The 141,908-nt window shown below is 44.9% G+C and overlaps 6 protein-coding genes, 2 non-coding genes and 1 pseudogene across 27 annotated transcripts; 7 read left to right on the plus strand and 2 right to left on the minus strand.

Moving 5' to 3' along the window:
* The first annotated feature begins 623 nt into the window (after positions 1-623).
* Positions 624-705, plus strand: trnas-uga. The gene has a single exon. It is a non-coding gene; the product is annotated as a tRNA-Ser (tRNA).
* A 248-nt stretch (positions 706-953) lies between these two features.
* On the plus strand, positions 954-1,035 carry trnas-cga. Its single transcript has one exon. It is a non-coding gene; the product is annotated as a tRNA-Ser (tRNA).
* A 19,983-nt stretch (positions 1,036-21,018) lies between these two features.
* Positions 21,019-25,351, plus strand: LOC120788334 (keratin, type I cytoskeletal 13-like). The gene is made up of 6 exons (XM_040124078.1): positions 21,019-21,402; positions 22,684-22,766; positions 23,916-24,072; positions 24,291-24,452; positions 24,909-25,034; positions 25,130-25,351. The coding sequence occupies exons 1-6, from the start codon at positions 21,019-21,021 to the stop codon at positions 25,349-25,351; spliced, it is 1,134 nt and encodes a 377-aa protein (XP_039980012.1).
* Positions 25,352-30,640: 5,289 nt separating this feature from the next.
* On the plus strand, positions 30,641-34,797 carry LOC120788332 (keratin, type I cytoskeletal 13-like). Of its 7 annotated transcripts, XM_040124074.1 has the most exons (8): positions 30,641-31,036; positions 31,715-31,797; positions 32,556-32,712; positions 32,994-33,155; positions 33,948-34,073; positions 34,160-34,380; positions 34,631-34,640; positions 34,711-34,797. In XM_040124074.1, exons 1-8 carry the CDS (start codon positions 30,641-30,643, stop codon positions 34,795-34,797), a joined length of 1,242 nt encoding a protein of 413 aa, XP_039980008.1. The 7 variants fall into 7 exon arrangements, with proteins under 7 accessions (XP_039980008.1, XP_039980002.1, XP_039980003.1 ...); XM_040124068.1 differs by lacking the exon at positions 34,631-34,640 and having other exon boundaries at positions 34,674-34,797; XM_040124069.1 differs by lacking the exon at positions 34,631-34,640 and having other exon boundaries at positions 34,677-34,797.
* Positions 34,798-37,651: 2,854 nt separating this feature from the next.
* On the plus strand, positions 37,652-42,813 carry LOC120784231 (annotated as a pseudogene).
* Positions 42,814-45,004: 2,191 nt separating this feature from the next.
* Positions 45,005-59,261, plus strand: LOC120788328 (keratin, type I cytoskeletal 13-like). 3 transcript variants are annotated; one of them, XM_040124062.1, is made up of 9 exons: positions 45,005-45,302; positions 52,740-53,127; positions 54,112-54,194; positions 55,805-55,961; positions 56,577-56,738; positions 56,828-56,953; positions 57,748-57,822; positions 57,949-58,097; positions 59,076-59,261. In XM_040124062.1, exons 2-9 carry the CDS (start codon positions 52,756-52,758, stop codon positions 59,185-59,187), a joined length of 1,236 nt encoding a protein of 411 aa, XP_039979996.1. In that variant the 5' UTR covers positions 45,005-45,302; positions 52,740-52,755; the 3' UTR covers positions 59,188-59,261. The 3 variants fall into 3 exon arrangements, with proteins under 3 accessions (XP_039979996.1, XP_039979995.1, XP_039979994.1); XM_040124061.1 differs by lacking the exon at positions 45,005-45,302 and adding an exon at positions 45,528-45,556; XM_040124060.1 differs by lacking the exon at positions 45,005-45,302 and adding an exon at positions 46,284-46,387.
* A 6,736-nt stretch (positions 59,262-65,997) lies between these two features.
* On the plus strand, positions 65,998-72,184 carry LOC120788340 (keratin, type I cytoskeletal 13-like). Its single transcript, XM_040124087.1, has 8 exons — positions 65,998-66,474; positions 67,741-67,823; positions 68,759-68,915; positions 70,207-70,368; positions 70,455-70,580; positions 71,666-71,740; positions 71,833-71,969; positions 72,081-72,184. Exons 1-8 carry the CDS (start codon positions 66,016-66,018, stop codon positions 72,151-72,153), a joined length of 1,272 nt encoding a protein of 423 aa, XP_039980021.1. The 5' UTR covers positions 65,998-66,015; the 3' UTR covers positions 72,154-72,184.
* A 1,483-nt stretch (positions 72,185-73,667) lies between these two features.
* On the minus strand, positions 73,668-87,126 carry si:dkeyp-113d7.1 (uncharacterized protein LOC407709 homolog). 6 transcript variants are annotated; one of them, XM_040124045.1, is made up of 4 exons: positions 86,995-87,126; positions 82,378-83,092; positions 76,688-77,850; positions 73,668-74,237 (listed from the first exon to the last, which is right to left on the minus strand). In XM_040124045.1, the coding sequence occupies exons 2-3, from the start codon at positions 82,849-82,851 to the stop codon at positions 76,726-76,728; spliced, it is 1,599 nt and encodes a 532-aa protein (XP_039979979.1). In that variant the 5' UTR covers positions 82,852-83,092; positions 86,995-87,126; the 3' UTR covers positions 73,668-74,237; positions 76,688-76,725. The 6 variants fall into 6 exon arrangements, with proteins under 6 accessions (XP_039979979.1, XP_039979978.1, XP_039979980.1 ...); XM_040124044.1 differs by lacking the exon at positions 73,668-74,237 and adding an exon at positions 74,301-74,559; XM_040124046.1 differs by lacking the exons at positions 73,668-74,237; positions 86,995-87,126 and adding exons at positions 74,301-74,559; positions 86,411-86,575.
* A 1,230-nt stretch (positions 87,127-88,356) lies between these two features.
* On the minus strand, positions 88,357-119,916 carry si:dkeyp-113d7.10 (eukaryotic translation initiation factor 5B). 7 transcript variants are annotated; one of them, XR_005707219.1, is made up of 7 exons: positions 119,335-119,916; positions 104,777-105,082; positions 101,893-102,243; positions 99,332-99,576; positions 95,191-95,534; positions 94,749-94,859; positions 88,357-88,563 (listed from the first exon to the last, which is right to left on the minus strand). XR_005707219.1 is itself a non-coding variant. In XM_040124051.1 (5 exons), exons 1-5 carry the CDS (start codon positions 119,777-119,779, stop codon positions 95,496-95,498), a joined length of 1,386 nt encoding a protein of 461 aa, XP_039979985.1. In that variant the 5' UTR covers positions 119,780-119,916; the 3' UTR covers positions 94,391-95,495. The 7 variants fall into 7 exon arrangements, 5 of the variants coding, with proteins under 5 accessions (XP_039979985.1, XP_039979984.1, XP_039979988.1 ...); XR_005707218.1 differs by lacking the exon at positions 88,357-88,563 and having other exon boundaries at positions 94,391-94,859; XM_040124051.1 differs by lacking the exon at positions 88,357-88,563 and having other exon boundaries at positions 94,391-95,534.
* Positions 119,917-141,908: the final 21,992 nt, after the last annotated feature.

Raw genomic sequence — 141,908 nt, forward strand, 5'->3', positions numbered from 1 at the left:
CAGGGTCGTCAGTAATGACCTGTTCATAACGCTTTTAAGAAACACAAGGATTGAGAAAGGATTACTGTGTCGTAGCCCTGAATCCACTAGTGGAGAGAAATAATCGGCACCTATTCTGATATTTGATTAAACATTTTACTTGTTTTTCAACCAAAGAAAGTGAAAAACATGCGCACACTACTCGGGTTCCAGCTTCTCAAATGGCACGATTTGCTTCTTTGTCACAGGAAAATGAAAATCTGGGACTGTTGGTCGGACAAAACAAGACATTTGAAAACGTCACTTTGGATACTGTGAAGCTGGGATCAGCACTGTCTTCATCATGTGACATTTCATACACAAAACGATTAAACAACAGATCAATCAGTTATGAAAATAACCGTTAGTTGCAGTATTACTTTGTTACACATTACATGTTTTATTTGTATTCCCGAGGGTCTTTTCCTTTAAGACGCAGAGCGTTCGATAAGAAAATTCACACCATTCTCATGTATGTGTCACCAGATCAAACCCTGCTCACAGCGCTGAGCTCATGGAAAGATTACCCTTGTGATACAGGTCAAAGAGTCAAGCGCGGTTAACGTTTGATTTATGTCATTTGGCTGCAGTAACAGTAAGCAGTAGCTGTGATGGCCGAGTGGTTAAGGCGTTGGACTTGAAATCCAATGGGGGTTCCCCGCGCAGGTTCAAACCCTGCTCACAGCGCTCAGCTAATGTTCGTATCTGTCAGTTTGCTTTAGATTCCTATATATAGAAATATGTTTAAACCTCTGGTGCTGCCTCCCCCTTTCAATTCCATGATGGGTCATTCTTGATTCTACCACCACATGGTGACTTTAAAAAAAGGGTGTCAGATATGTACTCATCCACACGGACTTAATTTTTGAAAATCTGTGTGAAAACCTGGATTTTGTAGGTCGCTAAATCATGATTTACTGAGCCATGGTACGTGTGCTGTGATGGCCGAGTGGTTAAGGCGTTGGACTCGAAATCCAATGGGGGTTCCCCACGCAGGTTCAAACCCTGCTCACAGCGGTTCTTTGCTTGAAAGACTCATTACTGTGCATTTATTTCTACCAATGCAAATCTAATATATACTCATACAGTACAATTGACCAGTTTACAGGTAGGTCTGCAATGTAAGCCAAATCCATTGCAAATTTAACCTTACATTGTAAATACAGAACTTGATGTGTAGTTTAAAGTTCTCAATAAAGCTGCAAGAGAAGGACTATCCTCTACATAACACTAACATGCAGCATTATATATCTTTTTGTCTGTGTAGAACATCCTGCTGGAGGACTCTGGTCTGGAGCAGACTGAGTCCCTCGTCCAGCGGCTGGCAGTCCTGCAGCAGAGAGCAGACGGTCTGTGCGGAGACCTGGAGTCAGTGCTGCAGGCTGCAGCTCAGCAGGCTGCAGATCATCAGGCCCTGCTGGACATCAAGAATGGGCTTGAGACCGAGATGCAAGACTACAAGAGACTGCTGGATGGACTAAGGCGAGAGGGGTACGAGCTAACGATAATGGAAACTTCTGACTCTCTTAGGCAGAGGAAGCCGAAAGGTTGCATAAAGTTTTATAGTTACAAAGCCTTTATTTAGTTTTGCATATTGGATTAAAACACCAACCATTTCAAACCTCACATGGCCTTTCTCAGGGAAGACACAGTAAAAACAGACTGATTACACCTGCTGCTCTTTATAGACAATACACAAGAAAAATAAATTTTATTCCCTCAGGTAATAAAATGACCAACAAACACAATGAAAACAACTATCAGACTGCAGACTTTTCAAACCAATCTGCATCTATACACTTGATGTTCACTGTGATGGATTATATAACTCAAACACATTTCAGGACTGGAAATAAATGAGAACGCATTTGAAAATGGTCAGCAAAAAAGTTAAGAATGCATTCGGTAATTTGTAGTTAAAGAGCTACAGCAAAAAAACACTGGTATGTTCTGGAAAACTTCCTAGGAAATTATTAAGAAATTACAAGACCCATAATTTAAAGCATTACCCAGATTTGTTTCATGCCTTTTTGCTTTGAAGAATAATGTCAGCTTTGTTCTTGCCCTTCTTCTTGTCTTTTTATGTTCAAACAGAGTTTCAAGTCTTCACTTAAACTCCATGCCTACCATCAGGTCTTTCTGTGCTTCAACCAGACCTGCTGCCTCCAGAAAAGTCACACCGGACAGAGTAGTCAGTGTTCAGGGAGGAAATCTTTGGATGGTGGAGGTTCAGACTTTCTCTGGAGGCCACGTCAGCACTGTCAGACAAACACCTGTAGTTACCCGGCTTACAGAAACACTGACCACAAACCAGTCAACCAGGATCCAAAGTAAATATTCAAAGAGCTCACCACTGACATCGATTAACAATTCAAATCTGACTGACTTGAGAACAGGAGCTCTTCCCCAAAGGACCGGGTGGGAATCCATCCACGTGGCTCAGATCAGCCAAGGTTTAGACAAAGGAGCTATCTTCAAAGCTTCTAATATGGAGATAAATCCTACAACAACGGGGATCACCATGTTGGTTTCTGACACACAATCCGCAAGGAGAGCTGGTGTTCAAACTGAACCAGAGACCTTTATTTCCAAACAAACTACCAAAGAAGCTGGTTCACAGGATAATAAAACTTGGCCACACATTCAAACAGAGCTCACCAAAACCATTCCTGGTGCAGAAACTGAAATAAAGCAAGGACCACATTTTGAAACACAGACAACCACATCTGATCCCCGCAAACAAACTGCTGCAGAGTTAAAGAAAGAGAAAGAAACTACGATTTTAGCTGTAATGGATCACATTGAGGGCTCCATCCAAGCTACAAAACCAGATCCTGCACAGGTTATGTCTTTAAAGTTGGAGATTCTATCAGAAACTGTCGGGGATAGAGATGAAATTGCCCTCACACCATTTGAGGTGTCTGGATCCCACCGTCCTAGGTCTGAGGGGGCTCATGGTGAGTTCTCCAGTGAGGGGACCCTGGCGGATGACAAGGATGTAGAAAGGCAAGTAAAGAAGGTAGACGAAGAAAAACTAGGAGTAGAAGGTTCTTTGCTTGTCACAAGGTTTGATCAGAATACAGCATTTTCCATTACGTCCAACAGCAAACAAAACGAAGTCAAGCAGGATGCAAATACAAGGTCCACCATTGCAACTTCTTCATCCAGTAGCCCACTCAGCAACAGCAACCTTGAGAGTAAAACTACAAGTACAGAGATTTTGAAAACAACAGAATTAGAAATGAATAAAGGGAAAGTAGTCAACAGTCCCCATGATACCAGAGAGGTAAAGGTGGCCCCTATTGAGTCGGTTAATGTAGCAAGTCAAGAAGCATTGTTGAGTACCAAAAAGTCAAAAGAGGCTACAAGTCTAACAGATTCTGGGGTGGCTATGAGTTCATCTGACCTTGAAGAGCTTCTGAGTCCAAGTATAACAGATGTATTCCTGAGCCCAATAAAAACAGTTGCATGCTTGAGTCCAGAAATATGTCTGAGCCCAGTTGAGACAGAAGTGTTAATGAGCATGAAAGATCAAGTATTTTGCCCAGTTGATCTAGAAAACCATATCAAAAGTCCTGATTCGTTTCTGAGTCCAGAAATGTATCCCAGTCCAAATGACTCAGACACATGTTTGAATCCAGTCGGGACTAAGGGGTGCCTGAGTCCAAATGGTGAAGAAGAAGAAGAGGAAGCATGCTTAACTGAGGCAAATGCACACGTGAGACTAGTCGAGAAATACATTCTCTCAATAAAAGAGGAATGCAAGTCCTTATCATTTAGCGGAGAACGAGCTTTGCCAGAAGAGGGCAGAAATAGTAGAGTCACCATTTCAGGGAAAGATGGGGAGAGTTTGTGTTATGGATCATTCAAAGGTAAAGAAGGAAGAAGAGATACTCTTAATAGTACCAACATCAATTCTAGACCAACCAGTCAAGACAGCGACCTTCAGCAGAGCACCAGTCTGGGAAGCTTGGAGATGGGAGGTCCAAGTGGTGGTAGTATTGCATACAAAGAAGAGCAGCTTGATTTTGGAGGCCTGTATCGGAAAAGTGTAAGAGATTCAAGAAGTCCTGGAGATAGGTACAAAGATATGAGCAGCACTGCAGATAACAAGGATGTCCAGAGACAAGATGGCAGTCCAGGAGGCCAGTATGGCTCAGACGACCAGAAAGAGACTGCCAGTATGGGTAGCGGTGTGGCTAGTAATTCAGGAGGTATGGCTGCTAGCAACAGTGGAATGGCTAGTAATCTTGCAGCTAGTTGTAGTGGCACGGCTGCCAATTCATCAGGTACAGACAGTTGTAATGCAGAAGCTGCTGCTACAGCAGGAGTAGGGGGAAGATTCAGGTGTGGCAGTGGAGAATTGATGGTTTATGGATGCAGTCTTAGACCTAAAAGCAGTCTGGATGCCTGCACTAGTTTACCCAGCAATGGGAACAAAGAAAGCCCATCAGTGGCCACAGACCCTGTGACAAGCCCCCCAGAAACAGGGAGATTCTGCAGGAGAGGAAGTGGAGAGTGGATGTTTTATGGAGGCATTCTTGGACATAAGAGTAGTGTGGACAATGGAGTTAACTTACCCATCACAGGCAGTGAAGAAAACCCATCAGTGGCCATGCTCCCTGCGACAAGTCGACACGGGCCAGGGCGGTTTGGCAGCATAGGAAGAGGGGAGTGCATGGTTGACGGTCCCAGTCTTAAATCTACGAGCAGCCTGGCTGGCAGTGATGGTTTGCCCACTGTAGGAAATGAAGAATGCCCACCAGCGGTTACCCAACTGGCAACAAGCCCACCAGAAAAAGGGAGGTTTGGCAGAAGAGGAAGTGGAGGTTGGAGAGTTTATGGTGGCATGACTGGACGTATGAACAGCCTGGCTAGTAGCGATAGCTTACCCAGTGCAGTGAGCGAAGACAGCCAGTCAGTGGCCCCACAACTAGCAACAAGCGCACCAGTTGCACAAGAAGGAGGGAAGTTTGGCAGTAGATGGAGTGGGGAGTGGAGAGTTTATGGTGGCAGTACTGGATGTTTGAATAGTGTCGGTAGTGCAGACAGGGTCAGTGATAATGATGGCCATGTGATCAGTGCGCCAAGTAGTGCTAGGAGCTGTGGCAGGCTCAGCTCAAGTAGTGTCGTTAGGCGCGGCAGCAGCGTAGGAAGTGGTGGTAAGTTAAGTAGCTCAGGTAGTGGAGGCAGACTCAGCAGCTCACCTATCAGCCACAGGATTAGCAGCCCTGGGAGAATGGCTAGCAATGGCAGTGGTGAATGGAAGCCTGTTTACGGCTCAGCTAATGGACGCAGGAGCAGTGTAGGGAGTGCAGGCCGATCGAGTGGAGGAAGGACAACCAGCAGCCAAAGAGCCCCGAGCCCTGGGGGGAGGATGAGTGTCAGCGGGGGTAGCGGTGGGTGGTTGAATAGTTCAACAGCAGGTGGGAATCGCATTAGCAGCACCGGGAGTGGGTTGAAACTCAGTGGCTCAGGTAGCAATGACAGAATCAGTAGCCAAGCTGGAGGAAGGACCAGCAGCTCCTGTGGGTCAGGGAGGACCAATAGCACGGGGGGGAAGGTCATCAGCAGCAGGGACTGGACGATCAGGAGCACTGGCAGCGGAGCCGCAAGCACCAAGGAGAGAATCAGTGTTTGTAAGATGGCAGCGCTGTCGATCTCAGCGGCGGGAAAGGAGAGAAGTCAGGAGAGACAAAGACAAGCTCAAAGGTCTCAGCAACAACAACAACTGACTGCAGGTGAGAACAGGTGGTTTTCAACAACAACAACAACAACAACGGCCACAACATGTCAGAAAAAACCCCACCAATGAGTACATACGTGCAGTTTGCGTTTTGGTTTAATCTGCTCTCTGTCCTCTCTTGCAGCTACCTCTCCTCTCATTCAGCGTTGGTTGACCACAGGCGTCGGGGACATGAGCGCCGATCCTCATGGCCTTGAAGACATCATGCGTCTCTGATTGGTTAACTGGGAAGGAGCGGAGTGACATCATGTGTTAAGACTGCCGCTAAAACACCAGAACACATATACAAGTAAGAACAAGGAGAAATACAGACATCAAATACAGTATAAAATGATGATGCTGAGAGCTGGTTATAGTCAGTTTTTATTTTAAAAACTAGGAATGCATTGTGTTTGTTTCAAATGTAATTTTGTTTGAAATTATAACATTCTACGAACACTCAGGTGGAAATCAGATTATACTGTTATAATGACGTCTTTCTTCGTAGTCAGCAGTTCATTTTCTTTGTCTCTGTATTTTCTGAGCTGTTGTTGGAAAAGCTGACTACACATGTTGAGAACGTTTTAAATTGTGTGGTGTTACCTTTTAAAATCTCCTGGTTTTATATCTGGGTTTTTATTATTACATTATGATCACTTCCTTCAGTATTCATCCCTCTGTTTGACTGGTATTCCTTTTTATATTCTACATGTCAGTTCTTTAAACGTAAAAAACCTGAAGCTTTACTTTACTTGGAAATTTTCAATTTTAATCTCGGGTCATGTAGATTTTACATGATCTAACTTTGTGGTGTCTGACATTTCTGTTTGCATCCGTCATCGTGATGTCGGTCTCTGTCTTAAATATCACATCTGATTTGTAAATTTGAGCCTGAGAATAAAGCTGATAGATAACCTATGTCCTGGTTGCCATAAATTTATTTTGAAATGATAAACTTTATGTGAAAGGCAGGAGGAACTGTCTCAGTGAAGTAATGAGAACGACACCTATGAGCAACAAGAAACACCTTAAAACTCCTCAGATCCAGAAGTGCAGCGTGTTAAGAACGTCTTTTTACCCACGGAGCCCCGAAATTTGTAGGTAACATCATCCCTTACACTCTCTATTGTTGCTTCAACCTCTGATAAAACCAGGAGCTGCATCCTTTGCAACTGTCTAAGTGAAACCTAACTTCCTTGAATAAATCTTTTGTCCACTTTAAGAAAACCGAGACTCTGAAAATGTCTGATGAATATCTGAAAACGATCATGTTGGTAAAACCTTAACAGGCTTATTTTGAGCAAACATGAGGCTTGGGTTTAAAAGGACTGTTGGACCAGCAGGTGGCAGCGGAGTCAAAATCAAATTAAACCAAAGTCTAAGCAGAAACTTTTAGTGTCGCAGAAACTCGCTGCCTATTGGATAAAGCGTTCAGTCAACAACGTTACACCACCAGTCGGACAAATGCTGAGCCGTATAATGAGCTCGCTTTAATCCATACCGTAACCACCTGTTACTGATGAATCTTCAGCAGACATGGGAAAAGGTTGTGTTCAGTGTGGTGATCTCTCCAAGGTGTGTGTTAGTGGAGGGGTGTTTGTTTCCCCCTTCCTGTCTGAGATTAAAACCAACACTCAGTCCACAACACAACTACGCCCATAAAACCATATAAATGGTTTGAATCTAGTTGTTTGTTTGGACAGGAGGCGACTTCTTTGGTGACTAATGGGAGGATTTCAGGAAAAGAAAAGAAAAAAGATGTGTCCCTTCTACAGGTGGTCTGTAGGGGGCAGTAAACACTGCGGCTTTGTGTGAGCTCGACGTTTCCACGGTGAAGGAGAAGCTGTTCCCTCACCTGTGCAGGTGCAGTTGGCACAGACAGGTGTCTGTGCCCAGTGGAGCAGCCAGGACTGAACCAAAGTGAGTCCTGTGGTTGCAGGACCAAGACGGTCCAGCTGGACATTAACAAGAGAGTAAACTTTATTTATACATGTCACAGTAGAACGATGCTAAGACAATAAAAACAAACTGTCAAACAAGTGTCATCAAGTTCCAAGCTGCTGGACAGAATAAAGATGTTTGTTTTTTATTTCAGACCGTTAAAAATCTGTCCGCAGTATCCAAAGGTTTTTTTTACAAATGTCAACAGTGTTTACAGTCCTATGCGAGGTGTCCACATGGCCTATATATCACTGTAAATGTGTCCTTAGTGAAGACAGACCTTACTAAAGGCATCCACGGTGTCTTCAGGTCGTTTGTCCCATATAAGATAGGTCCAAAGTTCAGGTCCGGTCCGGAGATCAGAAGTTTGGTCCCTTTATTTTAAGGTGTCACAATAACAATGGACAGACCACATTAACAAAACAATTTTTTTTTAAATTAAAAAAAATCCCAGAAACACTCGATTATCAGAGACAGGACAAGACTAAAGGCTTTGTTTCAAAGTTGTAGATGATGTTTGGCAGGACAGACCTATAAACAAACCTGTCCCTGACTGACCGAGTCTGACGGGGGTTTCCGACCGTGTCCGTTTGCCTCTACACATGGGATTTGTTACAACAGCAGACTGATGCTTAAACTGCTCCTATAAAAGCTTCGGTTTGTCGCTGTTTTAAATAAAAGATCCGATCATATGTCATAATCACAGTCGTATCTTTAGTGGCAGCGGATTCCTGACTGGTGACGTAATCACACCTTTGAATCGATCGGGTGTTTCATCTGTGATCGATCTTTCCGCCGTCTCCTGTCTGTCAAATCCGTCACAATGGACCAATCAGGCACTGATCAATGATTCACGACCCTCCACCGCGGCCTCTCCTTCCTCAGGTATGTAAAGGGTCAAAGGTCGCGCACAGCCCGCAGAGATAAACACTTCAACCGAAACAAGGCGCGTCTGTCTTCAACACACAGTTCAGCGCGTGACCAAAAGTATGTGGATTTTTTTCTTTTGAACTTTAGTATCCCAGCGGGAAACAGCTTTTCAGAATAGAAGAACAGCAAAGAAGTAGAGACAATTAAGAGCAATAAAGAAGTGCCGAGACTCAATATCAGAAACCAATGCTGGTCTAAAAACTTCACCGGACACTTTTACAGGAAAGCGTCTGACTTATAATGTTCTGGTATATGTCCTGAATAAAGCCGCAAATGCGCGATGCACAAGACGCGCACAGACCACGCCATGCCATTAAACGGTTGCATTGTGGGTCACGTAGGCGTCGGGATTTTGACAAGGAAAGACCAATCTGTGGAACATCAAGAGACGATAGTCTGACGGTGTTGAAGGGTAAATCTCAGAGCTGCTAACGTGACTGGAGGCTCTTAGTCCGGTTACGTGTGGTTTTGTTAGGACTAAGTCGTTGATTTTAAACAAAGGCAGGGAGACACAGTTCAGTACCAGAGGCGTTGGAGGATCCGGAAACCGCTCAGCTCTGCAGTTTGGCAGATTTGCGGTTTGGCAGAGTAGCAGCTTGGAGGTTTTCCCTGTGAGTTGCAGCGGCTCAGCGGGGATTGTGACGACAGGCAGCCGTGGTTTGATTGGTTTGCTTGGCAGCAGTTTGGAAGCGGAGCGGAGAAAGTTGTGGCAGAGTCAGATAGTCCTGCTGCCCCCCTCCCCCCCAGTGCTGGCCATTCAATTTCAATTCAACTTTATTTATCCTCGTAAAGACGGTTGTATGCAGCAGCTCGCCCCACCTGACCGAGTGGCAGCCTCGAAAGGGGAAGTAGTAAGGATCCCTGTGGAACCCCATACCTTAGCGGAACCAAAGCTGACTTACAAGTTCCCCATTTCCACACAGGATGACCCGCCTGAACTCTCAGCGGTTCCTCTGGATTTTCGGAACCTTAAACCTCAAACCAAACCTGAAATGCCCGCACGGTCGATTACAATACTGTGAGCACCAGCGTCGCGAGCTGCAGACACGTCCAACGGGACTAGTTCAGAGTGTCGACCAAAAGTCGGCGGCTAAAAGAAGAGATTTCAAACGTTAAGGAGTGTGTGCTGTGCTAGGGTCCGGTATAGCGCACACTCCCATCGGCTGCGGACAATCCAACACTGAGCTTCGTCGTGGTTCCCACTTTGCTTTCATTATCGTGAGAAGACACAACAGAACTTAATTCAACATGTTTTAAAAACAGCTTCTGGGTTTTCTTCAGATCTGCAAAACAAAGGAGTCTCTGGAGAGAAACAATGCATGCTGGGACGTCTGCTAATATGTTAATCGTGTTTCTTCAGAAACTTCACGTGATGAAGTCGAGGGAAGTCTCAGCAGTTCAGTCAGTCAGCTCATCGTTTCAAATCAGAAGAGGCCTGAAAATGAAAACTACACGTCTTAAGTTGAAGTAACTCAAATGAATACAACTTGCAAATTTATATTGAGCTGATGAGAAAAGACGAGTCGGTTCCTCTGAATTTCTTCATGACTCTTCGCGCACGACAAAACAACACATGGAAGCAGCGCATGAGCCGTGATGCATAAAAAACCCCCGACAAACCTCCTTTAGAGGAGCTGAGGTGAATGTGGCTCGGTCACACACCAAATAAATATAAATAGATACACGCCACATAATAGGTGGTGTAGGTTACTGGGTCCTCTGCCGTTATGCAACCAAATACTTTACACTGGGAGGGTGTGTGCGTGTTTGCGAAGGACAGGTTTTTTTTCTCCATAGCTCACATATTGGAGGCTCTGTTCCAACAGGCCTCTGGGAAATACCAGTGATAACGCACAGCGAGGTTCACTCATGCATGAACACACACACCTGTCACTCCGACAACCTTAAGGAGCTGTAATACGGTTACGAAACCTGGACCCGGAACAAACACAACATGTTCCACTTTTCTTTCCATCTGAAAGTGTTTTCAGGATCAATCAATAAAATAAATGCTTAATGTTTTACACCAGCAATCAGACACGAGATTCATGATCAAAGAGATGCAGTTAAACCCGCTAAAGTTTGGGGAATAATGGGCTTGTAATTACTGCTGACATCCTGCTGGTCTTTCTACTGCAGAAAATCTCTTATTACTCCGAGAGGAGCAGCGCTCATGTTCTGGTGAGTGGGGAATATCGTGGCCAATCAGAGTTTATTATTCAGAAACTCCCAGCTTCCCATGTCCCCACAGGATCTCCGGAGCTCAGCCAGAGTGACCGTCGGGTTCTTGGTCACGTCTCCTACCGAGGCCCTTCTCCCGCGACTGCTCAGGTTGGCCGGGCGGCCAGGTTTAGGAAGAGTCCTGGTTGTTCCAGACCTCTTCCATTGAAGAGCAATGGAGGCCACTTTGCTCTTGGGAACCTTCGATGCAGCAGAATTTTTTTTTTTGTAGCCTTCCTCAGATCTGTGTCTTGACACAATCCAGTCCCTGAGCTCTGCAGGCAACTCCTTCGACCTCATGTCTTGGTTTTTGCTCTGATATGCATTGTCAGCTGTGAGGCCCCATATATACAGGCGCTTTACAGATCATGTCCAGTGATTGGATTTTACCACAGGTGGACTACAGTCAAGGTGTAGAAACACCTCAAAGATGATCCTGAGAAATGGGAGAAACCATAGCAAAGAGTCTGAAAACTTACGTCAATGTGATGTTTCGGTTTTTCCTTTTTAATAAAATTAGCTAAAAAGTTCCGTTTTTGCTTTGTAATTAATGGGTATTGAGTTTAGATCGATGATTTTAGCATCAGGCTGCAACAAAATGTGAAAAAAATTGAAGGGGTCTGAAAAAACCTTCTGAATGAACCTTTACACACATTGTAGTTGTTCGAGCCGGAACGGGACAAACACACACTGTTGACACAAAGTTGGAAGGACACTGTTGTCTAACATATTGCATGCTGGAGCATTTAGTTTTCCCTTCACTGGACCTGAGGATCCCACACCAGGAAAAACCAAACCCAGACTAGAGTATTTTAAAGTATGTGGGCATCCACTTAGTTTTGGTTAAATAGGTTACTTGAGATTACACCTTCATCTGTTTTCCAAAAAAAAAAGGACTAAAATATGTTGGTATTTCTAGCCGGTTAAAAAAAAAGACTTCCATAAAATTCATTAAAAATTGACTGGAGTTTGGTGGAAAGATGCCATTTTCCAAACCAGCCTCAACACCCAGAACTGACAAAACAAAACAAAACAAAACAAAACAAAACAAAACAAAACAAAACAAAACAAAACAAAACAAAACAAAACAAAACAAAACAAAACAAAACAAAACAAAACAAAACAAAACAAAACAAAACAAAACATGTTGATAGATTTCATTTAAATTTGGTAAAAATTTAATGGAGTTTGGTGGAAAGATGCCATTATCTAAACCAGCTATTACACCCAGGACTGACTAAACAAATCAAAACATGTTGAAAGCTTTCACTTAAATATGGTAAAAGTTTAATGGAGTTTGGTGGCCAGATGCCCATTTCTGCAACAGAGCACTGTTGAACATATTTTGTTTTTATTTTTTCTTTGTATACTTGTACAGACTTTTTGCATGTGGAGGCTGTGCAGTCTGCAGGAAACCTCCACCATATGAGCCGCTGAAGACAGGTGAGGTGGCAGCAGATGTGTATTCCATGAACAGGTAGAACGTACAGAACAGCGGCAGACGTGTGTGATGTTGGCACGAACAGACCTTATTGAGTAACACAACAGATTCTCATCAGCTTCAGAGAGAGGAAACTTGGCATCAGGTGAATAGAAACAGATGTCAGGCTTTATTGTGCTCTGCTTTTCGTGTGTGTGTGTGTGTGTGTGTGTGTGTGTGTGTGCCAGGCGAATATTAAGAAACCAGTAAATCTTCTTCAATACTTCTCTTCTTCTTTTTCTCAGACCTCCTCTGATGATCAAGTCTTAGGAATTAAACCATTAAAATCAGTTTAAATACTGAGTCGTAGCCTGAAGCAGCTTAAATCCAAAATTCATCACTGACTAAACAGAATGTGGCGTTAACTGTTTTTTTCGGATGCCGGCTGAAATGACTGATGCTGTCGTTCTTCTTGTCCTGTCTTCCACTTTTTATCAAGACAATGAGGAAATGTTATTTGTGTGTAATTTTGAATATTATTTATTTTGAATTATATATTTTGAATATATAATTGTGAATATTGTCATAGCTCCAAAGCTCCAAACACTCAACGTGACACACGTGGAACAGTTTCAAGGTTTCAGCAGCGAACACACCTACAGAATATTTACCTCAGAAGCTTCTAGTTTGAATTCTTAAGTGTCCCAAAAAAAGGGAGACCACCGTGTCTGCCAGGAACCAGGCTTTGCTTCGCCTGTACTCCGACTTAACGTGAGGCCCGAGAAAAGTAGCCACAGGTAAGAATCGCCTTGACATTTTTCCTTTTATGGTGAAAATGTGCGGCAGCGGGTCTGAAACAGAGAGGAGGGCAGGCTGGAACAAAACGCAGGATTATCTGCCAGGTGTCGACTATCGGAGCAGCACAGACACAAACCGAGATGAAAAGGAAACAGAAAAACACATTTAGTGAGGAACATGTTCTACAGCAGAAAGAATCAGAGAAAAAGCAAGAAAACTGAAGATGTGGGGTAAAACGGAGAGAATCAAGGCATGCACGCAGTCCAGTATCCTTCCTACTGCTCTAGTGTCCTTCAGGTGTGTTTTGCTTTTATTGTTTTCGGGGGGGAGTGTGTGAGAAGGCAAAGATTGTAGGTTTTAAACCTCGGGCTTTAGCATGGAAGACAGGATTTATGTTCTTAAGCTGCAGCTATGCATCAAGGCGAGCGAGCACGTTGGGAAAGGAGCAGCTCCGGTAAAAGAGACTTCTGCAGCAGCAGCAGCAGAGCAGGGGTTGACAGACAGTTTGACGAGGACCGAGCGGTGACGGCTGAGTGAATGATTGATGGTCCCATAAAGGCAGAAAGGGAGACTGAAGAACATGTACGAGACGGAGAGAAAGCTCGGGGGGACTAGAGGAAAGAATTCAGGCGGCGTCACACCCTGAGGAGGAGGAGCAGGCATCTTGAGAAGCTTTTGTATGAAGCTTCCGTCTGTGCAGACCCTACAGTTATATCCTCTGAAATACAGCCGCTCTTTGGGAACTCACTTCGGTGCAGAATTTCCACTTGCACGTTTATGTTTTGTAAACTTGTCTCAGACTGCGGTGAAACAAAGTGCCACTCGATTTGTGGTTTTTCCCGCACGCGACGTGTGTTGCCCATCACGCAGAGAATCTGCTCCAGTTTCACACCGACGTGGTGATGTCGGGTGCAGAGACGCGGGCTGGTGTCCATCTGCACCTCGCCTATGGTTCCATGGTAACCATACGGGCAAACACACACATGTTCGTGGGAGTCCAGCAGCCCCTTGCACTTCCCTCCGTTCTCACAGGTATCACCGTGGCAGACGGTGACGTTTCGGGATCCATGGACCGAGATCTTGCTCTGGGAATCGCCCCGCTTACAGTCGAAAGTCCAAAGTGGTTTTGGGACTTCAGCAGGGTCGTCTTTGTAACTGGTGTGCACCGGTGAGCTTAATCCAGGTGATGATCTCAGGTCATGTTGGCTCTGCAGGGTCCAGTTTTACCCCCTTGTCCAGAGACTCCTGCTGCTTTCATGTTTGTCAGTCCTCTCAGAAAGATGCCCGAGATCCTGAAACCTGGTCCTGACCAGGTACCAGCCCCTCCTTCTGTGGCACGTTAGCAGGTGGCCATTTTATTCCCCTGCAGAACCACTCCACGTTAAATCGGTGATTATTTCTACCAGGTTTGGTTTATAACAACATCCCCCGGCTGGTGACACCGAGGAGTCTCATCTCCGGTTTTTCTTCAGAAGTCAAATTTTCACATTTCTGTTGTAGAAGAAAATCCACTCGGTTCACGGAGACCACGGCTGCTCTCCTCTTTTAAAGAAATTCTGACTTTTCACATCGACAAACAAATGAGCACAACAGCCAATCAAACCGCAGCGTGGTAACAGGTAATCGGCCCCACCTGGCTGTTTTCATTACCAGAGACTGTGGACATGGATCAGTTGATGTTGTCCCCACGTACAGACCCCTCCAGCCAAGAGCGATTAAAAGACCTTTAAAACTCTCCTATCAGACGCCGAGCTTCAACTGTAGAATAATGATCATCAACAGCAGAATTTATCCAGAATTATATCGATTTCTGACTCCGGGCCAATAAACCCACTTTGTTCTGCTGCGGCAGAAAAGGCTTTGACCCAAATGATCCATCGCCTCCATACAAACTGTACGTGTCCTGCACATGTACGTATTCCTTAAAACCTAATGACAAATTAGAGGTGATAGGACCTGGCGTAATGCGACAAAATGCAGCTGTGTAGATGGTTTTTCCCCCCAGGTCCCTCAGCAGGTCCACACAGGCCTGATAGCCACACAGCTGCCTCACTTTAATAGAAGAAGACCCGTACCAGCTGAGGTCTGAAGTGCATCTGTAACGACGGTAGTAAAGGTTAAGGTGATCGGTCATTTTCTGGTGTGGGCTGTTGGACGTCAGACAACAGGAGCTGTGTTAGTTAAAAACACAACCAGCCGCTGGTGGCGGGAGTCGATCAGCTGCACTCATTGTTTTAAATGTAAACCGCCGCCAGCACCGCCAGCACCGCCAGCACCAGCAGCACCAGCAGCACCAGCAGCACCGCCAAGGCTCGGCTTTCATTCCTTTCATAGCTCCTCGTCCGTCACAGTGGACGAGGAGAGACGAGGGGATTAAGTATCAAGTTATACCACAGCCTCGGGTCCCAGCTTTTCCTGAAACAGATCCGCTCGACACTCTGTTTTGCGTCTGCAGCTCTGTATGGAAGACGAGGAAGCATTTCTGCTGCTGTCACACAAAAATCTAACGCTTGTACACCGCAAAGACAAACAGGTGGATGTGAGGTGGATGAAATGCCAGAGTGCCGCAATTTGCTGCGTTGAGAAAGTTGTCTCTACTCTCTGATGTTTCACGTTCGCATTTGACATGACTGTGAGGTGTTTACTGCGGTTAGAGCTACAACACACACCGAAGACTGGAAGCCAGAAACCTCTGAACTGACAAGACCCAGTTCGGCTGCAGGGGAGACCGGTTTTAGGTCTGAATAAGACGCATATACAGACACAGCACTGGTTGCAGGACGTTTAATAAAACAACACCATAGTAACACATTTAAATTTAAGAAGAGCCCGATCAACCACGAACACAACTTTTCATCCTCTTTGACCTGCGTCTCATCTGCTGACCTTATTCCTTTATTTAATGTGCATAGAGGCAGCAGCAGCAGCAGCTCGTGTAAGCCCCGCCCCCCGGTATCAGGTGGGGGCGGGTCCTCTCGGTGTTACATAAGGCTGGAGCTGCAGGCGGAGGCTTCAGGGTCAGGCTGACAGGATGATGAATGGGGGGGCGAGCCGGGTTCAGAGGCAGGTTTCCCTGAGGCGGGGGGAGGAGGGTCATTCGTGTGTGTGTGTGTGTGTGTGTGTGTGTGTTGTACCAGCAGAGCGGTGAGAGCTGAAGCCAGCTGCCTGTCACTGTGTGTTCGATCACACTCCGGAGCTGCCGCTGCTCATTTGTGGGTCTGAACAGTTTCTGTACATGTTGACACTGGAGGCTCCCGCAAAACCCAGACCTGCTGCATCGAACCAGCTCACCTCGTCTATGAACATCTGTCCAGTCACGAGTCAGGTTTCCATCCAGATGAGGCGCAAATTGTAACCAAATTTTCAGAAAATGCTCCGAAGAAAATGTGAATGAATGTGTGTTTCCATCCAACATGAAACCCTGTCTCCTAGGAAACATGTTCATGCACCACTTAACTGGCAACGTAATGACGTTCAATGGCAACTTTTCCTTTTTTGAATGAATGAATGAATGAATGAATGAAGTGCTACAATTATTAACAGCAGCAGAGTCGCAAGCACACGACTGTCAGACCAGAGACCAGGTCCACATCCAGACCACGATCTTTCCAGAACCTGGACCAGGTGCTGTGAGAGTCTGAACTGAACCATAAACCAGTTTAATGATGCTGGACTCGCTACAGGTGGATGTTGTTCAGCAGGATCAGAGATTTTGGTGGAAAACAGACACGCCTGTGAACATTTAGCTGATTCGTCCAGTATCAACGTGTTTGTGTCTTAAATGCAAAAATTAACAACCTTTATTTGTTCCGTTGATAGAAAACATGATGCAATTATGTCTCCTACAAAATATATTTGAAGTTGTAAATTAGTTGTATATTGATTATGAGCTGATCAACAGCTGGTGGAGCCGATTCTCCGGTCGCCGCTGTTAAACCACCACAGAAGAAGAAGGACGCGGCGAGACGGGGTCACTGAAAGAGCTGCAGTCGAAGCTCGGACGATGGAGAACCACGTGGAGAACGTGATGGAACCGGACGTTTCTGCTGGTTCCAGGTGTTGATGTGAGGAAGGTTCCGGTCTCCTCACGGCTCCTCACAGATTCTGACGGTTTCCTCTCTTCACGCTTCACGGACGTCAGCGTTTAGTCGCTCGGGCTGATCCAACGTTTCCACCTCAGCCACTTGTAAACATTTTTCTTTTTTTTTTTTCTTTGTTTCCACTCAGGTTTTTTAATGCTCAAATTGAACAGTTGCATTGACACAGGCGAATGAAAAAACCCACCTGGTGTCTCTGAATCCGAGACAATCCCAGCGTCGGTTACCCATCACCCTTAGGACGTGAGACCGTTGGGAATGTTTGGAGCTAAAACTCGTCGAGCACGACGTCATCAAGTTCCACGCGAAGGCAACGCCGCCGATGCTTGGCGCTCCGAGCAGGTGCGAGCTGACATGAACCCGCTGCTTTGTATGTTTTAGCTCGGTGGTTCCGGTCGACTACAGTTGTTAGTAAACATATCAGGTGCAGCAGCCTTAGTGTGAAGTATGTTAGTGCCGGTCACACTTTACGATACGTTACGCAAAACTGCGTAGTTACTAAGGAAGGCGGGAGAAAGTGAAGGGAGATCCACGACTCACCAATAACTACCTCATGACTCATTAATGCACACTAACATCGCCTGTTCTCTGTGAACTCATCACTATCTACCTGCTGTCTGAGTCATTAGGGAACTACTGATTAACGACCCATCAGCTGTCAACCGTTGCTCAGTAACGACTTAGTAGCATCAGTAATGAACCGGGGAGCAGAGAGGAGCTGGTAACAGGGCGACACCAGAGTCTGGTCCGGTCCGGGACCCCTCGGTCCACCTCACTGACATTGAGCACCAGTGAGCGGCGGCACGGACCCCGTTCAATTTTGAAAACCAGACCAGTATTAAGCTGATGAAAAGATGAGGTGCAACACTGACAGAAACTCTTTTATTCACGTATCGATAAGATTCGTCTGCAGAGGAGTGTTTTCCGATTACGAATCGTGACACCACGGATCAGACCCATGGATCGACTTCCTCAGGCCGGGATTTTCTTCTGTCCAACGTGCGACTTCACCTACATTACTCTACACCAACACTCTCTCTGTCTATCCTACACTCATCCCTTAAGCTGGTCAGACACCGATTTTTACCCGAACCGGTCGACACCCACCTCAACAGGGTCCTGATCGATCAGTGATCTGGCCGTCGGGTGATCGGTTGGATTTCTGGCAGGTCGGACAGTTTGGTCGGCGGTCTGCGGTTTGATCTGATCACAGATCAGATGTACCAGCACGGCAGGAAGATTCTGAACCGAAGTCGGCTTGTTTTAACATGAGTATTTTACATGTTGTGGTTCAATTGTTGCCGGACTCAGTCTGTTGTGCTATAACAGACGGAAAAGGCTCCATATTTTTCTCTTTTCCTCTTTCTTTAGTAAAAGGAAGACGCCGCGTTTCTCTGCTTGTTGAGTCTTGTTTGAATAAAGTTTACTGGAGTTAGAAAACTGAGCGGGGGTGTCAGTGTGAGCTCCACGTCATGGTGGGGCAGTGGATCCGCACAGTGTGAACTTACAGGGCAGAAAGGAGGATTTAAACGTGTAACTGTGAGGAGATTAAAACACGATGTGTCCCTGTCCAACAAAAAAGTACATGTACAAGTAGTCACAGAAAACTACTCCTAAAAACAGCACCTACAGTACTGGGCGGAGATGCTTTGTCTGCTATGCTGCTTATATGGGTTATGTCTTCGAGCTTTTGTTTTGGCGTCGTCCGCTCCTGACTGCATTGTGCATCAAACCTGCTGATGGTTCATTCATCATCATTCCTCCTTTCACAGGCACAGAAAATTTTCCGCTTCGTAAACAAACATGTTCGACATCCAGGTGAAATCAAACGATAACCTGCCGTGAGCATGACGGAGAAAGGACTGGGTGTTGCGCATACCTTTCGGTTTCCCCTGCAGCCTGAGAGCGGCGGCTGCAGATGCTGGGAACACGCCTGCAGCAGAATTCCACACAGCTACACCCACACCGCACACACACACACAAAAAACACTTGTCAGGGAAATGATTCCAACTAATTGGCTGAATTTTCTCCAGGTTGCATTTATGCATTCGGTAAATCTCCTGATGTAGCTGCCCCCGTTCGTGCCTCTCATGTAATCGCCACTATTACGTTATGACCCCTTGTGAGTCTCTTCAGCTACAACAGAAATATTCCCTCTGCTTTGCAGCAAAGGAGAATTTTATCTCACTTCACCAGATGCATCTAAAAACCGGTGACACCACACAAGTGAGCAGCTGACTGACTAGAAATGGAGAAGAGGGAGACAGGTGGACAGAAGAGACTGTAGGCAGACGGAAGTCCTTCAATCTTTGCAGCCAGATGCTGCAAATCCTTTAACCATCTATTTGGCTTAGGTTTTCCTGTGATCAGGCCTGTTTCTTCATAATATTGTTGTATAATCACGGGTAGATGCAAAACAGTTGACCTGAATAAACCACGTTAGCACACGTTGATCCACATGTTGACGTTTTCCCATTTCTCCTCAGTGGAACTGAACAGAAACGCAGGAGAGTTCAGCTTTTTTCTGTGAGTTTGGTAACAGCTGTAAAAACGAGTACCGTGATCCGTCGCCAGGGTTACTGGACGCATCCAAAGCTGAGGTCAAAACGAGTTGCTGCAGACGGTGTGAAGGGTTGACAGTGAAATGCACCCTGGGAGTCGTGGTTGACCTCTCTCCTTTGTGTCCACAGGCGTCCTGCAGCATTTTACTGTTGGAGCTGCTCCAGGTTGTAAGTTTGTTACATGTTTTTTATAGAAAACTCTTAATCTGAAAAGTAACTAGTAACCAAAGCTGTTGGATTAATGTCGTACAAGCATAAAACAGCAACAAACTCAGACACACAAGTAAAGCACAAGTACCTTAAACTGTACTTTGAAACAGTACTTGGGTAAGTTCTGATTAGTTTGGACGTGTCAAATCGGATCAATGCACTGACTGGCCAACGGCCGTCTGCGGAAAACAGATTGACGTTAGGTTCGGAAACACTGTCAGGGTCCATCCTCTTCTGAATCTGCTCATCCGGAGTCCAACCATTTATTTTGTCCACAGAAATGATTTAAGTTTCTCAGAATGGACCTGACAGTGTTGTTTAGTTGAAACCCTTCACAGCATCTTTAAGTACAATAATCTCCCTCACGCTCGGTGGCTCATAGAAATCCTTCATGCCAAGTGAGCATGTCCAGAATTTTGCACCTTGGATTCTCTGATTGTTCTCATCAAAATGTAATCAGCCTCTTCGGCCTCTGCTTATTGTCGGCTCTGTTTACTCAAGATTAGGTAGCTGACAGAGGTTCATCCTAATCACACAAGTGGTTTTGTCTTTAAACCGGTCTGGCTCCTGCTTCACAAGGAGCTGCCGCGCTGCCAGCATCCATCCATCACTGCGCTCATTAACATGACATTGTGGTTGTTCTGGTGAAGGTCACCCACTCTTCTACAGCTGCTGATTGATTGGACATGACTTTTTTCATGCTGGGGTAAACTCTAAACCAGTGGTTCAAAATAAATGTCATCCAGGTCCGAACTTGCCCAAACCTTTTGATGCTTTTGAAGTGAAGTGAGAGGTGGTGTGAGGATCCCTCTGCGTGCGAATCAACGGGCGTTTTACACGGGTGGCTTCCACAGACACACCCCTATATTGTTTCGAGACTGGCACATCTCCTCCCAGGTTTGGCACCAGCTCTCCATCCTTCTCCTCCACCCACCCCGCGAACTCATCTGGCGCTATAAAAATCTGCCTCTCTCTCTGAGCTCTCCACTTTCTCCTCTCCAGCTGAAGCAGAAACACAGCCTCCTTTACCCTCAACACCAAACACAATGATATCGTTTGGCTCCAAAAGCTCCAGGTCGGCCGTTGGTGGAACCTACATGGGCAGTAGTAGGTCCATGTACGGTGGTGCCGGTGGCAGACAGGTCCGGATCTCCAGCGGTGGCTCCTCCATGTCCATGTACAGCAGCGGAGGTGGTGGAAGTGGTGGAGCTGGCTATGGCTTCAGCTTTGGTGGAGGTGCAGGTGCAAGTGCAGGGATCAGAGTGGGCGGTGGCGGTGAGATGGACATCTCCGCCAACGAGAAGTCCACCATGCAGAACCTGAACGACCGCCTGTCCTCCTACCTGGAGAAGGTCCACAAGCTGGAGTCGGCCAACGGCGACCTGGAGCTAAAGATCAGACAGTTCCTGGAGAACAAGGTTTCCCCCACCGCCAGAGACTACAGCGCCTTCTACGCCACCATCGTAGAGCTGCAGGGAAAGGTAGGTAACATCATGGTCACGGAAGGTGTGTGCACATACCTGTCAGCTTAAACACATCATCCCACCTCGCTTCCATCCTGTTCTGTAAGTTTCCCCGACCCACAAAAATTCCCCTGACTCTTCGGCGGAAGTGACAGCATGAAAACTGACAGCGTTAGCGTGACGACAGCAGCAGGTTGTTTATGTCACGTCACAGACAGAGAATTTAAACATTTTGTGAGTATAATCAATGGTAGATGCATAAAAGTCAACCTGATTATACCACATAACCACATGTTGGAGAACTACATTAGATCATGCACACATGGACCAGTACACCCAGGAGGAAACTGTCTTACCCGTCTATTTCATTTCATTTCGTCAGGGTCCACATTTGAAAAGTATCCCACAGTACTTTGGAAGGACTGAAAAAAAAAGGGACATGAGATGGATCCTGGCAGACATGTCACTCTTCCCAAATTTCGTTTAATCAATATAATGACGACTTGTTTCTAAAGAAAATTCCTACATAAACCTAAGAATAGAAAGAAGAAGAAAGAGCCGAGAAAACAGAAACCTAAAATAAAAATGAATGAAACACCACCACACTTCAGACTGCGGGAGGTCTCACATCCTCTAAATACACCGAGTAAGAGAGTGTGATTTACTGCTGAGAGCAACAGGACACGTTTTGCAGTGGAGACCGACTGACATCTGACATTTTCCTCTCAGCGTGCAGATTGGACAGCGCTGCAGGGGCTGAGCTTGGCCTTCAGGGACCGCCGCAAGACATGGCAGCGTGAAACTGAGTAGAAGAATGTCTTGTTATTATTTCACCTCAGGCCAAAGGACAAGGGATGAATCCTGTTGTTTTAGGCAAAGAAAAATCTCGTCAGCTGCTGGTAGTTCCTGCTGACGGAGCAACGGAGCTGCTGTTGAAACATGAGACACACAGCAGTCAACACTGCAGCCTCACAAAATGAATCTACCGTCAGCACCTTTAACCTCTACTGTTCGAGTCCGGCTGGAGTCGGATGGCATGTGTTACGTCTGCTACAGAACACAGTACATATCCGCTCCGTGCTGCGTTCTCCTTCAAAATCTGAATTGAAAAGGGAGAAATGAATGTGTTATTTCGATGCTTTCTTTCCATGTGTTTGCATTAATACATCAGAATATGGTTATTTCTCCGTCTCTGTACATGGGGAACTTTAAAATAATGGTAAAAATCCCTGAAATTCTCCGTTGACAAAGAGTGAACATTAGAATCTAACAGCGTCTCTTTGCTCCTTCATCTTCCAGATCCAGGACACTACCAAAGTCAACGCTGGCACCTACCTCTGCATCGACAACGCCAAGCTGGCCGCTGACGACTTCAGGGTCAAGTGAGTGAATGAAAAAAATCAGTCTGAGCGAAGGCTCGCTTCGGTGAAGTTTGGCACGAGAAATTTTGTCCCAAACGGAGGAAGTTATCGAGGCTTATTATGTGCCACCACCCAGGTTTACCGCACGAGACGTGGTTTACACACAGGTGCTGCTAACTGAGCGTTAGCTTCACTAGCTTCGTTTTCCCTCCGCAACACGAACTGAAGACTCGGGCCATTTCCTGTCCCTGCAGCAGCAAAACACCAGTTTCCTTCCAACATAGAAACGGCTGCTCATGTGTTCATTCAAAAAAAAGAAAAGAAATACATTCATCATCGTCATCAAGGTTCTCTTCCTGAACTCCCATACAATCCTTTAAATAAGATGCTACTTTAAATGTCTCCGTTTTAGACATTGTGAATGCTTCACATCCAAAGAGACGACAAAGTTCTCCGAACAAAAGACGATAAAAAACCAAAACGACCTTCATTTCACAGGCCGCACAAATGCGACTTTCTTCCTCCAAAGCAGCGCTCTGAGCCGTTTCTGTAGGAAGAGGCAGATCGCCGGATCTGATGGAGGCACAAATAGAGTCAAACAATCATATTAAACACCTTTTCCCTCAGAGATAGAAAATCAAACACCTCCTCAAACCCATATCACACATATCCGTCATCCAAGGTCCATTTGCTGGACATCCCATTTAAATATTTAAAATAACACATTTGTAAGAATAAAGTTTTAGATAAGTAAGTAAAGGACTCAATTTTTAAAAGAAAAGAAAAATACTGCGGTTTCATGTTGTTACGATGCGAATCAGATCTTTATCGTGGACGACTGGTTGCAGCGGATAAACCGTCGCTATGCTCATGTTTATTGCTACGTTTCAGCCACACTCCCATCCGGACAATGTGAACCGTGACCAACGGATGTCAGGCGTCATAACACAGTATATACTGTATATATAGTAATGATAGTTTGCAAAAAATGATAAATTGCAAAAAAGTGCATTACATCTCTGATCCAGTGAGTGTAGATGGGTTGTGAATCATCAGGGGTCCAGCAACCAGAGATGCAAAGAAAACAGCGATTAATTTACACTTCGGAAAATGATCTTCATTTATTGTTAGAAAAGAGATTTAGAAATGAACTTCACGTCTGTTGTTCAGGTTCGATAACGAGCTGGCCATGCGTCAGTCGGTGGAGGCCGACTGTGGCGGGCTGAGGAGAGTCCTGGACGAGCTGACTCTGGCCAGGACCGACCTGGAGATGCAGATCGAAGGGCTGAGGGAGGAACTGATCTACCTCAAGAAGAACCACGAGGAGGTCAGTGTCCTCTCAGATCTTATTGAGCAGATTGGGCATTGGGGTAAATAAATTGGGTAAACAGAATTAAACACAACAGGTTAAAGATAAATTAATCCAGTTCCCTCAGAGACTAGACATGTCTTAGTGGACCTAGGTTTGCTGCAGTCAGATGGAGGTTTAGCGAGTGCTGAATCCTCACTTCCACCTGTGTCTCCTCATCCTTGCTGGTTCTGTAGGACCTGCTGGCTCTGCGAGCTCAGATGAACAGTGAGGTCCACGTGGAGGTGGACGCCGCTCCTCAGCAGGACCTCACCAAAGTCATGGAGGAGATCAGAGAGCACTACGAGGGTGTCGCCACCAAGAACCGCAGAGACCTGGAGTCCTGGTTCCAGACAAAGGTGAGGATGTGGTGTTGAGTCACACTAGTGCTGCGGTTCTGGGGATGGTCACGTCTGTTGGTCCACCTCTCTGGTCCAGACTGAAATATCTCTGGATGGATCGTGACGAGGATAAATCCTACTGATTCTGTTGATCCTCTGACTTTTCATCTACAGCCACCATGAGGTTCACTTTTGTGATTATGAGTGAAATATCTCAACAGCATTCGTGACCTTTCACTAACATGGCTGGAGACAATAGACAAATATACCCTGCGTTAGACAAGGTCATGAAACAAGAAAGTCTCAATATACTGCAGGTTGAAGGAGGAAACATAATTAACATGATTTCTTCGTTTTTCTACTTTATTATATCCTGTATGTACAAAGTAGTTAGTAAACACAGATAGATGTGGGGGAGTTACTTCACACCTCTGGAGAACTAACTCAATACTTCCGTGTTTTCGCTCTCTACAGACAGAAATACTAAGCAAAGAAGTGGTTGCCAACACAGAAACCCTCCAGATGTCCAGTTCAGAGATCGTAGAGCGCAAACGGTCGCTGCAGGTCCTGGAAATCGAGCTGCAGTCCCAGCTCAGCATGGTGAGCGTCACGTCACATCTCAGAACATGTTGTCAATTCCAGAGAATTTCTGAGGCCAAAAGCTGACTGAACCGTCTCCGCTCTGTGTCCTGCAGAGAGCGGGGTCGGAGGCCACCCTAGCCGAAACTCAGAACCGGTACGCCGTGCAGCTGTCGGGTTACCAGAACCAGGTGGGCAGTCTGGAGGAGCAGCTGATGCAGCTGAGGGCCGACCTGGAGCGTCAGGGACACGAGTACCAGATTCTGCTGGACATCAAGACCAGACTGGAGATGGAGATCGCCGAGTACAGGAGGCTGCTGGACGGAGAGTGCAGGTGAGACACCTTTGGCTGTGTGAGAATTAAAGGCTATTTACAGGGTGAACCGCTAGGAAACATGTCGTGGAGGCCAGTACCGGAATCTGACAACAGGAGCAACAATAACAGAGGGTCTGAGCGAAATTGACCAGAGGGTTCAGCAAGTGTTTGTCACATAAAAAACAAGGTCAGAACCAATGTTGACAGGAGCCGGTTTATTTCTTCTTAAAGTTCACGTTTCATTGCCATGGAACCGGCAATTTTTCACTTGATACTATCCGATCTAATTTTTATGCCGGAAGACGTCAAATGATTTTGGGGCTTCATCACTGTTCATTTGACTGATTGAGTAGGTCCAACATTTGTACATGTAGCTCTGTGTACTGTTCCCCTGAAACACAATGTTTAGAGCACGACGGGACGTTGAAACTGCAGCTGAAACTCAGGACATTCAAGTTATTCTAGGGTTAAATCTATTTTGGGTTTTGTTCTCTGCAAATAAATAACTTTTGGGCATCTGACATTAGGCTTTTTCACTCAGATCCAACATCTTGAACATTTTATCAGAAAAAAGCTTTAGAAACAGCATCAGCATCATCAGGACTCTACAGGTCTCAGCTGAAACTTGGGAAAATCTAATTATTTGATCAATAATTAGATTCAATCTAATTGAATCTAAATATATCAAATCAAAAATTTCCAACAAATGTATTAAAAACATAAAATTATAAAACATAAAATTAAATCCTGCTGCAGGTTTCAAAAACTGGGTAAGAGTCGTACTTGTTGGATCAAATTTGATCCGAAAACAGCTGAATACACATCCAATAACAACAGAAATCGTTGACAAAGGCTGTGGCCAGGATAAAGCAACGACAGAGCAAATAAGAAAATACAGAATTTTCTTTCATAATTCATTAAAACTGGCTTTGAAAAAATGCCCAAAACATCAAATGAAGGGGAAAAAAATCCTCCTGGGATCAAAGCACATTTATTACCAATTACTAAATGATAATTATTAGTGTTTATTTATTATTATCTCCAGATTTTCACTGTCCCATGATTATGGGCTCAAATAAGGGTCCAAAAGTGGTGTGGCTCTTTGTGAATCTGCGTCAAAACCCTAAATGAGAAACTCAACTCTGTGAAGTTGTAGCTGCAGAAAAAACAGAGAATGAAAGTCTAAATTAAAACGTGTGCGAAAGTACAATAAAAATAAATGAAAAACGTCAAATCTGTACTTGTACCTTAATGCAGTTCTTAAAAAAGCTAATTTTTCCCTCGTTCTTTGTATAAAATGACCCTTCGTATAAATAGAGCACAAATATGATCATCAACTTCAACTCCTCGTCATACAGGTTTACAGAGGACGATTGTTTATTTAACCTCCTCAACATTAGTATTGATCCTAATTTGAGCTCATACATTAAGGCTCTAAATAGCAGGATATTAATAGGTCATATCTTCATCCATCAAAATAATAAACATCTGAAAACAAATCGGACTCTTCTGTTTGTCTCTTTTCCTGCAGCCTCTCCTCCTCGTCCTCCTCCTCTACCTCCACCTCCACCTCCACCTCCACCTCCAGCACCAAACAGAAAGTAATCACAGTTATAGAGGAGATTGTGGATGGAAAAGTGGTGAGCTCCTCTTCATCAGAGACCTTCAGCGAGGCCCTGTGAGCACCAACAGGGGGCGCTCTCGCTGCTCACACACACACACAGACAAACACGCAAATAAAAGTCTGCTGAGGTGCCTCAAAATCAAACCTGGTCTGTTGTGTTTTCCGTCCAAAGAGGCTGCAGTTCCTCTAGTGGCCACTAGGTGCTGCACTAGGATGAGAGTAGAGATGTTTGGGAATAAAATGATCAAAATCAAAGTATTGATAAAAAACCACAAATATCTTTCCCCTTATCCGCCGAGTCACGGTTCATTCTTTAAGAACAGTCGGAGCTTGTGTCTGAAATTCAGGTGTTCAGCATCTCTGTGCGTGGGGCTGCAGCCCCGTCCAAAAACATGAGGCGAAACATTACAACTCTAAAATCCGTGACCACAGAAAACCGGCCAGAGCAGAAGAAAAACACGTCAGCAGCAGCTCCGCAGCGCGAGAGAAAGAAGCTCCGATTCTGTTTCTCATCTCAGATCGAATCAAGAGTTTACAAGAGATTACAGTTCTGTATCAGCTGCCATGATCGTCCAGTACGAGGAGGCCAGAAGCCCCTCGATTTCACACCTGAGGTTCAGCTGAGCGACCCGGGCTTCACCTCTGATCCCCAAACGTGCCGGGGACACTCACTTCACACACCGGCAACTGGCAACCACTTTACTTCTGGGGGGGTTGTGCACAACGTTCCACGGCGTGACCGCAGATCACGACTTCACGTCTAACATCCTGCCTACAGGCCTGACCGACAGTTCGGGGGAAGACGTTGACCTACTTAACACGAACACTGACTGCCTTTCATAAAAGAAGAGTGCGGCTCGTCACTGTTGTGACGGAACATATGCAAACAGTGTAAAAATAATGTTTTCGATTCCCTGTGAGTGTTTAGGCTTCGACACGAATGACAGATGAATGTGTCCTGTACCGACAAGTCCTCCGACCCGGACCGCCACGTAAAGGTCGTTCGTCCCCACCCTCTGGTACGACCCATGGGAGGCGTCCCGGACCTTCGCCGTCACAGGACGTCATTAAACACGCCGTTGAACGCGTGGAACCGTCATGGTTTGGTCGTTAACACTTCCTTAAGGTTAGACGACCTTCATCGTCATGGTTACTGTAATGAAGGTGCAGTTCAACAACGCCCGACCCATCCATCCAACCTCCTAACGCGGACTTTGTCGCTCTTTATATCACGTCACCCGACGTCCTCCTTTTGCCTCCCGTCATAAGCGCTACGGCCACCAGAGGGCGCCTGACAATGAAACATAACTATGGGGCGTAATAAGCTGCTCGCACAGACGACCAATGGGGATGCGTTTCACAGGTGGACAGTCTCCCTGCCACAGACAAACGGCCAATAAAACTACAGCTAACCTTAACCCTAAAACCAAGTCGAGACTCTCACGATTAGCTACAAAGAGGATCAGACGAAATCTCTTTATTTCAGAAAATGTCCTCCCTTTTCAACAATGACTGAACTTTACAAAATGTCCACACCTTCTAATGATCTACCTTAACTTTCCAAAGTATCCGAATTCTAAGCACATGTCCTCACTTTATAAAAAGCCGTCACGGTCCAGGTCTAGAACCGGTCTTCACAAAGACAGAAGTACACACACAAACTAAGCTCCTATAAAACTCCTCCGTCCATGAAGCTGCGGTCAGTTGGAGTTAATCTTCAGCCACGGGCTCAGTCCGTTTACGTGGACATTAAAGGAAGCCAGGTAACCCCGGTGACGCCCACAGAAGACGGGCCCGTGACGTGCGCGTCCGCAGCTCGTCCAAACACAGGGACGGGTTTGACTGTCAGGGGAAGAGAATTCAGGCTGAGTGAGGCAGCGGGCGAAGTGGGAGACCTCACCACCTGCTGTCACCTGAGCGTGACGCAGGGTTTATTCTGAAAGCTATTCTGACCAAAGCTTACGAGGCTAAGTTGTTAGAAGAGACGCCTCGGAAAACGGCTCCGAATCAACGACAAACCGACGGTTCAAAAACTCAGGGGGCAGGTGAAGATGAAAATATTTATCCAAGAAGAGAAAAAGTGGAAAGTGAGGATTTTTGGAGCTAGAGGACAGTTTTGGGTGATTTTGGTTTAATCTGTGAAAGGAGCATTTCCGCACAGTGTTTCAGTGTTTTACTGATTATACTCGTGTGTATTTTTACCTAAGGTACACTTCCAATACTAGACTTTTACTTGTAATGGAGTATTTTAAGTTTCACAATGGCAATTGATGATGCCAGGCTGCCTGCAAAATAAAAATACTCCATTACAAGTAAAAGTCCTGGATTCAAAATAACCACGTCAGTGCAAGTACAGAAGTGTTATCAGCAAAATGTGGTTGGAGTATCAAGGTAACTATTTTCTGCTGTAAAATGTTCCCAGTCACTTTGATCAGATCATTGATCCTGAGTCGCGGAGGCTCCAGCAGCGTCGTCATAGACAGGGAGTTTAGTCCACTGGTTCCCAACCCGGGGGTCGGGCCCCTCCAGAGGGTCGCCAGGTGAACCTGAGGGGTCGTCAGATGATTTCACGGGAGAGGGAAGAAGAAGAAGAAAGACAGTTCTGATTCACTGACCTGGAGTCAGTTTATGAACTTTCTTCTTGTCTCTTTTTGAAATATCAGATCATTTTACTTCTTCCAGCTTCAAACTGTTACTGAGATGAAACCAAATGAGAGTTTTAGGGGGGAAATGTTTTGGGAAACAACATCTGAACATAACATGACATGAGGACACAAAACAAAGAGGCGGGAAAACCCTTGGATTGAGCTCGTCTTTGTATTTTGAGCTGATGATATGTTTTAATTCAGCATCTTAATCTGTCCAGTAACTAGTGACTACAGCCGTCAAATCAATGCCGTGCAGTAAGAAGTAGAAAATTTCCCTGCGACGTGTAGCGGAGAAGCAGTGGGAAGCAGCAGCTGCTTATGGAACCAACTCTTGCGTTGGTTCCATAAATATGATTAATGTGATTCTGCCTGGTTGCATGAAGATTAGCGGGTTAATATAATGGAGTACGTTGGTGCTACATCTGGACCTGAAGTTGAACAGCTTTACCACCAGCTTCACACAGACCTTTTGTTACTGTAGACCCGGTTTCTGGGTAAATAGCGACCTGTTAGCCGGGCCTGAGTGAAGAGCATTTCATTGTTTGCTTGCACAACAACAGAAAGGGGGTGGGGGGGACCTGCAGGGCCGAAATAACACACACAGCTCAGAAACAGGTTTGGACATGCAGAGAGGAATCCAGGTGGGTGTTAGACAGAGGAGGCCCCAGGGTCTGAAAGGTACAAAAATCTGAAGCAGATTAGATTCCATTGGGTTTTACAGAGGAAGACACAGACCTGAACAAACAGCACCGTTGAGTCACCTGAAAGACCTTCCAGGCACAGAGAGCAGAGCAAACACCGAGGGGCTGGATGTGATATCGTTGAGCAACAGGCCTGCACTTAAAATTCCTGCTGCGATTCATCTGTGTTTGCTCTGCTTGTCATCTTCCTGGCGGCTCGGCATGTGTCTCTTGCCCTGAGGTGTGCAGTGGGGGCCGGACCCTGGACCCCTCCCTCACTTTACAGAGGCATAAAAGGAGCCGAGTCCCACTCTCCTGCATTCCCTCCTCTCCATCCAGAGCAGGCAAACTCCTCCACCATGAACACCTACTCTCGCTCCGTCACCTTCTCCAGTGGACACCGTCTCGGGTCCACGAGGGCCCCCAGCGTGTACGGAGGTGCCGGAGGCTCCGGGGTCCGCATCTCCAGCATGAGCGCTCCCAGAAGCTTCTCTTTCGCTGCAGGTGCTGCTGCCGGTGCTGCTGCCGGAGGCGGCTTCAACCTGGCCGACGCCATCGACATCTCCGACAACAAGAAGATGGCCATGCAGAACCTGAACGACCGCCTGGCCTCCTACCTGGAGAAGGTCCGCAACCTGGAGGCGGCCAACGCCGACCTGGAGCTGAAGATCAGACAGTTCCTGGAGAACAAGACCAAACCTGAGGGACACGACTGCTCTGCATACAAGGCCGTCATCAGTGACCTGCAGGACCAGGTGAGACCAGGTTCTGATTCTGTACACAGATTTGTCACTATCCTAAGGTAAGGCTGTAGAAGAGGCACAGAAGAAAGACTGGAAATGTGAGATCATGTGAAAATGTCAAGATAAGAATACTGCCTGAAACCGAAGATGCTCCGTTTGTCTGAGAGCTTTTCACGCTTGAAAACACAAGCATCGTCCTCACTGACACGAAACCCCCCCTGGCAGGTTACAGTGGCCGAGGCAGGCAGGCACGGTCTGTCGCGTCCTGCAGGATGAGTACAGGGGCAGCCACACCCAAACAACACAGACACCGACTGCGGCTGCAGCATTCAGGCTCACGACAACAGAAAACCACTAAAACAATAACGGGAACTTTGACTTTTATTTGCATGGTCTTATCTTTTTTAAACCAGTTGTGTAGCTGTCTCCCGAACCTTTCACACTCGTTGTATTCACCCTCATCTTTACACTCAGGTGAAATAGGAAATCAAGAAAAGGACACACTGTAAACCACAAAATAAAGTTTTTAATCTTCAGTATTATTTAAGACACAAAGGCAGCCAGACGCTGGTGACGGCTGTTAGATTCATCTCCTTGAAGCTGAAATACTTCGAAAAGTCATTTGTTTTTGAGTCTCAGTTAAGTTTAGAGACACATCCGGCCTAAATCTGTGTGTCCTTCTGTCCTCAGATCTTTGACGCCACCCGTACAAATGGATCTCTCTACCTGGCGGTCGATAACGCCAAACTGGCCGCTGATGACTTCAGGGTCAAGTGAGTACGCGAGCACAGGACATTCACATCAGAAACCGCGGCTGCGCTCGGCTTTTACGCGTAGACAACTGTAGGGTGATGTCGTATTGGAATTCACTTCCTTTACTGAGCTGGTTTTTCTGCAACACCCAAAATATCTCTATGAACAGAATTTACTGACACAGCCTGAAACATTTTTCTTGAAGGAATAGAAAGACTTAGTTGCTTTGAAAAACGACAGGAAGTTAATTATAAACTGCTGCACAGGCAGCAGTGGCTGTGGAGCTTCACTCAGAAGCTTCTCGTTTTTAGGTTTCCTTCAGTATCACAGTGACCCAGTGACAGTTGTCTGAACGTCCACGGCTGCAAACGGGAGCTGATCTCAGCTGGTTCAGCAGCTTTTAATCGGACAGTTTGACTACATGTAAAAACACATATAGTCTAAATTACGGGAACATGATTATCCCCCAAAACTGAAGTAAGATAACAAATAACAAAAAGAGTGAAGAAATCCATAGATTTTTATTTTTTTGTGATGCACTGTTTGTTTACAGTACTAATCCTCCGAATGTCAAACCCCCCAACCTGCTCTATGACAGCTTTTGTTCCGTTCTTTCTTTGTGAATAATATTTAATGGAGTTCCCAGTAGCATAGCAATCATTTAGCAGTCAAGTACTTGACCAGACATCAGATGCTGTGGTTTTCCGGAGAGGCCAGTCTCTGAGCTTTCCGTGCTTTGGATCAAGCGGCTGATGTGACTGATGCTGCTGCTGTGCAGGTATGAGAACGAGCTGGCCATGCGTCAGAGCGTGGAGGCCGACATCGCCGGGCTGAAGAGAGTCCTGGATGATCTGACGCTGGGAAGATCCGACCTGGAGATGCAGATCGAGGCACTGAGGGAGGAACTCATCCAGCTCAGGAAGAACCATGAGGAGGTGGGCATGAAACCGAAAACTGCTCATTATCGCTTCATCTCAGTTTATTATTTTGATGATTTGATTCATCATGTTTTTAGTCCATGTTTTGAAACAGCAGATTTGTTTGAATAAGAGCCAAAACCCTTAAAGGATTTAAATTTAAAATGATATTTTAAAAAAAGCAGAAAGCAAACTTCAGAAAATTGGATTTATGGCCTAATAAACAATTAGAAAAAATGATAGTTTCTAATCATTATCATTGACAAATTTTTCAGTGATCTGGATGTGTTTTCCCGCAGGACCTGCTGGCCATGCGAGCTCAGATGAGCGGTCAGGTTAACGTGGAGGTGGACGCCGCCCCTCAGCAGGATCTGTCCGCCGTCATGGCCGGAATCAGAGAGCACTACGAGAACGTCGCTGCCAAGAACCGCAGAGACCTGGAGTCCTGGTTCCAGGCCAAGGTGAGCTTCATAAACCCGCTCTTATCAAGAAAATCTTGACTAGATTTAATTAAGCACACTCCCCAGTGTACCCATCTTTAAGCCGTAGTATCTTTGTAATGACACGCTGCCAGTGAAAAGCTCCTTTTTGTGGAAAAAATATTCTGACCCTGTAATTTAAAAGAAAAACTGGGGGTTTTCCCATTCACTTCAGTACAGTAAGGTGTTTTCTAGCAGCATCTAGTGGCTGTTAATGGACCCGCAGGCTATACGATGCCTGACCCTGTTACACTCGACAATATAAAAACCTACACAGCCAGCGGTCTTCTCACAACCTTGACAAATTCTACGTAATTTTAAATCTCTAAGTCTCCTGATTCTATCTGTGCAAAGCGTTTTAGGATCCTCATGTCACATATCACAACTATTGTTGACACAGATTTGGTTCTGACTTGTGGCTCCAAAGTTTGTTCCACAAAAAAAAAAAAGTCCAACCACAGTGGTTTTCTTTCAAACGCCACCAGGTTATGACGTTTATGAAAAGGGTTGAAGTACAGTAACCTTTTTATTTTAGGAGCATTTATTTCAGGCTTGTGCACAAAAATGGGGGGGGGCATAAATCACCACTGGTCAAAGAAAGTGAGTATTTAAAAAGTCAATAATCTAATTCAATCCATCAAGTACAGTGAGAAATAAAAACACAGAAGTGTTAATAATAGAAATGACAAACAGTAAGGTGTCGTCTACATACATGCTGATTTATGAGCAGTTTTAAAACAGACATTTTTTTCTTTCGTTTTGTTGTTTTTATAGTCTGAGGAGCTCAATAAGGAAGTCGCCGTGAGCACCGAGTCTCTCCAGTCATCACGCTCCGAGGTCACAGAGGTCAAACGCTCGCTGCAGGGTCTGGAGATCGAGCTCCAAGCACAGCTCAGCATGGTGGGTTTCTACCTTTCCTTGGTCCTTTTTAATTTTGAAGCAACAGAGTCTGTACATCTCCTGACACTGTGTTTTCCCCCCGTTAGAAAGCGTCTCTGGAAGGATCCCTCGCCGACACCCAGAACAGGTATGGCGCCAAGCTGACAGGTTACCAGAGGCAGGTGTCCGCCCTGGAAGACCAGCTGGCTCAGCTGAGAGCCGACCTGGAGCGTCAGGGGCACGAGTACCAGATGCTGCTGGACACCAAGACCAGGCTGGAGATGGAGATCGCCGAGTACAGGAGGCTGCTGGACGGAGAGCTGTTGAGGTGAGTTGACCAGTCCATACTGGGATAATACTGGGATACATCAGATGTCAGATGTCAACAGGTCGGCATTGTCTTGAGACGAGATGAGACAGATGAGACAGTCAAACAGCGGCAGCCGTCAACCGTCTCTAAAATACATTTAGACAAAGGCATCATAAAAAGATAATTTAGGACACTTAAAAAGATTTGTGTTCAAATAATTAAATGTAAATAAGAGTATAACAGTTTCACAGCTGACAGCAGCCTGAAGTACCAGCACCGTAAGAAGCTTCTTTAGCCTGCTGAGTTAACAGGAGTCTTGTTTCTGTGTTTTCCTGCAGCCCCTTGAAGTCCACTACGACTCGCAAAGTGCTGATTGTCACCAAAGAGGTCGTGGATGGTGAAGAGGTCAGCTCCAAGACTGAGGAGACAAACTGAGACAACAAACATCTGTCGACACGATGCCAACCGTTCTCAGAAATACACAAATAAAACACTTCTGATGAACCGAGATCTTTGTGTGTGTGTGTTAGTATCTGTTCTCTTTGATATCGTTATCATATTATTCTATATAACTTCCTCAAACACTGTCCGGGGCCTTTCTTTCCAATTCCCTCTGTCTGATCAGTATAACCGGTCAGATTTTTTGATCCACTCCCGTTTGCCGCGTTTAAGTTACTGCATTACGCTGTTAATACAAACTCAAGGCTCCCTGTTACCGTTTCAAACTAAAAGCCGCCCAGTGTTTCAGTGGACAGGAACCCTTCATTTATTCACAGGGATTTTATTGTGAGACATGGTACGTTGTTCGCTACTACCGGCTACAGATGGCTGAGACATTGACAGGCATACACCCACAATACCCTAGACGAGTGATCCAGAACAACACAGCCTTGAAAATGTCATGATTCCAATGCTGAATTTATTAAAGCCGTAGAAATGTATACGACAGGCGCCAGGAGGTTATCCAGCCTTGGTTTTTCGCCCGCCTGTATTTGTGGCCCGGCCTTTATTCGTTTGTGTCAGAGACCTGGCTTTTAATTGACTGCCGGTTTTTGTTTGAAGAAATGCTGGTTATATGTTATTATCCTGTGTGTGTGACCTAGTCGGGACACTGAGGCCTTGATCTTTAAAACTGGGGCTGTCTTTAAATTTGAAATCTCTTAGGACAGAAAACTCAACCCCCAGGGTCTAGATCCAGCGCTCTTTGGGTTCAGCTCAGGTTTTCCTGAGGCCGGCTCACTTTTACCTGGGGTAGATCGCCATATTAATCTGGATCCAAATCTGTCGACAGCCCGACCACTAACCACCGATCAGACCACAGACCTGAGTCATCATTTCAGCAGGATCCCGACAGGGACAAAAGTACTGACTTCACAATAAAGAGCAAATATTTGTCTGGGTCAGTTCACTGTTCCAGTCTTTCCATGTGTCACCCTGGTTTTGAAACAGAGCTTCTAACAAACACAGGGAGAGTTTTTACCACTGAATAACTACATCGTTATGGTTAGAGCTGCATTTTGCGTCGATGCTTTTACTCCGATTCAATCACTGCAGCTCAGAACAACACGAGGAGACTTTGATGAATAGAAAAACGTTAAACACTAATTATGATGTGTGCAAAAGTTTGGGCCCCCTACTAAGTCAGTACTCAGTGACGCCCCCCTCTGGCAGATACCACAGCCTGCAGACACTCTGTGTAGCAGCTCAGTGTCTTTCTGGTCCCGAATGGTGGGTTCTCAGCCTCCTCCTGCAGATCGCTTCAGGCTCTGTGATGTTTCAGTCTGTCCTGCTCACACAGCAGCTTTAACATCTGCCCACAGATGTTAAGTGATGTCCCCCCCCCCCCCCGCCAAAGACTAGTGCGTGCTCCACATATCTGGAGCCCCGGCCACGGAAATGTTTCTGTACAACGCCACCGCTGGTCAAAAAGCACCACATCGTCCTTTCGAGTTCCGCCAGAGGGAGCAAGATCAGACCAGAGCGTGAAGATTACACAACCATAAAACTAAACATCTATTCACCGTGAGCTGCTTTGTTAGTGCAGGAGCTACAGGATCAAGTCACTTCCAAAACTTCTCTACATGTATCTTGTAATTTACCACTTCTGCAGGGAAACACAAAGCAGTCTGACTTTTTACCTCCATTGGGCTTAACAGCTCAAATTGTGTGTGAATGGCTCTGACGCTCAGACAAATGTGTTCATCGATAGCAAAAGAAATACACATGATAAAATTCACCTTTAAAACAGAGGAATAAAATCAATACACGGGGGCATGAATTAAGCCGACGGAGCTCTTGGCTCATGGCGTTAGACTGTAGTAATAATATATTGCATTTCCTTCAAATACAGTCAAGATCAGAAGTACTTTGGACAGTTACACGGGTTTTTTTTGTTCTTCAGGCTCTGAGCTTCAAGCACATTCACTCTGAAATAAAATAATGGAAACTACATCAAAGAGCCAGGTCTCAGCTTTAATTTGAGCAGGTTTACAGGAACGTGGAAAGAACCGTGTCGGAGGAACAGCCCTTTAAACACACAGCGCCCAAATTTGAGCTGCTTCTGTGAAGAAAAGTCGCTGTAAATCTAAGGCGCTAAGTTGACAACGCATTGGTAACTTCATGAGGAAAAATGAGTGTTTTCAGCAGAGACCAAACTTTATCCTGAAAATGCAGAACCTAAAACGTTTTTGGACTTTTTATTTGTAGCTTCGCAGCGACGTTCACACCTGAAACTACCTCTGATGGGATTTTGAACAAAGCGTTTCATCCTTACTGAGTTCCCTGAGGCCGCTGAGCCAGCGAGTCTGGTCTGGTCATCACAGTCCAGCGACACTGAAGTGCCGTTAAAAATTCGGCCTGAAGTGATCTGAACCCGTCAGACGGGCTCATTAAACCCCAGCTCAAATTTTCTGCTTTCACCCCGTCAGCCCTGCTGGTAGTCAGCCAATCTGGCCACTCTCTAAGTGGAGCGAGGACTTTTGCGTGACGTGACTGGATGGTCTTGCTGAAAAACGACGTAGCAACAGTGCTGCTCCTCAGGACCAAAAGGAACTCTGGCGTAACCCCTCTGCATTTTGTGGCAGTGCTGTGGTCGTGTCTGTGAGGAGCTCACTTAGCTCACAAGCAGAGGAATTTTCTCAGCGTATAGACTTTTCTCTGGAGGGCGGAGAGTGTGAATTAAACCTAAACTGTCTACATTTACACGAATTACAAACCTCCTGACTCCTTCCGTTCTTCAGCGTCTCTGTGGACAGACCTGTGGGCTCCGAGGTGTCCGAGGGCCGACTGGATGTCTGCACCTCGGGGCTCCGCGTGGACTGACGGAACCGGTCCATCAGGCGAAGCCTGTCCAAACAGCTGTCTGGCCCCTCTGAGGCATCACCTGGAGGAACAGCCCCCTCACCTGCTCAATTCAGATCGGCTTTCTCTCTGGGCCCCTGGGGCAGCACTGCCCCCCGGCATGTTTGGCATCCGCATCTCCAAGGCACCCTACTCCTTCTCCTCCGCCGGTGCTGCCGGCGCTGCCCTAAACGTGGCCGACAACATCGACATCGCTGGCAGTGAGAAGGCCACCATGCAGAACCTCAACGACCGCCTGGCCTCCTACCTGGAGAAGCTGCGCTCGCTGGAGAAGGCCAACGCCAAGCTAGAGATGAAGATCAGGCAGTTCCTGGGGAGCAGGGCCAGGCCGGAGGGTCACAACTTCACCGGCTTCAACATACGCATCAAAAAACTACATGAACAGGTGAGAACGCAAACACAGAGGAACAGCAGGAAGCTGGGGGCTTCTTTACCCTGAATTCAACCTCCCAGGCAGCTTAGCCTCGCGGGCAGGCCTCAACACGCTCCACCAATCATCTGCTTCGGGTTAAAATCCTAAAACCAGGACTAGAGATACAGTTACAGAGTCAAGTCTTTCCTTAGTCACAATTCTAAGAATCTGATCAGAGTTTATTTGCACAGGAAAACCTGAAAACTAAAAAAGAAAAAAGAAAATGTAAACAAAACAGGAAAAATCACTGGACACAATCCATCACTGGAAGACAAAAAAAAAAAAAAAAACAGACAAGGACTGTGGTGGTGAGATAAAAAATAATAAACTAAAGGCACCTCACCAAATAAATTAATAAATAAGGCCGTTAGGCAACTAAGCTTAGATTTGATTAATGAGGAAACAAAAAGTAACTAAAATGTACTTTAATTCCCATTTACAACCTGCACTCGCACATATTCAGACCAAATATCTTAAATAATAAACTAAAGTAAAAAGGGAATTTTCTGATTTTCTAAAACGCTCAAAAAATTGTACAGAGTTTGGTTGGTGGCTGGTCAGAGGTTTGTCAGCTGGGTGGGGTTGTGCAGGAGGAGTTTGCTGACTCGTGACTTCTGTGTTTTTGAAACCCTGACCGCGGCGTTTAGGTCGCCTGATCTGCCTGTAAGGCCGAACTCAGGGAGAAAAAGCTGGAAATCAATTGAATGGATTGATTTAAAGCTCAGGGAGAGAAATTTACTAGTCAGGTTAAGAAAAAATAACTAAGAATAAAGAGTTCACGTGAGCTTTCAACGTGAACAGGAGTGACTTAAAAAGTCATCATCATTTATACATTTGAACATTTCATAAAGCTGCTTATTTACTGTGTTACTTTATTCGTGAATCTAAGTCCAAAGCCTGGATAAACGTCAGTTAATTAGATGAATTAGACGGATAATGTTTGGTTGAACTCAACTTTTACAATGAAAACTGTGGAAATGTTTTGTAAAGTCTCGGGTTTGTAATAAAGGACAGAAGCAGGTGACTGTTAATCCCCTTGAAAAGGTTCAGTTTCGTCTGTTTAAATGTCGTTTGTTTGTTTCTTTGTCAGTAAATATGTGTTGTGAATATTTGCAGTAGATGATGTTTGACTTGCAAAACCTATTTCAACACCAGAGGACGAGGAGAGATGAGAGTTTCAAGTAGAGGAACCGGTCTGTTGATGCAGCAGGTGGCGCTGGGGGGTGTCAGGTGCGGACGGGTAGCGTCACCTGAGTGTGATGAAACACGAGTCTGACAGGCTGCAGAGTTTCTGTACAACTCAAATACTGTTCAGTTTAAGTTTTACTACTCTTTGTTTTTAATTAGTTTTTAGTTTTTGTTTTTACGTTATTTAAGTTTGAAGATGTATTCATTTTAAATCTAAAAATGTTTTTGAATTAAAAACATTTTTTTTAAAGTTTTAATTTGATTAATTTTTGATATTAGTTTTATTATTAATTCAGTATTTTATTTTAATATTTTATAACTGTTTTTTTTTAGTTTCTCATATAAGTTTCTAAATTTGATTTTGAAATGTTTTTAGAGTTATTTTTTAGGTTATTTAATTACTTACCTTTTTTTTCCACTTTCGTCTTTTTTACATTTTATAAGTTTTCGTTTTCAAACTTTGCACTCAGTAAATTAAAGGTAATTTAAACCTTTATACAAAATGTATGTTTAGAATTTAAGATTAAATGACTTAAAGTGGTAAAACATAGCAGAGGTTTGACCTCAGGGAAATGAAAACACAACATAATCATTTACAAAGACCGGTTCAAAATTAAAAAACTTTATACTTGTGATTTGCTGGTTTTGGGGGCCACCTGGTGGCCAGGAGGCTCCAAGCAGCCACTTAACTCATTTATCTCTCAGGCTGACTCTTGTTTCCCATGTTCAAAGAGGAAAATTAAGCCCGAATGAGATCCGACGAAGCCTTTTAGAGTTTACTCTTCTTTCCTCTGCTCAGATCAACGTCGCTGCTCTTGTCAACGCCAGACTGGCCACCGACGACTTCAGGGTCAAGTGAGCGAGGACGAGAAGCGTGCCATCATCTGATTTCACTTCTGTGAGCGTGGTCTTCCCAGTCCTTTCAAGATTTGGAGCAGTTGCGGGCTAATTTTCGTGACTTTCCAGGCACGACAACGAGCTGGCCATGCGTCGGTCTGAGGAAGGTCCTGGGTGAGCTGAGTCTGAGCCGGGCCGACCTGGAGATGCAGGTGGAGAGTCTGAAGGCCGAGCTGATCCAGCTGGAGAGGAACCACGAGGAGGTGAGACGGATGAGACCAGAGGAGATCGAACCTAACGCTGAGACGGATAAAGACTCAGGGGTGTGACCGGTGTCCTCCTCCCGCAGGACCTGCTGGCTCTGCGGAGGTGGACGCCGCTCCTCAGGAGGATCTGTCCGCCGTCATGGCCGGAATCAGAGGCCTCCAAGAACCGCAGACACCTGGAGTCCTGGTTCCAGGCCAAGGTGAGACCACCAAGACCCTGTCCCTGCTCTGAATGTGGTCACTGCTGCCCCCTACAGACCCAGACCGCCCTCTTTTTTTAACTTAAAACGGTTCTGGTTTTTTATTCATTTATGAGTTTTGTAACTTTTTAGTTGTTTTTCAGTTCTTTGAATTTTAGTTTATAAGATTTATACATTTTTTCTTTTATTCTTTTATTTAGTTTTATAATTTTTGGATTTTATAAGTTGAACTTTTTAATGTTTTATACCTTTTCATTTGTTTTTTTTAGTTTTACGAGTCGTAGTTTGTATGTTTATAACTTCTTTTATTTAGAAGCTTTACCTTTGAAGTTTTGAACTTTTAGAACATTCATTTTCAGTTTTATAACTTTTCATTTTTAAGTGTTTAACGTTTACCTTTTTAAAGTTTTAGTTTCTTAGTTATTCACTTTGGCTGCAAATAAATATTTCCATTATCGCTTAAACTGCTGTTTATTTTCTCACTTTATCATTTGGTTTCTAAAATGTCCAAAAAAACCAAAAACAAATAGTGAAAATGGTGAATATTGAAAAGTCCCCGGACGTCTCGTTTGATCCGACCACTAGAACAAAAGTCCAAGATATTCAGCCGAATGTCACATGAGACAATCAAAGGCGGCAAATCTTCAGGTTTGTTGTTTCTGTTGAAGTAGACCGGTGGTTACGATGTGTATCCTAAAATAGACCAGATTCAATTCTGGGACACTGTCAACATTATTATGATTCTTATTATTGATTGTGATTATTATTATAGCCCCCCGCCCCGAACAGAAAGGGGCTTCAGAGGGGACCAACAGCCGCTACGCCAACATGCTGGGAGGTTACCAGAGGCAGGTGGGGGGTCCGGAGGGGCAGCTGGCCCGGCTGAGGGCCGACCTGGAGGGCCGGGGGATCCCGTACACAGACCTGCTGCACGTCAAGACCAGACTGGAGCTGGAGATCGCCGAGTACAGGAGGCTGCTGGACGGAGAGACGGTCGAGGTGCGTTTGAGATGAAATCTTTCACACACGTTGAAGGTAAAGGTGAATCACAGCAGCCAACCGGTTCCACTGAGCCTGTTTTTGGCTGTTTTACTGAAGTAAGGAAAAAAAGGAAAAAACACACATTTCCAAAGTTTTGAGATACCAAGTCAAAACAGAGTTACTAGGGAGTGTTTGCACTTTGGAGTTTTGAGGATGCTTCTCAGCTGGGAGACGGTGAAAGTATATTTACTCCACTACGTTACTTCAGTACAGGTTTCAGCTGATGGTACTACTTGTGTATTTCTACTCCATTGCATTCATCTGACACTCATAGTTAATATCACTTTTCAGATCAAGATATTACATGTAAAACACATGATAAACTTAAAGAATATGATGCAGAGCTTCACTGTTAAACTACACATTGGTGTATAAAGTGCATATATCAACAAAGTACAACGTTAGGCAATAATATCCATTAATACAAGGTATTACTGTAATATATCAGTCTGAAAGGAGAATCTCTACTCTATTGGTAGTTTTATTTTTCACAATTCAAGTGGATTTTACTTTTAAAATTCTCCGGCTTCACCTAATTTCTAAATGCCAGACTTTTACTTGTGATGGAGTATTTTTAGAGGATTTTTACTTGATCAAAGAGTCTAAATACTTCCACCTCCACCGCTAACTTTAGAGCTACTCCCTTCGTGCCCAGTGTGACAGACGGTAGGACGAGGGTTTCCTTCGGGAGGGGGCACAGAGTACGTAAATGTAGTGGCGACAAAATTGTCACTTTTTCATACAAATGGGTACAAATCGCCCAGAACATCAGGTTCGATAAAAGCCGGTCATGACACTAAATAATGTAACCTATCAAATCAAAAGGCCTTTTATAGCTTTAGGAGCTTTTTTGAATGTTCAGAATATTCAAAATCTCAGGCCGTTCGGTACGAGGGAAAGGAACCCGGGTTGAACGAAAATACTAAATGCTCTGATTTCGTTTTTCTCTTTTTTGGTCCTGTGTTTCTGCAGCACCGTCGTCACCACCACCAAGACCAACCGGGTGGTGACCGTCGCGCAAGAAGTCGACTCCTCCGGAAACGTGGTGTCCACCAGCACCAGTTGGACCAAAAATCCAGCCAGCCGCACCTCCGACCGGTCCCGGTCTGAGCCGGCGGAGGGTCCACGGAATAAAAATGAAGTCTGACGTCGTTTCTGTGGCTCGTGCGCTTTCATCTCGCCGACAGATCAGCTGTTGACCGGTTCATCTGAGAGAGAGACCAGACAGCGGGAAGGATGACACAAAAAAAAGAAGAGAAGAGAGGAAAATATCAATAAAATTAAATCATGACACAATAAATATACTGATAATTACTGAAGAAACTAAGAAAAAAGAAGACAAAAGGAACAAAAATGAAAAATAACATAAAACAATAGTTTTAAAAGGACAAATAAATTAAAAATCAAGTATAACTATGTTCAAATTCAAATGAAGACTTTTTGTATTAATGTGTCAGGAGAGCACATGTAGAAAAGCTTCTCCTCAATAAGATGTTTTCGCCTGTAAAACTACCTGAGCTCTGCCGTTTCCGTCACTAGATGGTGACCAGTGTCATCAGGTCACCGCCACCGGGTCAGGGTCGACGCGTTGTGCTGGTGAGGACTGATCTCACCTGGCAGACGCCAGAAACTGCAGCTCTGACGTTCTTGTGCTCCAGGACACAGAAAGTCCACCGTAAACCAGGTGGAGGCTGCGGTGCTGCTGGTGGGCAGAGCCACTTCATTAAAAAGATTCAGTGATTGTCTCCGTCCCACGTGTCCAGTGTACATACATTTACTCCTCGCAACATCCTACCTCTACTCAAACCAGGATCACCAGCAGGGACGGTTCAGCTACTGCCCAGGGCCCCCAGGAGCCCCGGCTTTACTCCATAGTATCTGGGTCTACGTCATTTCATTGATCACGGATTTATCAGAAGCGGGTGCCACTTAAGTACCATATCACCTGTAACAGGTCCTCCTTCCACCATCACGTGGCCCCGGTCCGGTAGAGGGACTCAAAACCTAGTTTCAAGACCTGAACTGTTTATTGGATATGTTCCTGTGAAGTTTCGTCTTATTACCTTTCTTTACTTTTAGGAAACTTCGGGTAAAGTCGCATTATTCCACCTCAGGAGAACTCTGAGGCTGTAACCGACACTTGGTTTCATCGTCAATACATCTGATTGAACTGATTGTCCAGTGAAAAATATCCGTCATCATTCGCTGATGATAAATTGAGCATATTCTAATAAAAACGCACAGATGCTGTGTTCACCGTCATAGAAAAGTAACAAATTAAAGAAGCTTAGAATTTAAGAAGCTGATACCAGTGAACTTTTGGCATTTTTGCTTAAAAAATGACCCAGATGTTGAATCAGTTATCAAAGTTGTCGCCAATCAATTTCCTGTCAATTGATTAATCAACTAGTCATTTCAGCTCCGGAGTGCTGGTTGGTTTCTGGGGTCAGTTTGTTATAAATTCAAGTACATAAAAGTACAGCGGAAACGATCAGTTGATTGGCAAAAAAATAATTGGCTACTATTTTAAATCATGTAATTTTTCATGTAAAGATGTCAAACATTTCCTGTTCCAGCTTCTCAAATGTGAGGATTTGCTGTTTTTCCTTTTAAATCTTTTAATTTCAAATTTTAAGTTTTAAATAAATCCGAGGTCTGGACAAAACAAACAACGCGAACGTGTCGGTTTGGGCTCTGATTGGCTGTGATGGCTTTTCTCGCGGTTTTCAATCGATCACTTCATTAATCCAGAATGAAAATAATAAATAATTAGTTGCAGTCCAATACAAAATGGCTAAAAATGACCTCCACCTCAACCGACGACAACAGTAAAATGTTGCCTTAATATTAATGCATGGGTACTAATGCTCTATTGATATAATATATGACAGTAAAACAGTCACAGAGGCTGTTCTGCATGAAGCACTTTTACTTTTCATACTTTAAGTACATTTTTCTGATTATACTCCTGCGCTGTTTCTTAAGTGCCATTTGCAACGCAGGACTTTTACTTCCAGAGGAGTAGTTTTGCCGTAGAATATTGGTGAATCTACTTAGATGAAGACCTGAAAACTCCTCCAACGCTGCTCATTTCATCCCAGTTCTCTCTTTTTATTTCCTCCATATTTTTCACGGAGTTTCTTTAAATGAGTGAAACAGCGCCCCTCTGAGTTGTAACTCCCGGTAAACGTCGGCCAGCGTGTGCGGTCAGAAGTGGAATAACACCCTCACCGATGTCTACCGACGTCTACCGAGGGCTGCCGAAGTCTACCGAGGCGCATCCAGGTGAGGCGATTTAGAGGTTGATTAAAAAGTATCAGCCAATCAGAAGCGGTGAATGCCGCGGCGGAGGAGAAGGTCCGGGGTGAGCCGCGAAGCCAGGCCAGGCCAGGCCAGGCCAGGCCAGGCCGAGCCGAGCCGAGCCGAGCCGAGCCGAGCCAGGCGTCATTTAAACGAAATAACGGACGCAGCTAGCTTGTCGGCGCGCTCGTCCCGAGGCCAGTTAGCAGGGATGGCGCTCCGACGATAAACAAACAAAATGGCGTCGAGGCAGCTGAGTGGGACACGGCCATTACCCGGATGTTGACCAATTCACCCCAGAGGAACTTAGAGGACAGTCTTCGCCCTCAGAATAACGTGAGTTAAGGCCCTTTTTTGTTTTATATGTTTTAGCCTACGTCTGTGTCTTTGCTCAGAGTTTGTGTCGCCTTTGAATGTCTCTTTGTGTCTGTGTGTCCCCTGTCTGCCGTCTTCTTGCGGATGTGACGGCGGCTACATCCGGCCTCTGCTCTTCGCCTTGACCCCGAATTTCCCCGGTTTTCTTTCTCTTTTTTTTGCATTCGTTCCGTCGTCTAACGGATTTTGTGTGATGAGTGGATGAGCAGGTGTAGATAACGTCCGCCGGCTGCTTGTGAGAATTGTGTCGTTCTTGTTGTGTCTGTATAATGAGTCAAGTGCTTTAATAATTGAACCAGCTTTAGCTAAAAACAACTGAAATTAGCACTGATAATTAACACTGGGGTATTTTATATATATACCTAACTAATAAGAGGAGTGTGCAAGTCATGTACTTGAATTTGTTACTGAAACTTTCAAGTATTCAGTGCTGTTCTGTACCTATATCAGAGTAAAAACTGTTTTTGTAAAATGACTTGAGATGTGACATCTAGTAGTTTAATCGCTTAGTTGAGTGACAACTATTTTGATAACCTTTTTACAATTGTTTGGGATTTTTGCTTGAAAAATTACAAACATTTGCTCCTTCCATTATCTGAAATGTGAGGATTTGGTTTTGTTTTTTTTAAATTTTTTATTTTTTTTGTCATATAAGACCTATTAGGCAGTCTAATAGGTCATAAAACATAGTGATGATATCTGTAACACAATAACAGGATCATTTATTTGGATTAATAATATTTAATTTAATATTCATTCTCAATAGCCAGATTGCAATTGCAGATATCTTAAATTACAATTCTGACAAGTCACATTGTAAATATGAGCAGTTAAAGTGCACCTGTATACGTCAGTTGAGGCCTATTAGACGTCAAAAGTGCTTGTCACAAAAAGATGTTTCAAAATCAAGTAAAAGGCTACTGTTTCCCTTCAGAATATCTTCAGACCTTTTTTGTTATGGTGTTATTTTTGCATCCTCCCATTAAGTCCTGGACCAATCAATCTGGACACGATGAGACTGATATTGATCTTCAACCTGACTTTGGGTGAGACGAGATGTTGCGTTATACTTTCTTGGTTTCCTTCATTTTGATGGACAGGGACGCAAAATTCCATCCTCATCTATTATTACCTGACATTTTAATTTCCCTTTTGTAATGGTAATGAGACATAACCTATTTAATAGTATTTAATTTTCAAAACAAATCGATCTCAATAACATTTGATTATTCCTTTATAATGGCGTGGAGAGAGAAGACGTACAGACACCGAGCGTGCAGTCATTTTTCATCAACACCACACGAGGCAGATGGATGAAATTTTTTCCGCAGTGACAGCAGAGGGCACTAAAACGCCGCGGCCATTGTGCCTACACACGCAAAAACCAACAGTGGAATTTTACAGAATTAGACAATTACAAGTAAAATATGAACAAACCATTTACAATGAATCAAACTGAGCTCAGTTGACCTGCTGTAGCCCAGCCTGAACTCAAACCTTCCTCCTGGTCCGCATGGATTTAAACTGGGTGCGCGCTTGAGCGTAATCAAACGCATCAAGGGAGATAGCTGCAGAGGCGATTGCCGTTCGGGTTTGCGTCTTTGCCTCGGACAGACGTGTTCTCTTGGCCGTTTTTTAATTTTGTCCTGAAGTTTGACCCTGTGCTCTGCTGTCACACTGTCTACCTGTGTCAGTGTGATGCCACGGAACTTGTAAAGCCTCATTGCCGGCTCACCTGAAGTGGTGGAAGAAGTAGACTATTCAGATCCTTTTACTTAAGTAAAAGTACTAATACCTGCTTGTGAAAATACTCAACCACAAGTAAAAGTCCTGCATTCAAAACCTTACTAAAGAAAAGTATGTAAGTGTTAGCAGCAAAATTTAGCCTACTTAAAGCATCAAAAGTAAAAGTACTTCGCAGTAAAATGGTCCTGTTATTGTTACTTAACGTTATGGTAGATCGCCCTCAATGTTCTAATCTGTCAAAATGAAGGACGGCCTTCAGATTTTTCCATCTTTGTTTTTATTTTTTTAAAAACAAGCAAATTTCAGTCAGTGACGGAACATATTTGGCTGACGTGACCCCTGCATGTTATGCTCCAAAGTATTTTCTCTTTTCTCTCCACCCTCTGTGGGACTGTCGATTTATGCTTCTCCCTTTAAAAGCAAACCTCATTTCTCATTTCCCCCACAGTTTACAGTTGCACTTTGTACTCATCTGTCTTTCCTTTTGACATTTTGGCACTGGTTAAGATTCAACAGGCCTGGTTGTTATGTAGGAACTGAGAATGAACCAGTTTACCTTCCTGGTTTAACTCATGAACACATACTTATTTGCTATCGCTTCCTTATTGAAAGTGTCCATCTCAGATCTCTAGTACCAAATTTTGGAATCAAACCTTTCAAGGAAACTTTCTGCACACCTTACACGCTTGAGGAGCGTGATAGAGCATTGTTTTGGCAGGTAAGCTGAACTGGAATGTAGCTCAGACCTGGGTTAGGTTTGCAGAAAGACTCCTGGGCCTGCAGAGGGGGATCAAACGTGACACATACCCATGTGAGTAATGGCTTGGCTCTCCAACACCTGCTGTCATTGTGGAATTGAGCTTTAAAAGTCATACATCACATTGACAGGGTACAAGGTCAGGTGAAGGTTGTACAAACTGGTTTGTTAACATACGACTTTTGAGATCAACTGTAAGCTTCAAACCAACCATTACAGGCAGTTTAACTCTTATTTTATTTGTGTGAAGTGTGGATTGTTGGCAGTGCTGATCAGGGTGTGATCGACTCGGTCGAGCCCCAGTAATGAAAGATGTAATGCTGTTAGCTGGGTTTGTGGTTTGACAAAGGAATGAGGAGAGGTGGTAAAAAAACAGACTCATAGTGGGTAGTAATGAACAGATAGTTAATGTTTAAATAGAAAGAAGAAAGTAGATAAAATATAGGTGGTAAACACAACTAATCATATCCAAAGTAGAGGGTTCAGGCAGGGGCCAGAGATCTGCCCCACGACAAAGATTTAGACTCATTTACACACTTCTTGGGGAAAAAAGAAACTACTCTGACATAACACCATTAAAAGCATGAAAGTAAAGCAGCTCATGGGCTGCTGGTAAAGGAAAAAAAGTCATAATAAATCCCTGCTAAGAGTCCCATTGGTTCTAAGGATCACCCCAGTGGTTTTTAGATTAAATACCGGTTTTTGAATGTGGCATGAGTTTCTCACATTAGTCCCTTTTGTTACACCATGATTTGGTGACAGTGTTCCCTACTCAAACCATTCCCTGTTTTTACACCTATTACCCTGCAGTGAGTTGCATATTCATGGGTATTTTAGTGATCCAACAAATGTCTGCGCTCTGTCTGAAATAATAGAATGTTTTGAGTTTTCCCCTCAGGTCTGCGTAGAAAACACTTTCTCTTAAAAAAAACTCCCCAAACTTTGACTTCTGATTTATAATTTCAAGGTTTATCGTAACTCATAAGCCCATATTTTTATGCGCAGAATTGATGTGAAGATTAACATTTGCATAACAATAAATTAACTTTTGTCGGATTGGTCAGTGTTTTTTTTTTTATCTACAAAATGTTCGTAGGTAGGAACAACATTTGTGGTGTCATCATAAAAACAGAGCAGTTGATACCTTTTCCCCAGCATCTTCCTCCAGATCTCCATGTCATATTACAAAGATGGTTTGCACATGGTGTTTAGGATTACCCGCTCAATAAAGGAGGATTTGGTCTGTACACTAATAACTGATTGCCTGGAGAACACATTCAATTAATCGTGATTGACGAAGATTTGCACCCGGCGAAAAACAGACCAATTGTTTTGAAAATGTTCGTTAATCAGACAAAGGCTTTTCTTCTTTTTCTCTTTTAGCTCAAAGCTTCAGTATAGACCTGAATTCATCCAGTAGTCCCACCGGACTTCCTAAAGGATTCATCTTTTAAATTCATACAATAATTGTAAACAATATATCATATTTTTGTTACAGTACTGTTGCTGTTTCTGGTGGTTTTACTTCTGATGTTTTTATCTTTTAGACATCTGGTTAGTTCATCTGTAGACATGTACAGTAATTAACAATAGGATCTGGTACTACAATAGGTACTGGTCTTGAACTTTTTCCATTTTGTGAGACAGTCACAAGTTCTGGAAATAAGGGTTGAGAAACTGGAGTCCAAGATGTACTCCCACCCCTCAAATGCCCCAAGTGCTAACATTTGAGTACTTTTCACATGTCTGGTATTGTATGAGACTGGAAAAACCAGGGGATACGGCAGTGAAAGAGACACTTACCTGTGGACAAGCTCAGATTTCCTCTGTCAAAGAGCTCTTGAGCAAGTCTGGTCCCCTTTGGCTGACCTTTTTGAAACCTTACAGGTATTGAAGTATATTTAAAAAATCCTAAAACATTCATACACTCTGTGATATGTCATTTAAAGGTAAAAGGTAAAACTAATATTACTTCAGAGACCCTCACACTGTCACAGCTCAACAGTCTCTGATTTTCAATATTAAAACTTGTGCAAACATGTAAGCTAGTGTTTGCCTCGATCAGCTCTGTTTAACCCCTGTTCAATCAGGAAGCCTCTGGAGATCTCTCTTGTAAGAGACAAAGAAGAGCTGTAACTAAAATGTCACAGTTGGCTCTGAAACCAAAACCAGACACACAGATTCAGCGTTTCGAACGTTGAACTGCCATTAGACTTCACTGGAGCTACTGGGAAAAAGTGTCAGATTTAGGGAGGCTCTTCCCTTTTGATACAAGTCAATGTGGTCATTTTAATTACTGTATGAGTTAAGTTCCATTAGCTCTGGACCGGAGGATGACGGGGGAGTGTATGTACTGTAACTTTAGATTTATTTCCCTCCTGTCATTTTCACTTCTCGTTCTATTTCAATCTTTGCTGATTTCGGTGTTGATTTTTAACAGGGATTAATCTCGAAGAACCTCGGCAGTGTTAAATGAAAAGGGCTTTAAGAACCTTTTAAAAGGTTAAACTGTTCATCTTATGTCTTCATTGAATTATCCTCACCTGTATTGACATGACTCCAGTTTGTGAATATTATTAATTTTAAGCCATTGCGCAGTCTGAGTCTGAGCCAAAATTGTGTGTGTGAAAATTGTGTGCATGAACTTCTCATTAAAAATGGACACCAAGCAAAACTGTACACGTCTGCTTCGTGTTCTGTTTAATTTTCTTCTTTCACGGCTGGTTTGCAGTGGGCCCAGCCCTGACGAAAGTAAGGCTCTACCGTGACTTCAGCCTGATTGCTCAGATTATTCGCTAGAAAAAGATGTGGAGGAGGTAGGAAAAGAAGCGATGACAAACGTCATTAAAAAAAATAGGGCTGCTACTAATGAATACTTCGAATATTGTGTAATCTGCCGAATTGAACTTATTTTGTTCAAAAAGTGCAAAGCCAAAACATATTTCATATATGACAAAAACAAACAGCAAATCCTAAAAATAAACATTAAAAATGACTGAAATAAGAAATCAATTATCAAAATGATTTCCTTTTTAGACAATTGATAAACCCCTGCAGCTAAAAAACCGAACCGACTTTATTAATCAAACTCTTTATTTAGGAAGGACCAACACAACTCCAATTTTTTTTTTTTTTTTTTTTCTCTTTCCTCCATACAAAGTTGTGTAGTTGATTTGCAAGGTGGAACAGAACAAACGCAAGGATCTAACTACCTGCCACCTGGTGACAGAGTTTTATGAATTTTGTTTTCAAGAGAAATTTTAAAAAAAAAGATACAAAACACCAGAAATAAACATACAAACAGGAACCAAAACCACAGACTAAACAAAATGAAAGCATCATCTCAACAATGCCACATAAGTCCATCGGCGCTGTATAGTCCATGACCGAGTCACCAAGTGACCCACAAACAACAGATATCCATCCAGAAAAAAATACATAAATCCCCATGGAACAACCAGAGATACAAGAGCACACTCGTTCTGCTGGTATGTTGATTTGTAGAGAGAGAAATATTGGTGAACAATTAAATGAAACATGAATCAAAAACGCAGTTAAATTATATAAAAAATGTAATGTTTAAATCCTAATACACATTTTCTCCTCTTTTTATAAAAGACACAGACTGATTCCTGACTTACACCTGTTGGGGTGCCCTCAGCCAGGAGCAGATATCTTCAGGTGGCACGCAACCTTCACTGAGTGTTTCAACCCGTAACCACGACACTCTCCAGTCGCTTGAGCGCCAGTGGTGGCGGAATCGCTGCCCATCTGCTCCGGCTTCCAGCTTCTCTCCTCTCGCCTACTCTCTATCCAGCAAGAGGCTCGTTCTGTCTCCTCGCTCTTTTTCTTCTCAAACTCTTAACTCAACCTAGTCTCTACATTCAGGTCTAACTTGTTGTGGAGGATAACTCTCTAGCTGCTGAAATAAAACCCTTTCAGGGCTTTTCAGGCAAATGCAGATTTGGAAATTAGAGGCACAGGCGCAGATATTTTTATAAAGCGATCGGTTTAAAAATTATAGTTCAGGGTTTTGCAATTCAATTTTATTTATATAGCGCCAAATCATAGCAGCCGTTTTCTCAGGGCACTGTTCATGTACAGCAGGTCTAGACCGGACTCTTTATAGTTGTATTTTGCAGAATTGTCCAGTATTGATGTTCATGTTTTATTGCTGTTTATACTGCTTTAAAACAAAGCTCCTCATGCTTAGATTCATTGGAGTTGTCAATAGAGTTGGTGATAGAGGCATTCAGGTAGACTTGTTCCACCTTGTTCCACCTTTGGTTTCACTTGATATAATTGCCGATGTGTGACATGCTACCGGTAACTTTAACCTCAATGTGGTAATTGGTGACATTTATATTTCAATGCAACTATGCAATTATCTCCAATGCCAGATGATTCCCAGCGCATATTTGACATTTACAAAAGCTTTCACTATAACCGGAAAGGTTTACTACAGTACACCTGTATATTATTGCAAATTGCTTTCAATTGACTGAATTCTGGCTTCTCCTGCCTGCAGTGACAGCTTTGCTTACATAACTACCTGCTCGGTAAACCAAAGGTCGCAGAAAGCCCGGCGGTTCTGGACCGCCCACTCCCTGGCATTGATAACCAAAACCCGCTATTGTCACGCACGTAACCAATTTGAAGGTTACATTTTTCCCTGACCATACCCTGCCACACCCATGACACACCTCCTGTACACATACCTGTCTCCCCACCTCACCTGCCATCATGGTATTTGTTGAGTGACTGACTCTTTGACTGCAGGAGGTTTAAATAGGAGGCGACAGTCCTGCTGCTCTTCACTCTCCTCTCTGCGTCGTCTTCAGCCACAGCAGAAAGACAGCATCCATCATGACCTCCAACTTCATCTCTTCCTCCAGGTCGGTGAGGAGCTCCATGGGGAGCTCCGGCGGGTCCCTGATCGGCCTCAGTGGCAGCCGTCGGGTGTCAGCTGCGAGGGCTGGCAGTGTGTACGGTGGAGCGGGAGGCTCTGATGTCCGCATCTCCTCCGCCTACATGGGTGGAGGCTTCAGCGGTGGCCACTCATCCTCCCTGCTCTACATGGACAACAGTGTCATCGGCAATGAGAAGTTCACCATGCAGAACCTGAACGACCGCCTGGCCACCTACCTGGGCAAGGTGCACTCCCTGGAGAAGGCCAACGCCGCGCTGGAGCTGAAGATCAGGCAGTATTTGGAGAGCAAGATCGGCCCCAAAACCAGGGACTACAGTGCCTTCTTCGTCACCATCTCTGACATCACTGCCAAGGTAAACTCATCCTCATCCTCGTAGGTAACGCGCAGATGGAGGGATGTGACTCAGTGGCAGAGCAATAAAGTTTTCCTTGAATGAATGACATCAAATTTGTAGTGAGGAGGGAGGTCCGAGTTATCTCCAACAACTTCATCTGTATATGTTCATACTGGCAAAATACTAGCTCCAGCTAACGATTGTTTTAATATGTTCATCTTATTTTTTTAAATTAACTGATTTAATCAGGCTGTGAAGTTTAAAAACAAAGGCGAAAAAGTCGTTGTTTTTCTGTTGGTAAATTAATAGAAGTCCAAACCCCAAGGATATTCGATTTACGGTCATAGAACATCAAGAAAAAGCTGCAAAGTTTTACATTTGAGAAGCTGGAACCAGAGAATTTTGTCACAATTTTGGCTTGAAAAATGACTGAAACAGTTACTCAATTATCACAATAGCTGTGATAATTTCAGAATACTGCATTATCATATTATTGGATTATAATGATCGATGCTTTAATGTGTACACTACTTAAATGTTAAATTGTAAAGGTGGGGATATTTTTTTACTTTGATATACAGCTGCTGGGTAGTTTGTGAATTTCACTATGGGATCAATAAAGTCTGATCTTTATCCTTAATAATACATCTTTAGTTTTGTATCATGAATCTGAATCTTCAAAGTAACTAAAAGTATTAAATTAATGTAGTGCCAGGAAAAAAAAGTACAATACTTCCCTCTAAAATGTAGTGGAGTAGAAGTATAAAGTAGCTTAAAATGGAAATACTCAAGTAAAAATGAGTAGATGTACTTAGTTACTGCCACCACACCTCTGCCTTTTTTGGAGTAACTTTACTCGAATATGTGTTGAATATCAGTGGAGCTCATGGTACTTCCACCACTCCACGTACTATTTGGCATCCCAGAAGATAAAATACTAATAATGTGAGTTATGTGGAGATGAAACTGTGCTGGGGATGAACGCTGTTTGTCTGTCTCCAGATCCAGAACGCGGTCAAGATGAATGGAGCCATCCACCTGAACATCGACAACGCCCGCCTGGCTGCAGACGATTTCAGGACCAAGTGAGCTCTAGCTCCCGTAGCATCTTTAGCAGTAGCAGCAGTAGCAGCGGCAGCAGTAGTAGTTTCATCTACATGTTTTCAGTGACATCTACAGTTGGAATCAGCTGTCAGACCTCTTATAAATCACAGTACAGTTTATGTAACAGAGTGGTTTAGATAATCAAGTTATTGACCAGCAACAGTCTAATCTCATTATAGATCTGGAGCATTCCTTACAGGACCTGATCAGACCTGATCAGGTCCTGTGGGTTTGAAAGCATCGAGTGCTGTTTTTCCAGACCGGCACGGGACCGAGTGAAACCATGACAACACGAGAACACAGATTCATGTTGACAGAGAAACACTGACGGTGCCAACAAAACCGGTGCGGGCGTTAATTTGTTGACGGCGAGTTCACGTTCATGTTTCATCGTGCAGGTGAACAGCTCGTCCCTCGGGGCTTCAGTTACACCCTGACTCTGTTTCTAAAGACGCTCCGACACTGACGCGCCGCAGGAAAACAAAGGATGTAGTCATGTAACGTTTGGAGTGTGACGGTGACGGTTATTCAGGCGGCAGCCATCTGTCCTCTGTCAGAGCTCTCGCACACCGCTAATCGACTACATATCAGGATATCTGCAGGTCTTAAGGTCTTAAAAAGCACCGATTCTAGGCTTTTGAAGGTTCTTAAACTTTTTAATTTCATTTACAAGAACCTGACATATTTTGCTAGCCTGCTATAGGCAGTAATGTCAGTTTTTTTTTTTTTTTAAATAGTAAAAACTTTCTGAAGATTTTCCAGTACCTTTTGGTCCAGACCTCTGATGTTATGTAAAATTCATATTTGGACCTTTACATAAATAGGGTATTGTTGTAACTGGTTATTCCATTCATCCATTTATCCGTTTTTCATCCGCTGCTTTTCCCGGTCACGGTCGTGTTAATGATTGATTTATGAATTGAATTAAACAGGAATTTCAGGCAGTGGTCAAACAGAGAGAAATAAAACACATCTTGTGTTCCACCAGAATTTATTAACCCTTTAAGTCCCCCTATTTATCCTTTTATAAATAGACTATACACATTTAATAAATGGTTTGATAACGCACCATAATGCAGTTGTATGCATCTGTAACGACACGGCTAAGACATATTTCGTTATTCCATCCTCTCTTTTACTGAGTTGTGGTTCATTATCTGTTTATCCAGCAGCCTCCACTGATTTGTGTTGGTTAGAGTTGGTAATAAAGACATTAATAAACACTGAGATCTGATCACAGCTGCGTTATAATGAATTATAAACATTTATTAGTGATATAATTTAAAAAGCCTGAAAATTCTGTAACATCAAGTGTTTATTTTCCCACACCCGGTAAATGCACCTATCGATATACACACACACACACACTTAGCTTTACGCTTGAGTAAAAACACCAAGGACAACAGTGTGACGTTGACCCGACAGCTGATTATTTGTGCTGATGTTTCATGTAGTTATGATGTTTGTACATTTTTAATCTACGTGACATATGAAACAACAATAATCCAGAATCAGAGTTTAACGGCAGCTCTTACAGACCCTGTAATGTTCATACACGTAGCAGAGCATCATGCCGGTCCTCCTCCTGCAGGTTCGATAACGAGCTGGCCATGCGTCAGTCGGTGGAGGCCGACTGCGGCGGGCTGAGGAGAGTCCTGGACGAGCTGACTCTGGCCAGGACCGACCTGGAGATGCAGATCGAAGGGCTGAGGGAGGAACTGATCTACCTCAAGAAGAACCACGAGGAGGTCAGTGAGCTGAGAGAAATCTGAATACAGTTAAATAAGTTAATGTTAAGATTGATAGGTAGATAAGTGTAACAGAAGCAGTCGTGTGAAACCAAAGAAGTCGAATGTTGTGAAAAAGGCCATTTCCATGCAGTTTTCATTGAAATGTGGATACAGTCGGGATCAAATTCAAATTGAAATGCAGTTTGAGTTTTTCATTTTCAAGTTCAGTTTCCACTTTCGCTTGAAAGTGAGAGGTTCGCTTCACGTTCAGCTTTGTTCATTGCTTCACCATCATTGCAGTGTTATGCTCTGGAATACAAGGACACAGTTCACCAGTGGAGTTCCTACATTCAGTTTTCATTTTGGTAGCAATTCTATATTTTCAGATGTGAAATTGAAAAGTGGATTTTATTGATTTTTAATTTTCACAAATCTCAATTTTGTTACACACAATGCCCAACCAAATGGAAAAGGACATGTATGGATACGACATTTTCAATCTTAACTTATTAATTATGTTCCCGGTCTCTAAAGCTAATACTTGAGAACAACTAGCTGTTTCTAAGGAGTCAGTTAATGTGAGCGCTAATGAGAGACTGCAGTAACCTCATTTGTCCGTCCGTCTGTCTGTAGGACCTGCTGGCCATGCGAGCTCAGATGAGCGGTCAGGTGAACGTGGAGGTGGACGCCGCTCCTCAGCAGGACCTCACCAAAGTCATGGAGGAGATCAGAGAGCACTACGAGGGGGTCGCCACCAAGAACCGCAAGGAACTGGAGTCCTGGTTCCAGGCCAAGGTGACGCCACACTATGGCTCTGTGCGGATGCAGAGGTTAAGTTTGTTACGTTTATGTTTGGACTTGACGTGTCTGTGTGTCCTGCGCAGACGGAGGCTCTGAACAAAGAGGTGATCACTCAGACGACCACCCTGCAGACGTCCAGGACAGAGGTCACAGAGGTCAAACGTACGCTGCAGACTCTGGAGATCGAGCTGCAGTCCATGTTGGGCATGGTGAGTGTCACGTGACCGCCATTAACTCCCTCCAGCGTTCCTGTGCAGTCGTCGGAACAAAACAGACGCAGATATAAACGTCAATGAGAACAGCCGGTGGGCGGCGTTGAATTTTAGTGACGTAAGAAATTAACTGAAATTGCTTGTCAGTGTTCTCAACGAAAGCTCCCTATGTTTTACATCCAACATGTGGCCAGAGTCTTCAAAAATCTCCATTTTCAGGGATGGAGAAACCCTTTTGGCTTTAGCAGTAGTATGTGATTTTAAAAAATGTTGAGGATTTAAAGATGTCACGATGTCTGCACTGGGGTAAAACATTAATAACAGAGTTTTTCAAAAAGATAAAAAAAAGATCTGCAAAAATAACTGTTCTTACAACTGTAACATACAGTGCAACCAGATAAATACCAGACAATACAGATGGAATATATGAAAGTTTGACATGGCCATTCACTGGAAATCCACTAAATCTTCTCTTGTCAGTGCTCGTTTTAACATCAAAGGAAAATCCCCCCAATTTTGTGAAATCTAAATCTATAGATTGAAGTTCATGTCTTTTTAAATAAGTCTATTCATGTTGGCTTTGTTGAGTTTCTAATCTGTCAACACCAGTTTAGCTCAGTCTAGACTCAGTTCAACTATAAAAATCCACCCAATTGAAATTCTGTTTCAGGACACATGAAGAGAAAAAAAACACAAAAACATAAAAAGTGTGGTGGTGGGTGTGAAACCCTAGTGCAGTAAAGGACGTGGTTCTGACTTCATTTTGAATGTTTCTGTGTTTCCTTTTGCAGAAAGCGTCACTGGAGGGGACTCTAGCTGAGACTCAGAACCGCTACGCCATGCAGCTCTCCACATACCAGATACAGGTGAGACAGAAGCAGCCCCACCTGGTTTATGTGATCGTCTGGATTTGAGGTGATGAATCAGCCTTCGGTCAGACAGTTCGATGAAGACTTGAACCCGTGAAACTCCTTCTTCCTCTCGACCTGCAGGTGTCGTCCATGGAGGAGCAGCTGATGCAGCTGAGGGCCGAAATGGAGCGCATAGAAAGCGAGTACAATATCCTGCTGGACATCAAGACCAGACTGGAGATGGAGATTGTCGAGTACAGGAGGCTGCTGGACGGAGAGGCCAACAGCAGGTGAGCGTCGGACTCGGGCGTTCATAATCACGCCTGAGGAGCTTTGTCGGGGGTATTTGGGAGTTTATACTCCATAAAGAAAACGTACACATGGTTGGTATTTAATCGGTTCAGACTACTGAAGAGAGAAGAAGCAAGCAAGTATTTAACAAGTAATTAGGTTGGTAGTGATTACGAAAGTACTTAGTGTGTAGGTCAAGAAATACGTTGTTGGAAGTAATTAGTGTTTCATTAGTCACTAACCAGAAATGAGATAACTAGCTCAAACTAATATTTCAGTGGCAAGTAACAAGTAATTGTCAAGTAAATAAGTAATCAGGTAGCCGCCTGTTGATGACTTTTAAGTAATTTAGTGTGTAAGTAGTAAGTAGGTCTTTAAATGGTAATTACTTCAGTAGTAGGTAAATAAGTAATTAGTGATAATGCTCAGTATAGTCAGTATGTCAGTAGTAAGTAAAACACAATTAAGCAGTGAGTGAATAAATAAGTGGTTAAAAGTAGAAAGAAACAATTAAGTGTTAAGTAAATAAGTAACTAGAAATGATTAGTATTAAGTTGTAACATTGAATTAACTAGTAAGTAATCTACTTATTTATTAAGTACCAAGTAGGTAATTGAGTGTCAAGTCAGTAAATAATTATGTGATAATATGTAAGAATAGTAAGCATACGAGTAAAACTTTAGTAAGTGACAAAGTGAATAAGTGGTGAAAAGTAATTAGCAAGTAATTAAGTACTAAGTAAAGTATCAGTCGGTTTGAGTATAATTTTCCACTGAATGTTTTCTCAACATTTAGACCTTCATGTTGAAAAATACAATAAAATAAACAGAATAAAACGTCACCTGAATGAAAATTAAAAAACAAAAAACAAAAAACAAAAAGAAACAGCTGAGGTTCAGAAAATCTGTGTCGACCAAAAGCCCAGAGATTCAGTTCACAGCAGTCAGTCGCACTCCTCTGTTCTGATTGGCCGACAGCATCAGCGCGTCCTCCTCCACGAGCACTAGGACCAAGCGGGTGGTGACGGTGGTGGAGCAGGTGGTTGATGGGAAGGTGGTCTCCTCCTCCTCCTCCTACGGGACCCTCTGAGCCGCCGCACCGGACCACAGCCAATCACCTCCGTCATTGTTCACTGGAGAATAATAAAACAGTCCAAAGAAAGACTTTGCAGTGTCTGTCCTTTTTTTTGTTTAAGCTTCTCAAGTCTTAACGGAGCCTGAAGCATCCGCCCTCTTCATAATGTATCTCGTAAAAGTCTCACAGACGGATGCTAGAAAATTAGACATGATTTTCTGTTGTCCTGCAAAAAAATCCACACTGGAAATCTAGCAATAAGTTTTGGATTCCCCCTGATCAACAGGCTGAGATTCATTGTGATAAAGTACACAAAACAACTCCCACCATGACCTTTTGAGGGCGCCCTAACTAATAATAATAATTAAAAAAAACTTCATTCATATTGCATTTTTCAAAAACAAGTCACAGAGCGCTTCACAAAGACATGAAATTACCAGATAAACGTTACACGAAAGTAAAAATGATAGTCAGGTTAAAACATAAACAGTTCAAGAGAATGTATTTTAAAAAAAAAAAAAAAAGAGAGTAGCATTAGATCTTTTCTGTCATTGCAGACAGGAAGTACCAGAACAACACAATGCATCTTAACATGTAACCACACATGTAGTGTGAACAGTAGCAAGTTTGGATGGATACAAGCATATGAGTGTGTATGGGAGATTAAAGAGAACAAGAAAATAAAAAAATTACATTAAGAACGAGTGGAACAGATATAAAGATTTAAAATAATCAGAATCAGATCTAGTGGCCAAGTTCGTCGGTTCACGCTCCGACAGTTGGTGGCTCTCACGCAGTGAACTACGCAGACAATGCACAGGCTCAGGAGGTGGAGCGGGAGGTGGCTGGTTCGATTCCCAGCGCCTCCGGTCCGCATGTCAGAGTGTCCTCGGGCAGGATGCTGAACCCCAAATTGCCCCTGATGGCCGTGGTGTGAGTGTGTGTGAATGTGGCTGTAGTGTGAAGCGCTTTGAGTGGTCGATAAGACTAGAAAAAAGTGTGATATGTAAGTGCAGTCCATTTACCATAAGTATTTGGACAGTGACGCAGTTTTCATGACTGTGCCTCCGTCCACCACCACAGTGGATCTGAAAAGAAAAGCCATCAAATTGTGACTGAAGTGGAGACTTTCAGCTTTAATTCAAGGGGGTCACATTAACTGTTTAGGAATCACAGCCCTTTTTATACGTAGTCCCTCATTTTCAGAGGCTCAAAAGTAAATATAAGAATTATTTTTAATACTCGGATTAAGACCCTTTGCGGTCAAGGACTGGCTGAAGTCTGGAACCCACGGATGTCACCAGATGCTGAATTTCCTCCCTTGAGATGCTCTACCAGGCCTTTACTGCAGCCGCCTGCAGTTGCTGCCTGTTTGTGGGTCTTTCTGCCCTCAGTTTTGTCTCCAGGAAGTGAGAAGTCTGCTCAATTGGACTGAGGTCAGTGGACTGACTTGGCCATTGAAGAATAATACATTTCTTTGCCTTGAAGCTCTTGTGTTGCTTTCGCAGTATGTTTTGGGTCATTATCCATCTGTACTGTGAAGCATGGTCCTCTCAGTTTTGCAGCACTTGGCTGAACCTGAGCAGATAGTGTAGAACCATACACCTCAGACTTCAGCCTGCTGCTTCTGGTACAAGTCGATCCCGGTTTCATCTGTGGCTTCGGTTGGCTGTCAGCTTCATTCCAGTGCAGAGTGGCCCGGAGTGAGAGTGACCCGGTGACCATCGGCCGTCCGATTTGTCTGATCTGATTATGACAGTGACCTGTCAGCGGCAGCGGGAAAAGTTGAATCCAAATGCAGCCCTGACATTTACTCCTCCATTAAGCTCCAGCCTCGCCCCAGCCTCAGGCCACCTGTCAACAGCCCCCTCCCCCCGTTATGTAACAACCTACAAACTGCTAATTAATACATCTGTGATGTGACAGTGCGCCGATGGCTAATTCCTCACTGAAGGCGGTGAAATACCAGTAGTCGTGGAGTAGCAGACAATATGGACAGAAAATGGAAATAAGTATCATACTGCTGATGATGTACAGTATCAGGTTCACGGTCTATGAGAAACAATAGGCAGACGACTTCACTGCGACAAAACAGACGAAGTAGACTTAGGTAATGATTTGTCTCAGCATTATTAACAATGAGAGGTAAAGCATCAGGACTGCAAGATGGTGGAAACCAGCTTGAAGCTTCGTACGTGGGAGGAGGTCGGAGGTTTCACCCTCCTGAAGGTCGTGTGTTTGTTTTTAAGCAGCCGCTACGAGCTGTGAATGCGCTGACCGTGTTAACACGCACTTGTGCGCTCCCTTTGTATTTACTGTTGATGCATTGCTGTGTTTTTCACAACACAACAGTCGGTGCAGTGACCCGGAGCAGTTTCTGGTTGAACAACAGGAAGGTGTGCAGGAAAAACCTCAACGCCTGGTCTCAGTGACCTTCAGAGGTGAACAAGAGTCGTTAGTAAACCGCTGTAAAAATGGTCCAGTGTCACGTAGGGACAGGAAGTTCACGGCCACAGTTTCTGACTGGGTCCAGAGCGAAGGGAATTTAACTCTGAACAGCAGAGAGGAACCGGGCCATCCGTGGACTGTTTTGAAATCTCAGCTGCCTCCGCTGTGACGTGGAGAGTAAATGAAGCGTTAAACCTCATTGTCGATGCTGATCCACAGGTGGTTTACAGAGCTCAAGCCTCATTCAGAGCCGAGGCGTGGTCCCAGTTCAGTTCGGAGGTTAGAAAGTCACCAGAGGAGAGCGCGAAGCCACAGGGATGAGCAATCCAACCACAGTCTACTGTATCAAAGTTCCCTTGAGCAAGGCGCCGAACTCGGCGTGGCCCCAGACTGTAACTGTGCTGCTGAAACCAATTAATGTAAAGCTGAATGTTCATCAAAATTTCCCAGGGAAAATGTTTCTATGCTTTACTCGTTCCTCGTGTCAACGCTGGCCCTGAAGCGGTCCCTTCTGAACCCGACTACTCTGTAGAGGTCAGACGTTTGTTTCGTGACAACAACTGCGTCTTTTTAGACTTCGGTTAAATTTTTAGCCATGCGAGCAGCGAGGCTCCGGGAACGCCAGCCTCGGTCGGTCAGTTGGTCCAGCACTTTGGTCCAAACTCCTATTGGATGGATCGGTTTGCGGTGTTGTCCAGGAACCTGTGGTCCCAGAGGATGAATCCTCATGACTTTGGTGATCCTCTGACTTTTCATCTGAGGCAACTTTGAGGTTGACATTTATGATTCGAATGAAATATCACAACTATTGGACTCAACTTTGTGGTCTTGACTTGAGATCTCACTTTGGGATTTGTTGGCCTGGCTTGTCTTGACTTGGAACTTGGTAGTCTTGATCTTGGCACTCGTCTCAGGACTTGATTTGAGACTTAATGGATTTAATGTGGGACTGGTTTTGGGATTTAATTAACATTGTATTTGAGTAAAATATCAAAAACATCTGGTTATACCCAAGGCTGGGCTACCAACCAAGCAAAATGGGCAACTGCCTCAAGGGGGCAGGGGGGCCGAGGGGCCCTAGATTTACAGGAGACTCCACCATCGCTGTATGGCCGTTAGTTTGTGTTTAATTGATTTGAACTGAACTAATTTGAACGATCTGATTAATTGATGAACATCAGCTGAAAAAGGAAAAGTTTTTAAGTCGACTCCTGCAGTTTTATCCAGTCCTGAGGCTCTGTCTCGTCTCTGCCAAAATCTAGTTGTAACACCTTTGATATTTCAGCTAACATTCTGCCTACGTGGTGCATATTCCTAAATAAATCTGCATCTAATCCGCTTATAACCAAACTACGTTGGGGAACACAGGGGCCCACAGCTCTGCTTTCATCAAACAGAGGTTCTACAAAAGAATGTTCTCACTTTGAAGAGGAACTTTTTATCCCAGGGCCAGAGTGTAGCAGTGAACACAGACCTAGGTCTTTGTTGGGGAGGGATACACTTTTGATTTTTGATAACACTCTTGTTCATACGAAGCTTGAATGAACTGGGAACATGAGAACCACTTTCTGCAGATCGAATCCTGGACTTCTCTTCGTTGATGTGTCACTAAAGCGACGTGTCAGGATCGACTGAATCCACAACAAGCGACACTTTGAGTCACTTGATAAGCAGCAGAGAGGAAAGTTGGCATCTAGCTTCTACCTGCAGGTATAAAAGTCCATAGGAACTGTTCATGCACACATACCTGAACGCTTGCATGCAGAGACACATGCAGCTGCAGATCCCTGCCATCATTCAGGGTTAGGAGCTTTACTGGCTTCGGGGTTGAGGCGTTTACATGTGACAGCAGATCAATCAGATCCACGTCTTTTCACTCCTCAGATCAAAAAAAAAAAAAAAGAAAAGGATTCAGTTAAGAGCGTGGTCTAGACCTGTGCCCTGAGAAAACTCCCCTCTTCATTAGACCCTATTTTAATAGAACAGTCGTCACTTGATCCTCTGCCTCTTCCAGCTCAGAGGATTAACTCTTAACGCTGGATTCACACACGAAACAAAATCATAAAGCTGCTTTGAAATGGTGGAAAAAAACAGGCTTGTTCTAACTTTCCATCTTAGTTTAGTTTGTTTTATTCTGTTAAGAAGCACCTGTACATAAGACTAGAGCTGAAGCACCGATAAGTTAGTCGACTGACAAGAAAATCAAGCGGCCACTGCTTTGAAAAGCGAGTGACGGTTCAGATAAAGTGAAAACCTCGTCATTTTCTGTCTTGCTGTTTTTTATGTCACACAAAAAAGCGTCTGAGAAAAACGAGACCTTTGAAGACGTCACGTTGGACTCTGGCAAACATTTTTCGCTCGTTTACGACACCGTGAAGACGGTAATAGATTAAATGATGAAAATAATGTGCTTCTTGAGGTGGTGGCTGGTGGTTTCTGAGGCCTGCTTTGGATCATGGTCCTGAATTAGAAACCAGCCTCTTTCCACGTTCACTTTGGTGACTGACTGCAGGACCTCTGCCTCCAGAACCTGCTGATATTCAGTGGAGTCCATTCTTTCCCGTTTCCTGTGACTGACTGACTTGGTCAGGTGTAGGGATGCACGTTTTAAGCAGTTTCCATAATCAATAGTCAGTTAATCGTTAACATTTGATGAAATAGTCTTTTTTCCATAATAAAAGCGTTTTTTAACCACTGACGTGACCTTTTTGTTACAAAACCAGAGTAGATTAGGAATTTAGAGAACACACCGAGAAAGCGCCGAGTTACTTCAATTATAAATGAAAACAACACAAAACTCTGAAGGAGGTCAAATCTGAGTCCAGAAACCGTGGGTTCAATCCCCCAAACACACTGCAGGTGGACGTGACTACAACAAACTGAAACTGTCTCCGTGTCTCTCCCCGTCAGCCAGGGGCGTTTTCCCACAGCCTGCACCTGAAGAAGGACGCCATCAGGTGACAGGTGATAGCTTGGTGCCGGGGGGTGTTTCAGCTGCATCCACCACCACCACCACCACCACAGTGAGCTCATTGTAGTGAGGGGGGGGGGGAGTGCAACGCCAGCAGGAACAAGATATCCAGCTCAGTCAGCGTTATATAACGACCAGCAAGTACAATTACTCTATGTAACTATAACTTTAGGTACTTATACTTCATTTTATGCTACTTTATACTTTTTACCACACTTTTATTTGACAGCTTTAGTTACTTTACAGATTTAGATTATTATTACAAAATATAATCAACTAATAAATTGTGATGGATTGTTTTAATCTACCCAGCGGCAGTTTGAATGAGTGCTTTTGGTACTTGGATGTCTATACTCTATTAATACTAATATTTGTGTTCTTATACAACAGATACTTTAAGTACACAAAGCTGAAAATCTTTCATTACTTTTACTCGAGTAAAATTCTGAAATGCAGGACTTTTACTTGTAACAGAGTATTTCTACTCTTGTACTTTTACGATCTGAGGACTTCTTCTTCCACTGACTGGCGATACAGGAATCTAGAAAGTAAAAGAAAGTATGATCAGTTTCATGTACTTAAAGTATCACAGTAAAAGTACTTCCTGTAGTTAAACTATCACAGTAAAAGTACTTCATGTAGTTAAACTATCACAGTAAAAGTACTTCCTGTAGTTCTGGTATCACAGTAACACTTCGGACTCCAAAGGGTCACCAGATAAATCTGAGTGGTCGTCAGAGGGACTTGCCGGTCTCGACCTGGCTCTTGACTTGGGACTCTTTAGGACTGATCCTCTCTTGACGCTCGCCTTTGGACTTCCCATTCAAGTGAATGGGGGAGTGGTCTCAGACTTTTGGACCCCCCTGTCCATGTGCGGCCCCCTTCCGGGGGTCCACATCAAAACCTTAAGATTAAAACCAAACAGCAAATCTGCAATAAAACAAGAAAAGGCAAATCAAGCCAAATCTAAAGATCAGACAATAAGTGAAAAGTCTCCTATGGGAAGACAGACGTAGAAGCTGGAAACGGAAACACATAATATTAAACATGTGTAGTATCAACAAAACCAAAGAAAAGAATGAGGACACTTTTCCTTGTCTGGTCTTGAGGCGGAAGGTTGGATCTAATGGACGTTTCCAAGCTGCAGGGAACACGACTCAGCCAGCTTCGTGACTGGACTGTTAAAACTTAGACCTGGATTCTTGCCTCCCAGTAGAGGGTGGAACCGCTCTGACAGCTGGAGCAGAGGTTTCCACCTCTGGGGGTGTGGATCGTCGATGCCGCCCCTCGCCTGCAGCAGCTCTGCCCACCTGAGCTGCTTTAAAAGGAGCAGACTGATCTATCTCTCCACTCCTCCCTCCGCCGGAGAAGACGGGCCCACACACCACCTCCTCTTCTGCTACTCCCTCACCGCAGTCGCCGTGATGTTCTCCTCCTCGTCCTCGCGGAGCTCCGTGATTGGCGGCAACGCCGGCGGCCAGGGGCGAGCATCCTTCGGTGGAGTTCGCGGAGGCATGAGCTCGTTCAGCATGGTGGGAGGAGCAGGAGGTGTTGGTGTTAGGGTCTCCAAGGCCAGCAGGATTTTCTCTGCCGGCGGCGGCGGCGGCGGCTACCACTATGGCAGCGGAGCAGGTGCGGGTTTCGGCGGCGGTGTGGGATTCCGTGGAGGAGCGGTGGGGGAGGGCAGCGTCATCGGCAACGAGAAGTTCGCCATGCAGAACCTGAACGACCGCCTGGCCACCTACCTGGCCAAGGTGTCGGCGCTGGAGGCGGCCAACGCCGAGCTGGAGCTGAAGATCAGGCAGTTTTTGGAGAACAAGGTCGGCCCCAAAACCAGGGACTACAGCGCCTTCTACGCCACCATCGCAGAGCTGCGGGGCAAGGTGAGGAAGGGGGGCATCATGGGAAATGCTGTTCGGTGTGGCCCGTGTGGTTTTAGCTGCCGGTCCTGCCGGTGGTCCTCTTTTAACCACATTTTTATATCTTTACCAAAATCTAACCACTTTAAAAAAAAAAAAAAAATCAGTACAGAAGACAAAAACGGCCAAAGTTGCAATAATTAACTGCAGCTTTCCTTGTGACGAACTTCTCGAAAGAAAGGAGATTTTCTGGAGATAATTAGCTCAGGAGATAATTGAAGTGTAAGTTCAGGTTCCGGCTCTGAGCCTGGAAAAACGCTTCCTGACCTCAAGGCACCTGTACTAGAGGGCCATGCGGAGGTGGAGGTCTTTTCCCAGCCAGAACCGCCTGAAGTGGACACTGGTGCGACACTCGGTCACCGGACGGATGTTTCCGTAGAAACCGGTCGACCACACCTGCGTGGGAGCGGCCCGGGTGAGTTTAAGGCCACACTCGGCTGCCACGAGTGTTTGGCGTTCAAAACTTCACCGCTCTTCCGTGATTGGTCGGAGTCATGCAGGTGCGAAACGATGTCAGAAAGTCTCGATTTGCTCATTTTCCCCACAAACATAAATGATCAGGGATCATTTTAATCTCGGATCATGAGTGTCTCCAAATCTGCGTCTTTCCTTGGGATTCGTCACGTAGCAACAAAGCTTCACCTTTTTGTACTTTTGATCATAATCCGTCGCGGTTTCCTTGACTTGCATCGTTTCGACACCTGCCTTTATTTCGTCTCGTTCGCATGTAGGATAAACACACCTGCTCAGTACACGAAGCAGCATCCTGGACACAGAGCTGCGAGGGGTAAAGCTCCTTCTGGTCCGGGGTTTTTCCGGGTGGAGGTTTGTTTCTGTCTCGGAGGCCGAGGCAGGACCGATGCGGTTTAGTCGGGTCCCGTCAGATGTGACTCCGAATGGATTTTCTAAATGGGAACATTTCACACTTGTCCTCTGTCTCGTGGTCATGCGATGGTAATAAACACCAGCTCCATTCTTGTGTTGCTTCTGTGTCCTGTTAACAGAACGTGTGTGTATCTCCAGATATGTAAACTGATGATGAACACACGTGTGGGCCTTTTGCCACCTGCACCCGATGGATCTCCACTGACCGTCATGTGGTCCATCAACGATGGTTGTGTGATCGTGATCTTTGTGTGCGTGGAGCCTCTTCGGGCCTACGTTGTATTTCCGTTTGATTCTCTGATCTGGTGAAAACGTCTTTCTTGTGTGTGTTTTGGTCGTGTTCAGATCCAGGACGCCATCGCTGCCAGAGGAACCGTCATTCTGAGCATGGACAACACCAAGCTGGCTCTGGACGACTTCAGGGTCAAGTCAGTAACTGCTTCTTCGCCTTTACCTTCATCTTTCGGTCTTTATTTTTCTTTCTAACATTTTCTTTTTCCTTGTCTTTCTTCCTTTGATACATAAAAAGTGAAATTTTCTATCAAAGTCGATGCTCAGTTAAAAATAAAATCTTGGTTGCAGGTGAAAACCTCGTGATGGTTTTCTTGCTGAAGAATCAACACATCCTTTTTTTTTGTTTTCCTCTCCAACCCCTCAGGTGAATCTAAAACACAGTTAATCCACCTGCTTCAGCTTTTACCTGAGAGCAGCAGCAGGGTTTCCTGCAGCATTGCTCCCTCTGCTGGCTGCGCTGGGAAGTGCAGCGGGTGGATTTACTGGGAGAAGAAAACACGGAAAACTCAACTGACGAGCTCCAGCACAAACATTAGAAATAATAATCCGGGTCAGGGTCGGTGACAAGGGTGATGGAAATAATTAGTTGTATATCAGCCTGTAAACCCGCAACAAGTTTTATTCTGTAGGAGAGATTTATAGCACAAGAAAAATTGAGAAAGTCTGAATAATAATAATGAAATTACTGTGAAGTCAGGGCTCAAATTCAGCCTAGCAAACTCTGTAGCATCTTATAAGTCAATACTTTTCTTTAATTTGAACTATTTTATTTTTGTTTACTCATCATCGTTGTTATATTTCTTGATTTTTCTCTTTTAGTTTAAACAGTAAAATACTAAAATAATTGTTTAATTGAGTTCTGTGGAAAAAAGCTAATCTCTTTGTTCAACCTTAGCATCGATATAATTTGTCCACAAATTTGAGTTTTAACACATTCACAAAGTGTTTTCACAGGTTTTTAATGGTTCCTATAAAACTTCAGGTTTGGATTTTATTTCTGAACATGCCTGAAGAGGTTTCAAATCTCATGGGGCCCAACCTGATGGCACAGTTAACTGTTTTTCTGCAGGTTCGATAACGAGCTGTCCATGCGTCAGTCGGTGGAGGCCGACATCGCCGGCCTGAAGATGCTGCTGGGAGAGCTGGGGGCGACCAAGACCGACCTGGGCGTGCAGATCGACAGCCTGATGGACGAGCTGCTGTCCATGAAGAAGAACCACGAGGAGGTAACCGGCTCCTTATGGAAGCCGGACGCTGTTTTTACCGGGCTCTTCATTCACATCTTTACTGGTTACATGCATCATTATTTCATTAAAATGTGTTGTGAAAAGCAACATTGCCGTGGGCTGAGATTTTGCTAGAGAAATATTTACCAAATATACTGCAAGTATGTGCAATTTTAGAAGCTATCCAGAATATTAAATGATATACATACAGATGTTTGCAACAGTTTGGGCAAACTCCATATATTGATAGTTAAAGTCCAAAGAAGTAAATGCAACCTGCAAAGAAATCCTGAAATTTAATTAACGCTACAGCATGAAACATTTAGCACGTTACAAATATACCAAGCGAACATTAGCATTAGCAGCCTGTGTTAGCATTTGTTCAAAGTAAACCAAGAGTTAATGTAGTGACAAGATACAAGAAACTAATGAGTGAATTCCCATCGGGCTCGGATGTAAAACGACGTTAGTGCTAACACAAACCAACGATATTGAGAATCTAGCAGAGACTTAGCACTGTTAGCACGTTATCACAAATGCAACAAAAACAGTAACATTATAGCATGAGAACTGGCATCAGCGTCAAAATAAACTCAGCCAACACTTCAGTTCGAAACAGGAAACTCAACAATATTTAAATGTGTCAGGGTTTTCAGCTGCTAACAGTGCTAAATACAGCATGAAACACCGTTAGTTTTGGTATAATAATAGCATGTTAACATGCTGACACGCTAATTTCCTGTTAGCATTCATCTCAAAACACAGCTTGGTCATTCCCTGTCCTTGTAAAAATATATACATAAAATTAATAAAGCATTTAGCACGTTAACACATACGCAACCATTAGCATTAGTCTCAAAATATACATTATCTGCTGACATGCTAATTTTAGCCTATTTTTTTAACTTATTCAACATTGCATGACATCTGTAAAGATGAGCTCTTAGAGAAACATCCGTGTTTTAGTTTGTGACGGGACATCTCTGAAACAAATGACTGAATTCATGCTAACATTATATACTGGAAGTGTTGAGAGGCAAACATGCCGTCAACACATCGGTTTTTTTATTTTGGATGATCCAACTAAAAAATATATATTTCAAAGACCCATAAAAGTAAATGACAGTTTTTATTTGCTGATTCAAATCAAGAGAACTTTGGACACTACACAGAAAAATTAAGCTCAACCAAAAACTGTTTATTCACAATGTGAGCTAGGCATTAAAACCAGGATCAGTCCTGATCCGGTCTTGTGAAGTCTGTGGACAAATCTGTGGGTCTCCTCCCGTAGGACCTGCTGGCCATGCGAGCTCAGATGAGCGGTCAGGTGAACGTGGAGGTGGAAGCCGCCCCTCAGCAGAACCTCAACAAAGTCATGGAGGAGATCAGAGAGCACTACGAGGGGGTCGCCGCCAAGAACCGCAGAGAACTGGAGTCCTGGTTCCAGGCCAAGGTGAGGAGGAACACGGTCTGGTAAAGAGGAACGTCAACCATCCTGTATGTTTTATTAAGTTATTCTGCTCCTCCTTCTCCTCCCAGTCGGAGACCCTCAGTCAGGAGGTAGCAACCACAGAGATGACGTTGAAGTCAACGACCTCGGAGGTGAAGGACGTGAGGACTCAGCTTCAGGTTCTGGAGATCGAGCTCCAGTCACAGCTCAGTTTGGTGAGTCCAGTGTGAACATGATGTGAATCCAGTTAATGTTGATTAATATCTAGATTTTAATCTAACAAGCAGAAATCCAAACAACTTTTTCACATTACGTTATTACATTCATGTCCGGGCTTCAACAAATTAACATGACTTGTTTCCTCTTTTTGTTTTATACATTTTATGTATTTTACTTTTGTTTCTGTTAAAATCGTATATTTGGACACCTCGAACTGCTGTTCTAAATCAGACGTTGAGGTATATTAGACTTTAGAGTAGCTGAGGTGCTAGAATAATCAGTTAGTTGATTGAATAACAGTAGGATTCATTTTTTCTGGTTCCAATTTTCAAATGTGAGTATCTGCAACTCTGTGTTTTGGACTGTTGTTCGGAGAAAACTAGAAATTAAATATGTCAGTTAGGACTCTTTCCTAAAAATGGCTATCCCGTGTTCCCCAAACAGTCAATGAATAGAGAAATAAGTGCCAAATAAATGATTGTGAAAATATGATTGTTTCCCTGCTGTTGACGAGAATAGACTCGGGAAGGAAATGTCTACAGTTGGTTTGTTTAGTCCACTGGTTCCCAACCTAGGGGTCACACCCCCCCCCGAATCTGAGGGGTCGTCAGACAAATAGTGAGAGAGGAAAGAAGGAAAAAACTAAGTTCTAATATACAAATCTTTTTTCAGTTTTTGGACTTTTCTCTAATCTTTGATTTTTGGGGAATCACTGGATGGTTTGACCCGTTTCCATCTTAGGAGAAATAAGTTTTGCTTGAGCTGCTAGCAACTTGTAGACGTCTGAAAGGTGACGAGACGCAACGAGACGCTGATTTTAAATAAGAGTTCACAAGCCAAAAAGGTTGGAAACCGCTGCTTTTATCTTGAATAGATTATTTCATAAATTTATGTTTAAGACGTAAAATCTTGAACTGACAAGTCAGATAAATGTAGTGGAGTAGCAGTAGCATAAAACTGGAAATACTCAAGAAATGTACAAGCACGTAAAAGTTGTACTTTCCAAGGCTGTTCATTATTGCTTGCATCTGGTTGTCCAGCGGTCCAGTTTCTGTCCTCTAACCCGCCTGTCTCTCTGCAGAAAGCGTCTCTTGAAGCCACACTGGCCGACATCCAGGGCCGCTACGCCATGCACATGAACAGATACCAGATGCATGTGAGTAGTTCAGACTGCCGGGGTCATATTAAAGTCCGTCGGCTCATCGAGGCATCAGCACTGAGACAGAGTTTACCTGTGTGACTGTGCAGGTGAGCGGTCTGGAGGAGCAGCTGGTGCAGCTGAGGGCCGACCTGGAGCGTCAGGGACACGAGTACCAGATTCTGCTGGACATCAAGACCAGGCTGGAGATGGAGATCGCCGAGTACAGGAGGCTGCTGGACGGAGAGTGCGTCGGGCAAGCCAACGCGGCTCGTTTATGTCAAATATGAAACGAGGACCAAAAGCAGTTTTCACACGCTTCTCTAACCTTCTATTTCTGTTTGTTTCCGTCTCTCAGACATTCAGTCCCGTCCTCTTCCTCCTCCCCCGGCGCCACTGTCATCACAAAGGTCATCGAAGAGGCCATGTGAGACCAATCACACGTCTGTCTGACCCGGGCTGGAGTCACATCTCAACCGGTCACCTGTCTGCATGCTGAATCAGGGAACACCTCCACCCGATGAAGAGCGTTTCTCATCTTTATCACTTCACACTTGTTTTCTGCTGTAATTTAAACCACAACAAGTCACAGATTGTGGAGTTTGGAGGGGAAATGTTAAACTTCCTCGATAGTTTGGGTTGGGGACAACGTTACCCCTGCGCCAACAAAACCCCTCCCTGATGTTTCAAGGAATAAAACTCAACTCAACTCAACAAAAAGTATCTGAACGTTTCTGAGGAGAAACTCAAGCTGAAAAGTGGATAAATTATTAAACTGAAAGGTTCGTTCTGATCTTCGAAAAAGCAGTTTGACCAAAAAAAATCTCAACACAGGTTCCCACATCCTTGTTCCCAGAGCTTTCAACCACATCTCATGACCCTCTCAGCAACTCCATCTGCAGAGTGAGGCCTTGACATGTGGTTGAAAGCTTCGGAAACAAGAAGTGGGGATTTTTTTTTCCCCTCATGGTGGCACCAGTACTCTGTTGACCTGTGTAGCCTTTACCCACCACTATTTTCTCTGAGTACAGTACCTCATGATACGGGATGAAGGGTCTGGAGAGTGGTAGGACAGAGACAGGGACGGCAGCAGACGCTCCTCCGTCTTCCGCAACGCTCCCAAGGATTCACCTAAACTCACTTAAACCACATTCACCAAGAGAAAACAGAGCACAAGACACAGCAGCTCCTACAGCTAGGGTCAAAATCACGTGGTCTCTCCAAACCCAGGGCTACACAACCCCGCCCCAGGCCCGGTACCAGTGTCGTACCTTAACCGTTCCCCTGCTACGCCCAACCAGGGAAATAACCCCTACAGGAGGCATCAACCAATCGAGCGGGAAACGCTGCTTGAAGCCGGCGTCAGGACGTTTGCCATTAAATCGAGGCTGCCAGTCAACAGCACAAACGAAAAAAACCAGCACAAACGGTCCACGGTGCAGAAATAGTCAGGGACGCCGGTGTTAAACGCCGTTACCGTGTCAGAGGCCGTTTAGTCCAAACCAGCTGCACACCACTAGAGGTGACTGAACCTAAGAGTTACCTGAGGTTTAAGGTCAAAGACTTTAATATGAGCTCATTTTTCCACGGGTCAAATCTTTGTTTCAAAAAGGTGTCAAATCTGTGTCACTGGTTTGGGCCAGATCGTTGCACGAAGCTTTGTGCTCAGCTTGGGTTTAGGCCTGAAATGGTCTTAAAGACACGAGTATGGGCAGGGTTCAGGTCTCAGTTTTACAATGGTGCAGAAAAACCTGCCGCAAGGCTGCAAGGAAACGATATGATTACGCAAAAAAAGCGGAGAAATGGTGCGGTCGTGCGTTCCCTCCATCACAAAAGGAATTCAGCACGTTTCAGCACGAGGTCACACGAGATGTCTGCGACTTAACTAACACATTAGCATGCTAACATGCTAAACTAAGATGGCGAACCTGGTGAGTTCTGTCGGTATAAGAACTATCTGCGGTGCGGCGCAGCCTTTAAACCGGGAACTATCTGGTCGGATTCACCGTTTGCTCGACGTTAATCAGACACTTGTCTTCAGCGCGCGACAGCTTTCGAAACTCGGTACTCCGGACTACGGCAGTGTGTCGCTGCCACCAATCAGCTGCTCTGTTGTTGGGACATGTCATAATGAGATCAATTCCATGATATTGACATATTTCCAAGTTATTACAAAACATCAAATAATTCAGTCTTTACAAGAAATTTTTGTTATGACATAATAAAAACCAACATACAGCATCTTGTAGCAAACTTTCATCACTGTATCCTGTCATAACCAGAAACTTCTGTACGGTGTTAAAGAAAAAAAAAAGAATTGATCACTGCCGCTGTGGCTTCCAGCAAATATGTAAAACAATTTAGAAACAACAAAGAAAAATACACAGAATAATTTGGCATCTTGTAATAATGATCTCACCATCGAATCTCATAAAAACAAGAACATTTTCTCCAGAAACTGAGCTGAGAACCTTCTGTCACAGTGGCTATCAAAACGAATCTGAAACGTCTCAGTCTGCATCAAAAAAAAAAAAAAAAATTAAGTCCTCAGGTTTGAAATGTAAAATAACAAAAAGCAAAACAGACGCCAACAAAACACACCACAGGAAAGAAACCCCCAACAGAGCAGGACGTGCCATTAGTTTCTTTAATAATTCATTTTCCAGTACAAGATGCTGCATCACCTTTGTCTTTTTTGCTGCAGTTTTTTTTTAATAATTTTATTAATTTTTTTTAGGAATGACATTATCAATAGAAGATTTGTACACAGTGAGTGATCCGGACGGGGGAGGCTGGGGGGGTCCTTTGTGCTGATGCTGTGTTTGGTCCTGTTGGATCTGGAACGATTTTAATTTTTCTGCTAAAAAAACTATAGGAATGTCATATCAGCTGATTATCAAACAACAGAAAGATCACTGTGTCCTGATCGATCAATACTGGTCAATAACAAGTATCAAAATTATATCATCAGATTTTTTAACAATACAGTAACAGAGTGTACGCCTGCGAGTACCCACACCTGTAAGTAAAATACTAGTAAACTGGCAGCAAGTACTCAAAAAGAAGTACTCGCACTTTGTTGGCAAAAGACTGAAAAGTACTAAGAGTTCAAGTACTTTTACTGCTGAGGAATCTGAACCAGGGCCCCGTTTACCAAACGTCTACTTTCTTCAGCTAAAAGGAGTTTCCCAGAAGCATCGTAACTTCAGACAATCCCAGAAATGATCGTAGGTTAACGATCGTAGCGGGTTCAGAGCTTTTCAAGCCCCAGAACCTGCAGGAGGAAATAAAACTTCACGTTTTACTACAGTTTGAACTGTTTGTTGTTCATGTGCAAGTCGACACTCTAACCGTGAACTCTGGTGTTCCGTTAAATTACATTTGATGTAAAATTTGTGATTGTTAAATCAAACAAACTCAATGACTGGTTTCACTTTGCTCCGATGGAGAAAAGTGAAAGCTACCACATTTTTTTTTCCTCTGGCAGTGTCAATATCTTCACCTTTCAGAGTTAGACTCAGATGCAAGTTTCTCCGCCAAAAGAAAAAAGAAAAAGAAGCTCTTGCTAGAATTAGGGCTGCAACTGACAATTATTTTCAATTGTGATTAATCTGCCGATTATTTTCATGATTAACTGATTAATCGATTGGTCTACAGAATGTCAAAAATTAGAGAGAAATCATCGACCCTCACAATCACAATCTCCTAAAGCCCTAGGCAACGTCATCATTGTGTTGTTTTGTCCAACCAACAGTCCGAAACCCTGAGAGATTCAGTCTACTGTCAGATCGTCTCCGGCAGCTGCAACACATCTGGATCTGTTGGAAACCGGCCGCAGAAGAAACGTCTGCCACGAGCAGAGACTGAATGTTTAGTTTAACAAAGTTTCTTTGTTAAACTGACTTCAAGCCACTAACACGGATCAACTAGAGCGGCACCCAGTGGAGCGCGTGCCTCCTCTCGTCAGTCGGGCCAGATACCGACGAGTGTTCAAGAAACGCCCACTCTCACTAAGTTAAGGAAAGTGACAAAAGAATCCCTGGATCTGCCGTTTTAACCGGATCGGCACCAAAAGGAACCGGGTTCCTCCACAAAGCCTGGTGCGAAGCGGTTCAGTAGTTTGTGCGTAGTCCCGCTGACAAACACGGGCGGAGATGAAAAGGCAGCAACTGACGGTTGGTTCATTTTCAAACTGAACGACTCCGAGTAGAAAAGGTTCCTTTGCCTTGTTTACAACTTTTCTGCTTTGTGACGTGTGTGTGTTTAATACACAGTGTGTCTCACAGACACCACGTTGCTTTGATGGGCTCTTAACGGCGTGTACCCGCTCCGAGGTAAAACTTCGGGAAACTCGTGCAAACATTTTAAAGCGTTTGGGAAAAAAAAAAAAAAAAAAGCCCACGATTAACTTTCGAGAAGGGTCGTTATCAGTAAACGGGGTCCTGCTCAGCTTCAGAATAAAAAAAAAGAAAAGAAAAAAAGAAAGTACTCAAACTCGGTCGCTGAAGTATTTGTGCTTGTGTATCAGTAAGTACTCCAAAATAAGTACTGGTACTTGGTCCTCGAGAGAGAGAGAGAGACAGAGAGAGACAGAGAGAGACAGAGAGACAGAGAGACAGAGACAGAGAGAGAGAGAGAGAGACAGAGACAGAGAGAGAGAGACAGACAGAGAGAGACAGAGACAGAGAGAGAGAGAGAGAGAGAGAGAGAGAGAGAGACTACCCTCACTACAGTTCAGACAGACCAGTTTCAAGATTATCTACAAGCCCCTCAGTATCACACCCACCCACAGACACACAGTACATAACGTGCACACACACACAGACACTTGCATAAGAGCAAATCAGTCAGAGTCCACCCTGCCCACATATATAATGCAAAAAGAGCACAAAAGGTATGAAAATGTAAGAAAAATTCATAAAGGAAAAAAATTTATAGATAATATTTATAAAAAAGGAATAATACTTTGTTTTTCCGCGAGGTTAAAGGGTATGGAGTTTCTCTTAGCTACTGTCACTGCCCATGGTGCTGCTGCTGCTGGTGCTGGCCGTGTCCGCTCGCTCTCGTTTGTGGATCTGCTCGTGTGCTTTGAGGTGACCCGACTGGCTGAAAGTCTTCCCACACTGGGGGCAGGCGTAGGGCCGCTCCCCCGTGTGGATCTGCTGGTGAGCCTTCAGGTGCCCGAGGCGGCCGAAGCTTTTCCCGCACTGCGTGCAGCCGAACGGCCGCTCGCCCGTGTGGATCTTCTCGTGGGTTTTTAAGACGCCGGAGTTGCTGAAAGTCTTTCCGCACTGCGAGCAGGTGAAGGGTTTCTCGCCCGTGTGGATCTGCACGTGGTTGCGGTAGCTGGTCTCCTTGGTGAAGCTCTTGCCGCAGTGCTGGCAACAGTACGGCCTCTCGCCCGTGTGGCTCAGCTGGTGAGCCTTCAGCTCCTTCGACTGGCCGAAGCTCTTCCCGCAGGTGACGCAGATGAACGGACGCTCGCCGGTGTGCAGCCGCTGGTGCGATCGCAGGTCGTCGGCCTTGGTGAAGCCTTTGGGGCAGTGGGCGCAGACGTACGGCTTCTGGCCCGTGTGGATCAGCTGGTGTCGTTTGAGGTTCCCCGCCTGGCCGAAGCTCTTGCCGCACTGCGAGCAGGTGTACGGCCGCTCCCCGGTGTGGATGCGCTGGTGGGTTTTCAGGTTTCCCAGAGTGCTGAAGTTCTTCCCACACTGTGTGCAGGAGAAGGGCTTCTCCCCCTGCATGTTACGGGGCTTCCTCACCGTCGGGCTCTGGGTTTTGGTTGTGATGACCAGACTCCCTCCTCCTCCCGCCTGCCCGGTCACCGCCGCCGTCACCTCCGCGGACGTCTTCCCGACCTCCGCCGGCTGCAGCTCGTACAGCGCCCCCCCTCCAAACTCAGGGTCCAGTTTGCCCATGCCGTCCATCAGCAGGGCGTCGGGTCGGAGCTTGTTGAGCTCCGTGCGGAGCTCGGCCATGTGGATGGACTCCAGGCCGTTGTGCTGCAGGTGGGTGGACATGGTGTTGGCCTCTGGGTACTCCGACTTCAGGGAGCTCAGCTCGGCGGTGTAGTAACACTGCAGGTCCACGTGGTGGTCTGACTTAATGTACTCCAGAGTGTCCGTCACCTGCAACGAGAACACACGCGGCTTCAATTAAAAAAAAGATTGCTTCGGCAAGGTTTCATTTCGCTTGAACTACTCAGTCCTTCCTGAAATACCGGAAATACGCTAAATCGAGTGACGCATCAACAAACGGGTGGAAGCTCACAAGGACCTTATGGTCACAGCAGCCTGGTAGAGAAACGCTGGCTGCCTGCTTCGATACCAATTGGTTGTCGGTGGTAATAATGCCGACCCGCAGCTTCTCCTACTCTGACACTCGGCAGGAAAAGGCCCCCGTTTTTTGGAGTCTAAAAGCTCCATTTCTGATTGATTTTGAAATGAAGCAGCCATATCACCATAAAGCAGCCGACAGAAGTAGAGCAAACAAAGTCAAAGAGTAAAACCGATCGTTATATAACGGCCTGTCTCTAGACACCTACAGCTCGTCTGTGGCTTCTATGTCGCAGAGAAACCGGTTGTCAAAAGCTATTTGTGTCCGGCGTGCTGAAGTGTCCTTAAGCAAGGCACCGCCACATGTAAAAGCAGCTACGGTCCAATTTAACAGGTCAGAAACTGGCATGGCAATTTTATTCATGTAGCACAAACTCAATGTGCTTTACACTGAAAGACGAAAAATAAAAATATAGGCATAAACATGAGCAAACATCCAATGTACGCACGGCACACAGCAATAAGAACCCAAAAACACCAGCGCAATCAAACAGAAATCCCTGCCCCATCACAGTCGCACACGAAGCAACAAGAGCGACCGTACGACCACACACGGTAATGAACCGTAAGCTGGTTCCAGAGAGCAGGACCGCAGTAACCGAAGGCACCCTCACCAGACTTGGACCTAATTCTGGGTACAGCTTGAAGACCTCCGTCTGATGACCCGAGGGGCCCGATCGGGTCTTAATCAGCGAGCAGGTCCGCGATGCACTCAGGAGCCAAACTGTTAAGCGCTTTATGGACTATTAGAGGGATCTTAAGGCTGATTCTGTTTATAACCGGGAGCCAATGAAGTGACTAAAGCACCAGAATAATTTGTTCAAATTTTCACGTACACGTCGGGACTCCGGCTGCTGCATCTGGAAAGAGCTGCAGCCGTCCTGCTGATTGTTTGGATAATCCAGCAAACGGAGCGTTCCGCTAGTTTAACCGGCTTGGGATGAATGCATGAACTAGTTTCTGAGAGTCGGTTTGCAATATGAACGCTCCGAGTTTTGATATTCAAAAGTTTCAAAGTGACAAAACACTGTTCTAGTCATATTGGTGAGATGAGTACCCACGATGATGCCAAGGTTTGGGACTTGCTCGCTGTAATTCACAGACAGCGATGCCAAGTGTGAATACTTTTTCTGTCTCGGACTTCTAGGACCAACTACGAGTATCTCAGTCTTGCCTCTATTCCGCTGTGAAAGGTTTCTGGACATCCAGCAATTAATATCATCAACACAGTCCGTGAAATGTACAGCTGTTGTGGGATATATCGTTTCTTTATGATACCAAGTGGGAGCATGTATAGGTTGAAGGACTGAAACCTTGTGGAACCCCAGAGAAAGATGCTGGTTTCTGAAGATTAAAAACTACCTATTGAAAGCTCCTGTCCACCCTCATCTACCATCAAGACTCTCTGTGGTTCCAGTAAACTGGAGGGACAAAACAAGACATGTGAAGACGTCATCTTGGACTCAGAGACTGTAAACTGGCATTTTTCACTATTTCCTGACATTTAATGGACAAAAAGATTAATTGAGAAGAAGCGGCGCACAACCCCGCCTCACTAACCTTAACGAGGGATGAAACTGGAGGAACTCTCGTTATCGTTTTGTCCACAGGCCACGGTGACTTTCCACCATCTCATCAAAGGTGAGCTGATTTTACAAAATTATCACAATCCCAACCAGGTCTCAGACTGACGCCTTTATCCAGCAGTGATGTCGCTGGGTCTCTCCAGGGTTTTTCTGACCACAAACTTCCAGAAATCAAACATTTTTTGACCAAACAGATCCTAGGCTCAGACACTAAAAAGGCCCTTTTGCACTTTCCTGCTTGTGTTTCTACCTCATCTGACGCATCGTTAAAAACAAAAAGGATGTAAACTGGTGATCGATTAAAAAAACCACCGCGATGAACACAGCGAAACAGCGACAGAACCATGTGTTGTTCTGTGTATTTACTGTTGCGTGACGGATACAAACACCTCTCTCCAGAGTAGACAGACAATCTGCCCTGTTTGATGTTTACTTCTGCTCTAGTATGTAACTGCATTCAATTTAAAAAAAAGGCAAATAAATTTGTCTCATTCACTTGTTTTGATCTCTACATTGCTGGTCTCTCTTTCATTCACACACCCACTTAGACTAGTGGAGACGCTGAAAACATAACTTTGTTTTTAAGCTCAGTAAACCGTGCAACAAAGGGCTGATCCTCATCCTGATACTGATACTACTAACCTCAGAACGTAAAGTCCTACCCACAGACTATGGTTGTATCCTGTTCAGAAAAAATACAGAATGTGCAAATGTGGCACAGAAAAGTAGTGAAGTAGATTCTGAGCAGTGTTTGTGTTGTGAGCAGAGAGCCGTGTGTGGGTGTGTGTGTGTGTACTTGTATCTTCGTGAGGACCAGATTGAGTTATACACCCTACAGAGTTAAGACATTTTGGGAAAGTGAGGACATTGTGTCCGGTCCTCACACCTTCAAAGGGCTGTTTTAGGGTTCAGAACTGGTTTTAGGGTTCAGGTTAGAATCAGGTTTAGGTTGGGGTCAGGGGCTAAGGAATCCCTCATGTCAACGAGTGTCCTCACAAAGATAGAAGTGTGTGTGTGTGTGTGTGTGTGTGTGCGCGTCTGTCTGAAGCAGTTCAGTTGTAAGCAGGTATTTGTTTAAAAGGATTTGCAGCCGTCAGTTAATGATCTTAAGATCTGGAAACACACTGAGCTCAGCAGGAGAAGATCCTCCATCAGGGTTAGACTCAGACTGAGGCTCTGCAGCAGGAACCATGAAGACGGAGACGCAAGAAGAGCGACGTGAGTCAATATGATCTCAAATGATCAGTTCAAATAATAATAAGACAACGTCCTCTCTTCCCTCTAGTAGTATCTGTACAGTCTGTTCTGGTTTTATTTGTCCAGGTTTTCAGATCTCTGTCTCTGAGGTTTCTGGCGAATGGATTTTAGTTTGTGGTTTTCACGACAGCAACAGCAGCTTCTCTTTCCAGAGACAGTGGCCCCGTTATCATAAATTTAGTCTTTCCTGAAACTCATCCAATTTCTGTTGGGCTCCATGGCGGCGCGCGCAGACGCAGCGGCCTCTGGAGGACCAGATATTTCTGGGCTTTTTGTCCGATCTTCTGGAGGTCGGGTATGACGGACTATCCGGCGTCAAATCAACTGCCGCTGCTTTGCTTTCATTGAAACGCGGCTACACAGCAACATCAGGGACCATGGACTAAGCCACTACTGCGACGGGGACTCATCGCCGTCTGGTGGGACCGGTAGCAGGGACTGTGGGGAAAGGTGCGCGGTCCGACGCCGGCCCGTCTGCAGAGAGGAGCCCACCGCCGCCGTTACCGCAGAGGTCTGCCAGAGCCGTACGGCAGCATCAGCGAGCAACGCGCAGCACCACCACGACTTCTCGCCGTCTTCGGTCACGAAACTTTCAGCACTGTTGCTGAAATTGCGCCAACACGTCACGTTTACAACAAGAGGAGCAAACACACTGGACCCCGTTTACATCCAGGAACCGCATTTCCTTTCCCTGCGTGTACGGTATGTCAAGCACGTGTGTGGAAATGACAGCAGACCTGAACCTGAACCTGAACTCGGCAGTGCAAAAACCTGAACTGACTGGGTTTCACCTACATACATACAGTTTGCCCAGAAGCAGAAGATTTAAACGAGTGAGAAGGTAACACGACCGATCAGAAAGGACTTTTGATCAGGACATATAACGCAGTTGAGGATGTGTCCATTACTGGTGCTGCTAATAAAGTTGCCTGGCCACCACAGATACTGCCCCAACATCTCAGGCAGCTTATTGTAAACTGTCAGATTTTTAGTCATGTGCATCATTGTAAATGAGACTTTGAGGTTTTCTTCCTGGAACTAAACTTGAAAGTCTCGTAGTTTGAAGGTTTAGCAGCGTGGTGTAGACGAGGACGAGTTGTGCAACTTGTGTTATTGTGATTAAGTTACACTGAAGCACAGGTCTGCACAGCAAACCACAGCGGACGAGGATCAGGTTTCAAGAATTAAATGGATTCTGCTGTAAAAACATTACTGTTCTTCTTTGATCCGTCTGCCGATCGTTTTCTAAACGAATTGAAACATGACTGTAAAAGACACTGACAGGACCCACGGCTACAACTTCCTGTGTCTTTGTTTTGTCTGAGCAGCCGACGTCCAGTGTTCAGTTTACTGTTTACATGACAGACAATGGCAGCAAATCAACACCAATCACATAACTGGCTCTTTCAGCCCTGAAACACATCGCAGTCTACCTGTGACCAGGTGTGACCAGGTGTGACCAGCGTCCATGTTTTACCTGGGAGATGTAATCGAACACGGAGCTGGGCTCGTAGTGCGACTTGTAGTCCAGCTCTGTGACGTCGCTGTGGTGAAACGGGCCCAGGTGGTGGTTGCCGTGGTGACCGTGATGCTCAGACTTGATGTAATCGAGGCCGCTGATCTCCATCTTGATCTGGTCCTGGCCCAGCTCCGCGGTGGACAGCGGCTGGATCTCCGACAAGTCCACCGTCCTGATGGGCTCCAGGTCTCCGTCCTCCGGCTCGCTCTTCACACACGGCAGCATCACCAGCGGCTCGGCGATCTCCGCCGCCAGCGAGCTGAGCGTGGGCGTCGGGCAGTCGGAGGAGAGGAGGGCGAGAGTGGGCGCTGGGGCTGAGGCGGCGGGGCCCGGCCCGCAGTCTACCTGCAGGGAGGGGTCCAGAGGCGGGGGAGGGGAGCCGCACTCCGGGGGCAGGCCGAGGCTCAAACACTCAGTCTCTAAGTCTGTCATGGTGAGGGGGCGGAGCTAATCCTCCTCACCTCACTCCGTTCAGCACCTGAAGTATCGCTGAGGTCCACCTTCTTCCTCCTCTCCTCCTCCTCCTCCCTGAGTCCTTCCTCCACTCCGCCCTCTGATGCCGAAGAGAGCGACCTGTCCTGAGAGAGGAGGGGCTGGGAGGTAGGGGGCGTGTCCCTGAGAGCCTCCTCTGGGAATCCAGTGGCGTCACCACCCACACCTGACTGGGACCGGCCTGCAGAGACACAGGTGAGATTGCAGTGAGGCTTACAGAGACTCAGACAGACACACTGCAGTTTTTATTAATCACATTTTAATGGTCCTGCCTCCTCGAACAGAACCCGTGACGTTTATGTTCAGAGGGTACGGATCCAGCGACCGCCCGCGACGTGGAGCGCCGCGGAACCTGAACGCGAAGCCTCGCGGTTGGTTTTGTTCGGAGATCATTCCAGTAAAGTTTATTTAAAGGATTTTGCCTAGAAGGCAGAACGGTAGTGTTGCTTTGTGTAGTCATACTGTGCACAGAAAGTAAGAAAAAGTGCAGTGAAAGTGAGTTTTATATCACAGCTCAGTCCGAGCCAGACTAGTCCAGAACAACGTGAAAAATACTGCTGCAGTAATATTCAGTAACATCCTCACTTCACTTTATAAAAATCTTGTGACCGCGGCCATGAGGGAAATCAGACCACGGAGCTGCTCAGGCTGCAGACGACCCAACTTTCTGACCTGCCAGAAATCCGACCCATCATCTGACAGCCAGACCGCTGATCATTCAGGCAATTAATCGGATGCCGTGACCTCAAACTGAACATCTATGGCAGAAATTTGAGGTTAAAATTAGGCCAAATCATACAGTGTCTGGGTAGGTATTTCTGGCACAACTTCACCTGCTTCCAAGATGCACAGAGAAATGAAAACGTCTCCAGGGGTCAAAACTGTTTTAGTATAAAGAACAACAATGCATTTCAGCTTGAGGCCTTCATCACAGTCATCCGGAAACTTTACAGTTTGAAATTACAGCGAGGTTGCTCCGTGAAATAACTGAATTATGGGGACAAAAAGCGTTTTGTTTTTGCCGTGAACACACCGACAGATGAACAGATTTTTATCAATACATCGGATCTAAAGGCTACAAAAACACTTTAAATGCCTAATGCCTACTTTATTTTATTAGTGCAAAGTACAGACGTCCCAAGCTGATCCGCAATATAGCGCAGCATTTCACTGCATATGAGAATGAAAATTAGTGTTTGCATGTTAAAAATTACTTGGACAGTGTCTGGCTGAGTTCAGACACTGAGGCTGGTGAAATACACGGATTCTCTAAACAGATTTGTTATTAAATCTGTTCTCTGTCCTCTCTTATTAGCAAACGTCTCCAGCAGCAATGTCTTAAATGTGCAACAAACCAGCTCTTAGTTTTCCTGAAAATTACATTTCATGTTGCATCAAAACTCATTTCCTCCTGTTGTAGAGATTCCCGTTGATGGCGACGTTCAGCTCAGAAACGACAAATAACCTGATCTGTTTTTGTTTTTTTTAAATATATTCTAGCCGTTATTAACTTTATTTAAAGCCATAGATACACATTTTAAAAATCATTCATTATTTCTGACACTAAATGTGCCGAGGAGTGCATGACAACATGATTGGAGTGTTTAGATCTTTCCTTTGCCCCTCACCGCTCACACTTGAGAGCTGAAAACACAATGTCTTTGTCTAACCTTAAATAAACACTATTTATTTCTGGTGCACTCTGTTCTGAAATAGAATTGTAAGCTTTGTTTTCATCCCCCATTTTTCCAGTTTTTATTGAAATTTCAATTCAAGTCCAGTGAAAAACCTTAAATGGTACAAAGGCCAACAGTAAAAAAAAAAGTTTGTGTCACCAAAACCTGAACAATCCTGTAAACTTCGTAGAAAACAGGCCTTTCTCAGGGATGAAGAAACTGGTTCACTCACAGCTTTTTGCTGCAGCAGTGTAAGGAAACGAAGCCTTGAAAGTTGAAGCAAACGATTCCTACAGGAGCCACAACTTTAGCCCATGACTGACAAACCCTCTGCGTTTACAAAGGCAGAGTAGGAACAAACTGCGTTGCTACACCCTCCGATGCATCACTAGGTCAACACTGGTGTCAGACTGGAGAGAAACGGACAAGTAACTGAGGAAGACCGACTGGTTGGTCGGGGCCTCGTCCTACAGCGAGATAATGACCCAAAACGTTAGGAGAACGGAACCAGACGACGGCTTCGCGTGACGGAAGACCAGCACAGTCTCCGGACCTGGACCCCGGGGAGCCGGTTTGGGATGAACTGGACAGAAGGTGAAAGCAAAGCCACCTGCAGGTGCAACACGTCGATGGGAACTTCTGGAGCAGAGTTGGGACCAACGTCCTGAACAAGGTTTGATTTCCACTGTAGAAAGAAACGTCGGCAGTTCAGCTGCCGGACGAGTCGGAAATTTAGATTCAGTTTAGGACTTAAGAGTCAGTGGTTCTATTTGTGTTTGTCCTGTGCTTCAATATCAGGAACACAGATGTTACACTATGTAAACTTCAGTAACAAGAGCAAAAATAGAGGTGCTCTAAAACTCTTGTCCAGTAGTGTAATAATCATGACGCACTGTTTCATACAAGCATCACTTGAAATGACAGCTGGTTATTTTCATTACTGTTTCACCTGTAGACGTTAGTCTATGAGATGACAAATATAACAAAAAATGTCCATGGTAACCTCCCAGAGACAAAGGTGACGTCTTTAAATGTCTTGTTTTGTTCAAGCAACAAACCACAGATATTCCGTTTGTCAAGGAAAAGCGGGTAATGTTCTGCTCTGAGAGGCTGAGACAAGAGCATCATTTATATTCTTCTAAAATTTGCTGGAAAAATGACTCAAACTTTTAATCAGTCATCAAAACCGTTGCCAATTGTTTTCCTGCCGATCAACTAATCGTTCCGGGACTGGAAATGTCGCTAAAGGGCAAGTTGTGGCCTTAGAAATCAAAATCAGGCATTTCCACCAAAGTGAAAGTTTCACACCAGCAGAGGGAGGAGACGCGGTTCTTTGTTTGAAATGTCAAGTTTTGTGCAAGTTCTGCTCCGGTCGGACAGATTCTGCTCCAGCACCGAAACGGTACATGTAGACCGGACGCTTGGCCGTGCATGACCCAAACTCCTGCTACTACCGAACTGAGGTCCTGGTGGGAGCTGCAGCGGCCTCCCCGCGCAGACACACACACACTCACACACTCACACACACTCACACACACTGAAAAGTTTGGAGGCAGCCTGGCCGGTATCAGCCCTGGCAGCCGCGGACGTCCAAGTACGACGCTCTGCACTTTGACAAAAAGAGGCCGGGGTGGTTCAGCGGCGCTCCGCAGCCTGCCGTCCGTCCGCCCGCTCCGCGCCGCCGTGAGGCAGCGGGAGAGCGGACTCTCGCCGGTTACCTGTCTCTTCAAACACTCAGGTAGCCGTCTCAAGTCGCCACGCAGCCTCTGCACAAATTGACTCCAAGAATCTGGCGGTGATTTTTTTTTTTTTTTTCTCTTTACCTCCCCCCTTCTTTCTCGGGATGTTTCTGGCCGCTTCGCGACCTCACCTCAGTCTCCGGTTTGTGCGCAAGAACTTTTTGTTTCACCGATTCTCGGGCTCAGAGTGAAAACTCCCCGGGACAGAGGAGGGAGATGCGTTTAAAGCGGCTTTTCGGGCATACAAAGACAGGGCAAGGTGCCATGTCTAGCTAGCTAGCAGAGCTAGCCAGTGGCCATCTTGTTTATCACACTAACGTCGTTCGCAGCCAGCTAAGCTAACCAGCGGGGCTAGCTGATGTTAGCACGGGGTGAGAGCGAGAGTGAGGCGGGGAGCGGAGGGGGGAGCAGCGGTCTTGCACGCTGGCCGGGCGCAGCGGGGAGCGGCTGACAGCCCCGACACAAAAGAAACCAGTTGTGTCAAACGGCGAAATCCGTGCGGCGGCCGACGGAGACACTCGCGGGCATTATCTGTCAGAGAGCGGTGCAGCCCGTTAAACAGGCAGGAAACCGAGCCGAGCGGAGCGGCAGCGAGCGGCCAGGACAAGAAAAGGAGCGCACCGGAGCCGATCGGGCGGGTAATCGCGGCGGGGGGAGCGGTACGTTACCTGCGGGTGGTCCGGTGCATGGCTGGCAGTCCGCCTCGGTTCGGTCCGCTGTCCGTCACTTGTAGCTAACTCCGCCGGACCCGCCACGTCCACCTCGGCAGAACAACCCGCCGCCTCTCCTCCTCTCCTCCCCTCTATCACTGACTAATTCCGCTCCCTCCTTCCCTCCCTCCTTCTTACCTTCCTTTCCTCCCTCCTTCCCCTCTCGCTTTCTTCCCCCCTCTCGGTACTCCTCCTTCCTTCCTTCCTTCCTTTCCTCCCTTCTTTCCTTCCTTCCTGCCTGCCCACTGCTCGCTCGTGCACGTTACCCGTTCGGGCGGGCATGTAGGTAACTACGGTAACGGCGGGAGGTGGGTACAGTTTCCAGGGGGCGCGCGCAGAGCGAGTGCGCGCTCGCTACATTGTTACGGAATCCTCCTCCTCCTCCTCCTCCTCCTCCTCCTCCTCATCATCATCATCATCATCGTCGTCGTCGTCGTCGCCGCCGCCGCCGTCGTCGTCTCGAGCTCGTTCCGCTTCTCCTGTTCCAGCTCCACGCGCCGGTGAATGAATGGACGAGCAGCACGCGCCCCGCTGCGCCGGGTCCGTGCCGTCAGGTGGCGGTTTTTACTGACGAGGGTCCGGACCGGTCGCGGGTCCCGAGTCCTCCTCAGGGCAGCGCAGAATTCAGCTCAGTCAAAAACATTTATTCGAAGTTTAAAACCGAGCCAAAACCTCACTTTTTAATTCGGGACGTGGGACGAGTGTCACCTCGTCAACTTTAACAGAAAACCTAGATAAAATTTAATTATTTCTGAAGTTGTTAATCCATCCGTCAGTTTTCCGGCTCCAGGCACGGACGGATTATGAGAAAATGGGCCCCTGGGCAAAGACGGGAAAAAGGGCCCCCCACCCTCCTACACCGGCAACCGGCAGAGACGCGAAACGATTGCACGTGGTGCATCGGTTGCAGTCACGTTGCGTCCGTTAAAAAAAAAAATCTCTCAATATTGAGACAAACAAATATCTTGTAATTATGAAACCAAAATGATGAGAGCTTATTATCGACCTATTGTCAGATTATAAGTCTCAGTTAAGCGGAAATGTCTCTGGTGGCCAAATGGTTACAGTGCATCGTACATAACCGCAAAGTCCACGGTTCAAATCTGGCAAATCAAAAACGCCAAAGACAAAATCTCTTAAAAAAATAAGAGAAAATATTTTCCCGCATCACGTGATTTTGAGAACTCTTTTATCTCATATCTTATTTTACAAGAAAACTTCTTTTTATGTTCCCAAAATGTCAGACTGGTCCTTTAAAACTTTGTTCAGTCAGCGGAGAATAAATGAGACTTGTCAGACCCGGCTGGGTAGTTGTGAACATTTATTGTTTTGTTTGAATGTTAACACTAAAAAGTACCCGTTCTCATCGACTAAAACAGGTCATAAAAATAAAAAAACTCGCCATCGCCATCGCCTTCATCATCCTGGCAGACAGTTGGAAACTTGGCGTAAATGACATTCAGACGGTGCAGCTGTGATCAACACGGGGCACAAGGTAAATCAGCCAAACACATCAGTGAATAGTCACTATTTCACTGGTTAAAGTTGTAAAAACTTGGCAACCATTCACTCAAAACTGACATTGGTCACAAAAAAGTCAAAGGTCATATCAATTTTGAGTTAATTTCCACAGTGACTGACAATGGAAATGAGCTTTTTCCATAATCACTCAACTCCAGCACTTTTTTTAATTTTATTGTTAAATAGGAAACTCCTTTGGATTTGGTTTTATTCGAGCGTGGAATTACAAAAAAGGGCACATTTTATCAAAAGTATTGCATAAAATCCAAACACCGAGATGAACTCTCTGTCACAAACAAAAGCAAGTCAGTTCATCGAGATTACAGAGGGAGTAAAAAGAGATTTCAAATAACAACAACAACAAAAAACCTCCAGGATTTCAACATTGTTTCCCTGTGTCATTATAAACATACAGCCTGCTTCAAAGTAAAATAATTCAAAATGAAAATAATAAAAACACTGAAAACATCCCTTTCGTCCCCCCCGTTCTCACGTTTGCATCGAACAATAAAAGGACCTCGGATCGTTCCCTGAGGAACGCCGGGATGAAGTAAACTCCAGCTGTACTTCTACAAACTGAACACAAAAGGTTTCTTTCAGGAGCCCTTCAGGATTTTTTTTAATTTTTTAATTTTTTTTTTTTACAAAGACCGACGCCCCCTCTGGGCTCCCAGCGAAACTCTTACGCTAAATTTCTTCCTTTTACTTCCACTGAGTCGATTCCCTTTCACTCTTTTTCACTCATTCACAGCCCGCAGTTTCAACCGAGAGGCTGAACTGAAATAACATCTTTTTCTCTCCACGTGGGAACCACACAACCACTTTTCAGAAAACCGCCAACAAATAAAATACAAATCGCAGGAATCGTGAGGTGCTCTGTAGTATGTACACATGAATGGCGTCTGAATGCGTCTCAGTGCTGACAATTATACGACGTTTGACATGTTAAAACTAATTTCTTTGAAGGTCCTCCTTTAAAATCCATCTATGAAGAGAAATGCATCTGGTTGAATTTATTTAAAAGTCACAAAAATTACTTCACAACCATCAGTCACAAGAAAAGGAAAAAAAATTTTTTTACAGACGCGCATCGTCATATTCATCGAAAAAATAAAAATGAAAGAATTTCTGGTAATTATCAGATGCTAATTCTTAATTACCAAAAAAACGTTTAGAATTTTTCCTGTGTCTGTATCACATAATCATTACAAGAATAGATGTCTTAATTACGTGATCCGTTTCTCTGCATCTCATATTTACGGGGTGAAGATGTTGTGATTGTGAGATCGTTTTCCCAGGATCACGAGATTTTTCATCATAATTATGAAAAACTAAAAGAAAAAGTCTTAATTACGAGAAAACATCTCAGACTTTTTACTGTTTCACATAATTAAGACTTGGTATTTCATAAATATGAGATAATACCTCATAATTTACAAGGTAAAGATTTCGTAATTGAGATTTTTCACAAAACGATGATCAGTCTTCTCTTAATTATCAGATGCTACATTTTACGGGAAAACGTTTTTGTTTTTTTCCTTGTCCGTATCACGTAATTACGATCTGGCATCTCCTAATACCAAGAAAAAAATCATCATACAATTCTGAAAAATGCCATCTCGTAATTACGCGATCTCTTTGACGTCATCCTTGGAGTTGGTTTTGGAGAACGTATGAAAAACTCTCCTCAGGAAGTTTTAAGTTTTTGGACTTCGTGAAATCAAACTTGTTCTGTCGACGTCGCTAAGTCATTGTTACCCTCAGTATGAAAAGATTAAATAAAAATTGTGTTGGTATTAATCTACGGGGTCCAGGCACTGAGCTACAGACAATAAAAAAACAACTTACTTCCAGGATTTTGGATTTTTTTTCCCCTGACAGATTTGGTTACGGAAATCATTTTTATTTATACGCTCGTGTGGGTTTTAGTTTCAGTAACACGTTGTGTTTTGTTGATCTACACTTCATAAACTCAAGTTTCCCTTCTGTGTACTTTCGACCAGATGCATCTCTCTCTTTTATGGCTTTGTAAACAGGGACAGGAGGAGCATTGATTGGTTAACAGGTCACGTGGTGCGGCTGCTGTCAGGAGAAAACCTCATAATCAACAGTGTATCTAATATTCACCTTTATATTCCCTTTTTTTTTTTTTATTATTTTACCAGGAAACGCACTGAAGTGCAGCGTTCGCTTCAGGCAACAGTCGAAGTCAATGCTCGGAGATACCAGGTTTTCCTCTGACAGCAGCTGTATGCACTTTATCATCTGTACACAGTGCAGTGAAGCAGCTGCTGTCCTGTAAAAACCACACAACTGGATGTCTACAGACTCATTTTTTGTGCGTTTTTGGTATAAAAGAAAATTAGACAAAAAAAACAACAACCTGATGCACCAAAGCATCAGACAACAGAAAAATCATACGAAAGCTTTTGTGCGTATTTTATGTTTCTTGTGTTTCTACCTTCCTATTCTGCGATTTTTCATTTTCAGCTCCTTTGACTTTTTCCCCCCATGTTTGACTTTGTTGGTTTTCATTTGCACCTGCCTTTGTGTTAGCATTGTTGCTGTTAGCGCTGTTGTTGTGGTCTCTCTTTTCCCTGTTGTGAGCTTCAAAACTTAGTTCAAAAGTTCTATGCGAAAACAGTTTATCGTTATTGTCTAACTATTATTTCGGAAAATTGCAAATCCTGATCAATTCAATCAAAAGAGCAGACCAAAAACACAGAGTAACGTATGAACACAATGTTTGAACATCTAGTTTGTGTGAAAGATTTCAAAGTAGGTAAAACACCACAGCAAGAATCACCAAACAAATGTTTCCCTAAAGACTCAGAATAATCAGCTCAGTGCGGAAGCCAATTTTCTACCGTGGAAAGAGACGAGACAAACTATCAAATAAGACGACTGGTTACGATTCACGGAACAAAAATACTCATGTTGAGTGGAAAGGAGGAGACACCGAGTCAAAACTTTGACTCACCAAGTCAGAAGTATGAGAGAGTCAGAATGAGGGGTTTTAAGTCACAGTTCTGACCGAGTAACATTTTTACCTGCTATCTCATAATTTTGACCTAACATGAGTATTTTCATTTTCATCGTTACTAATTTTTTCGTCCACTTTCCTCGTCTCGGCATAAATAAGCTTCCACATCTCAGGGCGTCCCGTCGAATCCTCACAAACCTTTTAAAATCTGTTACGCGATTCAAAAGCACGGAGCTGCCCAACTATTGAAAGACAATATGTTTGAGTCATGTTTTTAAAAAAAAATATCATCTCTAGAGACGCCAGGGCTCTGGGCAAAACCAACGTGGGAGTCAAAACTGTTAAAAACATATTTCTGTCTTCAAACCTGAGAAGTTGTGTGTTTGCAGTCGCGTGGTTTTTACCCGACAGCTTCAGGCTCCGTTTGAAAAAGCTGAGACGCATCGAAAATGACACAGAAAAAATAAAAATATACACGTTATCGTAGTAAACTATCAACGCTGTACATCTGCATGAGGTAACGAGGTCTGTGTGGAAAGAGGAAAAAAAAATTTACATCTGAAATGTCTCACAAGAAAAATGAGGTATGTGAACACGAGTGGAGGCTGAAAGTGCAACGAATCAGAGAAAGCGAAGACGCTCGGAGTTCGCAGAAAAGCGGTTGGGTCATTCAGATGGTAGCAAGGCAGACGACAAGCTTCCGTTCTTTAAGCAGCGTTCAGAGGCAAAGTCACGAAATTAAACAGTAAATTATCAATGGTCACATTATCAAATGAAAGTAGGATTTTACCCGAGAACAGCCGGGTTCATGTTCCACCACCTCAACTTTTTCCATTTGTGATGTTTTTCGTGGTTTTTTGTTTTTTGTTTTGTTTTTTTGCTGATGAACGTCAACCAGCAGGCGTGAACATGCTCTCCTCAACAGTTCTTCAACCAATCAAACTCCGGCCGCTCAGCAGAGTTCGGGCTTCGTATTGCTTGAAATCTTTGTTCAAACGAGTAAAAACAGAATCGCCCTTTCACTAGAAAAAGTCTCACCTAGCACATTTACAAAGCATAAAAATGACGGATCCTTTGTGCTGAAGCATCGCAGAGCAGAGACACCGACACGTGAAAGTTTCCCAGATAAATGGCCGGTATGGTCACAATCTCAATCCGTCCTCCCTCCATCTCCTCCTGTCGTGTGAATGCTAGAATGGAGGCTCGGACTTTGGCCAGTGTCGAGCCCAGGAAACAAACAGATGAAAACGTGGGAATGATTCAAATAAAAACTATTACGAGCCTGAGCGGAGTCCGATATGTTTCTGGGGAGTTTCTTTAACGAAATTCAGTTTTTCACTTTAACTGTCGCCTCCACTTTCTTGACGACTCTTGCCATTTCGTACGGTTTGACCTCGGACCTGCGCATCGTGTTTCATCTGCGACATCCCCTGAACATCTTTTAACGGATCAAAACGACGTTTGATCTTTTTCCCCCGAATTCCTAATTTCTAATAGATCGGATACAGTGAAGGTGTGTTCCTGCCACTGCCATCAACAGAAGTCACGTGAGAGCAGAAGTCATTGATCTGAGGGCTCCACACGTTATCCTACAGCAGATGGGAAAGTCACATGGTCCGACTCTTTTCAAGGAACCTTGAGGCCCCCTCCCTCCCCGTCGCACAAAACGGTCAACACCTAAAAATCGTGTCTCGATTTTAACTCACCGAACTGGTTAAAATGGGAGAAAACTTAAAAACATTACAGAAAGAGCAACTTTTTCAGCAGCCGGGGGAGGATCCCAAACCCGGAGACCGTCATCTAAACGTTCGGATGTCACGCGTGATGCATTGACAGCTGGATCGCGGAGCGGTTTCTGAACGCTGCCGCGTCAAAGTACACGTCCGGATATTCGAGCTCCGATTCTGCTAGAAAACATGACACGATTAACATTTGGTTGTTCTTCAGAGAACTGTCAAAATTGTTCAAGCTTTTCGTCAAACTAAAAATACTAAACGTTAATTGGTTCCAGTTTCTACAAGGGGACAATTATAAACTGAGTCGCTCTGCATCTTGGGACTCTGAGACCTAAACGTGAATATTTGTCATTATTCTCATTTATCTCTGAAATGTAAGAAAGCCCGTTTCTACCGGGAATATAAGCACAGATAAAACGTTAGGGATTTTTAAAATAAGAATAAGAATTTAAGTCAGATCCATGTGACAGTAATCAAGGCTTAGTAACTTATAAATCTGACTTAGTAGCTCAAATTTTATGACCCGGTACGTCATATTTCTCAGTGCTTTTATTTTTATCCCTAAAATTTCACCTCTCGTCTTTCCGGTGAAAAGTGCTTGGATAAAAATTCCGACGGTTGGAAGTGAAGAAAACCGAACAAACAGCACGTCTCAGTCTGAGAAACGTTGTTGGTAGAAATCTAAAAGAGAAGAGAAGAAAAATGTCTGTGGTCACCTGTGGTCTCTTCATAAGCCTTGTTTCTCCGAGTTATTGGACCGTTGTGGAGACTGAATAAAACGGTCCGAAGACATGGGTTTGGACTTTTTGAAACTAGCGACGGATCTTTGTCGGTATTTTGAACATTTTATAATCTCTCTTTTATATGTGGAAGATTTACAGAGGCTCTTTTCTGCCAGGAAAAAAAAAAAAACGTGAAATGTTGGGAATGATAAAAACAAAAATAGTCATTAAATCAGAAGGATGAGTATCAGTAACCTCCTTTAGTAAATCTAAAGTTTTAACTTAACATTTTATAATCCAGATTTAGTCAATCATTCAGATTTGAACTCGGTATGACATAACTCTGATTTTCCACAGTTGTTTTCCCGACACCCCCCCCCCCTCCCTTTTTTTTCTTTCCGGCAGAAATGAGCTTCCATGCAGATCGGATTAATCGGAGAAAATAAAAGAAAAATGAATCGTTAGTCGGAGCCAGAGAAGCGTCGTTTGTAGAAATCTTGGAGAATCTTAATCATTCACAGCAGAAAACCTGCGTGGCTGTGTTTGTTTGTTTGTTTGTCAGGAGGTATCTGTGTGTTAACATGAGGTTACTGGACCAAACTGAACCAAAAGAGGAAGTAGGGATGAAGGAAGGAAAGAAGGAAGGAAGGATGTAAGATTTAAAAACCGTCCTTTTGCTCTTTTTTCTCCCCTTTTATCATCAGTTTTGTCTGACAAGTAAAAACTGTACAGGAAACGTAGAAAGGATACAAACTGCTGAGGTTCACATTCAACGAGTCCCAACAAACGATGCCACTGATGAAGTTCGTCTTCCTTTGTTTTCCTGTTCAGGAAGCGACACGAGAAATCCTCGACGATCGTCTACAAAATGTCAAATGTAACGACAAAAATGCACTTGACCATAATCCAAAATCGTTTTTTAAAAAAAGGAGAGTGAGTGAGAGAGAAGAAAAAGTGGAGTCTGTTTGTTGAGAAAAAAACAATAAAGGGCACTTTGAAAACAAACAGGTAGAAAAAAATCGAAGGTCACTTCTTCCCGTGGGAGTGACCTTCCACGCTGTACTGGTCCAACACCAAAAACCACCACCGTCACGATCCGGACGTGGGAAACGACGCTCCGACTGTCCCGCTGCTGAGGCAACGAGCTTATTGCTAAAAAAAAAGAAAAAAAAAGTCACCTGCTGAAACTCACCTGCAGCAGCTGGAGCTCGTTTCCTGTCCGCGAGGAGGTCTGGAGATATTTTAGAGGAGGACGTACAGCAGGAGGAGACGTTTGTGTGCGTTTCTGACGTTTGTTTGCTGCTGTTTGTTTCCCTTCGTCACCTCCAGTCTGAGACCTCCTCGTCAAGTGCTTCTTGGTCCTGGGTTCAGTTTTAGCCCCATTTGTTATTCTGGATCAGACTCCCGTCTTTAAGTTGTCCTGTTTCTTCTGATCCTCTCAGAGCAGTTATCTGGTCCAGGGTTGGGATTCAACAGCATTTTGTTGAATTCGAATCCTTACGAATCCCTTAACGAATCCATTTCGGCGTTAGACGTCTGTAAGTGATTAAAGTTAAAATCATTTTAAAGCCCCTGAAAACTTGGCCTTTAGGTCTGAAGTATTTCTCTATAACATTAAAAGTCAGCTTCATCAGGACTGTGAAAAATCTCCTGTGAAATAACAAACTGTTCAAACTTTGGCAGATTTTTTGTCTTCATGTTGGACCCGTCGCTGAATGAGAAAACGGGTTTTCAGGGCCTTTAAGATTTGGTCGAGTTCTGTATGTCGTCAGCTGAGAAGCTCTGTGGCGTCGTAGCTTTTCTTCCTTCTCAGCCGAGCTACGTATAAAACCACCAGTGAAAAGCTGCTACCTGAACGTTTCGATACTGGAAACAAAAAGCCGAGATAAAAAGGTTCAGAAAGAGAGACGTTGGCGTCCGAGCTTCATGGAAACGGGGATTTTGCCAACCCGGAACCGGATCGAAAACAGAACCGGACCTGAGCTCCGTCTGGTCCTGGGTGAGAACTGAGCGTGTGACCTTCCTCCAGAGACACTCTGATTGGTTCCGTGAAGTACCGATGATGAGGGATAGACCGATTTGTGATTAGTTTTTTAAGTAATTACCTTTTAAGTTTTTGCTCTCGACGTTTATTCTTTTTCTGTCTTATTTTATCATTGTTGTCATTGTGGCAGTTTGAGCTGCTTCAGTGTGTTAAACAACAAGAAAAGGTATTATCGCCACAGCTACTGTTGTTGTATGATCGCACCGCAGAAAGAGCCAGGACGGCTCATTGACTACGTTGTTCACGTGTTCAATCTGAGTGACCTCCGCCAGGAAGGCTGCTTGTTTGTTTGTTTGTTTGTCGGCAGGTTTACACAAAAAACTGCTGAACCGATTTACACCGACCTTGGTGGAGGGAGGGCACGTGGGCCAGGGAGTTTGGGCCGTTGAGTTTCGGGGATCATTTACTCTGAATTTGAATTTTTACAGAAACGGGATGAATGGTTTTTTCTGCATGGTCCCTGTCAAGGGAATTCAAATTTAAAGAACGGATGAACTTTGAAAACACAATCATCCAGAACATTGCACTCATTAAAAAAGACACGCTCTCAGAATTATGACTAATTTTATACTGATGCTTTCAGTTTCTCAGAATTATGACTTCCTGTGGCGTACGCATCCAGTAACTATGAAATCTCCTGATGCTTGAGCCACTTTTACAGGACAAAAGTTCTCGCAACCGCGAGTTTTTTTAATTGTATATCATGGACATATTTCATATTTACAACATGAAGAAGACATAACTGGGAGACACAGAAGTCGTTCAGTTGTTATCGGAAAAAAATGCGCCTTCTTTTTTTTTTTTTTGGGTGAATGTGATGAATGCCCGTCCATGTAGTAATCATCGTCATCTTCATCATCATGACGGGGATAAAAGCCGGAGTAAAGAGCCTGCTCGAGTGCACGTTAGCTGGTATGAATTCTATAACGTGCTGTAATTAAAGCAAACCTCCCGCCTGGTTTCGTCGAAGCGGCAGTTTTTTGACGCGTCAACGCGGCGCTAAAATCGATCTACCCCTCTTTCTTGCTCTGTGTACCGTCTGTTTGATGAACGTTTGGTTCCTTCAGGTCTCGGGCTGTTTGTTCGGGCTTCGTCTAAGAGCGTTGAAGGTCACGTCGCCGTTTTTCAGCTCTGGGTCTGATGTGGTCCAGGCCCCGCGGCTCCTCTTCCAGGTTCGCTCTGAGGTCTGGTTCTGCTCGGCTTTTGTTTGACTGTTGATGCGTTCGTCTCCTCTGACGATCCTGTTTTTCCGTTTCCGGTTCAACCCGGTTCAACCCGCCGGGCTCAGGACCGGTTCGCGGTGTGCTGGGTCCGGATGTGGCTGTGGAGGCGGGTCGCCGAGGAGAACTTCTTGCCGCACTCGACGCAGCGTAACGCCGCGGCGGCGCTGCCGGGCGGAGAGGAGGGCGACGACGTGTCTGCGGCGGCGTTTTCAGCCACGTGAGTCTGACGGTGAGCCTTCAGGAGAGACATCCGACTGAACCTCCGCCCACACTCCTCGCACTCCGACCAAACCCGCCGCCTCTTCTTCTGCAGGGAGACACCAAATCAGACCTGAATCTAATCCATTTCAAATCCCAAACGCGACAGGACAGGAGACGGGACAGGTCAGGAGGCCACCGGCCCGTACCAGGGACCTCCCCCCGACTTAAGAGGGGAAAAAAAAACTAAACGTGTATATGAAACATGATCCAGCAAAATACAAGGAAAACAAGTAACAGTCAAAACCAGAAAAAAGCATCAGAAGAGTTGAAAAATAAGTGACGATGAAACCAGTCAAAGTAAAAGACTAATAACCGTGGAATCCAAAGAATTCTGATAATAAACCTCTGTCAGTGATAAATGAATGTTACTCCGTTGCAGGAATGAGACGATAAGTCAACAGAAACATTTTTGGATGACGGATTAACAACTGATGGAAATCACCCGTTGGTCTCCTGCTCCAGTTCCTCCAGTGTCGGCTTTGCTCTGGTTTCTATCGCGCTAAAGCGAATCTCTTCGATTTCGGACTGTTGGTCGGACAAAACACGACATCTGAAGACGTCGCTGTGGACGCTGAGAAACACCCCAGACATTTTATAGACGTAACAATCAGTAAAGCAAAGGCTCATTTTACTCGCAGCCCTGTTCTATTCGATATTTTCTGAAATTATTTAATCTGTGTGATTTTGGGGCATTTTTAGATACTTTCAATGAAAGTGTTGTCACTACTCAAACGGGCTGAATTTTTAAAGAAAAACAAACAAAACAAAGGATTTTCCGATCGTGAGTTTTATTTGATTGATCCAGTATCGATTCCTAAGATCCTGAGATGGGATGATTTGTATTTGTGCCTTTTCTCAGTAAACGTGAACGTCTGCGCTGAATGTTGTGCGTGTGCCGTGGATCAGTCAGAGCTGCGTCTGCACAAAAAGGAGATTTTCAGTGAAATTTCAGCGTAGACGAAAGCTGCCGTCTGAGCCTGAGTCACTGGGAGCTGAAGGATCAGAGTCAGTGTGGACCTGCTGCAGTTTACGGGACTGCGGTGACTCAGGAGGGTCGGTGACTCTGGACTCTGGATCTACCAGAGGGACAGACTGAGAACAGCCTCCGCAGACTGATCTGAGCTCAGTGTGAGTTTGCTGAAGAGACGTTATCTCTGGCTACGAGACCTGTTACTGACAGTTCACGTGGAGCCGGGTTTTTGAAACAGCTGCGGGTTTTTATTCTCCTTGCTCAAAGGTTTTGCGCACGTTGACCTAAAATATACAGACGTGTCATGTTTTAGTCGTTTTGCATTTGCCGGGGAAAATCAATCTTTTCTATAAAAGGGGAAATGTGTCCACAGTTTAGTTTTCTAGGAAACGGCAGCGTTGCTCACTTGCTGAATGTAGAAGAGATCCAAGTGAGAAAGGCTTTACGCAACGCTGGTATTTATCTGATGTGACTGAATCACTGAGGACGTAACTCCATCAGGAGATCAGAGCTGATGTGCAGCTACTCATGAAGTAACTCAGGCCTGATTCAGCAAATACTTTAACTCAATATATTTTAAAACTATTGTGCTGTTGTACCAAAACTGCAGATTATATGACTTTGTTATTTTTATGTGAACTTTATTTCTTTTTTATTTATTCATCTTTAAAATATGCTTTATGTGTATTATACGTTTAGGGTTTTTTTATGCTTTTAAAAACGTCATCCTACCATAAACTGACATCTCGACCGCTGGTGGAGGCTCGTAATTAAAAGAAAATGTCAGAATTTTTCTGCTACTTTTTCCGTGTGAGACCAGTAAGTCCTCCCTCACCTTCCTCCCTTTGTCCTCCTCCTCCTCTTCCTCCTCTTCTTCCTCCTCCTCCCTGGTCGTCAGGGGCGACAGGCAGGTCCGGCCCGGCGGTTGGCCGCCGTCTCGGCTGTCGTTGGCGCCGTCGGTTGCCAGAGCGGCCAGCGTTTCCTTGGCGGCGGCGTCCTCGTCGTCTTCCTCCAGCAGCTGAGACGGCAGAGTCAGGAGACGGTGGAGCATGGAGGCCGAAGAGCGGCAGCCCGAAGACCCTGAGGGAGAAGAGGGGGGAGCGAGGGCGAGACCGGAGTCAGAACAACGCTGGACCAACAGGAGAGGAGGTTAACGTGAAGGTGTCGGTGCCAAAACATTTCATGAACTCATCAACAGGAAACCAAACAGACTCTGAAGGTAAATAACGTCCTCGCATACACTCGACCATTAACTTCTGTTCACTAAATGATGAGGTGAATGGCAGAAGTGCTGGAACAATTAGTTGCTTAAATAAAATAATAATTAGTTGACAAACAGAAAATGTTGCTTCAACTTTTTTGACGATTTGATGATTGAGGTCATTTATTGAACAATAAATCCCTGGTTCCAGTTTCTCCTGCGTTTCTTCTTTTCTGTTTTTATCACAGTAAACTTCACGTTTTTGGGTTTTACTCTGATGGTCGTTTGAGGACGTCACCCTGACCTTTAGGAAACTGATGGACATTTTATTCTTCTAACATCTTATGTGTCAAATTATTAATGGATTAATTAAAAAAAAAGCAATCAACAGATTGACCAGATGATAAAAACAATCACAGTTGCAGCCCTAAAACTATCAGAGCCCGGACTGGCTGTAATTTAAAAATAGTTAACATCAATAGTCACAACTTCAAAATAAAAACACTTAAAGATGTTTTACACTTTTACAGGTGGTGAAAGATAAATTAAAAAATAATCAACTGACTGAAAAACAACCATCAGCTGCGGTTGTGTCTTCATATTATCCAGTGGAGGGCAGTGTAGAGACTAACACACACAGACACACACACACACACACACAATTAACTTCAATAAGTTATAATGCATGTGTTTATTAAAGGGGCAATGTGTAAGAAAAAAACAAAATCATTCTCCAAACCAATAGGGGGCAGCATATCACCAGAAAGTTGGGGTGTCCCTCCTCGTCCCTCCCCCCTCCCCTTCTCCTGCGCCGTAGTCGGACCGGCCACCGGGCAGACCGGGACCAATCCCGTTGGACCGTCAGAAATCCGTAACGTTTTTTTCCCGGCCTTCTCTACCTGTCACTCAGGTGCACACAAACAAGCCGCGTGCATGTTCTGGGACTGGGCTCACTGGCCAATCACGGCCCAGTTTCAACCCTCGCCCTCACGTCGAGCCGACGTTAGCGTGAGTAAGTCTGACCTCAGCACACGGCAGCCGTTGACGCGTCGCCAAACCTCGGAGGTTCAGCTTCCCAGTCTGACGGTGTAGCTGGCAGACTGTTTTCTTCTGGCACTGTTAGACTGACGACGACGGTTTCACGCCCAGTCTACCCAGTGAGAGAGACGGGGAGGAAGTAGCGGCGGCAGTGGGAGGAGGAGGAACCGCGAGAGGTGGAGGAAGGCGAGCGAGAGGAAGAGCAGCGGCATCGGTAGCCGAGCTCGAGGAAAGATGGAGGAATGTGGCCGAGAGAGGACGACTGCAACGCGGGTTCATAACCTACTCACAGCTACTACTTCTTCGTCCTCTCGTTTTGGACTGAGGGCAGACTGGACGCTAAAGTGACTCACTGTGGCCTCTTGAGGCGGAAAGTGGTATTACAAGACGGGGCTGGCCGCGGCTAGCTGGCTAGCATGCTAACTTCAGTAGATACCGCTGCACCACGACAGACGCCTCTGACACAACGTCAAAAGTGTTATTTCTTCACATTCTGTTGACAAGCGTGGTTCATTTTTGAATGTTTTAGACTGAAACACTTACATATTGGCCCTTTAAAGCTGAGTGAAGGTTTTTTTAATGAATTTTTGCCATTATTGTGTTTGTTTTTAATTTTTATTCTCATTTGTCTATTTCTTTATGTTTTTAGTTTTTATACTCTCAGCTCCAGTCTACACAGTCTTTTTTCAGCATCATCATCCATATGTTACCGTCACCTGTTTTTTAAAAATATTTTAATTTTTTAAATATTTTTTAGCTTTTATCTTTTATTTTACTTTTCCTATAATCATTATTTTCACATCACATTTCTATGTATTTTTATGTATGTATGTTTTTCTATTATTTTTTGGGGGGGGGTTATTACTTTATTATATTTCTCTGTTTTATCATCTTTACTTATGTTTTCAGCTGTTTTATTATTTTCACTCACCATTTTTTTAATATACTTTACTCTTCAACATTTATTAAGACTTTCAGCTGTAATCAGTTTTTTTTTCTGCCACCTGTTTTTCTATAGAACTGATTTATTTTATTTTAGATTTTATTTTTGATGTTTCTAACATTTAATTTCAGCGACGTTGTCAGGTCTCACGTGACGTTTTTATGTTAACCTGAAACGTGTGCAGTGAGTCTTTGGGTGAAAATTCCTCTCACACCTGTGGGGCTGAGGGGGGGTCCGGGCGAGGGTCTGGTGGTGCTGTTGGCTCCCCCCCCAGTGCTCCTCTGACTGTCGGCAGCGTCATCATCGGGAGAAAACACCTCCATGTCCTCCAGAGGAGTCCAGCGGGGGTCCTGCTGGGGGGACGAGGGGGAGGGCTCCAGGGTCGCTGAGGGGGCTAATAAAGGCTCCACGTGCTCCGCCCCTCCCTCACCCAGACCCCTCCCGCCTCCTCCCCCAGTGAGCTCTTTAATCTGCCAGATGTCACTGCACCACTTCTGACCAAAGACCTTGTCCAGGATCGGAACCCAGTCCTGAGAGACCGAGAGGACTGGGGGGCGCTCTGGGTCTTTTGGGGGGGGGGATACAACGGGGGAGGGGAGGAGAAGGAAAGGAACCAGGTGCGGAAGAAGTAGAGGAGAGAGGTGAGGGAGGAAGGAAGGGAGATGAAAGTGGGGAGGCAGGAGTTGAGGGAGAGGAGGGAGGAGAGAGAGCGGAGGTGAAGGAGGAGTGAGGAAGGAGACAGGAAAGAAGGAAGGGGGTGAGGAAGAAGTGAAGGAGGAAACAGAAGGAAGAAAGGGTGAAGAGAGGAAAGGAGGAGGACGAGGGAAGAAAAAGAGGAGAATCAAGGAACAGATAAGAGAAAAGGGGAGAGATGAAGGAGGGGAGGGAGGGTGAGGGGAGAATGGGGGAAGAAAATATAAAAAATGGAGGGAAAGAATAAAGAAAAGGAAAAAGGCAGAGATTCAGAATTAATAACTTTATCAACTTTAGCGATATGGATTTTAATTTGAGAGAAATCATCTTTTAAAGCAACAAATCAAATCAAACAAAGCTTGTTGGATGAAAGTTGTTGAAACAGACAAAGAAAACAACCCGAACATGGAGTCTAGTCACAGGCTGTGAGTTCTTTGGGGGGGGGGGGCAATAAAAACACAATGCATAGACGCCCGACCTGCCACCATCATTTTAAAGAGGTCGGACACTGGTGCCTCAGAATATGTAAACAAAACGTGGCGTGAAGTGCGTCTGAGTGGCAGCCGTTTGACATGTAGTGTCTTTCTGAACGCGAGGAGCAGAGTTTCTCCCTCGTCACGTGAGACCGGACTGTCTCGCAAATCACAACACGAGCAACCCGGCTGCTGACGCCCAGAGGGGAAATCAGAAATCGCGCCTCATGTTTCACAGCCACACGCTCGGGTTGACATCGGCGCTTTACTCCACTCATCCACGACTGAGAGTAGACGGATCTGTGAGCCGAGGGCGACAACCTTCATGGAGAACACACAGAGGTTTGTGCCCTCTGCTGGTTATACTGGTGCACATACCCACATTAACTTCAACCCTCCCGAGAGCTCACAGGGAGACGTTTCTAATGAGTGGTCACATGACCCTGTGGCTCTTACCTGCACGTGTAACCCAGAGGTCTGCGCTGCCGGTTTACCTCGCGCCTTAGGATTTCAGCGCAGCGGCCAAGTTGCCTGTTTTATGGCTGTTGTGCCATAAAAATGCTCCGTTTGGAGGTAAAAGTTAAACGTCTGATTAGTTTTCTTGTGTGCAAAAAACCCTTAGTAATGGAAACCAGAGAGGCCTGACAGTCAGACTGCCTGTCAGGAGACAGAAAAGCTCTGGCAGACTCGGTTCAATGGCGTCGGGGTCGACCGACGCATTGTTGCGAGGCTGTTATTCGCTTTCTAATTTAGAAGTTCGTTTAGGGGAAAGTAAATATTTCAGTCTTTGCCGGAGACAGGAACAGGGAGACTATTTTAGTTCAATGTCTCCCAAGTTTCTTTTCTCCGTGCAGCCCAAGCTCGTTCATTTAGGCTTCACACCCCCCAGGTGGCTCGGCAGCAGCCCCCACCTGCTGGTATTCAACCCCACTTCCTGGCTATTCTGGGGTTTTTCTTGGGACCCGGGTCGGTCCAAACCAAGCCGTGATGACATGCGTTTCCTCAAAAGCCTCACAGTAGGGGATAGCCGAGCCGAGCCGGGTTGAGCCGGGCCGAGCCGGGTCTGGCCGAGCCGGGTCTGGCCAGGCCGATCCGAGCTGGGCCAGGCCGAGCCTGGCTGAGCCGGGCCACGCCGCCGTGTCCCGCGCAGTATCGGCTCCGACCGCAGCCAACCCGGGACAGCTCCTCCTGAATCAGAAGCTGGATTCTCTCACCTGTTCGCTGTCTGGGTTTTAGTCTGAGGAGAGACGCTACATCGTCAGAGAGCATCGACGCTGTGATCTTTGGATTTAGATGGAACGCCGGCGTTAAACCGACTCACTCCTGCTTAGTTAAAGTTAACGTCACCTCCACATCCACCACACCTGATAATATTACATTAGTTTACTATCGTTTTGTTGCCACCTCTGGTTTTTATTTATACCGTAAATCCGTTTCTTCCAGGAACAGGTAACGTCAGATAACATGACCGACAGACACGTAACCGTGGAAGCTGTTTCTTATCAATAGTACTGCAGCAGGTCGAGCGGCTAAATCATCTTGGGAACTGCGGAGGAAACTGTTTTACAGCGTGCGAGTCCACAGATGCAGGTTGTTGGATAAGACTTTGAAGTAAAACTCGTCCATTTGTCCGTCTTTCACATTATCGCTTAGTTTTATTCGTTGACAAAAAAATATGAAACATTTCCTCATAGATCTCGTTTTCAAACGTTTCTTTTTTATTTAGTTTAAGTGTCATTTTCGTCGTGAAAAAAAAAAAGATCGTCATCCTAGTTTTTTTTTTTAACTACCAGGTCCCAGTTCATGGGGACTGGCAGCCCTTCACTGACCCAGAGTCTGTCTGTGGGAGCGACCGTTGCAGGGGCTGTTAGTTAACCTGTTAATTACTCTTTAACCAGAATCACACAAACACGTCTCCCTCTCCTCACTCACCCTCTGTCTCTGCCGTCTCTTTGGACACCCTGACCTCAGCCAGCTCCTCCCGGGCGTCCTCTGAGCCGCTGGGCGACACCGAGTCGTTCTCCGATCCTCTCCTCCGCCCCCCGGCTCCTGCTCCTCTCGCCTTCTCTCCCCCTCCTCCTCTGTCGGAGCTCTTGCCCATACTCTCCTCCAGGACCCGCTGCTCTCTCTCCATCTTGGTGATCTCCAGCAGGAGGTCGTCGAACGAAGCCTCCACGATCTTCGTCAGCTCGCGCACAGCGAAGTCCAGGACCTGTTCCATGACCGTCTTCAGCTGGTCTGCAGGAGAGAGGAGAGACCATCATCATCATCATCATCAGCAGCAGCAGCAGCAGCAAGTGTTTGCCACATTTTTGTCAACAATCAAACACATGGAGCCGTCCTGAGGTGCAGAGTAAAGAGTAACTAGGAGAGGCCCTGCTGGTGTATGTGGAGTTTCAGCACATAGTCGTAGCCCTGCTGTGTAAGAGCTGTGGTACTGTACTGTGTGACTATCCAGTAACGCTGATCGCAGCACAGTTATCACGTGTTATCTGGCCCACGTCAGCTGCCCTGAAGACTGTCACCATGTCCTCTGCCTTCTCCCAACTGTGCAAAAAACAAAAACACACCTCGGTCTTTTCGTCGAGGAGGAACCGCAGAATGTGGCTAAACTGAACTTTCAAATCCAAGCATGGTTTTTATACACAGTATGTATTTAGTTGTAAAAATCCTTTGTATTAACATGTCACCAAGAACTTATGAGATTATGTGTACAGCTCAAGAAAAGAATAATCTAGAGTGAAGGTAGGAGTTTCTGTCCATTCACTTGCCTCTTGTGACTATCTGAGTGCTATCTGCTGTACACCTGTGTTGAATTAGGCCATTGCCTGGATTGTCTTGTACAAACAGTGGCTTCAGAAACTATTCAGACACCCTCATCCCCTCGTTTGGCAAACTCCAAGTGAACTGTCATCTGCCAGAGCTGCCGAGACGGCCGTCCGTCCGGCGGGTTCTCCCATCTCTGCAGAGGACGTCTGAAGCTCCGTTAGAGGGACCGTTGGCTTCTCGGTCACCTCCCTGACCAAGTCAACTCTAGGAAGAGTCCTGGTGGTTCCAGACGTCTTCTTCCTTGGACATCATGACTTGGTTTTTGTCCTGACATGCAGAGTGAATTGCGGGACCTTATAGACACGCAGGTGTGAGCCTTTCTAAACTCCATCCACTCAATTCAGTTTCCCACAGGTGGACTCCAAACATGCTTGAGACTCATCTCAAGAATAGTTGAAGCAAACAGGAAGCACCTGACCAGAGTTTGGAGCCAAAGCAAGGGATCTGAATGGTTTTGTCAATGAGAGGTTTCAGGGTTTGATTTCACTTTGTCATTACGGGTTACTGAGTGTAGACTGACGGGCAAAAATGGCAATTCTATCCATTTTAAGGTAAATCTACAACAAAATGAAGTTGGCAAAATGTGAAGGGGTCTGAATACTTTCTGAAGTCGCTGAGGAAGCAGAGGATTGGTGTGATTTGCCAGCCGCCTGTAGAGGTCAAAGAAAACGAAACTTGGAAAACGTCTCTCTCAGTCTTCTCCCGGATCTCTCAGTATCAGTGTATATGTGGTCTGCTCGGCATCAGTAAATGTCAAGGACATGTTTGATCTCATTTAGAAACAGTGTCTCCATTACCGGGGGTTTTCTACCGATAAGTTGATTTTTACACTGTAAAATGTCCCGGACGCGACATAACTGGGTCACGAAATAAATGAAATAACAGATTTTTGGACTCAAATATCAGAATCAACCTCAAGCATCCAGTATCGGTCATGCTCCGTTCACAACATTTGAGTGATCTGAACAGCAAACATTAAATAAATAAATACATAAATTGATTCAGTTCTCGCTCAGTTTTTTTTTCTCTTTTCGGATTTTCATTAAAATTAAAGTGTATCTGCTCTGAGAGATGAAGTCCCAAGCGCTTCACAAACTGCTGCTGTGGATTTCCATGAGGAGATATAAGCAGTTTAACTGACAAATGATTCCTCCTTTAAACTGTTTGATATGAGAGATATCCGGAAGTTTACGAGCAAATAATTGAGAAAATTCCAGAAATGAGTAATTGCATAACGTTATTTGAATAATAGAGTTTTTATCCATCTCCTTTCTCATCCTTTAAATCGTCTCATCATCAATCGGCTTCATCTCGGGACCTGGCTGGGAACCACTGACGTAAACAAGAATTTTCTTGATAGGGATCCCTTAAATTTGGGTCTTCGGGACTTGGGCCCTGTGCTGATGTGTTCCGTTTACAGCACAGTAAAAGACCGACATGGTTCATCCTCCGATTCATATCGTGTCTTCCTCAGAGAAGCCTCAGCAGCAGAGATCCCACCACCGCGCGACGAGCTTTCAGTGGGAACATCTTTTGTTGGAGATGTCGGGTGGACACACGCTCTGCCCAGTGGGCTCATATATGTACGGCTCTTATTTCCAAACATTCTCCTCTAACCGACTTAGAAATCCCACAACTTCTCCTCAACTTCACAGATCTGAGTCGACCGTGGTTGTTAATGTTGAGGATCTGCGCCTACCTACATCACGCAAAGACGCCCAAATGCTGACGTTTAATCATCGAGAAATTCAGGGACGGGCTAAACCATAACGTTCTTCCATCTGTCCCCCGTCTGCCCTCCAATAAAACATGTGGCCTCTCCGCCACGTGACCCACAGGATGACCCACTTTCTGCCTAAAAAGAAAAAAAAAAAAAAAAGACTACACATTAATAATGAAACCATTCAGTTTATCTCACTCTGACCCACAAAGATTCCAAGTGTTAATCCAAGTGTTCCAAGCCGAATGAGAAAATGAAAAGTGACTGTTACCAGAGTGACAGACGGTGTGACTGCGTGTTTTGTCTCTGTGCAGATGGTGATGCCAACGTCCAGATTTGTGATAATCTGCTAATGAACAGGCAGAGAAGACGAGACTACGAGTGGCCGGTGGGTGACTTCACGGGTTACAGCAGCTCGAGAGACGGAGCGAGGCTGGAGCTCAGCTTCGGAAAAAACACACCGATAAGTGGCCGGTAACTGCGGGACGTCCGGGCTCACACGGGACCCGGTTATCGGGTGTCTGCAGATGCAGACTCTGATCTGGTACTTACATTTACATTAGGGCTGCAACCAATGATTATTTTCAAAGGTTAACAGGAAATGAAAACGGTTGAACCCAACAACAATTTAAGTTACCCATTTAATCATCTCCATGACAACTGAGCGGCTCCATCTGCCAAGGAGGGCCATGAGGTTTGGCTGAAAGCTTTATAAATATCAAGTAAGATGAACTGCGTGTTGAGATATTTTCTTTATGCCGAATCTAAACTTTTTGTTTCCTTCTTTTTTCATTATATTTCTTTTGCCGTTTTTACCCTTGACAGAGAAAAGCAGAGACTGACAGGAAGCATGGGAATCAACAAATCAATCAACAAAAGGCTGATTGATTGATTAGTTGATTGATACATAATTAACCAACAACAATTTAAAAGTTTTTTCTGTTTTTTTATTAATATCTTTAGGTCTTGGAAAATTAAGTGATTTGAAGACATCTCAGGTTCTGGGATGTTGTAAAGGGCATTTTTCATTATTGCGTTTACATTTTATTGACAAAACCATTGATTAACCCTGAAAAAAAAATCAGTTTATTAATCGTTAATGAAAATAACACAGTTGCAGTCTACTGCACAAAGTGTGGGTTTATTGGCCCGGAGTCAGAAATCGATATAATTCTGGATAAATTCTGCTGTTGATGATCATTATTCTACAGTTGAAGCTCGGCGTCTGATAGAAGAGTTTTAAAGGTCTTTTAATCGCTCTTGGCTGGAGGGGTCTCTACGTGGGGACAACGTCAACTGATCCATGTCCACAGTCTCTGGTAATGAAAACAGCCAGGTGGGGCCGATTACCTGTTACCACGCTGCGGTTTGATTGGCTGTTGTGCTCATTTGTTTGTCGATGTGAAAAGTCAGAATTTCTTTAAAAGAGGAGAGCAGCCGTGGTCTCCGTGAACCGAGTGGATTTTCTTCTACAACAGAAATGTGAAAATTTGACTTCTGAAGAAAAACCGGAGATGAGACTCCTCGGTGTCACCAGCCGGGGGATGTTGTTATAAACCAAACCTGGTAGAAATAATCACCGATTTAACGTGGAGTGGTTCTGCAGGGGAATAAAATGGCCACCTGCTAACGTGCCACAGAAGGAGGGGCTGGTACCTGGTCAGGACCAGGTTTCAGGATCTCAGGCAGCGGCAGGAGTCTCTGGACAAGGGGGTAAAACTGGACCCTGCAGAGCCAACATGACCTGAGAACAGGTATGTGCTCAGTCAGATCATCGCCTGGATTAAACTCGGTGGGAAAAGTCTAATTTTAAATTGACCACAATAGCTGCCCCCCCCCAAAAATTATTTTCCATGTTACACATGTAAGACAACCAGACCACAGGGAGCGTTAACATCACATAGTGATTAGTACTGTCAAATGAAAACAGTGTGGCCTGGCGGGTGAGAATTCAGCTTTCCTCGGATTCTCTGTGCAGCATTAATTAACAAGACCAACTGTTTTTTCAGAAAGTCGTTTCTGTTTTGGTGCAGAAGCATCAAAAATTCACGTTCTCTCCAAACAGTGACCCAAACCAGACCAGCGTGAGTTCACGTGTGGGCTGTCTGGTCTTTATAGGGTTAAGCTACGAGCTCTGGCAGAGGTGGAAAACTCCAGAGGCTGAAGGACGTCTGGTCATTTGCTTGCATTTGCTTTTGGCGGTTTCTACTTAAAACTACTGCCTTTTTTTGCTCTCGCACAGGCTCCTTGTTTGTTCGTCAGATTTCCGTACGTCTGTAGACTAACAGTGAGTTCAGAGCTGTGTGAAAAGTGAGAGGCATCACCGCAGAACAGACCTCCTCTCTGTGTTTCTATCTGCTTCGCGATCCGAGTCCATTAATCACAGACAGGAGCCGAGCTGATCTGAGAGCAGATCAGAGGGCAAGCTGGAATTCCCCTCAATGAGCCTCATTATGAAATTAATGATCATTAAAAGGAGGAAAATTAGAGATAAAACTGATACGGTGTCGTCTGGTCAACCACTGGAATCTGACTCCCACTTTATTACATTATCTACAGGTTTGGATGCGTCTCCTGTCATGTGTCGGTTTTATCTTCTTTACATCTTCTGTTCTGCCTGTGTTCACCTTCGTGGACCGCTTCTACATTCTATTTTATCGTTATAATGTAAACTCCATTAAGAGTGTTCGTAAACAGGAGGTGGACATAATAACAGAGACAGTCCTGAGGTCCGAAAGCTACATCTGGATCCCGGAGTGAGCCATTAAAAGGCCTGCAACTAATGATTATTTCCGTTATTGATTCATCTGCTCGTTATTTTTCAAAAACAGCAAATCCTCACACATGAGAAGCTGGAACCAGAGAAAAATTAATACTGTATCAATTATTGTTTGACGAATAATTTTCTATCAATCCACTAATCACTGCAGCTCCAGTTAATATTAGTATTAGGCCTGCAATTAACAGTTATTTTCATTGTCGATTAATCTGCTGATCATTTACTAAATTAATCAATGAATTATGTGGTGCATAAAGTCCAAGATGACGTCCTCAAATGTCTCGTTTTGTCCGACCAACAGTCCAAACCCCAAAAACACTCAATTAACTGTGACAGAAAACAGAGAAAAAGAGAAAGTCTGAACCACTGGAGAGTTTTACTCAAATGATTAATGGAATATCCAACACTGACTGACCTGAGAGAAACAGCACGGGAGCTGATTTTACAGTATCTGACATCTAGAGGTGCAACAGTTAGAAGGAAAATTTGTTTCAGTCATTTTTCGAGCAAGAGCGTCAACATTTATTGGCTCCGGCCTCTCGAATGTGAAGAACCGCTGCTTTGCCTTTTCTAAGATTATATCAATTAATTATCTTCATTTGAAGACGTCACTTTACGCTCTCAGAAACGGTGAAAGACATTTTTCACCATTTTCCCACATTTGAAATAACAACTGACACAAACTGACTTTTACACCTGATTCTTCACAAAGTCCTTGATCCGGATACTGGAGCTCCTGATCCGGAACTCTGAGCTCAACGAGCTCCAGATATCGATCGGAAGCAGAAAAAGTTGAAGCGGGACTCTGGGCTGATCCCAGCCCGATGTTGCTTTTATACTGAATGTAATTGAGAAAACCTGAAAAGTTTTGATAAGGGCTATATTAACTTTATCATGATTTTTTAATGATTTATTAATGATCATTATTATTATCTGTGAATTTAGCAGGTTAGGCATTACGGCTGCTCCCCGACATTATTTTTTCGATATTTTTCAGAAGCTTACAACGTGTAAGAAATGCCGTCATGAAACTGATCATGTGCATTAACTTGTGCCTCTTGTTGTGACTTTGATTTTACAATTACAAAACCCTAATTCATCACTATGTCCATTTTATGACTGTTTAAACACAAACATTTCAACCATCAGACATCTGTTTCAGCAGCAACTGAGGCAAAACAAAAGCAGGAAAAATAAAAGTCCAGTCTCTAATGATTGTCCAGCATCACGACCAGCCACACCTCTAATAAAAAGAAAGAAACTGGTGGGAATCCCCCGATGTGAAGGAAAAAGAGCTGATTTCCTGCCTGACAGTCATTACTGAGGGCGCAGAAGAAAACAAAAACAGCTTCTGTTCACATGGTCCCTAAAATTAACCAGTAACCAGATAAAGTTGAATTTGCTCCAGAATAAAAAAAAAAATAGGGAGTGACTTTTAAGGGAAACAGGACAAACAACAGAGACTTTGGTTCAACAGACTCATGTTGTGGGCGGATGTGGGAATCCAACCAGAGACCCTCTGGTTAGGGGGACAGGACTGACCCTGCTGTTGTGTGATGGGTCGGGGTCACACCGTCCATATATCCATATGTCCACACGTATGTGCATATGGTCACGTGACGACCGCACGGAGTCAAACAGCGGCGGAGCTGAGCTACACGAGGAAAACTTCTCCTTTCTGCTCCGAGCAACACTGAGACCTGAATTAAACTGCAGTCGTTCCCTATGATAGTGGTTCCCAGTCTGAGGAGTCACAAGATAAAAAGGAAACAAACGATTATAAATTCAGACAGACAGGCAGACAGACAGGACAGGCAGGCAGGACAGACAGTCAGACGGGCAGATAGACAGACAGGAAGACAGGGAGACAGGCGGGCAGACATACAGACAGACAGGCCCCTGCTGCGGCAGCCACTTCACAGATATCACAAAAACGGAAGGTAGGTAACAAACAATACAAATAAAGGCTAAATTCTGTACAATAACAAAATGGACTAAATGAAGAATAAAAATAAAGACTAAAGATAAACCCAAAGCAAAACTATGTCCTGAATATAAACTGTACAATGTTTGTAATATAACATAATATGATACACTGTACATTGGTGCAGTCAGGTGGATCGATCTAAAGGACAACTACAGCTCAGGTCTTCAAAAGTCTGTTTTCTGTCACATGACAGAGAAATGCAGCAAATCATTAGAAGCTGGAACCAGGGACTGTTTGGTGTTTTTGCTTGAAAATGGTTTGAATGATTAATTGATTATGAAAATAGTCACAGATTAATTCTATGTTAATTGCCTAATCAGTTAATGGACAAACCTTTTTTGATCTCTTGGTCAGTGTTCCCCTTAGGTTGACGGCTTTTTGGGGGGTTTTACTGGTCCGGGATCAGATTGTGACCATCATCAACCTGTCTGAGCCCTACATGATTTGTATGGAGTTGAACCAGGAGTACATGTTTATTTACTTTTGCACCTCACCTCACCATTATCAGTTATATACAGCCAGGTGGAGTATTTCAGAGGGCGCTCTTAAAAGTCAACATCACCTTGGCCTATTGCTTCCCTCGTGACCTATCACAAACTAATCAATAAAAGTCCCAATCAAAGCTGTGCTGATCGGATAACCATTAGACCGAAGCATCTGAGCGGCGGAGTACTGAAGAATTCTGGGTTCTTCACCGCGGATGATCGTCAGGACGAAGGTTTGAAACGAAGATCAAGACGACCGCGAACACGCTGCAAACAAGTACGAACGAAACCTCCGCATAAACATACCAGAGGGACGCCCATGCACGCTCGCCCACGCGCTACCCCCCCGGAGAAGTATATAAGTCCAGCATTACTGTACAACCACCACAAACTCACAGGCTGCCGCTGCTAGTTGCAACCCAGGTGAGGGAGCAACGTCACCTGTACAACCTGGTCTGACTGAACCCTTTTCGCCACCCTCGTCCTCGGGAGCCAGAGGATCGTAAGCAGACCGTCACCCACGAGACAGACACATTCATATGAACGAGACGTGGCCTGTGTGGGCTGCTCACTCACGCATCATTTCTTTGAATTATTTGGAACAAAATACGGCTCAAGCAAAAGTTCCACATATACGATGGTTCGGGGCTCCCGAGTGTGCGAGTGTTTGCTGGACACGTTATAATGAAGCGACTGTCTTTGGGTTTTGGACAGTTGGTTGGACATGTGATGGGCATTTCCCACTGTGTGAGGATGTTTCATAGCGATTAATCGAAAATAATCGTTAGCTGTCTCTGCACCACAGTATGGCTCCACGTAACAGTTCTGCCAATCCTTTTCTTGATATCCGATTAATCCTTTGGTCTAATAAATCTCAGAAAACGGTAGGAAAAAAACATACTAATGTCTTCGAACTGTCCAAAAACCAAAAACGCTGAGGAAATCCTCACACTGGAGAAGCTAGAACTGGGATCTGTTTGGCGTTTTGCTTGAAAATAAACAGTTCAGCTGTTACGAAAACAGCTGCCGATTATTTTTCTGTTGATTGACAAATCTGTCAATGTTGTAATTCTTTCAGCTCTATGGTGGAATGAAGTCTGGCTGCTGATAGACTCTAACGGGAAGAGATTTATCGGCGGGAGCTGCTGAAACTGATCCTCCTCCAACACAAACTGCCGCCGCAGCTCAGAAGTCGGGTCACATTCGGTGTCAGAACAATAAGTCCACAGAATCTCTTAATACAGTCCAATGCTCACCTTACTAAACTTTGGGAGCGATAAAACACGAGCTGCATAAATCACAACATGATATCAGACTCTAGTTTCCGTTCGGAAACTCAACGAGCGCAGCAGTTATTAGCTGATATAAATCATAGCAGCTGACAGAGTTAAGAGACTGCAGGAAGCTGGATGATTATAAATTACACCTCCGGCCTCCGCAACAGACACAGAAGACACCCACGTGGACTTTGTCATTTTTCAAACTAAAATGTAAAATAATACAAATTATTCCAGCCTCTCAAATGAAAGAGTGTTCTGCTATTCTTTGCAAACTATATTTAATATTTTTTGGGCTTCGGTCAAACAAAACAAAACATTTCAAGAAGTCACATTCAGCTCTACAAAGTTGTGATGGGCATTTTTGACCATTTCTGATGTTTCACAGACTAAACGGTTAATCAATTAATCGAAAAACAGTCCAAAGATGAATCGATAACAATCGTTAATCGTTAGTTGCGGCCCCAGTCTGGCCTCTCCACCCGTTTTCTTTTTTATGCACAAACTGAAGACGCATAATAAAAAAGGTGGATGGAAACAGAGGACGAACTTTTGTCATCAGTTCACGGTCTAAAAGTTCAACTGAGGAATGAATCGACCGATTCATCAGTAATGACAATAACTGTGGGTTGCAGCCTCCGACGCCGACATTTCAGACGTGCTCACGTTCAGTTTCAGCTCCAGATAAAGAGGATTGGAGGAATGTCGTTGGCAGAGCGGAGAAAATTAAACGTCATGTTCACTACAGACCAAAAGATGAACTGATTAATTGACAGAATGAGTGGGTGGATTAATCAATCGTGATAATTATCGCAGCTTCAGTCATTAGACTTTGAACGTTTTTGTTTTTTGGTGGAGGGGGGGGGGGTCATACTAACAAAACACCTGCAGCCTCTCTTTCTAAACCTCCCCCACCTCCTCTGTCCGTCCTTTGTTTCCCTCCACAGCGAGCAGATATCAGAGTGAGAGCGTAGCCTAGTTTTCGCTATGTAGGTGCCTCACAAAGCAGAATGACCTTTGACCTGAGTGAGTCCGGGCCGTGTCCTCATTATTTCGCTGTGTGTGTGTGTGTGTGTGTGTTACTGTGTTATTCTGGACGTGTGTTTGATCTCAGCTTTCAAACTAAGGGTTTTTTGTTTGTTAGAATAAAATCCTTTTATTTATCTTTTATTTATCTTTTTTTAATTTTTTTTTTTTTAAATCAGACGTGATCCGGCGTCCTGAGAACGTGGTCGTCATGGCGGTGGCCTGGTTTTCCAGGGAGGGAGGGCGGGTGAGGGAAGCTTTGTCAGTGTGTGTGTGTTTTTTGAGTGCGATGTGTGTGTGTGCATGCATGCGAGAGAGGCGGCGCGGTCCTCAGCCAGCCCGTCGAGGGTTTTTTTCTCTTCTTCACGTGTCTCTGCATGTGGAGATGCGTCTGGCTGTATCTGCTGCTGCAGCTCTGAGTGTGTGTGTGTGTGTGTGTGTGTTTTTGTGCGTGCGCACTGCTGCGGTCACGCAGCTGAAACACACCCAAACAAACACAAACTGAATATCTTTGAGGTTTTGGTCGGATAAAACAAGACATCTGAAGACGTCATGTAATGACAGGCCTTTCCAACGTTTTCTGATGTTTCATAGACGATGAATCAGTTTATGGAGAAAATAATCAGCAGATTAATCGATAATGAAAGTTGTTGTCAGTCGTAGCTCTATTGTGTATAGCGCATCGTATCATCTACTGTATCATACTGCGTACGATGTGACTGTGTGCTGTCCTGTTTCACGCCCACAGATCTGTGTGAAAACACAGTCAAAACCGATATTTGCTGATTTTTGAAGGCCCAACAGTTGTTATTCTCCACATATCTGAACAAACTCCCGGAAAACCTCAGCTCAGCTGCTCCGGCTCTCAGCTCTTTTACATCGGGACTTCAGAATTTCCTTTTTGCATGTCATTAAATTAAATTTGGGACAGATTATTCATATCATGCACCGCAGTGTCATTTTTATTCTCTTGTTTTCTTCTATTCTAGCTTGTTTTCTATCCTCTTTTATTTTACTCTTTTAAATCCTATTTCTCTTTTTGATTTGTCTTGTGTCTCTTTTCTCACTGCCTTTTACGTTTTATACAAAGCACTCTGAACATTCCTGTTAAAGGATGCAATACAAATATCCCTGCCCTGCAACAATCGGTCGATCATGAGAAAATTAATCATCAATGCTTTTCACAGCTGATTAATCGATTAAGTCATTTATCGAGTCAAATTTCCAAACGTTGTTTCGTCTAAGATTCGATGCTTTTGTCCGTTTTGTATCCTGATACATTACATGTCGATCGAAACAGGACATCTGAAGACCTCACCTTGGACATTTTTACTTGTTTCTGTCAAGATAATGAATCAAAAAAAAAAATTAAGAAAATCGCTGCAAGATTTATCAATAGTAAAAATAACTGATATTTGCAGCCCTATTTTGTGTGTGTGTGTGTATGTGTGTGTTAGACAGAAAACAGACTGTGAGTGAATCCAACAGTCGACCACGTGTGCGCGTGTATAACTGGAGGTGAAAGGTGAAGGAGCTTCAGTCAAGCAGCATCAGTTTCCCCTGAAGAACTCTGAATTCATCATTTCACCAAAAAAATAAATGAAAAATACTCAAAGCCTACTGCTACTGAAACTCAGGGGGACAAGTCTTTACGGCGACCGTCCACCATGTTGGAGCGCGCTCTCTCTCTGTTTACGACGCAGCTCGTACCCTGAATGGCGGAGGAAGCCATATTGGAGCTCCTATACGAGCCATGGGTGGAGGGGCTCGTAAAAAAATACCAGCCAACTGTTCCGCGCTGAACATGTGCACAAGTCACATTGTGAACATTTCATTGACGTTATAGTGCTCATTTACACTTTTACAACCAAGTCTTTTCCTCACTTTTCCAGTTTCTGGATGAGCGAGTAATATAATGAGCCAGCAATGGGAACGTGCGTCACTCTGACAAAATCTAATCAGTAATAGAAATATCACAGATCTACTCACTAATCGCCCCGAAGTGGAGGGGCTGCTGTTACACTGTCCACACAAAAAAGTGCGTTCTCAATGTTTTTCCTATAGTATAATAATGAGCCGGGCAGATTATGGCCCGACCAACACAGCAGTTTTGAGGCTGACGCCGATATTGACATTTGAGAGTTTGAAAAAATCCAATAAAAAATTAATTGGACATTTTTCAGTGTAAAAATAAACTTGACACTACTCTCTGGTGGACTAACTATAGAACGGCGACACTGTTTTGAAACATACCTTTGGCGTTTCTCTGCTTTACTTTCCTGTTGTGTATCTGCTGACACATGAGCCACTTGTTTTTTTTTTGTTGTTGTTGTTTTTCTGAATCATAAGCAACATTTAGGGGCCGGCTATAAAATCTGAATGCTATTTTAGTACCAAACAAAATGTGTCTGAAGGACCGACCGTCTAAAAGGTAATTAAGGAACTGGCACCGAACGTCTGCTCAAGATCTGTTATCTTGTTGACTTATTCTTTGATCAGACAGTTCCTGATTTAATTTTAGAGCTCTGCCAATTTTAAACTTCAAGTATCAAAAAAGTTGGCACTGAATGACTGGTCTGATTAGTGACTTTGTTGACTTCTTCTTTGATCAGATAGCTCCTGATTTATAATCACCATTTAGCCAATTTTAGACTCTGTGTTATTTAGATTAAATTTCTGTGCATGAAAAACTGGTTTGTAGAAAAACACTTTTATTTATATCTGTACCGACGGCACTGGAAAGGGTATTGTTTTAGTGCCTGTGCCAGAAATTCGTGCCGGGGTGGATAATGAATCTCAACGCTCAACACCGACCGACATGTGCTCGTAATGCCGAGCTCAGAGTACCAACAGCTGTTAAGTGCCGACGAATTCGACGGTACCAACCAAAACGCGTCCGGCGCACCGGGTTTTTTCAAAACCGCCAAGTACCGGAAAAGTTGGCGTCGATTGTCTGGTCAGATTCGTACCTTCGATGACCTTCCCTTAGGGTCAACGAAGATAGGCCTTGATTTAAATCAAAATCTACAACATTTTAATATCGGCACAATGACTCAGCTGCTGATCATACTCGTACGTCTGAAGGTCATACCCGTGATCTTTGGCCCCTGTTTCCCCTTCAGTCAAAACCTGTTGAGAACTAAAGGGACTCCCTCCAAAGTGATGCTCGAGGTTTCACCCCTAACCTGAATTTAATGTCCTGATGTGGAATTTCAAACACCACAACCCTGGAGACATTGTTTGGCCTTTGGTAGTAGAACCGACGATGCCTCTGAGCACTACTCTAGATGATAAAGACCCTGAAAGACATTGAATATCTGAAAATCCAGCACCCCCGCTGCATCCTTTCACCCCTAAACCCCTTTCTTCTCCAATGAAACGGTGGATACTCAGACCCGAGTCCTTCCAGATCCATTTAAAACCATTACCAACAGACCAGCCTGCACATGTACTATTGCAGACGGTGCACTTGCACCCAGCAGGCCCAAAACTGCGGCCTCCGAACTTCTCTGCCATGCTCCCCTGGGAAGTCTAAAACCCACGGGACAATAATCCACCGGCCCCGCTGCATCTTTTCAGCCCTAAACCCTTTTCTTCTCCAATGAAACGTCGATTAAACCTCGCCGGGGTGGATGTGAGTCTCCAACCCTAACGACCACGAGGTCGTTTTCCCTTCCTGTCTCCTGCTGTCTGTTGTCTCTTTGTCCTGCCCCTCCCACCACCACCACCACCACCACCACAACCTCAACTAGCAACGCCACCCCTCCATTCCTGAGGAGGACAAGTCGAGGAATGCTTTAAACCTTATTTTAAGATCTACGAGCTTCTATAATTGAGGCCTCGTTTTTTTTTTTTTTTAACCTTGCAGCTTTAATTTTGTTTTTCACCCTGTGCTGTGGGACCCGCCACTTTTCCTCAGGAACCTGTTCTGTCAGTGGCTTCAAAGTTAAGACGTGATCCAACATGACACCCAGACACGGTATTCCTGTCCTGGGGGGGGCCTGGCAGCTCCACGGTCAGCTCAGTGAGTCCGGATTTGCCTTTGCAATCATAATATCCAGCTTCACCCCATTCTGGTCCAATTAAAGCCCAATTAGAAAGCCGCCCTGACCCATTCGAGGCCGGTTTCCTCCGCCGTGTCTCGGGACTGAGGCTTCTTTGTCCCGCTCAACATGTCAGTGAAGCCCACGAATTTGGGTTTTATCACCTGAAGGCCTCGCTTTCTGCGCCGCTCAGTTTACTCATAAACCATCAAACGGGCTGCAGAGTTACGCAATGCCGCGTTAGCGTGCTGTTGGAGGCTGGGACAGAGGGAGGAGTGCCCGGACGATGTTTGTTTGCGTGTCTGTGTGAGAATGAGAGCGTGTGTTGTATAACGGATGCCTACCCACGACTTGTCCTCTCTGCTCCAGGCGGCGTGTGTCGGTTGGTAAGATGGGCTTGGTGCCCTGCCCTCCGGGGGCGTGTAGCCGCTGCTGCTGCTGCGGCGGCGGCGGCGGCGGCTGCTGCTGCTGCTGCTGCTGCTGCCCGGGCTTTGTCCTGCCGCTGTCCGCCCTCTCGTCGCCCGCCGCCTTGCCAGCCTTGTTCTTACCAGCGACCGGGGTGCCCCCGCCGTCTGAGGCGCTGGCGTTGCCTCGGACCCGGTTCTCCCGCGACTGCAGCTGGAGCCTGAGCCGGCGGTTTTCTTGCTCCTTCACGGCCGTCTCCAGCAGCAGCGCGTTCAGGCTGGAGCCCACCGTTTTGCTTATTTCCTGGACGGCGAGCTGAACCACTTGCTCCAGCACGGACTCCAGCTGGCCCTGGAAAAACGAAATGTACACGGCCCCGTTCATGTTTTCGCCCCCTCCGGTAAGAGGGCTCTCTCATTCTCCTGTACCCGAGCCCCCAGCCCACCCCCCGGCCCTGTCTCCCCGACGGAAAGCTGGGTAAAAATCGGCCCCGGGTCGCTCGGCTGTTCCCGCAGCTGATCGGCTTGGTTCTCCGGCGGCTGCTGCTCTCTTCCCTCGGCGCATCGCGCGTGTGTCCTGCCCCTTCGGAGGCTGCCGGAAAGACCCGAGTAGACGCGCAGCAGCATTTTCCCGCCCACATGTCTTGGCCCGCGCGCGCCGTGCACGCTCGCGCCCTTGCAGCCAGCCACGCCATTTTGGCTCTGAGGAAATAACATCAGTCATCTCCCCAAATGTCAGGACGGAGACGGAGCCGGAGCCGGAGCCGCGTCGTTGCCGCAAAGCACCCGGGGAACCCGCAGCAGCTCATCCGCAAGCACCCCGGACTAACTGCTCGGCCTCATCCCGGGCAGCTAATCCGAATCCGGATCCGAGAGGTGCCGCTGGCTCGTTACAAGCGAATCTGTATCGGTTCCATCGGCTTGTGAGTCATTGTGCGGCAGAGTCGGTACAAACATGGACGGACCTTGGGACAAAGGGCCCCTGGGCGCAGACACGTAACAGCCCCCCCGGGAAATGTTAACAGTCACTTCACACTGTATATATAGAGAGAGAGGGAGAGTTAAGACACTGGAGCCCTGTGTTTGGTATTTATCAGTCCTACAGACACTTTATTCTCTTTTTTAATTCTCTGATATTTTTACACTACTTTACGTAGCGTAAATAATCCGACCTTGTGATTGTACTTGTTTCTACCTACGTCATTTGTTGTTTTGTAATTCCCGAGTAACACCCCCGTTTAGATCCACTGTATTTATCTAACTACTGTATGCTGTTTCGACCTTCTGGCCCTTTATGTTTTGGCCGTTTGCGCTTTCATTCACGACTCCGTTTACCTGTTCAGGAAATGGTTAATTGCGCGATTGGCCGATTAATACCGGGCTCAAAAGGGCAGCAGTCATCATAAAACATCAGGATCTGTGCCAGATGTAGAGCTGATGGTTACTTTCATTATCAGTCAATCTGCCAATTAGACCCGGTTTCTCGATTAACTGAATAATTGTTTAAAACGTGTCTTAAAAAAGTCCAAATGTCCATTTGTGACATGTCCTGTTTCGCCAGAGCCAACGTCCAAAGATATTCGCTTTACTCTGATAAAAAGCACAGGAAAAAACTGGAACTATTCAGCCCGATGTTCGTTATTCTGCTTGAAAAATCAATTCAACAATCAATCAGTCGTCAAAACTCTTTCTAATTAGGCCTCTGTCGATCGACTAATTGATTAATCAACTATCATTTAAGCTTTAGTCAAATGTCCCGACCAGCTGGAGCCACTAAAAGAACAACTTCCGTGTTGCCAGGTTGTGAAAGGAAAGGTAACCATCAAGTTTAAAGATTTCTTGTTTTATTTTTTTGTCAAAGCTTATAGAGTACGTGCAGTGAAATATCCATGATGCTAAAAGGCTTGTGTGCGTAAAGCATAATTATTAGAACAAGAGTCAAAAGCAGGAATCAGAAAACAGAAACATTCATAATGACACGTGTAGTAAATCGCGTGTTGTCCTGATGTGTGGTTTGTTCTCCGTCAGATGTCACGCTCTGTGTCTCAGAGGTTTGCATTGTAAACGAGGTGTGTGTGTGTGTTTGTCCTGTTTCTCCTGTAGGGCCTGTGCACCACAAACACACACACGGTGAATTACTCTTACGTAACATCGTGGACGAGAACAATAAGTGCCCTCGGCTCCCGGGGCTAGGTTTCTCACCGAGTCTCTGGTTTAATCTGGTTTTAGGGTTAAACATGATCACTATTATATAAATTCGCCAAATCGATTATGTCATGGTGACAGCGTACGACCGTGATCCCGCAGTGCAACATGCGATTGGAGTCCCACCCTCTTCCTGGTTGGCTTCTGTCCCCGGGGCTGAACACGACGCTTTTCACGGCAGACATTTGGACCTGTCAAACGCAGGTGTAACTCTGAAACGTTAGCGGTTGCTGGAATGAAGCCGCCGCTGATGCTGGTAGTTTCCCCGCCGTCTTTTCCTGCTGGGACAAGACCAAATATCTGCCGTGGGAAAGGTTTGCGAACCTCGATGAAGAAATGGGTTCGTGCGATGGAAGTGTTTTTCTCCAGGCCGTGTTCACATTTCAGTCTCTTTCTCTGTGAACGAGGACTCGGGACTCTCCTGGATGATCTATGATTATATTTCGTGGCTGCAAGTGTCAATCGCTTCGACTCAGGTTTTCGTCCATCGTTGCGGCGGACAGGTTCGACTGCTACACTGCCCATGAGCCTCTGCCAGAGAGGAGGCCGGTCAGAGGTGTAGAGAACTGAACGCACTTTGAGAGCAAAACGCTGCTGAATTCCTCCAAAGTCGAGCTCAGATTTGAAAGATGAAATCCGTCTTTATGTCCCCGGGCGTCTTGTATCTTTAATCAAAGAACCAGATGTTTTTAGACCCAGTTTTTCGTCTTTTGTTCTGGTGATTCAAGCAGGAGGAGTTTCGTGTCCATCCGAGCTCCAGCTGTGAGTCACTAACGTCAGGTGTGTTTCCATCCACGTGTTTTAATGTGCTTTTTTCAGTGAGCCCTTAAAAAAAACGGAAACATTGGATCAGCCCGAGCGACTAAACGCTGACGTCCGTGAAGCGTGAAGAGAGGAAACCGTCAGAATCTGTGAGGAGCCGTGAGGAGACCGGAACCTTCCTCACATCAACACCTGGAACCAGCAGAAACGTCCGGTTCCATCACGTTCTCCACGTGGTTCTCCATCGCCCGAGCTTCGACTGCAGCTCTTTCAGTGACCCCGTCTTGCCGCGTCCTTCTTCTTCTGTGGTGGTTTAGAATCAGCCCATATTCACTCAGCGGCAGTGGAGGGAAACCAGACTTCACTCAGGTTTTTCACCATTCTTTGGAAGTTTGGTTAAAATTTGCTCCACATCTGGACGGAGACTTGGTTGGTGTCTTTGGGGACAACCAGATTTAGATTAGTAAGATTGACATGATAAGTAGCGTTCAGTACCGTCCCGTGGGTTTCAGACTTCCCAGGGGAGCAGAGAAGTTGGGAGGCCGCAGCTTTGGGCCTGCTGGGTGCAAGTGCACCGTCTGCAGTAGTACATGTGCAGGCTGGTCTGTTGGTAATGGTTTCAAGTGCATCTGGAAGGACTCGGGTCTGAGTAACGTGAGTTCGATCATCCCGTGAGTGTCGACAGTTGTGCTAATCCTGCATGTCAGTACCCGGGGCCGCAATCGTGAGTTACGGTGTAAACGCAGTGAAGGCGGCGGGTTTGTTTTGGGCAGGAAAGTCCTGACTCATCGGCCCTTTACTCCGGCATTACATCACGGACAACATCACAGCGTGGCAGCGGCGGAGGGGGGAGGCAGGGCAGCTCTGCTTTGTGTCTGCAGAGGCAGTCGCCCTCCCCGGCTCTGATTGACCGCATGCCGCAGCGGAGGGACACTCCCCCTAAAAAGAGCTGCGCCTCTGCTGCGGGCGGTACGGTAGCGGGGAAAAACGCCGAGCCAGCGGCCCGAGAGGGGGGCGGGGCCAGCATCGTGGTGGATCGTCTCCGCCTTTGTTGTGAGAGGCTGAAAGAGGCCGAGCCGTGCCGCACCTGGCCGGGCCACACGCCCCCCCCCCCCAACCCCACGCCTCCGGTCCCTCTCTGGCCGCCTGTGCGAAGCCCCGAGGCGGCCTGGAGCTGCAGCGGCGGCCCGCTGCCTGCTGTTGTGTAAGTTTCCGTCCTCAGGCCTGTGGTGTGAACGGACCGTGAACGCAACGCTGTTATGTCACCGGTGTTTACAGGACGGGCTCGTGCAGACAGAGAGCAGCGGGGAAGTGGTTTTGATGGCTTCCTTCTCGTTTCTTCGTCTCTCGCATGCAACGGTGGCTTCAGAGACACGACTCAAAAGCCTGAAAGGCTCCGACCTTCCCCTCAGCTGCACAGGCGGCCCGTGACACCAGCCGGTGCTCGCTCACTGGCGTCAGGCCTCGGGGAGCCGCGAGGGCTGGGCCTTTAATTGTGACATCAATTAACAGTTAAGTTGAGATGAACCGGACACGGGACAGTATTCACTTCCTCACTCTGAGCTACGGGGGATCCGAGTGAGATTTTTTTATTTTCCATTGTTGGCTCCTTTAAGTGACATTTAGCCTGACGTGAAAAGTTTAAAGGGTTTTCCTCCTGGTGGCCGAGCGACACTGAGCACACACTTGTACTTTGAGTGTACTGACGTGTTTCTGACAGGAGGAGAAAAAAGAAGAATAAGGTAAGAAAGGGACGACTCCAGGTAAGACGAGGTGAGTCGCATCGAGGACGTTTTAAGTCAAAGTTTGAAACGGTAAATCTGCACTGAGACTTTTGACATCACAGCCTTGAGATAATAAAGTCAGTTATGGTTCAGTGGGCCGGTCATGACTTCACGGGTCCAAATCAAAAGGCCAAATTTATTATTATATTCACCTACTAAGTAAAAAAATCTATCAAAATCAGGGGATGGTCACTCAATATTAAAATGAGGAATTTTTGAAGTCAAAACTTCAGTCAAAATGAAGTGATTCTGATAATGAATTTAAGATTTTAATGTCGTAAATCTTTTTAACTTTTTACGTTACCGTTATGGGATGATAGGACAAGATTGTGTGTTTTTAAAGTCAAAACCTTTAAAGTAAACGTTAGTTATTAGATAACCAGAGACCGTCTTGTGATGGGATCACAGCAGTCAGCATCTGTCAGACCCATGAGTCACGACCACATCATCACAGGAGTAATCAGTAATCACAGCCACATCATTACAGGAGTAATCAGTAATCACAGCCACATCATTACAGGAGTAATCAGTAATCACAGCCACATCATCACAGGAGTAATCAGTAATCACTACCACATCATCACAGGAGTAATCAGTAATCACTACCACATCATCACAGGAGTAATCAGTAATCACTACCACATCATCACAGGAGTAATCAGTAATCACTACCACATCATTACAGGAGTAATCAGTAATCACTACCACATCATCACAGGAGTAATCAGTAATCACTACCACTTCATTACAGGAGTAATCAGTAATCACTACCACTTCATTACAGGAGTAATCAGTAATCACTACCACATCATTACAGGAGTAATCAGTAATCACTACCACATCATCACAGGAGTAATCAGTAATCACTACCACATCATCACAGGAGTAATCAGTAATCACTACCACTTCATCACAGGAGTAATCAGGAGTAATCAGGAGTAATCATTACTACTGATTACTCCTGATTATTGAGAGGCGTCGTGGCCGGTGGGATCCCGTCACAAGATTCTCTCCAGTTTCACCTCATGTCTTAGTGGACAGGAATGATTGAAGCTGGGACTGAATGTGGGCCAGACCGACTCGCTCAAGACTCGCTACAAAGATCAGGACTGTCAAACCAGAGACCAGGTCCACATCCAGAGTCCTGTCTGTGGTTCAGGTTCAGGAAAGATGGTGGTTTTGGTTCAGTGTAAATAAACAAGTTGTGCCTGAAGTCACTGTGAACTGTTCCTGGATTAAACCAGACCAGAACCAGGTGCTGTGATAGTCGGAACAGAACCATAAACCGGTTTAATGATGCTGGACTCGCTACAGGTGGATGTTGTGCTGCAGGATCAGATGTTTTGGTGGAAAACAGACACGTCTGTGAACATTTAGCTGATTCGTCCAGTATCAAGGTATTTGTGACTTGTCAAATCCATGAATGAACATTTACTCATCGCGTTGACAGAAACGCGATCCGGTCGGGATCATGTTTCCCACTGAACGTATTTGCTGTTGCGGTTTAGCCGAGTAGAAAGGTAATTTCCAGGAGACAGCTCTCCTGTCGGACTACCGGCACGGTGAACAAAGACCCTGCGGGGGTCCTGACAAAGCGTCGGTATGTGCATGAAAGCCAGACCTACCCACCGAACCTCTCATCCCTAACTTTTTGACTTTCCGTTGAGTTTAATTTCCTGCTGCTGCAGTTTGTGCACGTTCATCCTTCATGTCTCACTGTTGCTTCATCCCGTGCCCCGGTGTTTCCACGCTGCTCCCGTTGGTTTTATCCTGCAGTGTTTCTGCTGCAGCTCTCACGGATGAGAAAGGAAACCGTCGGGAGGGAAGACCTGCTGATCTGACCTTGAGCTCTAGTTTTCAGGCTGGGGGTTTTGGCTGACGGGGATGAAGCCATTGGGCCTTCTTCCTGCAGAAGAGGGGCCCCGGACGGTTTTACGAGGCATGTGTGCCCGTATGGGCCTGTATATAAAGCCGACGGCTGCGGCTAATCCTATAGGCTGCCACAGAGATTTTATTGTCTCTGCCTTGGATACCAGCCCTTCCTTAGGAACACTTGTTTTTAAGAGGTTGGGTGGATGGGCTCCCAAATTATCCAGGGGAAAAACACATGGTTCCTGACGGGGAAACTATGAGTTAGGACTGAATGAAGAGCTTCAGCCTGACACAGAGAGGCGCGTCGCCGAAGAGCAGAGCGATGAGTTTCTGAGATAATTCGAAGGTTTCATTCATGAATCAGGATCCGTTCAATTAACCTTGATGGAGGAATTCAACCCGGAGAAGTTTCAGAAGGGAAGACATCCAACGTTACAACAGTTTCTTCTTAATTTCCTGAGTTTCTTCTCCACAGTATCTGAGGAGTCCATCACGCATGGACATGAGCATTGGATTGATCTTTCAGAAGTTCCCAGACTTTTTAAAACCACGTCATGCGCACGCTCTCAGTTTGACGTAAAACTGTATGAAGTGAATCAGAGTGAAATACTGAAGTGAAGGTCACTTCTCAGTCACCCTCACAAATAGAAGTCAGCAGTCCGATACCGAAATAATCTAGTTAACTTAGAACTGTCCTTCTTCTTCTGTCCTCGACCCCTCAGGTTCACCTGGTTACCCCCTGGAGGGGCCCGACCCCAGGTTGGGAAGCCGTGGACTAAACTCTCTCCCTGTCTATGACGTAGTTAAAAGCAGCTCCAACAGTAAAACGCTGTGATACTGAAACTACATTTGGTACTTTAATGTGATACTGGAACTACAGGAAGTACTTTTACTGTGATACTGGAACCACATGAAGTACTTTTACTGCGATACTGGCACTACAGGAAGTACTCTTACTGTGATACTGGAACCACAGGAAGTACTTTTACTGCGATACTGGCACTACAGGAAGCACTTCTCCCACCTCTGCTGCAGACGGCAGCAGCTTCTCTGTCTCTGTTCAGACCTCTGCTTCCGTTTTCTTCCTCCCTCAGCAGAAATTTGCTCCCGTCGACCGGCCCGAGTGAAATAAGGTCAAACAAATACACCTGGGCTTAGGTGGGTTTCGCATCGGCGGACTGAAACAGCAGAGGCTCATATAGCGACAACACATCTGGACCGCGATGTGGCGAAGGCGACAGAGTTTGTATCCGGCGTGTAAACTGAGCGTGTTTGAATAGAAACGCTGAGAAGAACACAGGGAGAAAGTGCTGGTGTGAAGCCGAGAGCTAAAAACGGCATCATGTGGGAAACTGAAGCCCGAAACCCCGCTACTGATTTTATCTCGACGCCCAGTCTCTCGTCCTCACTAACTACTCCCACGGATTCAAACGTCCACTTCCAGGAACGTCATTCACGCTGCCGAGCGTTGAACCGAAGCTCTCTGCAGGCGGTGGAGGTGCTTCCCAAGGCAGGGGGAGATAATATGACAAGATCTGAGAGAACAACGCTTCGCTCTCGGTTTCAAAGCAGACGTCTTGTGACATTCTGTATTTTTCATATTGTTAAATCCCGTGCCGGAAGTACCCACTGCAGCACCACATGTGGATCAGTCCGCCGCTGAAAATAGTCCCCAACAAAAGCTTGATGTGTTTCCTCCTGTTTGTTTGATGAAAGCTACAGTGAGCAGCCGTTTTGGGAACGACTGAGCTTTGTGAGGTGTTTTTAAAGATTTATCATCTTAGTAAATGAACTTTCATGCACAGTGGAGTCTAAAAGTGATGAAGGTGCAGCTGGTGACGGCTGCAGTTTGAATCAGTGTGCTCCGGTCCCCTTTATTCTTTTGGTAGTGTGCTGTCCTTGTCGTGAGACGATTCCGTCTCCTAGAAATTACGTTTAGATCTCTCTAAAGGAGGAGACACACTGAAGTAACATGCAGTGTTCAGTAAATTCAAAGTTCAGGACTATGACACCAGAGGCCCAGTTCACATCCAGAGTCCTGTCTCTGGTCCAGGTTCAGGAAAGACGGTGGTTTTTGGTCCAATGTAAATAAACAGGGCGTGTCTGAAGTCACCGTGAACATTTTCTCTATTAAACCAGACCAGGATCTTTCCCGAACCTGAACCAGGCGCTGTGAGAGTCTTGCGACTCGTCAAATACATAAATGAAGAACATACTTTCAGTATGTTAACAGAAAGCAGATCCCGGTCACGGATACGTTTCCTTTCCCCGAGACAAATCCCGCCAGACGAGCCGTGAGGTCGTCAAAGTGAACCAATCTGCGTCTTTCTTTAAAAATGAAACTGTGTCATTACGCAGACAAATGGTCCCTGCCAGTGTTTTACTGCTTTACTAGATGTGATGTTTGTGGATCCATATAACTCCCGCGTTAATGCGTATGTGGTGTTTTACTGCTGTAGCTGTACACTGTAAAAAAACTCAAAGTTTCAAGGCACTTTGACTCAACTGCTCAAATTTAGACTTTTCAGATCCAACTCAGAATCTTTTCTTCTGTCGATTCACTGGAAGTTAAAGTAACTCAAGTGTGTCTGATGTGTCCATTACAGATTCTTGGTTTACAAAGGAGCTTGAGGTTTTTTTTTGTGTTTGTTTTAGTCATTTGTTGCGTAGGTACAAGCTTTTCCCATCATGACGTCTCTTCCTGTGTTTCTAAGAGTCAGAAGGAGCCCGAAGCCCCGGTAACGGAGCAGGAGGGTCCACATGACGGTTCGCGGCACGCGATCACAAAAAGACGCGTGTCCACCGTTTACATTTTTATATCAGAAAAAAGAAGGAATCGCAATGCGTGCTGGGAAGTGTATGCGAATAAGCTAACAATGTTTCTGAATGACTTGAATTGCAGAGTTAAGTAAACGATCAATTGGACATTCAGTCAACCGAACTCACGATTATTAGTTCTGAAAGTTTCATTAAAATAACTTGAGATTTTACAGTGTAAATGAGAAAGTAAAAACAGGGAATTTGGTTTTCCCGCGCCGAACAGACTAAAGAGCACGAGTTACCAGAACTGTCTCGCTCTCCGATCAATCACCGATGAAGATTCAGAATTATCAGGACTCACTCAAGTTCTCGGAAATGAGAGACGAATTTGATTTGTCGGCGCAATTTCACTCTTTACATTAAATCCTGAGAGTTCAGGTTTCTGAAAAGAGCCTGGAATCGTTATTAATGCCGAAGAATCGAAGTCACGGTGTCGTTTTCAGTAGTTTAAGTAGCGATGGGCCTGTTAATGTACAGAAACACATCCCACTCTGTGAGATGGCCACGTGTTTGTAGCGTCGCCGTCCTGTCGGAGCCACACAACAGCTGTTTTCAGCTTTGATTATAGAGCACGTTTAAAATCAGCATCACCGGGATGAAATGGTGGGATAATCGACCGATGATTCTAATCCAATAAAAACAGACACAAGAGTCAAGCTGCTCCACAGTTTAGAGCTCGATCACCTTTGGGCTTTAACCCGGTGAAACGGAGAGCAGCGATTGGTCAGCAGATCTGAGGGGTCTGATGAGCAGTTCGGAGATGCGACCCGGTGCCGGTCCGAGCAGAGCTTTGCAAACAACCGTGTGCCGGTAACCAGTGAGGAGAGGCCAGTGCACCAGTACGGCCAGCGAGGCAGACAGGAGTCTGACTAATCCAGTCGAATTCTCTCCACCCAAACAGGAGACGCGATCCTTCAGTCTCGTAAAGAAAAACAGGGCTTTAACTGGAGAGGAAGGGAATGAAAAGCCGTAGCAGCTGCCAGAGAAACGTACGATGTTTCGCTCTGAGATGTGCTGGAGTAGAAGCAGAAAGCAGCAGGAAGTGGAAGGACCGGTACCTCGAATTTGCCCTTAGGTAAACGTGCTTGGTCACTTTCCGTACCCGTCCGTCTACGTTTGCCTGCAGTGAGAGCACGGCGGCTTGAGGAAGTCTTCCGTGGCGCGAACAGGAGCTGAGCGAGGACGTGCTGCCGACGGTTTCAGGTGAACTCCCGCGGGGGCTGATTTAATCCCTGCACCGGCGTCTACAGGCAGAGAGAGCATGCCTGTACCCGACTCACCTGCGGTCACACCTGCAGCAATACTAGGGAGACGTTTAAAGACACGTAGAGTTGCATAACAGAGGAGATGAAACACATCTGGCACAGCTGGACTTCCACAGACAGACTCGGAGGGGAAATTGTTTTTCTTCGGAGGCTTGAACTTAATAGGAAACAGGAAATCTTTTTTCTTCAAAGAGGCTTTATGGATTATTAATGAACTGATGTATCAACACAGACAAACTGTTTGTGCAGGTCCAACTCATTTCTCCTATTTGACCGTCTGACCTCATCGTTTACAGCTGCGCTTCCCCTCTTTTTTCTAACACGTCAGTAATATCTGTTAATATCTGAGCTGACCCCCCCCGTCCCTCCTTCTGCCAGCGCCCTGCGGATCAGACAGTAGTTCTGATGTCTGGATTAAATCCACTGTGATCGGTCGTTCAAAGGATGCAACAGGTTTCTGTTTCTGAATATCTGCAGCTGTGAAACAAAACGACAGCAGAACAGAGACATGCATCGTGTTCTGGGGCCTTTTGTGAATAAAACCTCACAGTCGGGGCTTTAAACATGGTCTTGTCCTGAGGTGTTTGAGATTTCTGGCGTCGTTTCCCGCTTTGATTAAAAAAGAAGCTCAGTTGTTTGTTGTTTTTAAGAGAGATTTTGGAGAGAAGAGAGAGTTTCTTGCTTGAAGTAAATCCTTTTAATTGTATTTATCTATTTGATCCTTCACACCTGCTGTTCCCACCTTCAGGCTCATGAGATGTCAGCGTTTACTGTCGCAGCTCGGCCTGTTGAAGGCAGGGTCATGTTTCTCCGGACTGGGAGCGGACCAACACGCTAACTGGTCCTGTGGATCGGGGGAACCTTAAAGTGGCTCAGAAGAAAAAAGGGATTCTCTTCTTAAAGACGTTAAAACACCTGAAACGGCGTCTTTTAGCTGCTCTTTCACTCGGGGCTACTAAAATTAGAAATAATTCAAATGTAGTAGGTTTAAAACCTAATGACATAGAAACAAAAATATCATTATATGCAGATGATGTAACTATTTTTCTGCAGCCCAAGAAATCCCCACTGGATGCCCTTATTTTAAACTCGCACCTTTAAACGTCTGGATGAACACGTTCCCCAGACAAAAACAATTATTCTGTTTCATTTATATCTAAAGCTCAATCAAGAACTAATCTGGATCCAATTTCTTTCTCCCGGAAAAAAGAATCATTTCTACAAACACCATAACAAAGGAGCACAACACAATATGAAACTATGGGAAAATGTGCTTCAGTGAAGAGTGGGAAGATAAATAAATCTAAATACGCTTTACATGTCATATGTACCTTTCAGTTCCAACATGCAGCCTAATGCCAATCTAACGGTTTGATTTAGTGAAGGGATCCTGTTCATTAATGTTTTATTCCTTATTCTTTGTCTAGTTTTTGGTCCATTGTTGTTTTTTCTTTCTTTTTGTTTGTGTGATCTCTTGTCACATACAATCAGGCGCGTTATGAGTATTATTTCCTGTATTTTTCGACCCTCCCTGAGCTCCGTACTGGGAAGCTTTTCCTAACACGTGGTGAGTTCATATGATCTACGTTCCTGCTGCGACTGACTGAAATGTCCCGGATCAGGTTTAATCCACGACAGACGTGCAGCCGAGACTAAACTCCTGCGAGGCTCGGCTGCACGTCAAGGCCGCTAACGTGCTGATATTAAGAGCAGGGGAAATGCAGTGAATATTTAGAATCATCGCTGGCCAACTTTCAGAAATGAAGAATCTCAGCTGCTGCTGGCTTCCTCACGTTGTTCCCTGTGCTCGGGTTGTTTCCGGGTGAGACTGAGACCTGTGCTGCGGAGCGTGGAGGAGAGAAACCCGTCAGCAGACGAACCTGCGCGGCCGCAGGTTTCTGGACTTTCCTCTGTCAAAACCGGCAGACGGATCCGGTCGGAGGTTTGAGTCTCTCTGAAGTAAAAATGACGAGTATCGGCAGGATCCGAGCGCCCACAGACATCAGAGAGAGAGAGTGTGTTCAGAGAGACTGAGAGAGGAAGGGAGGGAGGACGAGAGAAGAACGGACGAGGAGATTTTCTGGACTTTGACGAAAGGAAGAGGAGATTTGTATAAATGAATAGAGATGAATCTGATTCAGACAGTGACAACCTGCAGAATCTCACTTTGTTCCGACTCTTACATTCACACTGAAAATGATCTTGTTCTTCGCGAAGACACTTTGACATCGTCTGGTTCTTAGACTCGTTGCGTCGACACAAATTAAAAACCTATGTGAAATGTAACCCTAATCTGGAATTAAGCTCCAGTCCCTTCAAATACTCAGATGGTTTTCAAAGTAAAAGCGCCTGCTCTTCTAGAGCGGTGTGCTCACGTCTTCGGGTCAAATACCAGCGTCGTGTGGATTGTCCGGGATGTTTGGGGAAAGCGCGTGTGTACGCGGAGCAGCCAGGACTGTCCAGCCTTCGTGGCCGGAGCACCAGCGCCGAGCTCGGTCCAAGAGCCGTTCGGGTCTCCGGCCACGGACCGAGGGTCACTATTGATCAGACGGAGGGAAGAGAGAGAGAGAGAGCGGCACACGAACCACCGAGTGCTCGTCCGTGGGCGTTGTGTAACATCACACACACACACACACGTGTGTTTGCTGATTTAACACATGCTGAGTATGAGCTGTGAGAAAACAAGGGGACACCTGCGACGCTTAGATGTGTGCGTAGACAGTAAAGTCAGCCTGACGGCAGCTTCTCATCCTGCTCTGATTCCTGCTGGATCCATCTCCTTCTTCTACGCTTCCACCGTTTTCGCTCGTCTGTCGTTGACACTTACTTTAATCCTTCTATTTTTTATTCTGCTCTGTGAGACTTTTGCTTTTTATTAATCTTTGTGCAGATGAAGCTCAGGAGTGACCGAGGAACGAGACCAGATAAAACCACAGGATTCAAAAAATATGAATCTGGTTTGTGTGTGTTTGCGCGCGCCTGTGTGTGTGTGTGTGTTTGTGTGTGAAAAAAACCTTTAAAAACAGAACATTCATGTGTTGCGCACCAAACCACTCAGAAACACACAACATAACACACACACACACACACACAGATATTTCCCTCCTGCCCTTCAACCTCAGTCCAAGGTGAAAATCTCCATCAGCTGCAGTGTGAGGGGCGACCTGCAGGGGGAGGAAGAGACAACAAGGAGGGAGGGGGGTGGATGGAGGAAGGATTTCTAAAGTTTATTAATGTTTATATTTATTTATAGATATGAATTTATCCCTAGTTTACATTCTCTACATGGTTTATTAATAAAACTTTACTATTAGTATCATTATAGAATTTTCATCTGGATTTGTTTTCATTCTATTTTTATTTATATTCTATAAATTTAATATTTTTTTCAACTATTGCTGTTTGTTTTTTTCATATTTTACATATTTTTTGTTCGTTCTTTTAATTTTGAAATGACCTTTCTTTCATTTTTATTTTTTTATTTTACATTATTTACACATGAAGTTATGACCATATATTATTTCCTGTCCTATTTCCATTGTGATTTGTGTTTCGGTCATTTCAGTTGTGTTGTGTCTTTCTCATCAGTTTATCCGTGACTGTGTGTGTGTGTGTGTGTGTGTGTGTGTGTGTGTGTCGCCGCAGCGTTTCCCTTCGGCGTGAGTTCGGTTTCCAAGGCTTCACGCTGTCGTAGGCCGTAGATGCAGCGTCGTCGTAAACTCTGCATCCGTCCTCGCACTTCACTCCATCCTCCCTTCGTCGGAAATGAAGGCGACGGCTTAACGTTTGCTGCCTGTCGGTATGAGATTATTCTCAGACTGTAAAATCCTCTCGAGAAAAACAGAAGGTGAGAGGAGGAAGAAAGCCGGACAGAGGGAGGGGACTAAGAAGAGACGACAGACGACGAGACAAAGGAAAGGGAAAGAAGGAAGGAAGCAGGGAAGGAGAAGAAAGTCAGATTTATGGTTGTGAGGTGAAACAGTTTCCTGTGGTGAAGTGTTTTGTCCAGACACATCGGTGTAAGTTGTGTGTGGTCAGCAGTTGGTGGGGGGGGCGGGGTTTGCTATATTTGTCGGGTCCGAAAACCGGGAGCCCCCTATACTTGTGGGATCTAGTAGCTTTGGGGGGGGTCAAAAGGCTGTTTGACGGTCCAGACCTGGTTTCTTGGTTCCGGTTAGAACCAGGTTTAGGTCGGGGTTAGGGGCTACATTATGTCAATGACGGGTCCCCACGAATAGAGTAAAAGAAGGAAGTGTGTTCGTGTCTGTGTGTGTGTGTGTGTGTGTGCGCGTGTGTGTGTCTGCTAACAGGATGCTGAGGAATCATTGCAGTTACTGCAGTGGCAGCAGGACGGCAGCCAAAGAGGGACAAAATACTCACAGCAGCTCAAGTGCAGTTTACTGCACTTTCAGTCAAGACACAGTTTAGGCCAGACCAGGCCAGACCAGGCCAGGCCAGGCCAGGCCAGGCCACGTCACATCACCTCACCTCACGTCACGTCACGTCACGCCACGTCACGCCACGTCACGCCACGTCACGCCACGTCACGCCACGCCACGTGACACCAGTTTGACATTACTTTGAGTCACTTTGTTTAAGTTCCCTTCATCTCACGTCACTTCAGTTCACTTCGGGGTAAACCACGTCAGCTCATGTTCAGGTCGCATCAGGTCACTTCATGTCACTTCACTTGATTTCAGTTTACCACTCTTCACTTTTTACTCCAGGTGGACTTTTACTTCACTACTATTATCAGCTTGAGTTACTAGTTACTTTACTGATAAACACCGAGGAGCTTATGAACGACGACGCTTTGTTGAAGAGTAAACTCCCTGTTTCAGCTCCGCTGCACGCGGGCGTCTGACAGGATGAGCCGATGGACAGAACGTCGACTGGCGCCTGTTTTTCACAATCGTTTGTCGTTTTTCATACAAACTTTCCAAACATTTCGCGGTTCGGTTTGCTTGATTATTTTAAACATTACACTCGCAAAACGTGAAATGTGCAGCTTTCGCTTTGAGCTGTGGGTGGTTGTGATGTGCAATATTTCCAAGATCGACCCAGAAAATCATCAGCAGATTCATCCATAATGAAAAGAGTCACGAGTTGCTGTCCTCTGTAAAATGGCCAGTAATTATCAATCAATCACGCCTCGTCTCAAATGAAAACAGATGTAATATTGTGCTACAGGAAGAAGCTCTACTTTGTAAACTTTAGCTGTTTTTTGGTGGCTTTTCTTAAATGTCATCGCAGTTTATTTGACCTGTTTTAAAAAATGATTAAAAAACCTTTTAGGGTTCAGAGTCGTGACAACGGTGTCACTTCCACTGCAACTTTTCTGCTGAGTCTGACAGACAGTTTCCTGCACACACACACACACACACACACATTGTGAAATATTTTCTCATAATATCGTACTTGTTTACTTGTTTTCTTGAAATATTTGCACTTTTTTCTTGTAAATTCTTGATTTTAGTCTCAAAATATTATGATTCTCCTAAAACTACGACTTTAATCTCGTAATAGTCAGTCCCAGTATAAATGATGGAAGCTTGTCCCTGTGAGGAAAAATTAAAATTATAAGATGATAAGTTTCTGAGTCAAATGTATGAGACAATGACTGAAAGGTTTGAAGTTAGGAAGTGTTGACTCAACCTCTGTTCTTTACTCTTTTATTATTCCGATCTTGACATTATTTTTTGTTTTTCCCGGCAGAAAAGACTATGTCAAAAGTAGAAGACAGAAATTCACATTTATGGGATCTTATAGGTCAAACTTTTGACAAATTAGTGTAAGTCAATATGATGAGATAGTGAATAATTAAAAATTGAAAACTGTAACTGAGAAGTCAAGTGATTTTATTTCAAGTGATTTTACGACGTTTGCAGGTAAAAGCAAAGAAAAAAAGACGAAAAGTTAGAAATGATGAATAAAAACCAACTCGTGGTCTAAGACCAGGTGGGAAGACAAACTTTCAGTCTTGTCCTTTATACTTCATATTTCTAGTCAACATTCTGACTCGCGGAACTGACTTATACTGAATTATTAAATCGTTATCCAACGTTTGTGTGAAGTCAAACTTTTAACTTCGTAGGTAATAATTCTGATTCTGACGTCTCGTTAGTGGCTTTGATAATAACTTCCGAGGTGTTGATTAAAGAACGTACAGTGTGGTGACTTCAGGTAGTTTGTGGTAAAACAGTATAACATCCTGTCTCTTTACCTCCTTCCTTTCAGTTCTGCGATGAGACAAACAAACAAACAAACAGACAAACAAACAAACAAAAAACCAGGAAAAAAAGACAATAAAAAAAACGAAAAACAGACAAATAAACAAACAGAAAAACAAACAACCAGAAAACAGATGAACAAACAAAGAGACAAACACACAAAAAAAAAACAGACAAGCAAAAAAACACAAATCAGACAAATAAACAAATAAACAAACAGAAAAAAGACAAACAACCAGAAAAAATACAATAAACAAAACAAAAAAAAACAACAACCAGAAAACAGACGAACAAACAAAGAGACAAACACACAAACAAACAAACAAACAAACCTTCTAAAGTATCATCTCAAAACAGTTTTCTTTATGCCAGGTATGAAAACCAGTTTTCCTGGGCCGAAACGGTTTATATCCAATTTTCCAAACACTATGTGACCATAGGAAACACTTAATAATCCAGCCTGTGATTCCAGTTTGATTTTGTTGCATGAATCAGGTCCCAATAAAACACTGACCGGTTCCTGCTGGTACTCGAACGTAGGTTCAGGGGAAGAGAACGGGACCGTGGGGAACAAGGGACTAAGTACTGGGCTCCTACTGGTGGAGCACTGGGACACTCAACGCACGTTCGGGGGGGAAATGGGGGAGAAGAGCCTGACTTGATTCTACGTCGTCATGCTACAGCCCACAGAGCTGATTCTGGGTGGGTTGGCGGTGGGAGGATCGCACTCCACCTCAATGGGTTCGCGGAGAGCCGCAGCAGGAAAGACAAGTTCTCCTTCTCCACCCACGACTTCAAGTGCAAATACTACACTTGAGTACTGAGAGAAGGTCAGGTTATTTGGAGAAAAACGCCGGGCTCTCATTCACAAAACTGTGCCGAGAATCCCAACCAAAGTTTGCCTGCACAAAAATGGCGTCGCCCAAAACTGGTCGAATTTACAAATCTGTGCACGCGCATTCGCTCAGGTTTCTCTTCTGGAAAATGTGCTGACGAGCATCATATTTCACCGACTACAGTCCCACAATCGACCACAAGTGTTCAGTGCCAAACCCTCATGAAAACTGAAACACGGGGAGCTGATCAACTGTCCCTGGGGAAAAAAAACGACTTCTGAATAATAAAGACTTCTGGTCAGGAGACCTGCAGACCAAAGCTCAGCCCTTCATGATTGTGAAGAACTTCATTTTCACAAACTAAAATCTAATCTAACTCAAACTTGGTGAAATGTAAAAAGTGTTGAAACATTTTGACAAACTGCACTTTCCTCCAATCCTGGTTGACTGTTGCAGTCTCGGACTCCTGTAACTGATGAGGTTGGTTAACGTGGTCGACGGGACGGTGGATCATCAGGTAAAGGCTCAGTGTGGGCATCATGTGACCTGGCCCCGTCGAGGTGATGACATCTGTCCACACTGTAACAAACTGTTGGTGTATAAATCACGTAAGTGGTTCGTCCCAACTTTTCTTTTCAAGCCCTGTTTTGTGCGTATGGATCAATTAGTCATGAGGCCCCAGCTCAGGATCAGAGTTGACACCAAAGGTGAGGAAATCCAAACAATCTCCTCGTTCCTTTGCCTCCAGCTTCCGTCTTCTCTCCCGTCCTACGCTGAGCAAAGAGTTTGAGGTTTCCCTGAAGAACCTTCCCTCCGCCTACGACCGGAGCAACCGCCCGGCTTTCCAGCAGTTCATCTCCATCTACGGGACCCACTTCATCCGCAGGGTTCACCTCGGGGGTCACGTGCACTCCATCACAGCCATCCGGACCTGGCAGGCCGCCGTGAGCAAGATGTCCATCCACGATGTCAGCAACTGTCTGTCCACCGAGGCCACTTTATGCTGCTTCCCGCTCCTGCTCCGCCACATTTCAGAGGCAGACGTTGTACTTTTTACTGATCTACACATATTTCATAACTTTGGTTACTATGCAGACTCAGATTAATAATAGAAAAATATCACCAAATAAGTTGTGATGTATTGTCATAAGTTCAGTCAGATTTGTGACTTTATTGGTGAAATTCACAAACTACCCAGCAACTTTCTATAAAGTCGTTAAAATGAGCTGCAACATTAAAGTGATGAAAACATTAACGCATCAATAATTCTAGTTCTAATTAGACCTGAGCAGCTGCGTCTTCCACCCGTGCAAAGAGGAAATGTCCCACTGCAGAGACAGGAACTATGGAAAAGACTCAACGTGATTTGATTAAATCAGACTGAACCTTACGTTTTATTTTTAAATATCTGTTATTAACGGTTTCTTTTAACAGTCTCCTTGGAAAAAAAAGGAAAGAATAATAACACCCTCCCAGGTTCAACTGGTTTAACCCTCAATAACCAAATGAAGGGCTTCAGGTGGTCTCCCCCTGGACCCGAACCTGACCGGGACAATGACACATCCAGCACTGTGCACGTTAGAGCTGAGAGTGGAAACTGTTGAAAGTTAGTGGCGGATTTGAAAACTGTCTCTGTGCCGCAGTTCTACGAACTGTTGCTGAAACACTGGACCCTTCTGCCCCCGTTATACAGCACCGTGCAGAGGGTTTAGTCTCCTTAGATGTTTGGATTCGTCTCCAACATCGGTCCCAGTCTCGGTCTCAGGAGACGTCTGACTGGGCCCAGATTCAACCTGCAGCAGGACAACGAGTCCAAACACGCAGACAGAGTCATAGAGAACCGTCTTCAGAGACCAGGAGAACAAGGAGTCCTGCAACAGACGGTCTGGCCCCCACAGGGTCCTGATGCCAGCATCATGGAGTCAGTCTGGGATCACATGAGACAGAAGACACTGAGACAGACTGAACCCACAGAAGAACTGAGGCAGGTTCTCCAGGAAGCCGGAACAACCCACCTGCCCAGAACCTGAAAAACTGTGTCCTGGTGTTCCGAGGAGAACCGGTGCTGGTTTAAAGGCAAAGGGGGGTCACAGCAAACACTGATCTGATTTAGGGTTTTTCTCTTTACTGCAGTTTGCAGCTTAAAATAAAGTTTTATTGTCCCTGAGGGAAACTTGTCTTGCAGCTGTAAAACAGACTTTATCACAAGTGATTAAAACGACATCAAGCCGTCATTTTATAGAGAAGACTGGTCCCCGGAGGATTTAACAGTCTGAACCTACGCCCCCTACAGGTAAGGAAAATAAATGCTGCTGCAGTTTACATCACTTGTGCCATCTGCTGGCAGAAAGTGTTACAGCGGCAGGTTTTTAAAGCTGCAGTTTGTGTTAAAGTTTCACATTTTAAAGCTGCAAAATGTCAAAGTTAAGTCATTTTAAGCAACTGCAGTGACACAGAGGAGGAGGACGGGGAGTAGACCGGTGGAACGCCAGCCTCCACCTGCTCAGGTGAGAGAGAACTCCTAAGCATCTGACCATCAATATGCAGACGACTCACAGGTTTATAGAACGACATCACCAGGTGAGGGTGGTCCCCTACAAGCACTGAGGAGGTGCAGTGAATAAATCAGGGACTGGAGCCAATACGTCCTCCAGTTAGACAAAGACACAACTGAAATCATGGTTTTTGGAGACAAAGATTAAACTTCGTCCCCAGAGTCCAGACCTCTCAGGTGGTCTGGGACAGGTCTGCTTATTGTCCCCAGTGTCCAGGTGGTCTGGGACAGGTCTGCTTATTGTCCTCGGTGTCCAGGTGGTCTGGGACAGGTCTGCTTATTGTCCCCAGTGTCCAGGTGGTCTGGGACAGGTCTGCTTATTGTCCCCAGTGTCCAGACCTCTCAGGTGGTCTGGGACAGGTCTGCTTATTGTCCCCAGTGTCCAGACCTCTCAGGTGGTCTAAGAAAAGGCCTGCTTTATGTCCCCAGTTTCCAAACTAAAACTAGAGAAGCAGTTTTCAGTTTTCATGCTCCAAATATCTGAACCAAGTCCCAGAAAACCTGAGACCTGCTCCAGCTCTCAGATCTTTTAAATCCGGGCTGAAGAGAATCTTGGTTTGTCAAAGCAACTTTTACTTTTTTCTTTAAATTTAAATGCTGATGGTTTAGGTCTTTATCGTCGTGGATGAGATGCTGTTTGATCCAGGTGAACAGAAGATTATGGGAATGTCTTCAAAACAGAGGTAAGTGTTGGAAAAGGACCGGAGTTTGTGAAGGATTTATCTTTGGTGAAAAACCGATGCTGAGCTCTGCGACTTCAGGACCAAACCGGTGCCAACAAACACAAGCCGCCGCTGCTTTTTGTAGCGTTTCTGTGACTCGAAACATTCACACCAGGACGAGGACGTCCTGGCTTTCATCGCCTCAGCTTTATTCTCTGACTGAAGTCTTTTTGAACATTGTGTCCTCACGGTCCAGAGGAGCGGAGCTGATTAAAAATGTTCCTTTCAACAGCGTCTCCTTCAGTGTGGGGGCCCAAACTTCACATAGATATAAATAAATCATTAAATAAATTACCATGATTCATTAAAGATAAATAGATCAAAATTCTGCCAAAAGTGAACCATAAATACATGTTTTTCTATCTACTTATTTCCAGTTTTTCATTTAATTTATTCATGCATTTATCTTTGGCCACATTTATTTGTTCCCACACTCTTTTATTGAGTCTTTTTTTGGACAAAATTCAAATGTATTTGTTTCCCGTGTCACTTGTGGGCCCTCAAACCCTCTGGACCTTGTGGACCTGGGTTTTGACTCTCAGGCTACATAAAGGCTGCATGCAGACACTACTCGGGGAGAAAAATCCCCCCACATGTATCTAGGTTTTTATTTAGGGTTAATTTTTTTCCTAAGGAGGCTTGAATGAAACGTCAATCAAACAGCAGTCAGTAAAGACTGCTGACCTAAACCATCATTTATCATTTTTATAGAAACTCAAGATGATATGAAGCATTTTCGGTGCATTAGCGATGCAGCACAGGTTTACACAGAACATCAGTTCCCTGTATTTATCTTCTGAAACCAAACCTCGCATGAGATAAGTACATTTTAAAAAAGGACACATGTTCTTACAAAATGATTTAAACTGAGACATTTGTACCCTGATAATAATTCAGACCGTTCACTGTCCTGTTAAACCCACAAGGACAAGACCAGACGTGGTGAATTATTGATGAAACAAGATCTCTGATTTCCTTCAAGATCAGTTCGAAGACCTCCAGGAAAAAAGGCCTCGGCACGGCTGAGTCGAAGGCCTGAAAAACTGCTCGCTTTGACATTTAAGAGACGGTTTTTTTCCTTCTCAAGGAAAGATTTCAATAAAGATTTGAGGGAGGAAAAAAAGAGGACAGTAAGGATGAGGAAGGGGTGATGTGTGATGCCGGGGGGGGGGGTTTCCAGGAGTGTTTCCTCTGGGCGTCCAGCCAACCTACAGGAGCCCCCACAGTTCATCTCCACCATTAAAACTCCATTTTTAAAGCTCAAGGTTCTTTCTAAAAGCAGCCGGCCTCATATATCACCGCCGCCGCACACTCACAAAACCTCGCATCTCCACACACAGGCCATCCGCCTCCAACGGAGGTGTTTTCAGACTAAAGGCGGATCTGACCGGATCTGGTTGTGTGTCGGGGTCACGGGGGAGCAGCCTGAAGGTGATACCTGGTCCCTGCAGGTCCAGGTTCATG

The sequence above is a fragment of the Xiphias gladius genome, chromosome 3, assembly GCF_016859285.1.
Source record: "Xiphias gladius isolate SHS-SW01 ecotype Sanya breed wild chromosome 3, ASM1685928v1, whole genome shotgun sequence".
Classification (NCBI taxonomy): Eukaryota; Metazoa; Chordata; class Actinopteri; order Istiophoriformes; family Xiphiidae; genus Xiphias; species Xiphias gladius.

Coding starts and splice junctions, on each gene's coding strand:
- LOC120788340 (XM_040124087.1), top strand. CDS start 66,016: ATGTTCTCCTCCTCGTCCTCGCGGAGCTCCGTGATTGGCGGCAACGCC. Junction 71,741..71,832: donor TGAACAGATACCAGATGCAT/GTGAGTAGTTCA, acceptor GTGACTGTGCAG/GTGAGCGGTCTGGAGGAGCA. Junction 71,970..72,080: donor AGGAGGCTGCTGGACGGAGA/GTGCGTCGGGCA, acceptor TCCGTCTCTCAG/ACATTCAGTCCCGTCCTCTT.
- LOC120788332 (XM_040124068.1), top strand. CDS start 30,641: ATGAACACCTACTCTCGCTCCGTCACCTTCTCCAGTGGACACCGTCTC. Junction 31,037..31,714: donor TCAGTGACCTGCAGGACCAG/GTGAGACCAGGT, acceptor TTCTGTCCTCAG/ATCTTTGACGCCACCCGTAC. Junction 31,798..32,555: donor GCTGATGACTTCAGGGTCAA/GTGAGTACGCGA, acceptor GCTGCTGTGCAG/GTATGAGAACGAGCTGGCCA.
- si:dkeyp-113d7.10 (XM_040124050.1), bottom strand. CDS start 119,779: ATGAACGGGGCCGTGTACATTTCGTTTTTCCAGGGCCAGCTGGAGTCC. Junction 105,083..119,334: donor GCAGAGAGGACAAGTCGTGG/GTAGGCATCCGT, acceptor TCTCTCCTGCAG/ACCAGCTGAAGACGGTCATG. Junction 102,244..104,776: donor AGAGACGGCAGAGACAGAGG/GTGAGTGAGGAG, acceptor CCCCCCCAAAAG/ACCCAGAGCGCCCCCCAGTC.
- si:dkeyp-113d7.1 (XM_040124045.1), bottom strand. CDS start 82,851: ATGACAGACTTAGAGACTGAGTGTTTGAGCCTCGGCCTGCCCCCGGAG. Junction 77,851..82,377: donor TGTTCGATTACATCTCCCAG/GTAAAACATGGA, acceptor TTCTCGTTGCAG/GTGACGGACACTCTGGAGTA.
- LOC120788334 (XM_040124078.1), top strand. CDS start 21,019: ATGGGCAGTAGTAGGTCCATGTACGGTGGTGCCGGTGGCAGACAGGTC. Junction 22,767..23,915: donor GCTGACGACTTCAGGGTCAA/GTGAGTGAATGA, acceptor TCTGTTGTTCAG/GTTCGATAACGAGCTGGCCA. Junction 24,453..24,908: donor AGTCCTGGTTCCAGACAAAG/GTGAGGATGTGG, acceptor CGCTCTCTACAG/ACAGAAATACTAAGCAAAGA.
- LOC120788328 (XM_040124060.1), top strand. CDS start 46,299: ATGGTGTTATTTTTGCATCCTCCCATTAAGTCCTGGACCAATCAATCT. Junction 54,195..55,804: donor GCAGACGATTTCAGGACCAA/GTGAGCTCTAGC, acceptor CTCCTCCTGCAG/GTTCGATAACGAGCTGGCCA. Junction 55,962..56,576: donor TCAAGAAGAACCACGAGGAG/GTCAGTGAGCTG, acceptor GTCTGTCTGTAG/GACCTGCTGGCCATGCGAGC.